This window comes from Pinus tabuliformis, chromosome 6 (genome assembly GCF_031772625.1).
Source record: "Pinus tabuliformis cultivar Carrire ecotype Pingquan chromosome 6, CPIR1, whole genome shotgun sequence".
Taxonomy (NCBI): Eukaryota; Viridiplantae; Streptophyta; class Pinopsida; order Pinales; family Pinaceae; genus Pinus; species Pinus tabuliformis.
The window spans coordinates 665,522,797-665,644,692 of record NC_142292.1 but is presented as its reverse complement, the minus strand read 5'-3'; the positions used below and the strand labels follow the sequence as shown (position 1 = coordinate 665,644,692).

The 121,896-nt window shown below is 37.8% G+C and overlaps 1 protein-coding gene across 1 annotated transcript; it reads left to right on the top strand.

The window, feature by feature from the left end:
- The first annotated feature begins 2,830 nt into the window (after window positions 1-2,830).
- On the top strand, window positions 2,831-60,445 carry LOC149260368 (CRS2-associated factor 1, chloroplastic-like). Its single transcript, XM_089420395.1, has 5 exons — window positions 2,831-3,947; window positions 40,483-40,610; window positions 58,252-58,477; window positions 58,811-58,938; window positions 59,096-60,445. The coding sequence occupies exons 1-5, from the start codon at window positions 2,996-2,998 to the stop codon at window positions 60,245-60,247; spliced, it is 2,586 nt and encodes an 861-aa protein (XP_089276521.1). The 5' UTR covers window positions 2,831-2,995; the 3' UTR covers window positions 60,248-60,445.
- The last annotated feature ends 61,451 nt before the right edge of the window (window positions 60,446-121,896 follow it).

Sequence of the window (121,896 nt, the reverse complement as noted above, 5' to 3'; positions counted from 1 at the left end):
GCAAATGGGTATAGTGGACAACCCGTTTCAATATTAGGGGCAAAGAATTTTGGATGCTTCTCAAGTGCAATAGTTGCAACAACAACAACAGTGTGAGAGAGTGTTAGTTGAGTTGCAGTGCAAATGGAGAGTTGGCAACATTACAGGATGTACAGTGCAGTGTCAGTAACAACCTAGATGCAACATGGTTCAACTACAATCATGGCAGATGAATCATAGTTAGTGCAATAGTTGATGGACAGTAGGAGACAACTACAATTGTCAAACATCAACAACATGTATAGGAGGATGATGCAGAGACAGGGTGTTGTAGCAGTGCAACACTAACACACCTTCCTCGCTAAGAGGGAGTGTTAGTTTTTGTAGCATTAGATGGTGTTTTAGTCTCATACTTTGTGGAGAGGCTAAAAAACAAGAGATGTCCAAAACCCAGAATCGTTTCTAGAAATTCCACCTAGAGATAACTCAATTAAATCAATTGACCATCATTTAAATTTTCCTAAGTCTAACTTAGGAAAACTAGTTAATTAATATGGATTAATCGAGAGAGGTGAGAATTATTTGGAAACTCTCATGGATCAACTTAGAGATGATCTCAACCATCGATTAAGATTTAATCTTGGCCGTTGAAGACTCAACTCGAGATTATAAGAGGAGGTCGTTGGGGTTGATGGAGAACACACTTGGAGAGCAAATTCCTTGGTAGAGATCAAGTTTCCCAATTGCGGTGATTCAACAAAGAGAAGTTTGAGCCAGAGAGGGGATGCAGAGACAGTGAAGGGCAAATACAATGAGTTCAAAAGAGGATTTCTAGTTCCGAAGAGGCAACAACAAGTGACAAAGGTATTCCACACTGAGGCTGCGCATAAGCTTCAACACAATAATTCAATTTAGCTGGAGAGGAAGTTGATTCAACTTCTAGAGATCGAGAAAGTCTTCCAGAGGTCCGAAGAGTCACTTCTAGCAACAAAGATAGGCATGACGACTTTTTCAGAGGCAAAACAGAGCCACACGTGCGAGGGTCTATGCAAGGGTTGGATGACCAATTTTTTAAGAGAGCCAAGTGTCAAGATTGCTTGTGGAGAGAGAGAAAAATTCTCTCTAATTATTTTTGTCAGATTTTGCTGATTGGATAGCCAACTAGGCATCCAAAGATTGTACTCAAAATTTCTCATTGCTGCATAATAAAACCCTAAGTTGTTGCACCAGTTTTCCCACATTGGGTTTTTCCGGGGACAATTGTAAAAAATAATTGTGTCATTAAAGTTTGTGTGTTAGCATTTTCTTAAATTCCAACATTTTATTTTCCACAATATTTTTATGGTGAAAAATTGCAGTGTGATTTATTTGATATTTGCTCTAGCAAATAAACTGCATAATTAATTTACAGTTAGAAGAATAAATTTCTAGTTGCTGGAATTAGACTTTTAAATTTTCACAATACACATATGCAACTATAAAGATAGAGGAACTACAACACACATACTTGAAATTTGTCTCAAAATATTGCTTAATGTTTATGTTCGGAGTCCAAATACCACAAAAAAAACCTCACCCTTAGAGGTGATAAGTAATGACCCACAAATGTTGATTACCTCTCATTCCTAACCACAACCCTCTCATGGGTTGTTTTATGATTTATCAAGTATTATGGAGGTCCATTTCTATCTATCTTTGCCTTGAACCTCTTCTTGGACAATTTGGGATCCTCAACATAGTATTCCTCAACATTTTAGTTTGGGCAATCAAGCATCAATGGAGCTAATTTTGATAATCTAAATATGGTTTTTGGTTAGGAAGGAGTTGATTTGGGTATTTTGACTATGGGCCTATTAGAGGTAATTGTAGTGCTCAACATAGGAGTTGTCGAGGAAGAAGATGAGTTATTCAAGGGTGTAGAGGCTACCCTACTTAGCTTTATAGGTAGTTTCAAAGATGCAAAGAAAGTAATATTTGTCCATTACAATTTGATGGAAATGTTAAAACTATTATGTGTATTCAAAGAGTTAAAAAATCCATACAAAGTGACATCTTAATGATACCCATTAATAATAAATAACATCTCTCCACTCAATACACAAATTTTAATGGAAATAAAACTTTTTTGTTTGTTTGTTTGTCGAGTTGTCTGTGATCATGTGGCTTAAGGAACCTTGACCTAGGGGCATTTAAGCCGTCAAAGTCACTCAGGGATCGCACCCGACCTAGGCCACACAAACCCTTAGCTGACTAGATTTTTAACATGTCTACTCCCCCTAACATAGGACACAACCACCCACATTAGATTTGATCCCGGATTGCCTTGCTCACGAGGCCCATCCTCAACCAATTGTACTAGTAAAACTTGACTAATAAAAATAGGAGTTGTCTATAATGCGACTTTTTGAAGATTCTGGTGACGGAATCCGGCGGAAGAAATTGAGGTTAAATCTTGATTTGTTGCAGTTAAAATGGTTTTTTAACTGCATATTTGGATTCCGCACCCTCGAAAACCCCTGGGACGCTTTCATTGTGCAGAAACTAGCTATCAAACTTGCGATTCCAATAAGTCCCTGCCGGATTTCGACCGGAAAAACCTGCCAGAAAAGCTTTCAAAAAGTCGCGTTATAGACAACTGCATAAAAATAAAACTTAATAAATAAATATTAAATTTATTATTTTGTTTTCAATTTATTTAGAAAAAATATAACTAAATATAAATTAAAAAAATTTAACTAATTGCAAACTAAAAAAATAGAAATAAAATAATTTTCCAGCCAACTTTTATGAGTAGGAAAAAAGTCAATCTAAAACTTAAAAGCTTCTAAAGCTTACCTCCTATTCCTGTTCTTACTTCCCTTAAAAAAATTCCAATTCTATTTAACGAATGGCAATTGCAGGATACGTTGAATGGATAAGCATATTTTCCCACAACACATTTCGAGGTAAAATACGCAGCATGCATATCATATAAGCAGGACATTACAAGCTTCAATGTTGAGCCGGCATTATCACAATGCTTCTTAACAGACTCCCTACCTTCAATTTCCTCACTCCAAATTCTTCTGTTGATCCTCTGAAGCTCAGAAGCTCAGATTTTCTATCTCCAATTCCACTTCGTATTGCCACCGATTTCAGATACAAGGATTGCAGGAGAAGTAACCCAACTACAGGAAGTCAGCAGAACCCAACTGAAACTGCCGCTGTTTACAAAAAAATAGTTTTGGCCGAAGGACTTTCCAGTACACCACCGCAGGCGGCAGCAGAAACAAAAGACCCCGGTTCGAATCCCGCTCCATCATTCAAATCCGTTGGAACCCATTCTACCCCGTCTGGCCCTTCAATCCCCGGCAAACACTCCAAATACTCCCTCAACCCCATTTCTCGGTCCGCTCGCGCACGATCACATGATGAGGGTCCAAGATCTGGTTCAGGTTCAACATCAGCTTCAACGTCCTACGGAAAGCCTTTCAGGACGTCCGCCTCCCGGCGAGGAGTCCCCAGGTCATGGCAGCCGAATACGCCCCCCGGTTTGAATCCCGAAGCGGGGCCTCCAGGTTTAGAAGACGAAAGAGAAATTGTCCTCGGCAACAACGGCGTTGCCTATCGTGTGCCGGGAGCGCCGTTCGAGTTCCAATACAGTTACACGGAGACTCCCAAGGTAAAGCCCCTCGCGCTTCGAGAAGCGGCTTTCGTTCCGTTTGGGCCACAGACCATGCCCAGACCGTGGACGGGGCGCGCTCCGCTGCCGCCGAGCAGGAAGAAGCTGCCGGAATTCGATAGCTTTAAGCTGCCTCCGCCGAATAAGAAGCGCGTTAAGCATATTCAGCCCCCCGGGCCGTTTGTGGACGGGCAGGGTCCCAAGTATGTGAAGACGAGGGAGGAGATTCTTGGAGAGCCTCTTACGAGGGAGGAAGTCAGGCATCTCGTCGACAGCAGTTGCCACACCAACCGTCAGCTTAATATTGGTAAGTAAGTTGCACAAGAATTCGGGGTTCTGATCTTTTTACGGTCCACGAATAAGGCAATGCAGGTTTTGTTTAATACGGGTTCTTCTGTTTTTAAGATTTTACTGGCAATATAAGAAACCATATCGTGGAATGGGTGTTGAAACATTGCATTTTTGTTCATTAAAAAGCAAACAAATGAATTATAAGATTTTTTTGAACTGACTTCCTCTTATCATAATGTGGCTAGTGCACCTTACATTACACTTGCTTGGGCAAAGTGCAACTAACACCATTCAATTCCGAATCCTTTGTCCAAGAGGTGTGGGCGGAGAACTTCTTCCGTCGAAGATGCCGTGGATTTGCATCTGGCTTAAACCGCTGGCTTAAACCGCTGTTGTGTGTGTTGGTGCATCTATGTGTACAAGTGCAATCACAGCGTTCTCATTGGAGAGTCTTGAACCCTAGCAGGGGCAATCGTCAGCGGCCTGCTTTCATCAACATGGCAAGTCATTATTGACCACAAATAATAAGTTGTGATGTGGTTTCTGGATCCATCGCATTTATGTAAATTTTTTTATCGACATTTCGAACCATCTACTGTGGTTCATTATTAAGATATAAAATGTGATCCATCTTAGCCTTGATAGGCTAGGATTTATCAAGTTCCTAGAGGTGCAAACTTTTCCTCAAATAATTTCATTTTAAAAAAAGTTTTCACCTTCAGAAACTTGATCCCTCTTCGGGTGGTTCTTTATATATATACCATGTGTCGATTCCATATTGAACACAGAAGGAATTTCTTGCACAGTGACACAAGTGTCTGGGTGTGTGGCATGTGTCAAATCCATTTTGAACACGAAAAGAATTGCATGTCTCTTTTATACTGAGCAACACACCGTTGAAATGTTTTGTAGCCTTACAATTGTTTTCTTAAAGTTGATATTGAAATCTTTTCTTTGCTACTAACATTGTTTTAAATGCCACATGTTGACTCCATGTTAATCACTAAAGTAATTACACATCTTCCATATACGTAGTGCCGGCCAAATAAGTTTGGGAAAATAAGTATTATACCACCATTTTCCCGGATGCAGCCATTTGTGCCATTGTGACTAGTGATCATTTACAAAATTTATTTGGTACCCTCAAGGCATTTATCTACCTCTTTGGTTTGTTCGTTTGTTTCGGGATTGTATGAAGTACTCATGGTTGTAAACTTCAGCATAGTCTAAACTTTCAATGTATTTCACTTTTTCGAAGAGCACATTTTTTTTGATGAGTTTTGCCTAAAATTTGGTTGAAATTTTGAAATTGCAGATTTTAGCTAGAGTGCCAGGTAGGTATTTGAGGACGTTGAATCAGGTGTTGTTAAAATCACGATATTATCGTTTAATCGTGATATTTTCAACAAAAAGATAAGATCGCGCTTAGTATTCGTAATTTTTTTTTGCCCGATTATTTTTGGTAAAAATCGCGGGAGGCTCGGGTAGCGCGATTTTAAAAGGGAAAAACACGATTTTTGTTTATTTCATTTGGACAACAGAGCGCGCGGTGGGGTTTGGAGACTTGGAGTGTTGGAGAGGCTTGGAGATCTTGCCATTTTGGAGCTAAATCAACTACGTGGAGGAGAAAATCAAAGAGTGTGCTAAGGAGGAGACCGATTATCTCCATAAAAACGGTATGGGCACCAATGTTTTTTGTTTTCATTGTTTTGAAACTTTGTTTTTGTTTTTTTCAATGTTTTTGGTTGGGTTTGGAATGGGGTTTTTGACATTTGTCCAATGTAATTTTTTTTAGTTTTTTTGGTTGGGTTTGGAATGGGGTTTTTGATATTTGTCCAATGTATTGTTTTTTTATTTTTTTGGTTGGGTTTGGAATGGGGTTTCTTAAATTGTATGTAATTTTTTATTTTTTTATTTTTTGTACAATGTAAATAGTAAAATACTAAATTGTAAGTTTGTAACTTGTAAATACTAAATTGTAATCCTTATTTTCCCATAGGTTCACCAAAACACCATTCAAGTTTTCAACTTCAAAGTTCAAAATCAAACATGCCAAGGAAATTGGACCCTTTCTGGGAATTTGGTGAACCTAATGCTCCAAATGATAGACTAAACTTGACTTGCAAGTTGTGTGGGCACCATATGTCCGAGGGGGTGTACAAATTGAAGTATCACCTTGCAAAAATCCCTGGATTTGATGTAGGGCCTTGCAAAAATACAAATCCTGAACTCATCCAAAGAGCCATGAAAGCATTGGAAACTTTAGACCAGAATAGAGAGGCCAAAGAAGAAGTGAAGAGGCAACTAAAAAAGTCAGCTGAACAAGCAAGTGGCACTGGTTCTACTGCAGCATCAACCAATCCGGTAGCTGCCTCATCATTTTTTGTTCCTCGAACCACACCTGGTTCACAGCCATCTATCAGTTCAATGCTAAAAAAAACTGAGAAAGAACAAGCTGACAAGTTGCTGGCAAAATTTCTCCTTTGGAGTGATATTCTTTTCAACATTGTAAGGAATAATCCATTTTTCCAACCTGCTATTGATGTTATTGCAACTGTTGGCCTAGGGTACAAAATCCCTTCTTATCATGATTTCAGAGGCCGGATTCTTCAAAATGAAAAGCTTGACTGCACCAAAAGATTGGAGGATTTTAGGGCATCATGGGCACAAACAGGATGCACTGTGATGTCAGATGGTTGGACTGACCAAAAGGGGAGAACCCTTATAAATTTCTTGGTTAGTTGTCCCAAGGGGACTATGTTTATCAAATCTGTTGATGCATCTGCACAAATCAAAAGATGCAAGAACTTTATGTGATTTGCTAGATGTGTTTATTTTGTAGGTGGGTGCAGAAAATGTTGTCAAAGTCATAACGGAGAATGCTACAAATTATGTTGCTGCCGGCAGGACGCTTATGTACGGTCATCCTACTTTATTTTGGACACCTTCAGCTGTACACTGTATTGATTTGATGTTGGAGGACATAGGGAAAATTCCCTTTGTCAAAGATATTGTTGAGTCATCCAAAAACATTACAAAATTTATATATAACCATACATCTGTGCCTAGCTTGATGAGAAGATTCAGCGACAACAAAGAGTTAGCGCACCCCGCCATTACACGGTTTGCCACCAGTTTCGTATCTCTTCAATCCATCTTGAATTCTATGTGGGATGTGAAGAGAATGTTTCTTTCAGAGGAGTGGCGTGCTTTGCCAATGAGCTGCAAACTAGAGGGAGAGGCCGTATGCAGACTAGTTTCATACCAGGAAGACTTCTGGGCGGGAGTGGAGGAGATGTGCGCCGTTATTGAACCTTTGGTAAAGGTTCTTCGGTTAGTTGATGGTGAGAAGCCCGCAATGGGCTATTTGTATGAGGCCATGGACAGGGCCAAAGAAGCCATTCGAGCCTACTATGATGATAAGAGATATGAGGGGTTTCAGAGACAACTCCTCCTATGGGGAGTGATTGATGAACGATGGAACAACACACTCCATCGTCCCATTCATATTGTTGGGCTTTTCCTGAACCCCGCATTTTCTTACGAATGTGGGTTTGTATTTGATGCTGAGATCATGGATGGATTCTTATCCTGTGTCAAGAAGATGTGCGATCTCTAGTAGAACGTACAGAGATCTCTAAAGAAATTGAGACATATAGGATGGCAGGTGGCACATTTGGCTTTGACATGGCTGTGACTGATAGGACGATTAAAATGCCAGGTATTTTTTAGTTTGTAACTTTGTTTCAAATTTCATTGTCTCTTCAAATTCCATTTTTTTCTTATGTTTATTTAAAATTTTATTTGTAATTTTGTTGTAGATGTATGGTGGATAATGTATGGTGCCAGGGTACCCCTTCTGCAAAAGCTTGCCATTCGAATCCTCAGCCAAACATGTAGCTCCTCAGGATGTGAGCGCAACTGGAGTGTATTTGAAAAAATACACAACAAGAAGCGCAATAGGTTAACACTTTAAAAACTTAAAATATTGCAAATTTTCAAATAAATTTTTGAATTCATTAAACAATATTTTTTTTATAATTATTAATTATTATTTCATGATCTTTGTACAGGTTGGAGTCCCAGTGACTTAATGACATGGTCTACGTCTACTACAATCTTCGATTGTGGGTGAGGCAACTTGAGAGGACACCTGATACAGAGGCCATCTCATTGGATGGGATCGACACCACTGCTGCATGGAGGGTTGAGGCCGAGAGGCCTCTCATGGAGTCTGCTGATGATTTGTTAATGCAGGATGTAGGAGGAGGAGGAGGTGACACCACCTGCCCGGGCTACCCCTGCCACCAGTAGAGGACGTGATTACCTCCTATAGCTCCTACATTTAGTTCTTCAGCTTCTAGAGCACAACAGATTCCACTGCCAACTCCACCAGCACCAACATCTACATCTAGAGGGAAAGGGAAAGCTATAGCATTTTCTCGCAAGAGGGGCAGAGGAAATCAATAATATTAGTTATTTGGTTCATTTCATTGTATATGACATTATGACTCATGATATGAGATACATTATTATATTTTTTGTTGATATTTTGAGGCTGAGTTGGGACTCGGGAGTCAAGACTTACTATTCAGAACATGATTCACTGTTATGTGTGATTTTAGAACTAGAAATGATATTAAACATCTTATATATTAGTTCTTTTATCATATTTATGTGTCAATGTATTTATTTTATGTTGTAGATGGTTTAGATATTAAAAAAATTGAAAAAAATGAATATTTTTGTACCAAACGATTTTTTCCCGATTATTACTGATTTTTTTCTCGATTGTTACAATTTTTTTCCGAGCGCCGATATTATCCCGATAACGATTAGTGCAACATTGCCTTGAATCAATTTATGCACCCCAAAACATGATTTAAACAATGTAAAATAGAAGTGTCACCCACAATTATATCACTAGATTTTGGTGTATTGCCAGAAAAAGTAAAAAACATAGAACGTTTAGGCTTGTCTGTAAACTTGGGATCCCTATCAATGATGATAACCTTGGGAAACCCATGGAGTCTATAGATATTTTTACATAGCTATATACCACTTGATTGGCCTTGACTTTTGATGATATTCCCATGAAGTGAGCGTATTTGTTTAATTGGTCTACTATTGCAAATATGTGTTAATTTTTCTTAGGATATATTGTTCTTTGCTTTAAATAATTGCATTTACAAAATTTCAATATTTGCATATTGCATTCACCCCATTATATCATAACATCATCTGTAATTATGTAGAAAGGACAATAACGTCAGTAATGCGGTGAAACAGGAAGGATCGATAGAAGAAAAACATGCACGATAGAGACACCGAAATTTGGTTGGAGACCAGGGAATAACCCCACAAGGGGAAAACCCATCCAAATTCTTCTTCTATTAGATATTCATCAATTGTTCAATTGAGATACAAAGTACAATGAGAGACATCAATCACAATAGGCCTCCTAGACTTTGTTTGTGAATTGAGCAGAAACAAGTCTAGAAAGTTCCTGCAATATCCAGGGTATGTCACTGTCATTGCCTCCATCAATTTTCACACAAGATTACTGCCATGTCATTCATTAAGTTTTCTGCCATACAACTAAGGTAACTGTCATACATGAAGGTCTCTGTCCAAAAGCACTGTTACAACTAACATAGAGAACTGTCATAATTCACTGTCACATTAGAGCAATTACTGTTATCAATAGTGCTGGGAACATTTTTGTCATCATTGTTATCTAGATACATATCTATCAAAGTCACTGTTATATTCACTACTGTCACTATCCTAGAGTGCTGTTACACATCAGTCGCAACTGTGAATATACATCATCATATATCACTGTTGTCAAGAGTATAAGATCACTGTCATCATGCATCATATTGTAAGTACAAGGTTCATTAAGAGTAGAGTGTGTGTATATATATATATATATGTAAGTCATAAATAATTATGCGGACTACTGTACAATAGAACAAGCTCTAATAGAAAGCCACTGAGAGTATATATACAAGCATCCAGGTTAGGGCTACAGGAATAGGTCATAGAGCGAGCTGCAAACCACTGAGATCCAAATGAGCCACTTTAGAATTGAGATGAGCCACTGGGGTATGTTACGGCAAGAGTTGCAGGATATATATTTACGAAAGCCACATGATATATATCTATATATATAGAGAGTGACGCAATGGCCATACAAAATAGTGCGATGCTTATACAAAATAGTGCGATGCCCAGAGTGTAACATGATGGCCATACAAACCAATACAAGGACAAAAGATACCAAACAACCTGGCTAAGTTTCAGCCCTCTAGGGCAACTTATCCCACATAAATCAGATTGAAATTGTTTTGACAACAGTTATGACAGCGGTAAAGCAGCAGGTATAGCAGCAACAAGACAACGCTTAGTTTCTTTAATGATGATGTCAAATCAAGACATATATAGTTGTAAATAACAATGTATAAAGAACATATACGGTTGAAAATCAAATCTGGAAAATGCACAAGCTTTGGACCGCTGAAAGTATCATTAATATGCTCAAGATGAAGTACATGTGCATACCATATCTTTCTCTCAAGGCCAGTACAAGCTCACTAGCACTCTAAAACCCTAGCTATGGAAAACATGGAAACGCTAGCCCAACCAAGGATCTCCCTTATGTAAGAATCATTCCAAAACTTATTTAATGGTAGGATGTCCTTATATCTTCTTCTCCACCAAATATATCCCTGAGTTTTATCACAAAATTCTAATCACAAATCTCCAAGGGATAAACCCTAACCCTAGACTTCCAAGATATTGCAAGAAGATTTAGAAACTTTAGCAGCCTAGAGAGAGAGAGAGAGAGAGTACACCTGTACAAGTGAAGAGTCGAGAGAGAAAGAAGAGTGATCATCACCAACATTTCCTCGAGACAAGAGTAAATGCTAGTTACAAGTGCAGACTACAAATGAGACATCTCCAACTACTTCCTCCAAGAAGCTAAATACAAAGAAAATAAATACATTGATGTGAAGAGTCAAGAGTGTTGAGAAATCTAGGGCATGAATAGTTAAAAGATTTCTCTGCTTAATAATTGCTTGTGAGATACTTTTACTTCTTAGCTTATAGTCTTTTCTTCGTTATGTTATTATTGTGTTCTTTTCATCAAGACAATTACCAATATGCACAATAAAAGACAAGTGACACAGTATGTAGGCTTGTCAGCCAGGGCTAAAACCTCTCAACTCTTGAGAGGAAAACCCAATCAAAATTCTTCTTCTAGATCTTCAATTGATGACTGTCAAGACCATGACACAGACCCTTGACTCTAGTATCCTCCCAAGAACCTTGTCACTAACTCTGCCTCTTCCCTTCCTCGACTTTCTTCTTGATCTTGAACTGCTTTCCTCAGCTCCTTTTAGAGAAACTCGGTCTCTATTCTTCACACTACTCCTCTTCTTCCTCTAGATAATCTCAGTCTCTTGGCTTTCACTGGTCTCTTCTCTAGAGAAACTCGGTCTCTAGATCTCTATCTCGGTCACCCAAAAGAATCATTCTTTTGCTATCTTAGAAGAAACCTCTCCTTCGCTTGCCCAGAAGAAACCCCTTCTTCGCTTGTCCAGAAGAAACCTCTTCTTCACTTGCCCAGAAGAAACCTTTCCTCTTCGCTGCCCCAAAATAATCTCTCCTTCGCTGATCCCAGAAGAAACTTTCCTTCGCTTATCCCAGAAGAAAATCTCCTTTGCTGATCCCAGAAGAAAATCTCCTTTGCTGATCCCAGAAGAACCCTACTTCGCAATACCTAGAAGAAACTCTCCTTTGCTGATCACAGAAGAAACCCTACTTCACAATACCCAAAAGAATCTCATTCGCACTTCTTTTGCTGGACTCTACTTCGCACTTCTTCTTGATTGAATGCTTGTCGAGTTGCTTGTATTCAAGTGAGGCTGAGTTAGGCTTTATATACACTTCTTCTCATGCCCCTTAGGCCGACATGATCTTAAGAGTTAGGTTGACTTCTTCTAGCATGCTCTTTCATCGTTCTAGGCCGACTTGAAGAGGATAAGTGACAAGGTCTTGGAGGATACTTTACATGGACAAATTTGACCTTTACAAAGTGTAACATGACTTCATTACACGACAATGACTCGTAACATTTTATGATTAGATGATACATAAATCCTAAAGATTCTTAATGGGAGTCTTGACTCAAAAATAAAATTTCTTGCTTATGAAACCCATGAAGCAAGTCAACACAATAATTTTATTTTTCTTGTTTACATCTCATTACATAAAATCATAATTACATGTCATTATGAAGACCGAACCTAGTTACACTTTTCAACACTCACTCTTAACTAGGGAGGTATTCATAATGGTACTTGGACTTTTTCAATTTGAAGAATTTCTCATAAGAAGAATTCGGATTGGTAACTCATTTGTATAGCATCATATCAACCAACATTGTTACATAGCAAGGCCTTGACTAACAACTCCTTATCTCCACAAGATCCGAGCTCAATGTTGGCGAGACCAATGATTTATAGACACCCTCATCATTGTCTTTCTCGGAACATCTTTGCCCGGGTACTCAGGGCGTGTTCCATGAGGACTATTGTTATCTTGGACTCCCCAGTCTTCAAAGAATATCGGTCCTCCACTACTACTCTTTCTGTCGGATGCCCTATCTCATCCTCAAAGAGCATCGGATGCCAAATGATTACCCAATTCTCCATTTTGTCTTCCTAGGTGAAGATTAGAATGACATGTCATCTATCCTTCTCAAATAGGGAGGACATAATCCAATAAAGGAATGTACTCATTCCTACCGAAAAGGAATGTACCTAAGCTCCCTCTTTGCTTAGGAATTTCCAAGTCTCTTCCAAGTAAGAAACGTCTTTTCAGGCTCCCTCTTCACTAGGGACCTACAACATCTCCTCATGTGGAACAAGCAGCTGCCTGAAGAACTCCTCTCTTCTTCGATGTCATCAATTTCTTTTGTCACAGAGTCTTCATATTTTGGAGATTTCTTCATAGGGCACAAACCATCCATCACTTTCATCTGTGAGTTAGTCATGTCCTCATTTCATCAGAAAGTGATCCATCAGTTTTCCATTTGGCTTTTGCTTTATGTCATTTTGTCTACATGCCATATTTTCCGGAAGGATCTTATATCCTTAAATATGGTCCTCTTGGAACTCATCCAGAAATCTTCCCTTTGGTAGTCCTACATAAGTCCAGCCAGATATTAGTTTAAAAATAAATGAACACTTAAATCAAACATTACCTTTGTGGTGGTCTTTCATCATGACATCTTCCTATAGGTATCAACATCCTGCATATTGTTATCACTCCAAAATTTCTCTAGAGTTGTTATGAAAGAAATGATAGAGGTAACCGCAAACCTACTTTGGAGATTAGGATCTAGCCTTCCTAATGCTCAGAGAGGGCTCTCTCTTTATGATTTAGCTTTATTTAGTTAATTGATTTTAAACTAGTTATGATTGTACTTGGGCTTTGATTTTGATTTGGTGGTGAGATCAGTGACTTAGATGGATAGAGGGATGTCTTTTACCATTGGGCTATGGGGTCAAGCGTAAGGCAAACAGGATTGGATCAAGGTCTAAAGATAGTGTTTATAGGGCAAGGTAGCTGAGTAATTTCAGATTTTAGCGCTGGATGGTGAAGTGGTTTTCAATTGGATCCAAAAAGCAATTAAAGGTTCCTTAAACCGGATATTGAAGGAAGTGAAAGAGGTCAATCGGGATGGGAGAGCAATTAAGGATTCTCAGATCCGGATATCAGAAGAAAACATTAAAATGATTAACTGTTCAAGACAGAGTGTACTTAAACAAATTCTGAAATAAATTTCTAGTTAATTCATTCAATTTAGATAACATGCAAGTTTGTGAAACACATAAGAAAATAACAATTTGACAAAGAAAATACTTCACTGAAGTAGCTCAACACATGAATCTTGTAATGCAATCTCTTTATTACTTAGTCCAGTCTGCTGACTTGAAAAAATGATACAGTGAACCCTTAGGTTTCAGATTAATACAACTCTACAAATGTCTAGCAATCCACACCTCAATACTTCGAATTATGAAGTATTTATACAAAAATAGTTTACAAAATATCCCAAACTGTCTTGGGAATTAATCTAGGAAAAAGAAATATCTTCATGCAAGAAGATAGAGACAGATGTTAATGATATTGGCCCATAATTGCGAGTCATCTTTGAACAAAGTGACTTAGTCAAAGAGGTTACAGAAGCAATACAAAGAGTTAAGGCTGAACTTGGAGACATACCAGAAGAAGCCACCAGAATAATCCACTTCTTTAACTCTAAAAATAAATATGAATTGCAAGAGCTGGACATAGCTGACAGGACTGGCACAATACTAGAAGTGAAAAAGGTGCTCACCAAGAGGAATTTAATGTTGAACCTTGAGGACAAATGCCAAACCATGCAGTTGGCTATAGACAGGTTCATGGTAAAGTTTGATGTTTTGAGGTAGAAAGGTCTACCAAATCCCTTGGTAATAAATGACAAATTGATGCCACAAGAAGACTACAACAGAAGAATCAGAGAGGTGGCAAGGGATCAGGCAAATAATTCTTCTATGAAAGGGATGCCTACTGGAAAGGTTCTATATCAGACATTTGAGAACCTATTTTACCTCCAGCATGAGGTAAAACACCTTTTTGTGAACAGGCCCACCTTTGCTAAGTACACAGAAGTAGATGAAATTTACAGGAAAATGGTAAATATCAAGTTACCAGATGCAGATATTTGGGAGAAGTTAAATGACTTACTGTAAAAATGCACAGTAAAAGTGAAAAAGCACAGTAAAAGAAAAGTAACAGGCCATCCAGATGAAAGAGTATCAGGGTAAAGAGTATCAGTTAAAAGGGCAAAGTAAAAAAGAACAGTCAACGTGAAGACCAACAACAAGGCAGAGAATAAACAACAAAAGATCAAAGCATAAATACAGCACAACCAAATAAATAGGGACAACATACAACAGTTAAACATCTGTCTCTATCTTCTTGCATGAAGATATTTCTTTTTCCTAGATTAATTCCCAAGACAGTTTGGGATATTTTGTAAACTATTTTTGTATAAATACTTCATAATTCGAAGTATTGAGGTGTGGATTGCTAGATATTTGTAGAGTTGTATTAATATGAAACCTAAGGGTTCAATGTGTCAATTTTTCAAGTTAGCAGACTGGACTAAGTAATAAAGAAATTGCATTACAAGATTCATGTGTTGAGCTACTTCAGTGAAGTATTTTCTTTGTCAAATTGTTATGTTCTCATGTGTTTCACAAACTTGGATGTTATCTAAATTGAATGAATTAACTGGAAATTCATTTCAGAATTTGTTTAAATACACTCTGTCTTGAACAGTTAATCATTTTAATGCTTTCTTCTGATATCCGGATCTGAGAATCCTTAATTGCTCTCCCATCCCGGTTGACCTCTTTCACTTCCTTCAATATCCGGTTTAAGGAACCCTTAATTGCTCCTTGGATCCGGTTGAAAACCACTTCACCATCTAGCCTTAAGATCTGAAATTACTCAGCTACCTTGCCCTGTAAACACTATCTTTAGACCTTGATCCATCCTATTTGCCTAACACTTGACCCCATAGCCCAATGGTAAAAGACATCCCTCTATCCATCTAAGTCACTGATCCCACCACCATATCAAAATCAAAATCCAAGTACAATCATAACTAGCCTAAAATCAATTAACTAAATAAAGTTAAATCATAAAGAGAGAGCCCTCTCTGAGCATTAGGAAGGCTAGATCCTAATCTCCAAAGTAAGTTTGTGGTTACCTCTATCATTTCTTTCATAACAACTCTAGAGAAATTTTGGAGTGATAACATATTGGCGACCATACTGGGGACTCGATCCTTAGTGTAATAAAACTTTAAGGAAATCTTAAATCTCATCTTTTGCCCCTTAAGGTCATTTTTGAGTTGTTAAGAAAAAAGTTTCATAAAAGAAATTAAAAAATTAAAATTCTGGTTCCCAAAAGAACACACTATACCAGGGCAAATCCAGATCCAAACCTTGCGACAATAGTTGATGATCCTGACAAAAATTTAAGAAAACCAAAGAAGGTAGAAACTCAAGGAAGTAGTAGTCAGTTAATTAAAGCAAATTCACTCCCCAAAGAATTATCAAGTTTAGAGGATATTCAATTTGATTTATCATTTGAGCTTTCTTTGTTTAGAACCAAATCATAAAATTCAATTCATGAAACTGTAATAGACCCTAATTTTATTCAATAGAACACACTATACCAGGGCAAATCTAGATCCAAACCCTGCGACAATAGTTGATGATCCTGACAGAATTTTAAGAAAACCAAAGAAGGTAGAAACTCAAGGAAGTAGTAGTCAGTTAATTAAAGCAAATTCACTCCCCAAAGAATTATCAAGTTTAGAGGATATTCAGTTTGATTTATCATTTGAGCTTTCTTTGTTTAGAACCAAATCATAAAATTCAATTCATGAAACTGTAATAGACCCTAATTTTATTCAATTCATTGAGTAAAAAAGGGTGCTTATACATCCTGCTTACATCAACTTGTTTTAAATACTTTTGATAAACTAGAAGCTTTAACCTTAACCTTGATAAGCCATATAGATGATGCCTATCTTCAACAATCAGTTGAATTAGTTGCCCTCACTGTTGCTGCCTCTGAACTTTCTACAAAATCTTCAAAAACTGTAAATACAACGTCATTTACTACCACCTCACCTATAATATCCACCACAGTTCGTTCCCCTAAACCATTGATACCTCAGCTTCCTCTCCAACCGAATATCTCAAGTTCATCTAGTTCATCTACACCCATCTCAAGTCCTTCTTCTAGCACCACTACTTTTCCCCACAGTCAAACCAAAATCTCAGCCATGGCAGACAAATATGCACCTTTGGTTTTACCAGCCCAACTACATGCCATGCCCCAAGACTATCAAAGTAAAATCTTTTTGTTTGATGCTACTGGTTAGTATACTGCCCAACAACATGTGAATAAAATGACTGATTACTTTGAATTGCATGAGATTGATGAGTCTGATGTCCAAATGAGGTTATTTGCCCAAACACTGATAGGGGATGTTAAAAAATGGTTTAAAGGTTTACCTGCTAATCATATTGTAGATTTAGCTGCTTTTCATAGATTGTTTATTGATAGATGGGAAAGAAAGAAAAACCCTCTGCAAATACTATCTGAATATGATAACATTAGAAGAGCTCCTAATGAATCAGTTCAGGATTATTGTACTAGGTTCAACAATATCTACAATGCAATCCTTGCTAACATTAAACCTCCATCGGACCTAGCATTAATCAAATTCCCTGATGGGTTTGACACTGATATGTCTTACCAATTGAGGGAAAGAAACTCTGAAACATTAGAACAGATGCAAAGTAATGTTGTTAGTGTAGAAGCCAATTTATTAGCTATGAAAGCTAGGATGAGAATGAGAAACGAGTTGTCGTTAAAGAGGAAACTTCCATTTCAGATGGTAAAATAGATAGTTTAGCTAAGAGTGTAGAAATGATAATGGATAGATTAGAAAACATGGAAAGAAAAACTCAGTGGGAAAATCAACAACCACCCTTAATAAGAAACCCCAACTTTAGGAAAAATCCTAGCATTGAAAAAAATGCTATACCAGATTAGCAGATTAGATCACCCTTCCAGGAAAACTATGCTGAGGGTTCACAAAACCATGAAGAAGAGGATGACACCCAAATAAACCTACTAGGGATTAAAAACAAAGATGTTGTTTTTTTAACTCAGGAAGAACAGGAATTGTACATGCTACAACAATTACAATTAGAATCTGGAGAGTCCTTTGACTTCAAACAAGGCTATGAATCTGCTATATATGAAGTTCACAAACAGTACAACCTTAGAAGCAAAAAGAATACCGAAATTCCCACTAAGAGATCAATCCAAACCCAAACTAAAAAGATAATAGAAGCTCCTGTGACCAAAGTTCTACAAATTCTCTTTAGAGGAACTCAGGAGATTTCTAGCCCAAAAATTGTAGATATAACTTCATCTGAAACTCAAATTGAAACTGTTACTCAAATCATTCCAAATAAGAGAATTCAAAACAAAACTGTTGGTACACAAACTGAATTGCCAAGTACTGATAAAGAAGATAAAAATACATAGACCACATTTGCTAAGGAAGATCTCATACAATCAGGCAAAACTCAATTGCCATTCAACATTAAGACTGAGATAGCCAAGTTGAAAATATCAGTTCCTTTGACTGAGTTAGTGAAAAATGAATCATATAGAACACAAATCACTGAAACCTTAAATATAGGTGAAGGAGAAGATGTTGTAAACTTGAATGATGATCAACCTGAGTTATTGTTTGGTCCAAAAGTAAATGGCACACATCAACAAGGGGGTATTCCTCCATTCTACATTAGCTTGAATGTTCATGATAAAATCTTACATAATGCTATGCTAGACTCAGGGGCATCCCATAACTTAATGCCTAAAGCAATCATGGAGAGATTAAACTTAGATATCACCAGACCATATAAGGACTTGTTTTCCTTTGATTCTAGCCAAGTCAAATGCCTTGGCCTGATTAAAGATTTGTGTGTGACTCTAGTCCAGTGCCCAACAAAGAGTATTGTCATGGACATAGTAGTTGCTGATATCCCACCTAAGTATGGAATGCTATTATCTCGCTCATGGGGAGCAAAATTATAGGGATCTCTACAATTGGACATGTCATATGCCACCATATCTGTGTTTGGTCAGCAAAGAAAACTTTACAGAGAAACATTGATGAAATACATGGTAAGTAGTGCAAAAAAACCACAAAATTTCCCTATATACTCCATGCATTCTGATATGGACTCATTCATCTTGTATAATTCAGACAATGACAAAAATGAAATCACAGCTGTAGAAGAAAAATACAAAGCACCTGATAGTGAAAACATTTTTCATGAGTCTCTATGGCATTTAGATTTTGATGGCTCTGTGAATAGATTAGGAGCAGGTGCAAGAGTTTGGATTCACAACATGGAAAATAATCATTTTGAAGGTCATGCCTTTAGATTAAACTTTAAATGCACAAACAATATGGCAAAATATGAAACTCTAATCTTAGGACTACAAATGGTTAGAAAACTTGGAGCCAAGAGAGTTTCTATCATGGGAGACTCAGAATTGATTATAAAACAAATCAAAGGTGAATACTCTGTGAATAATCCCAGACTTAGCCAATACAGAGAGACTATCCTAGATTTAATTAAGGACCTTCTTGAAACTGATTTTGCTTCTATTCCTAGGAAACAGAATATGCAAGCTCACAGTGTGGCCACTTTTGCTAGTACCTGCAAATTGCCTTTTCAACCCAACCACAAGTACACTGCAGAAGTGAGACATAGGTCTGTTATACTTGACAATTTGAAATATTGGCAGATTTTTTCACAAGATTCTCAAATTTATGATTTCATGAATGCTGAAGGAGAGTTTCAAAACTGTAATATAGATATTGATTGTACAGTAGATAATAACATAGATAGTGAGATACATATAAATGCTTTAGATGTAGGTAAACCCACTAATTTCACTAAAGTAGAAATAGATAACTTAGAAAAGGTAGAAATAGAAGAAATAATGAATGATGATCCTAAAATTCTAAACCTTAAAAATAACTTTTTGCCTAAGGGATTAGTCCCATCAGAAGATTTGTTTGATTCAAATGATGTAGCTAGGAAATAAAAAATGGAGCGTTTAAGGGCAGATATAGAAGAATGTAATGTAGGAACAGAAAAAAACCGAAGCTTATCAAAATATCCAAAGCATTACCTTCACATGAAAAACTGAAATATATAAGTTTGTTCAAAGAGTTTCAAGATGTCTTTGCTTGGAGTTATGAAGACCTTAAGTCATATGATACCAACATTATTCAACATAAGATACCCCTCAAAGAAGATCAAAAACCATTTAAACAAAAGCTTAGGAGAATTAATCCAGTTCTTATGCCATTAATTGAAAAAGAAGTAAAAATGATGTATGATGCCCAAATCATAGTGCCAATTAGATATTCAGATTGGGTCTCTAATTTGGTCACTACTAGGAAGAAAACAGGAGAAATCAGACTCTGTGTTGATTTCAGAAACTTGAACAAAGTGTCATTAAAAGACAACTATCCTCTCCCAAAAATGGACCACATTCTTCAGAGGGTAGTGGGCTCATCCATAATTTCATTGCTTGATGGATTTTCTGGATACAATCAAATCTTAGTTCAACCAGAGGATCAAGCAAAGACTGCATTTACCACTCCCTGGCGTACTTTCATGTATTTGAAAATGCCTTTTGGATTGATGAATGTTGGAGCAACATTCCAAAGAGCTATGGACATAGCCTTTGCAAAAGAAATCCATGACTTTCTAGTTGTCTACCAAGATGACATCACAGTGTTTTCCAAATCAGATAATGAACATCTAGATCACCTAAGAAGAGTTTTCATTAAATGTAGAAAATTTGGCATTTCCTTAAATCCCAAGAAGACACTCTTTGGTCTAGAAGAAGGTAAACTCTTGGGACACATAATATCAAAAGATGGAATTAGAATAGATCCAGCAAGAATAGAGGCAATCCTCACCATCACTCATCCTAAAAACATCAAAGAATTACAGTCATTCTTAAGCAAAATAAATTTCCTTAGGAGATTCATTTTTAACTTAGCAGAATTAATTAGAGAACTAAATAACATGTTAAAGAAAGATTCAACACTTAAGTGGACAGTAGAGGCTAAACAGTCTTTTGAGGCAATCAAAGAAGCCCTTACTAAAACACCAGTCCTCATAAGTCCTGATTTCCAAAAAGATTTTATAATTTTTTCTTTTGCTTCAGAATATACTATTGCAGCAGTCTTGTTGCAAAAGAATGATCAAGGTTATGAGCAACCTATTGCATTTTTCAACAAATCTTTGAGAGATGCTACACTAAAGTACAACATAATGGAAAAACAAGCACTTGCTTTAGTGAAAGCTATTAAAGATTTCAGAGTGTACATCTTGTATTCACACATCATTGCTTATGTTCCAAATTCAGTAGTAAATGACATACTAACACAGGATGGGCTTGAAGAAAAGAGAGGCAAATGGATTGCTACTATCTTGGAATATGACATAGAAATAAAGCCTACAAAACTTATCAAAGGCCAAGGTTTAGCTAAACTCATGGCTGAATCGAACTGTCAGGCCTTAGATATAAATTTCATTGGTTCCCTAGATGATCAGGAAGAGATGGCGACTCCACAGATCAGTGAACCTTTCATAGATTCACCTTGGTATGCAGATATAATTTTTGTTTTACTAAACTTACAAGCTCCTCCTAATATATCTAGAAATAAAGGTAGATTTTTGAAAATGAAATATTGTATCATAGACAATGCTTTATTTTGGAAAGATAATGGTGGCATTCTATTAAATTGTTTATTGAAAGATGAAGCTGACAAAGTTATGCAAGAATTTCATGCAGGAGATTGTGGAGGACACCTATATTGGAAAACAATTGTTGATAAGATTCTAAGGGCAGGTTTTTACTGGCCCACCCTTTTTGTAGATGTCAAGAGACATGTGACCTCCTGTCACAAGTGCCAAATATTTGAGGGCAAAAGGAAGCTCTTACCATTACCTCTCAAACTCATCTCCATAGAAATGCCTTTTCAACAATGGGGTTTAGACTTCATTGGGGAAATTCACCCATCCTCCTCAGCCCAACATAAATGGATTTTGATAGCCACTGATTACTTTACTAAATAGATAGAAGTCATCCCTTCTAAAGAAGCCACAGACTTTGTCATTATCTCATTCCTTGAAAACAATATCCTGTCAAGATTTGGATTACTGATAATGCTGCTGCTTTTAAGTCCAAGACAATGGTAGACTTTTGTAACAAATATCACATTACCCCTGTCCATTCCATTGCCTATCACCCTCAAGGTAATGGACTTGCAGAATCCTCAAACAAAAGCCTTGTCAATATCATCAAGAAATTGCTAGAAGACAACAAGAAGACATGGAACGAAAAGTTGGTAAATGCCTTATGGGTAGTCAGACTAACTACCAAAAGTCCATTGGTACATCTCCTTATCAGCGGGTATATGGAATGGGTGTTGTCTTTCCATCCTCTTTAGGAGTACCAGTGATGAAAATCATTCAAGAGTTGCAAGTAGAACCAAATGATATCCAAAGGGTAAATCAGACAATACACTTGCAACAAACTAGAGAAGAAGTCTATGTCAAATCACAAGTGGTTCAAGATAAAATCAAAAAGATTTTTGACAAAAAGACCAAAGCTGATGATTTTTACATAGATGACAAAGTACTTAAATGGGATTCTAGAAGAGAAGAGAAGGGTAAACATGGCAAATTTGATTTCGTATGGCAAGGTCCTTATATCATTTATGGTTATAGAGGTAACTATGCATTTTTCTTGAGACAATTAGATGGGACAGATCTACTAGGAGGACCTGTCAATGGTAGAATGCTGAACCATTACTTATCCACAGATTAACAATAGTTCATTTTACTTTGCTCATTGTATATAACATTGCAGATTTTAGATTGGATTGGATGGTAACATTTTGAAGTTGAAGCCCAGAGGGAAGGCCCTGAGCTTTGAGAGGTCCACCATCATATGTATGAATAAAGCAAATCACAAAGGAGCAGTCACAAGGCAACCAAAGTCATAATTTCAAAGGCTACTGATCTTAAAGTTCTTGACATTTCACTAGGAAATGCCATCCCCATGTGGAGCCACTTTTAGGGTTCTATAATAATAGGATTCATAATTTTGAATTAGCTATGGTTAGTCTTGTAATATTGTACATACTTTTGCTTTTTGCAAAATGTTTTCCATATTAAAAATTAAAAAATGTAAAGAGGGTATGTCCTAAAAGAATAATCAAAGGACAAAAAGAAAGAAAAAGATAAAAAAAGTAAAACTATGAACCCCAAAAAGAGATAAAAATAGATCATGAAAGTGTGCAAATTCAAATGCCACTCCTTTTACTTTAATTTGCAAAATAAGATTGTGTGCATCTTGTCAAAAATGCCACAATCCATGATGGTCAAATAGTTTAATCTTGATTCATTCATGTTTTAAATTTCATGTTGATAGATAGAGAATAAAGATTTAGCCAAACTGTTTAAACTTGGCAGATCAGTAGTTAGGTAGAGAATAATAATGAGCTCATCAGTTTAATCTGAGCCATTGGAAGTTATAAGGTTAGAATTAGATAGTTTGCTTATCAAAAGAAAAGGAAATAAAGGGTCAGCAAGCTCAAATGCACCCATTGAATGAAGAGAAAATGCTAGGGTAAATTAGGGGTAGGTAGAAGAAATGTTGCAAATGCACAAGGTTGCTAAGTCAAAAGCACATTCATCATGCTTAATCCTATGTTTCATGTGCAGGAGGAAGGGTGAAAGAAAAAGGATATTCACCAAAGCTTGTTTACTAATTTCCCCTCATTTCACTACACCCCCACATACTTATTTGCTAATTTCCCCCATTATCCCTTCATTACTTATAAATACCATTCCCCCTCATTTTGACCTTTACCCCTTGGTTTCACACATTCCCCTAGATATTACCCTTCAAAAATCATTCTTTCTTCCCAAAACCCTTTTCCCTGGTGTGAAACCCATTCCCCATTTCAAATATTACCTTTCCCCCTTATGAATTTCCCTTCTCTCCTTAAAAACCCACAAAACCCTTTATCCTAAGTTTTTCCTAATGTCCCGTTTTATAAATCCCCCACGCTATAAATTCCCAACACCTTTTTAACCCACCAACCCTTGGTGCAGTTAAAAAACCTCGCCATATAACCCATGGTCCCACCTTATTAACCTGCTGCTTATATTAAATCCCAACATTATTCATTAATTGATTACAATTCTTTGTAATTAAACCTCTGGCCCCACCAACCACTTTCTTGACTCCGTCTGTGCAACTCAACTGCGCGATATCCCTCCGATCTCCCACCCCCAGATCCAATGGCGCATAGCCAAATCACGCGGATTCGTCGTCCAACCATTAACAACCTGAGAGCACGCGAGATTCACGGTTTTGGCTGAGCGCTGTTTGGCTACGTGGCAACACCACGTTATATCGCATGCTCGTGAAAAATACCGTCCGCCATCCAAAAGCGGTGCGATATTGCACAAAACCACCTCCCCGCCTAAACCAAAAACTGCCCATTGTTCATTCAATAAATTTCGCGCCAAAATGTAACCGTTATCGGTTAAAAGGCCGAAAAAGCCCCAAATTGCTCTTTTCGCTCGTTTTTCACTACAAACTGCTGCTTAGCCAATTGTGACACCCTGAACCTCTGAGCGACCAATTTAACCACCTTTTGCCACCTGAAGACGTTGCAGATACCCAATTGAAGCAACCAATTGACAGTTGAAGCCTCAGTACCTTCTGCAGCTACCACAGAAACCCGTCTGCACACCAAACCGTTAAATTCTAGGTATTCTTGAAAGAACCAGAACGACCCTGTAAATTTGAATTGTAAACAGTAATTCTCAAAGGTTAATTGATTAAATTAATTAAAAAACCTTCCTGAATTGAAGAGAAACCTACTGTACATCCTAAACCCTTTTTTACAGACTATAATTACCCTCCCACTGTCTAGAGCTCCTAAACCTTACTCCCAAAACCATTGAAAGCATAATTCAATTCATTAAACCCAATTATGGCTTCCCAAACCTCTCTGGATGTAAGACCTCTGCAAACCCCTCACCTGGATATTGACCACCTTGCATTAGCCAATAGAGACTTTCAAATTAAAGACACTGCTTCCCCTGCCTACCTACTAAAACTCCACTGCTGGAGTAAAGACAAGTTTTTAAACCAGAACGATGACATTCACCTTTGGGAGTCAAATTTGCCCAAGTACTTGTTTCCACAGGTACACCCATTCCCAGAAATCATCCACTTCTGCCAAGCATGCTATATTCCAAGTCAGAGAGCCATAGTCACCCCTGATCAGCAGGTTTTGTTCACCATTACAACAGAATCAATTAATCAAATGCTGCAAATCCAGCCAAGCCAAAATGAGACCCCACTTTCAATTGAAGGCTTGCTTGAACTCTACACCAAGCTAGACATTCCCAAGAAAGCTCAGATTATTCAAACTTTCATCATTAAAGAGTCTCACACTCCAACAGATAGTCCTCCATATGCTGCCACCATTTTTTCTGAGAGAGGCAGACAAATTATTACCATGCTCTCTTGCATTTTAGGGTACACCACAGATGAACATGTGGATGAGGTTGTCCTGGCTTTCCTTTCTATCTTTTGCCCAGGCAAGCCTCCTGCTATAATTTATAACTATGCTCAGTTCATAGCAGACAGAATTCATGAACAATTCATCAGACTACCAAATGAGAGAGTATTCAAATACTCATCTGTATTGTTTCATATGTTCTTATATTATCAGTCAGACAAGTTTCCAATCAACATTCAGAAGTTAGACACCAAAGGCAATCCAAGATCAGTCATCTATTGGACACCATTGATCCAAATGTATTCCACTGTATTTACTTACAAAAACTTCATTGATTCATTTGTTCATGCTGTTATAAACATGCTAACCAGTAACTATCAACGCAGGATCAGTCAGGAGATTAAAAGAGTTTTACAGTTGTCAAAGAACAGTAAAGTGGGAGACTGGTATCTATACGAGGACCACATAGAGATCAGGATATATGGATGCCAACTAACCCCCTACAAGTTGCCCAAATACCTCCCCATGAGGATATTTGCATTAGAGTACTTTAGGCAGATTATAAACTCTGATGAAGTTAATTTCCTGTCAACCAAGAAGAAGACTCAATTTAAAATGAAAAACCAATTGGGCCCCTTTATTTGTAATAATAGGGAAGTTGGACTAGAGGCCGATAAGATTCTACAACAGATGAATTTCAAGAATAGTTTTATGTGGCAATATGACCCTCATGGAGTCATAAATAAACTAAGGCTCAAAGTCAAATTGGGTCCTTTCATACATCATCCTAGGCTAGACATTGAGAGATTTGCCAACCAGTCAGAATGGTTGGAAAACACTTTGATAGATATGGACAATACTGTAGTAGATGTGGAGAATACATTAATAGATGTGGAAAAGCAGATTGATACTAGTTCCTTTTTGCAGGTTCTAGCCCTAGGAGAACAGATGAATATTCCTCCTATTTTGCAGACTCCAGCCAATGAAGACAGAAATGCAAAGAGAACCAGGGAAGAAGGTTCTAGTTCAGCCATGGAAACCACAAATGACCAATTTGAGATCAGTTATAGGAAGAGGCCCAAGCTTAATCCTGTAACTGAACAAGAAGACACCATTGGAACAATGGAAATCACTGACACTGACACAATGGTGGGAAGGAGCAAAGGCCCAGCAACTTCAGAAGAAACACACCAGCCTTCTACATCAAACACTCAACTTATTGAGAAACAACTCAACATTGAAGTCTCTTCATCCACTAGGCCTGTGGATAAAGAGAAAGATATTAAAGAGAGGTACAAGGAAATTAAGTTGAGGAATGAGACATTGAAGGCTGAGACTTATGCCCAGTACTTCAAGCAAACACCTGCCAATCAAAATAGGTTAATGTTAGCCTTCGACATTAAGACTGGGAAGATGCAAATGACATTCATGCAACCTACAGTCCAACAGCCAAGATCATCAACAGACTATAAGAAAACAAACTTTGAAGTTTTGGCCAGGGATGTTCACCCCATTGACCAAATTGAGTTTCACAAACAGGTAGGTGAGATGATCTATTCCACCATGACAAATAGAGCTATCAATGTGCACAAACTCCAAGGTTCACTAGATAATATCACAGCATAGTACAAGCTGGAAAAGGCCTCCTCACAAGCCAAGGACAACAGAATCAAGTCACTGGAAGACTTGGTGGTTGAGCTTGGACATAATCCCAATGATGTCAAGGTTGCCGAGAAATTGATAAAGAAGAAAAATGAGGATATTGCTACTCTCAAAAAACAATTGAAGCTGCCTCATTTAGAACATCCACAGACCAAGGAGGTCCTTGAGAGCCAAACTCAGCAGGAGGAAATGATGGACCTTGTTCTACAACTTAATGACCAATTGAAAGAAATGGAGAAAGAGTTGGATAGCTTAATACAGCTGAAATAGGCCAGCTTTGAGACTGCCACTGCCACCGCCATTCCAACAGTCACTACAACAGTACCATCCACCTTGGCAGCTTTATTGGCTCTTGCAGCTTTGCTGGCTACAACACTTCCAGCTGCAACAACATCTACATCAGCAACAGGTTCCACAACAGCAGCAGCTCAGCCAGGTGATGAGGCAAGCAAATTGGTCAAAGCAATGGAGGACATGTCCATTCAGACCTCTGAGATAAATAGACTCAAAGAACAGTTAAGGAGTCTAGAGGATGAGAAGAAAATAGCTCAGATTATGCACAAAGATGAAGTTCAGAAGTCAACCAGGATGAATGAGAGGATAAAGAACTTAGAGAAAGAACTAACATTGAAGGAGCCACTTGGCCAAGCCAAAGAACAACTATGGGCCAATATCATTGACTTTGTCAATGATATTTGGCCATCTATACAAGTCATCTTTGAACAAAGTGACTTAGTCAAAGAGGCTACAGAAGCAATACAAAGAGTTAAGGCTGAACTTGGAGACATGCTAGAAGAAGCCACCAGAATAATCCACTTCCTTAACTCTAAAAATAAATATGAATTGCAGGAGCTGGACATAGCTGACAGGACTGGCACAATACTAGAAGTGAAAAAGGTGCTCACCAAGAGGAATTTAATGATGAACCTTGAGGACAAATGCCAAACCATGCAGCTAGCTATAGACAGGTTCATGGTAAAGTTTGATGTTTTGAGGCAGAAAGGTTTGCCAAATCCCTTGGTGATAAATGACAAATTGATGCCACAGGAAGACTACAACAGGAGAATCAGAGAGGTGGCAAGGGATCAGGCAAATAATTCTTCTATGAAAGGGATGCCTACTGGAAAGGTTCTATATCAGACATTTGAGAACCTATTTTACCTCCAACATGAGGTAAAACACCTTTTTGTGATCAAGCCCACCTTTGCTAAGTACATGGAAGCAAATGAAATTTACAGGAAAATGGTAAATATCAAGTTACCAGATGCAGATATTTGGCAGAAGTTACATGACTTACTGTAAAAATGCACAACAAAAGTGAAAAAACACAGTAAAAGAAAAGTAACAGGCCAGCTAGATGAAAGAGTATCAGGGTAAAGAGTATTAGTTAAAAGGGCAAAGTAAAAAGAACAGTCAGCGTGAAGACCAACAACAAGGCAGAGAATAAACAACAAAAGATCAAAGCATAAAGACAACACAACCAAATAAATAGGGACAACATACAACAGTTAAACATCTGTCTCTATCTTCTTGCATGAAGATATTTCTTTTTCCTAGATTAATTCCCAAGACAGTTTGGGATATTTTGTAAACTATTTTTGTATAAATACTTCATAATTCGAAGTATTGAGGTGTGGATTGCTAGACATTTGTAGAGTTGTATTAATCTGAAACCTAAGGGTTCACTGTATCATTTTTTCAAGTTAGCAGACTGGACTAAGAAATAACGAGATTGCATTACATGATTCATGTGTTGAGCTACTTTAGTGAAGTATTTTCTTTGTCAAATTGTTATTTTCTTATGTGTTTCACAAACTTGCATGTTATTTAAATTGAATGAATTAACTGGAAATTTATTTCAGAATTTGTTTAAGTACACTCTGTCTTGAACAATTAATCATTTTAATGTTTTTTTTTGATATCCGGATTTGAGAATCCTTAATTGCTCTCCCTTCCCGGTTGACCTCTTTTACTTCCTTCAATATCCGATTTAAGGAACCCTTAATTTCTCCTTGGATCCGATTGAAAACCACTTCACCATCCAGCCTTAAGATCTGAAATTACTCAGCTACCTTGCCCTGTAAACACTATCTTTAGACCTTGATCCAGTGCTGTTTGCCTGACACTTGACCCCATAGCCCAATGGTAAAAGACATCCCTCTATCCATCTAAGTCGCTAATCCCACCACCAAATCAAAATCAAAACCCAAGTACAATCATAACTAGCCTAAAATCAATTAACTAAATAAAGTTAAATCATAAAGAAAGAGCCCTCTCTGAGCATTAGGAAGGCTAGATCCTAATCTCCGAAGTAGGTTTGTGGTTACCTCTATCATTTCTTTCATAACAACTCTAGAGAAATTTTGGAGTGATAACACATATAGGTTGACACATTTCCTGAAGATATTCATTGTCAAGGGTCTCCATCTTTTTCCGACTCCTACCAGAGTCTTCAAATCTTTCTGGTAGATATTCTAGTCAATTCTTCTTGGACTTCAGATGTTGAATGCCTTCTACCTTTGTTGCATATTTTCACGATCTCTTCCTTTCTTTTCACACATTTCATTCCCAGGAGCTTCTAATCAGAGTTCTTGAATTAGAGTCAACTTTCCTCATGATTCATATGAGAACATATTATGTTGATTTCATCTAGTGTGACTTATGATTTCTTGCAATCTGTTGGAGGAGGAGATCCCTACTTTTGATCATGTTTCCCAAGATGGAAATAGTGATCCATATTATCTGCAACCATATGACTTTTCATAATATCCAATGTAAGCATACATACCTCATCTTTCCTTTCGGTCATCCAGACTTCTTGTAGCAGCTTCATTTGAACGAAAGAACTTTAACCTTTAGACCTGCTTTCTTGCTATGTCATCATACCATCATCTCTTGAATCCCACGAGTTGGAATTCCTGATGAAACTCTTGCTTCCTTTCTAAATCGGTGAATCCTTTGATAAGGATTCCATCAGAGAAACTTGAGGATCTTTCATATCCTCACCCGATAAATGTTTCTTTATTGACTAATGTGTGATGATCCCAGTCGATGATGACCTCTACTTCTTTCTATAAGTATTACTGAAGGTTTCATTGAGGTTTCCATGAGCTCTCATTCTTTGTAAACAATAGAATTTATTCCAAAGAATTTTTTTCTTTATTTGCTTCCCATGTCACGAGCTCTTACTTCTATGCTTCTATCAAGATGCAATTTTCTAATCTGATGCATCCTATCTTATTTACATTGCTTCCTATCTATAAATTACAAGTAGAAAGTGCCTTCTTAGTGAAGAAAATCATCTCAGTCATAGTAGAGATATTTTTGCTTCTGCCTTCTTAAGCTTCTTTGTCTCAGGTTCTTTCACTTCCTTAGTAATATGGGCTTCTTCCCTATCCCTCTTGCGTTTAGGACAATCTCTTCTATAGTGCCCAAGTTTCTGACAACCATAGCATATTTCCTTAGCCATGTTCTTCTTTTTCTTTGGAGGATCAAACTTTCCAAATTTCCCTTTTCTTCTTGTCACTAATTGATCTCTTCTATCTGATCTTTTGCTACTTTCTTTCTTCAACCTGTTTTCTTTTGCCTTGTAAAGAGACCATAATTGATGAATGAGATAACTTCTTCTTCCCTAGTAGATATGAGGTTACCTTGTTCATCAATCAATGCATTTAGAATAACGGAGATTATTTCATTATCAGATACCATCTCTCCTAGATCTTGCAATTGATCTTTTATTTGAGATGCCTTTGAGAGACATGACGATATCCTCCATCCTTTGACACCTTCAATTTATATAGATCAGATCTAAGTGATATGGTCTTTTCTATCGTGATTTTAGAGAAAAGTTCTCCAAACTTATCATATATTTCTTTAGATGTCTCTAGCTTGACTACATAGGGAATGAGTGGATATTTGATAGGCTCCGTAAGAATCTTTTTAGCCTTGAGATCCCTTTCCATGTATTCAGATAATGCTTGTTCTTCGGATGGCTTGGCGACCTTTCCATGGACATGATCAATGACTTCATTTACTGTCATGAATTTAAAATTCATAACAATTAGATATTTTAGTATTATTTTAATTAATGCAAATAATAAATGAAAAATTTTGAATCATTAAATTAGTTGTTCTAAATGAAGAGACAGTAGTCCCAATGCACATGTCTCTCTGAATAGGCATGGCCGGTCAACTCTTATTTATGGATCATCGCCATAGCCTTGTACTCATCTATTCATTAATCAATTAATAAAATATATTACAAGTCAATTGTATCTGGACTTAAAAATTTGAGCGCATAGTTTTATGCTCCAGTGGTATCAGAGCCACCCATTCCTGGCCAGCACCACACCCCTTGTGGGTTGCTGGCCCTACGGGCCTTCCACATTCATTGAGCCATCACCATTCATTGCAGAGCCCGTCATCTATCCGCACTGTCCTCGCTATGTTCCGCCTGCACACATTCTCCGAATCACAGTCGAATCCCTGCACACGTTCACCGCATCACAGTTCCGCTCTTGTGTACCCCCATACTCTCCCTTCCTGCATTTTCCTTTGTCCGTCACTCGACCAACCTCTGTCTTTTGTCTGCGTCCATCCTTGGGCTGTTTCCTTGCCGTGTTGCTGTTGAACCCCGCTCAAACTTACGCGCACCACCATAAGCAGTCAACAGACATGACCGCAACATCTGATATGACGTGAGGTATTCGTGAACGGTTGTTCGGGTCAACGTTGGATGGGTCAAGTAAAACGGCAGACAACTATATCGGGATATATGTTAAACATTTAAATTAAATATATATTTTATATAATTTATAATTATATAATATACAATTATATAATATACAATTATATAATCAATTAATTAAATTTTTTGTTATTATTATTATTAAAATTTGGGTCCAGTAGGAAGAAAAAAACAAAATGGGTCATGATGATAATTAAAAAAAATTCAAGAAGAACTCGACAGGCTACGGAAACGCCTTGACGATGTCAAAAGGAAGCAAGACGATTTTGGGAAGACTCAGAACGACGTGGCACAAAATATCCGAGCCATAAAAGACATTGTGAGCCAATCTAATAAAGGAGCCAATCCACCCTTGGCTACGCAAAGTCCCGAACCTCGGAAGGAGAAAATTCTCCAAATAATGAGTTTCGGATGCACGAAAAGCTGTGAATTCCGCAAATACACTTTGAAGGAAGCCAATACTACACCAAATCTTCCAAAAGGAACCATCTTAAAATAAAAAATGAATTACTTAAGTATGATGGTAAGAACTATAAAGACATCGTCGTATGGGTAAATAAGATGGACGCCATTTTTTTAGCGAACCCTCCACTTGGCGAGCAATAATGGGTCATGACTGCATCCAACTATTTAGAAGCAGAAGCGTACAATTGCTTTTTGTGGTGGTCGTCTAAATGTACAAGTTGCTCGTTCAATTGGAAAAACTTTAAAAATGCCTTGCTAAAAAGGTTTCATGATGAGGAGGATGATGTCTACGAGAGATTCATTCACCTGAAACAAAAAGGATCAATGAGTAAATACACTCACGAATGGGAATTATTAGCAGTAAGGCAGAGAGGGTTCTTAGATGAAGAGCTGTTAAAAATGTATTGTTGTGGCCTTAAAGATTACATTCGCGAAGAATTAAAATTGCATAAACCTAAAACCACTGAGGATGCTAGACACGCAGCTATAATTATCGAGCGAAAATATAAACTCCACAAGGTACCATATGCTAGTAACGAGAGAACTAACAACTACTCCAAGGGAAAGTCAGGTCAACCATCGTCAGAGAACACTAGCAAGTACGTTCCACCACCAATGCGAAATGAAGGAAAACAACAATCTAGTGTTGAGAGGAAAAAGGATGGCAAATGCTAGAAATGCGGAGACAAGTATTACGTAGGACACAAATGCGCAATGCAAAAATTGTACAACTGTGAAGCTGAACAAGAAGAAGAATCTTCAGAAGACAGCTCTGACGAAGTGAACAATGAAGAAAATGCAAACCTTGGTCTAGAATGAGAAGAAGATATGCCACAAATTTCTTTGGCAACCATCACAAGGATAGCTCAGTCGCAGACACTAAAGCTTAAAGGTCACATCAAGAAGCAAAAACGTTATTGTTCTAATAGACTCAGGGAGTATGCACAACTTCGTAGATGTCAATGTTGCAAAAAGACTGAACATTTTTTGCTTACCCTGTAGCAGATGGAAAACATATAGATGGAGTAGGCAAGTGCCATGAAGTCAAGTTGCAACTAAGCGAAAATGAATTGGAGTCCAGTTTCTATACAGTCCCCCTAGGGGGAGTAGACGTCAGTTTAGGGATACAATGGTTACAAACACTAGGCACATATTTAACAAATCACCAAAAGTAGTTCATTAAATTCAAATTAGATGGAAGGAAGTATAAGCTGTTTGGGTTTCAAGCTCCACCCACTCAAGTCATCTCTGCTCAATAGATGAAAAAACTTATCAGCAAGGGAACCCCAGCATTTGTTGCACAATGTCAACAGTTGGAGTTATTATCGATAGAAGGGACCCACCAACCATCAGAAATCTCATCCTTGATCCAGAAATACGAGAAGGTTTTTCAAGGTCGGCCAATGAAATTACCCACTGGAAGGCAAATTGAGCACATCATCGAAGTCAAACCAGACTCGACGCCGGTAAACGTTAAACCATATCGTTATCCCCATCACCACAAGACAAAAATTGAACGATTAATACAAGATCTGCTAAAGCATGGAATCATTACAAAAAGTAGAAGTCCATATGCTGCACCTGCAGTGTTGGTCAGGAAGAAGGATGGATCCTTCTGATTATGTATAGATTACAGAGGGTTAAACAAAATCACTATCAATCAGAAGTTTCCGATCTTGTTCATTGATGAAATGTTAGATGAACTACACAGTGCAAAATACTTCTCCAAATTAGATCTAAGATCAGGTTACTACCAAATACGAGTAAGACTAGAAGACGTCGAAAAGACAACATTCAAAACTCATGAAGGGCATTATGAGTTTAAAGTTATGCCATTTGGATTAACAAATGCGCCAACCACCTTCCAAGCAACCATGAATGAACTTTTTCACCCATATTTGCGGAAGTTTGTATTAGTTTTCTTCGATGATATTCTGGTCTATAGTAAGACGTGGAAGGAACATCTCAAGCATCTGGAAGAAGTATTGTTTGTATTGGAGAAGAACCAGTTCTACGCCAAGCTATCAAAGTGTACGTTTGGGCAAAAGGAAGTTGAATACCTAGGACATGTTATATCTAGGGAAGGAGTCCAAGTGGATCCCAACAAAATCAAGGCAATCAAAGAATGGCCCAAACCCAAGAACGTATCCAAGCTAAGAGGATTTTTAGGTCTAACTGGGTATTACAGAAGATTTATAAAAAACTATGCACATCTGACAACACCCCTGACCAATTTGTTAAAGAAGAATGCTTTTCAGTGGAATGACCAAGCAGACAAGTGTTTCGAGAATTTAAAGGAAGTAATGTTAAGCACATCAGTGCTAGCGACTACTGACTTCTCCAAACCGTTCGTAGTTGAATGTGATGCTTCGGGATTCGGAATTAGAGCCGTATTAATGAAGGACAACTACCCTATAACATTTGAAAGTAGGAAACTTAATAAACGAGAAAACTTAAAATTAACATACCAAAAGGAGATGCTCGCCATCATACATGCCTTAACAAAGTGGCACCAATACTTGGTTGGGAGTAACAATCCGAACCAACCACAACAGTCTTCAATTCTTACTTCAACAAAAGACATTATCAACAGAACAACAAAAGTGGATGGAGAAGTTGTCAGCTTTCGACCTAGAAATATTGCACAAGAAAGGAAAGGAGAATGTCGTAGCTGATGCACTCTCATGTAAGGATGACGACAACACAACATGTGTCACCTTGATAGTTGTTCCGGAATGGTTGGACAAAATACGAGCCGAGTATGCCAAGGATGAGGATTGTGATTCCATGATTAAGAATATAAATCAACATACCAATTTCGAGTGGAAGAATGACCTAATGTGGTACAAAGGTAGAATTTACCTAACACCAACATCCAAATTTAAGTTGAAAATTCTTAAATAATCTCACAATTCACCTGCAGCCGAACATGTCGGGTTCTACAAGACTTACTACAACGTTTAACAGTCATTCTATTGAAAGGGCATGAGCAAGGAAATTCAGAGATATGTTGCAGAATGTGATATTTGTCAAAGGAATAAGAGTGAAAATATTCTAGCCCCAGGTTTGTTACACCCGCTACGCATTCCCAACCAGAAATGGGAAGAGATTTCGATGGATTTCATAGAAGGACTACTTGCGTCTGACAATAAGGACAAGATATTTGTTGTAATCGACAAACTCACTAAATATGCCCATTTTATGGCCATAAAAAAAAGGGACACAACTAAGAAAATTACGGATACGTTTTGTAAAAACATCTACAAACCCAAAGTCATAGTGAGTGATAGAGACACAAGGTTCAAGGGAAATTTTGGAAGGAATTCTGCCAGCAAGCAGGAATATCCCTCAACATGAGTTCAACTTATCATCCCCAGACAGATGGTCAAATTGAGGTCGTGAATAAGTGCTTGGAAACATATCTTCATTGCTTTGTCACTGATAAACAAAATAAGTGGACTCAGTGGCTACACCTGGCGGAATGGTGGTATAACACCACCTACCATACGTCAGCTAAAATGACACCTTTCCAAGCTCTCTATGGTTATGAACCACCCAGATGGAAGGATTTTGCACTACTCGATTCTAGGGTTCCAGTAGTCAAAAACCACCTAGAAGAGAACCAAAGGATCGTTAACTTATTAAAAGAGAATCTAACGATGGCACGTAATAGAATGAAACAACAGGCTGATAGACATCACACTGAAAGGGAGTTTGAAGAAGGAGAGTGGGTCTTTGTTAGACTTCAACCATATAAGCAGTTGTCATTAAAACAACAAGGAAAGAATAAACTATCACCTAAATATTATGGTCCATATCAAATAATAAAAAAAATAAGTAGCGTGGCTTATGGGCTGAAGTTACCTGACAACTGTCGAATCCATAACACCTTTCATGTATCAAATCTGAAGAGAGTACTAGGGCAAAACCAAGTAGCTCAAACAGAAATATCGAAGACCGATGAAGAAGGAAGAATTGTCCTAGAACCAGAAGGTATACTCGCTACCTGAGAGAAGGTACTATGGTCCAAGACAATAAAGGAGTACCTCGTTAAATGGAAGAAATTACCAGAGGAAGATTTGTCCTGGGAGTCAGAACATTTTCTTCAACAACACCCGACGTTACCCATGCTTTGAGGACAAAGCATTTTTAAGGGGAAGGCAATGTTATGAATTTAAAATTCATAACAATTAGATATTTTAATATTATTTTAATTAATGCAATAATAAATGAATAATTTTGAATCATTAAATTAGTTGTTCTAAATGAAGAGACAACAATCCCAACGGACATGTCTCTCTGAATAGGCATGGCCAGTCAACTCCTATTTATGGAGCACCGCCGCAACCTTGTACTCATCTATTCATTAATCAATTAATAAAATATATTACAAGTCAATTGTATATGAACTTAAAAGCCTGAGTGCATAGTTTTATGCTCCATTTACTTCGAGGACTATGTTTATCCTTCTTTTCCATACAAGGAAGTTTGATATCCCAACCAGCGTTTGGTTCTCCTTGAAACATGAAGTCATTTTTACTAGATTAGATTATAATAAAAGGTACTTACTTGTGAAGATAGAATCTTCAACTTGATGACGAACTTGTTGCTTCAGATGATCCCTTTCAAATGAGATCCTTGCTTCAATAGAGAGAAGATTGCCTTTTGATCTAACTTTAGATTTGAAGAGCTTCCACTTCTTTGGTGATGTATGAGTGATGATCTCTGAAGTGCTTCTAGGGTTTCGGTCTTTCTTCCTGCTTCTTTCTTGAAGATAATTTCAAGACCCTTGTTGGTGTAGATTTTCTTCGATTTAGGGTTTTGAAGATCTTGACCTTGGTAGCCGTTGAATTTGCTATGATCCTTCTTCGATGCTTGATGTCTTCTTGATTGGATGAGATGGCTTGGAGTTCTTCGACTTGGTTTGATACTTCTATGAATCTTGATTCTCATGTGTCAACTTGCTTTGAATTTCCCTTTCTGACTTCAACACCTAAGCTTTGATACCATGTTGAGAAATCTAGGGCATGAATAGTTAAAAGATTTCTCTGCTTGATAATTGCTTGTGAGATACTTTTACTTCTTATCTTATAGTCTTTTCTTTGTTATGTTATTATTGTGTTCTTTTCATCAAGACAATTACTAGTATGCACAATGAAAGACAAGTGACACAATATGTAGGCTTGTCAGCTAGGGCAAAAACCTCTCAGCTCTTGAGAGGAAAACCCGATCAAAATTCTTCTTCTCAATCTTCAATTGATGAGTACCAAGACCATGACATAGACCCTTGACTCTAGTATCCTCGCAAGAACCTTGTTACTAACTTTGCCTCTTTCCTTCCTCGACTTTCTTCTTGATCTCAAACTGCTTTCCTCGGCTCCTTCTAGAGAAACTTGGTCTTTACTCTTCACACTGCTCCTTCTCTGCTTCCTCTAGAGAATATCAGTCTCTAGGCTTTCACTGGTCTCTTCACTAGAGAAACCCGGTCTCTAGATCTCTATCTTGGTCACCCAGAAGAATCCTTCTTTTGCTATCCCAGAAGAAACCTCTCCTTTGCTTGCCCAGAAGAAAGCCCTTCTTCACTTGTCCAGAAGAAACCTCTTCTTCGCTTGCCCAAAAGAAACCTTTCCTCTTTGCTGCCCCAGAAGAAACTCTCCTTTGCTGATCCTAGAAGAAACTCTCCTTCGCTGATCCCAGAAGAAACGCTCCTTCGTTGATCGTAGAAGAAACTCTCCTTCGCTGATCCCAAAAGAAATCCTACTTTGCAATACGCAGAAGAATCTCCTTCACACTTCTTTTGATGGACTCTACTTTGTACTTCTTCTTGAACGAATGCTTGTTGAGTTGCTTGTCTTCAAGTGAGGCCGAGTTAGGCTTTATATACACTTCTTCTCATGCCCCTTAGGCCGACATGATCTCAAGAGTTAGGTCGACTTCTTCTAGCATGTTCTTTCATTGTTGTAGGCCGACTTGAAGAGGATAAGTGACAAGGTCTTGGAGGATACTTTACATAGGCAAATTTGACCTTTCACAAAGTGTAACATGACTTCATTACATGAAAATGGCTCTAACATTTTATGACTAGATGGCAAATAAATCCTAAAGACTCTCAATGGGAGTCTTGACTCAAAAATAAAATCTCTTGCTTATGAAACCCATGAAGCAAGTCAATACAATAATTTTATTTTTCTTCTTTACATCTCGTTACATAAAATCATAATTACATGTCATTATGAAGACCGGACCTAGTTACACTTTTCAACGAAGAGGAAACCCTTGTGACTTCCGCCAAGAAACTAAATACCAAGAAAAGAGATATAATGATGTGATGTGATGATTGCGAGAAATAAACTCTCCTTCCTCTATTTATATGAGAGTTAATGGAGGCCAACAATACAATTTGAAGAGTCAAGAGGAAACCCTCATGTGGAAAACCTCGTGACTTTCTCTAAGAAACTAAGTACAAAGAAAAGAGATACAATGATGTGATGTGATGATTGCAAGAAAGAATCTCTCCTTCCTCTATTTATGTGAGAAGTATGGGAGGCCAACAATACAATCTGGGCATGAGCCCTTAAAAGCAACCTACAATGAGCACTTGTAGGCCAACAAAAGTGAAGTATTCCACTCTAAAGTATACTTGTCATGCTCCAAGGTGATGTACACAATAAGGGCTCCCAGATGATGTAACTACACAAGGTAAGTCCACATCCCTCCAACAAGCTTGCATGGACTCCATTGATCTTCCTATGTAATGTAGTGCATTGCGTCAATTGCCCCCTACAAGCATACTATCAGAGCCTAGGCATCCTTGAGCCAACTCCAAGCCTCCAAACATGAATTGAAGCTATCCCATGCTATATAGGCCTGATGCGCTTCTCTGAAATGTACAACATGCCTCCTCCCAAGTAGGGTCTTCTCCGAGTGGACAAACTTTGCATGTGGCCACAATGAAGTGCATCCACCATCCTATTAATAGAAATCCATCACATAAGAGAAGAATACCAAGTCAACGGTTAACTAAGGTCAAGCAATCATTGAGCAAGCTCTCTCCACTATTCAAATCCATCACGGACCATCTCCCATGCACCAATCCATCTCAAATCATCGAGGGGTTGAACATACACCATGTACCCCAAATCTCATGAAGGCTGAAGCACCTTAAACATGTTGTAAACACTTTTGGAGTAATCTGAAAAATTAACACAACATAGGGGATTCCATTTCAAATATGAAGGACTTGAAATTAAAATATATCGCAACTGAAACATAAATCATTGAAAGCTTATGTATAATAATATTTTGATAGCCTGCATAACTACATGTAACATAATAGATCATAAATGACACATGTAATGATGTAATATAACATAATAATCGCGATTCACAAATCAACTATCACCATTGTATTTGTCACTATGTTTAGAAAATTTATCAGATATAGATTTGAATATTAAAGATAACTGATGTAAGAACAAATCAAATGACAAATGAACCACTGCCTGAGGCAATGCCCCATTAGTCTTTGCATCTAGCTATTGCTTAGAGGAATAAGATCCAATTATAGGAATGCCACTATCTAATTCAGAATTATTTGAATGCTCGAAAATATGCAATGGCACACCAACCAACCCATGTTGTGCCTCATCAAATTTGTCATCTAAATTGCATTAGGGTTACATTCATTTTATTTTTATTTCACTTTTATGTCTATTTTCCCTGAAAACAGTGAACTTTTTTCAAAAGAGAGTGGGAGCATTTGTCTTTTTGATGGGGATGTTCCCCACTACGTCCCCTTGAGTCCCCAAAAGGGGACATGGGGAAACGTCCCCTTTGGAGTGTGTCCCATGCCCTCAGGATCACATCCTTATGTAACACTGCGATTCATGCATTTGATGAGGTTTTGATTTTGCCTGCTATTCATGCATTTGATGAGGTTTTGATTTAGCCTCTATGGGACTTTTAGTGAGGCTGAGTTTCCATGACCTTTTCTATGGTGTGTCTTTGATAATGTCTCTTTGCCTTGCCGTTTGGCATATTTTTCTTTTGTAGCATGTCAATTTGCCATAAAACTAGAGCATTGTGTTTTTGCGATTTTGAGATTAAGATTTCAGATATGGCCCATGGGATTGTACATGTACCTCAGATGTATGGACGTGTGAGTATTTATCTCATCTTTGCATGTTACACGATCTTTGAATTTTGGGCAAACCTCTATTTTAATTTTTGGAGGAGGCTTATATTTCTCTCTCAAATATTAAATGTAACAAATTTCTAACATTTGCTAAGTAGGATTTAAAATTGTCACCGTTAGAAAGGAGGCTCTTAGATCAAGGAGAGGATGAAATTCACGTTCCTTTTATTTCCTTTTGGCGTTTGCAGGTAGGGATGGTTTAACTCACAATATGTTGGAGAATATTCATCATCATTGGAAACGGAGGCGTGTTTGTAAGATAAAGTGCAAAGGGGTTGCAACAGTTGATATGGATAATGTTTGCTATCAACTTGAGGTTGGTATTTTTATTTTGATGTTAAGGTACAATTGCAGGATGATTCTTTTTTCTACACTTGTAGCTAAACAAAATTGAGAGCTCTCTATATATACGAGTACACAATATATGGAAATCTGCTCTTGGGGGGTGATCAAAATTGACTGTTTGCTTCAAAATTTGTCTGAAATTCAGGAAACCATAAAATGGATCATATGCAAAAACTAAGGCTAAGCTAATCCATACTTTCAATAGCATAGGTAGGTTTCAGCTTGATGACCAGTCAAGGGCATTTTTTTTAACCTGAGTAAGCTAGGGCTCATGGGTGCAGCTATGGGAACACCATTTTTGAAATTTGGGTACATGGGGGTTAAAAGAAAGGGTGCATCACTTATTCTTAAATGCATGTGCTAAAATATTAAAATTGATAAAACGGAACTATTAACTTATAAATGTAGAACAGGAAATCTTAAAAATAGAATTTTTAAATAATATGACAGCCACAATTTCAATTTGAGACTTATGATCGACAAGGAGACTGTTTATGTTTGTTATTTAGTTTTTCAAGTGATGGCATGAGTCATTTCACTTATTAAATGAATTCATATGTTATATGTGCTATTCTGAAAAGCTCTTTCTATGATTTCATGATGACTCCCTTTATCATCATTTTGTTATTTAGGTTTTTAAGGTTGTCCTAGGGTTTTCTAACAGTGCCTACCCTTTTTGGGAACTTCAGGTGCCTTATTTTTTTTATTAAATTCTCTTGGGGCACATCCCCTGGTTTTATGTGATGTCTACAATTCCAGTCTTGGTTTGGGTGTGCCATGCTGCCATCCTGCATTTTTGGGGTTGGGGACTGGCGTCCTTAGATGCACCCTAGGTGCATGCATCTCTGTTACCGTGTTTTTACGTTTTTATTACCTGAGCATGGATGGATCATAATCTTCTAATGTGTTAGGAAGACTTGATGCAGAAACTCCCGGGTGCTGATCCTGAACTTGTCTTCCTGACAATCCAAATGGAGTTATGTGTTCTCTGAGATTTGAATCAATGCCATTTGTGGTTAGGTTTGAAATTGGCATACGGATAAATCCTAACAAATCCAATTGGAGATGCACATTGTCAGATTTTTGAGTCCATGTCATTTGTGGTGAAACTTTTTGATAGCCACTGAACTGTATAAGGATGCACTATTTCATATTATAAATAAATAAGATATATGAAGTTAGTAATAGCTCTCAGTTAAGTAGGGCAGTATTAAATAGCAACACAATTCTGAACTTTAATCTCAATTCAAGAGATATAAGGGCTGAGAAAATAAAGAAAGAAAAGCATATTAATATTCAAAATGACCAAAAAGTTAAGGGCTGAGAAAATAAAGAAGGAAAAGCATATTAATATTCAAAATGACCAAAAGTGATTGACATAAAAAATACATTGAATGAGTGCATAAGGCATTTGATCAGTATCAGAGCTATAAACCGTACAAAAACGAAAATGTGGAACAATTGCGACATAGAAAGCGCAGCCAACTAATACAAAGATATTGATGACCCAAAATAGCTGCATGAAATTGCTAAATACATCAAGGGAACACTTTGTGTCCCTCGTAGTAGTAGCGGGGGGAGGCTATGTCTCTCTTAGTGTGGGGGCTGGATGTGGTTGATTATCTTCTGGCCAACCAGGGATTATTGCCTTATATTTGGCACTTCTTTATTTCGATGACAAGATATGGCCCTTGGGGAGGTGCCCCTTGATTCATACTCCCTTATCAATTGGCATCCGGACTTGTGTTTGTTTGCTTGGTATTCGCCTTGGGAACTGTTGGTTTGATGATGAATGCAAACTTCACCATAAACACCTTTGAGATGCTTTAATTCATGATCCCCCCTCTTTCTCTACCTTAGAAAATTTTGCTGTTTCCTATTACGTTGTAAAAAGAGGGCTTGAAATTTTGATTAGTTGGGTGAATGGTTGTAACCAAAACATAGTGTTTCTAGACCTTTATATGTATAAAGGTGGCCACTCATTTTGAATTGAGCTATCATGCCTCCTTGATTTAATTACATGTATATATTGCATAGAGGATGGGTTGAATAAGAGCTTAATGAGATTTTCTTTGTTTGTCATTGAATGTTGTGATATTTCTCTCTTATTTATTATGTCATTCACAGTTCACAACTTCACACACACATCCTTTCTATTTTCCCCATTTCATTGTCATTACTGTAGAGCCTAGACTCTAAACACATAGCCGGCTGAAATCCATATTGAGCAATCATTTTCATGAATAATATTGTATCAAACTATTTACGGATATCTGGTTCTAGTGTTACTTTGAGATCATACATTTAGCTCAAGTGATCTTTGGCCTTGACATAAATGTGATATTCTTGCAAGTTGTCAATGTGATCTCTTACTTGTTTACATGCACTGGGAAATAATGCATGGCTTTTATGTTGGAGGCCATGAATACAAACTCTTATGTAAATAATGGTGGGGAGTTGACATCTATGTTTGATGAGGTCATCATTATGAAGATGTTGTTAGGAAGTATGAATGGTTGTCCCGACAAACTTGTGAATGGTTCTAAACCTTTACGTGTATAATAGGTCACCCATTTTGAATTTACCTATCATCACAAATGGAGGCAATATCATTGTGTTTGTGCATCACACCTTCATCTCTGTTAGCCACATGTTTATATGTAAATAGACAGTGAGCTGAATAAGAGAATAATAGCATTCTCTATATTCTCATGATTGTTGTTATGTTATTTCTTGTATATTTATTATTGACTTGTACACACTTATCGTCTCTATTTACCCTGTTACATTGTCATAAAGTTATAAACATGTAGCTGTGTGAAATGTGTATTTAAGAAGTATTTTCATGAATAATATGTGTTATAAACTGTTGTCTCGACTCTGCTACAGTTTCCTAGATACCACCTATTTAACTTAAGTCCTCTTTTGGCATCAACATAAATTGCAAGTTGTAAATTTGTGCTCTTTCCTGTTTCCATGTTAGAAAATTAGAAAGGAAGAAAGATTTTCTTATATAGATAATTACTTGTGATTCTTTTATCTTTATGTTCTTCTTTTAACTTTTAGTTCATCAAGCAATTACCAAAACAATAGCACACGTACAACAAATGTAGGCCGGCAGCCAGGGCAAAACCCCTATCTAGGGGAAAGCCCAGTCAACAATTCTTCCTTCAATAGTTTCTCGAGGTATTCCTAGACTCTTGACCTAGACAAAGACTTTCTCCACACCAAGTCAGCCCTCAATCCTTCTTGCAGATGATAACCCTTCAAAAACAACTTTGACCTAGCAGCATCAACTTGCAGTAGCAACTTCGAACCAACAACAACAACTTCAACTAGACTAGGAAAACTTTGATCTCCCTTGATACACCTCGGAAGTGAGAGAGAGTTAGCCCAAAATTTCAATCTTGGTGTCTTCTATCTTCCTCCAAAAACTCGCACACCTTTCCAGCTCTCCTTCTAGCCCTTTTCCAACTTTGCACTTCCCAACTTCCAGCTTTAGATATCGAACTGTGTGTGAGAGTGAAAAACGTAGCTAGGTTCGGTCTTCATAAAATGTATTTGTTAAAATAAATTTTATTATTGTTACAATGACCTATTAAAGCATGGGTTTCATGCTTGGGTCGTCATTTTATTAGTCAAAGTCCCCATTGTGGACTCCTAGGATTAATAATGAGTCATTGTATATTTTATGAGACCCTTCTTGGGTCTTCAAACAATGTAAAAAGAATTATTTTGAGTCAAAGATGAATTATGTAACCTCCACATCAAGTCGGCCTCAAGGAGATAAAGTCGGTCTCAACTAAGCAGTTCGACCTCATCAAAAGCCTATATGTTGAAGGAGATCGAATTCATCTGGACTCACTCTCTCTCACAAGTTCGATATCCAAGAAAGAGATGGAAAAAAGTGCAAAGGTGAAGAAGGAGGCTAAAAGGAGTGTGAGTTTGGTCAAGAAGGAAGGGAAGGACAAAAATGAAGTTTTGGGATCTCTCTCTCTCTCTCTCTCTATCTCGTGTGTGCTACTTTAGGAGATTGAAGTCTCTTTGTCAAAGTCGAAGTTGTTGCTGTTGCTAGTTGATGTCGAAAGTTGCCAAGTCGAAGTTGCTGGGGTCAAAGTGTTGCTGCTGCTAGGTTGAAGGTTGGATCGAAGAAGGGAAGGCTAGCTTGGTGTGGAGGAGGTCCGTGTCTAGGTTGAAGAGTCTCAAGAAAAACTATTGAAGGAAGATATTTTGACTGGGTTTTCCCCTGAATAGGGGTTTTGCCTTGACAGGGTTCCTACATCTTGTGTCTTGTGTTTTTGTGATCTTCATGCACACATAATTTGGTAATTGCTTGATGAAAGATAATATAACATATAAGTAAAAGAAGGCAACATAATTCACAAGTAGTTATCAAGAAAGATAAATCTAACCCTAATCCTACTAGCATTAATTTCTCAACATGGTATCAGAGCTAAGGTCGAAGAAGATTGAAGATCATTTTGTTGGCTTGAAGAAAATGATTACTACCTCTATGGTAAGAATGGGATTCAATACTATAGGAAGTTGGATCAAGAAGATTGTCTACTACTTATTCAATAAGGTTAAAAGTCAAGGGTTCTTAACTGCACTCGCAGGATCACTTAATGATGATAATGCATGGATCATTGACAGTGGAGCATCAAGGCATATGCCAGGGGAAAGTTAAAAACTTCAAACTCTGTCAAAGGAACCATCTTCTCATGCAGTGGAATTGGGAGACAACAAAAGCTATGCTGTTAGAGGCTTGAGATCAACATCTTTGAAGTTGGAGAATGGAGAGAAACTACATCTCAACAACATTCTATATGTTCCAGGTTTGAAAAAGAATTTGCTTTCAATTTCTTGCTTAGAAGATAAAGGGGATAAAGTTGCTTTTGTTGATGGAAAGGTCTTGGTTTGGGGAAAAGATTCAAGTATTGATAAAGCTAGAGTTATTGGAGTTCATGAAGGAAGCTTGTATAGAGTCATTACACTACCTCCTCAAGCCCTAGTTCATATGGAAATCAATCCCATTGAGCTATGGCATAGAAGATATGGTCATCTTCACTACAAGGTCATTCCCACTCTTAAACATATAGTTCATGGCATCCCCGATATCAAAGAAGATTGTGAAGGAGTTTGCAAGGGATGCTCTTTGGGAAAACATACAATAAAACCATTATCAAATAGTGAAACAAGGTCTAAAGAACTATTAGACCTCATACATTCCGATGTGTGTGGGCCCATATCTGACAAATCACTTGGAGGTCATCTGTACTATGTAACATTTATTGATGATCACTCTAGAAAGACATGGCTCTACCTTCACAGGAAAAAAGATGAAGTATTTGAGAAATTCAAGGAGTTTAGATGTGAAGTGGTAACCCTAATCGAAAAGAAAATAAAGACTTTGAGATTCGACAATGGTGGGGAATACACTTCTAAAGAATTTATTGCATATTGTAAAGAGGCAGGAATTAAGAGGGAGCTTATTGTTCCATACTATTCCGAACAAAATGGAGTGGCCGAAAGAAAGAATATGACAATTGAAGAAGGTGTACTAACAATGCTCCTTGATCAAGACTTATCGAAATTTCTATGGGGAGAAGCAGCAATGACAACCGTATATATTCAAAATAGAGTCCTCATAGAATTCTTGAAAATATGACACCCGAGGAAGCATTCAAAGGAAGAAGCCAAGTGTGGACCATCTTCAGATCTTCGGGAGTCTTGCCTAAATCCACATTCCTAAGGACAAACGAAAGAAGTTAGATTCTACAAGCATCAAAGGGATCTTCGTTGGCTATAGTCTCTCCTCAAAGGCATATAGAATCTACATCAAGGAAGGGAGACACATTGAAGTAAGCTAAGCCATTATATTTGATGAAAATCAAGCTTACAAAAGATCCAAGGATATTCCTATTGATTTCGATGACGAAGATCTACCAACATTTAAAGGAGAAGTACAACTCAACAATCCTTCTATAATTCAAGAAGAAGAAGAAGGACCAAGTGAGCCTATTCAACTTGTGATCATACCAAACACAAGGAAGAGGCCAAATTGGTTAAAAGCTACTCTTGAAGATGTTGAAGGACATGGAGCTATGAAAGGAACCTTTAGAGAAAGCAAAAGGCCGAAGAGATATTCTGGATATGTTGCATATATGACAAGACTAATTGAAGCCGAACCATCTACATTTGAAGAAGTTGCTCATCAAGAAGTATGGAAGAAAGCTATGCAGGAAGAATATCAATCCATCATGAAGAATGGGGTTTGGGAAATCGTTCCTAGACCTAGTGACAAATCGGTTGTCACCTCAAAATGGATCTACAAGATCAAACACGCTATTGATGGAAGTATAGATAAATACAAGGCCAAATTTGTTGCAAGGGGTTTCTCTCAAAATGAAGGCATAGATTATGAAGAAACCTTTGCACCCACTATAAGGTATACTACCATTAGATCTTTGGTTTCATTGGCTGCTACAATGGAATGGAATATCCATCAAATGGATGTGAAGACAACATTTCTGAATGGGACTATCGATGAGGAAGTATACATTGAGCAACCTGAAAAGCTTTGAGTTAAATGGCAAATATTCATGTCTGTAGACTCAAGAAGGCCCTATATGGTTTGAAGCAAGCTCCTAGGGCATGGTATGCAAGAATGGATGCATATCTTCTAAGAATTGGGTTCATGAAGAGTTCCATGTGAAAATTTATAAACTAAAATTCTATCACTACAACCACTAATTTATTTCACCTACTTATTATTCACAATAAGTTATTTACGAAATTCCTTCAACAAATATTAAAATAAATTCTACTACAGTTATCACACAATTACCTAGAGAAAAAATACATGCACAAGAATCAATCAGATTGACACAGTTATTTTTGGACAATTGTCCCCGGAAAAACCCAATGAGGGGAAATTGGTGCAACAGATGAGGGATTTATTAATCTTCAGCAACGATTGCTTTTACAAGGAATGATTTTACAGAGAAACTGAAAGAAAACACATGAGACTTTCCCTCTGATACCATCTGACACTTTGGAGACCCTGCTCCCACTTCTGTGTCACCCCTGCATCACTCTCATTGACCCATCGTGGCTCTGAGTGGCTCTGCGTCAGCCTGCATAGGTTCTACATCTCTCCTCTGGATTGCGTCTCTCTTTCTGCGTTGTCTTCCACTGCCCCTGCGTCACCTCCTCCTTGATCACTAGCTGTTGCGGAAGCCCTCCTCTTCCTCCACCCCACAACTCCCTCCGAAATCGATCTCCTCGTCCTTGAGAATCGAATTTCCTTGAGATACCGAGTATTTGTTGGTGTGTCTCCAAATGATCCTCAAGTCTTCTTTTATACTTTTCCTGTTGATGAATCAACGACTGAGATTAAGTCCCTAATTAATGGCTAAGATTAAAATAGACTTGATCCTCGTCTCTTAGAAGCTTCTCATCCATATCTTTATTAATACCCAGTAATATTTTTCATTTTCCTAAGGTTAGACTTAGGAACCCGTAAAAAATATTAATTATTTTAATAACTCCTCATCCGGATGGAATTTCTCAAAACGATTCTAGGTCTTAGAGAGCTCATATGCCTTAGCCTCTCCTCCAAATTTCAAGGCTAGAGCACATCCGATGCTACCAAAAATCAACACTCCCTCTTAGCGAGGAATGTGCTCTAGCAATGTTTCACTATAGAAACATCACACTGATCTTCCGTATTAGTACCTGTGCTAATGCTTGGCTTGTTGCCTCACATCCCCTACACTGCTGCTTCTTGTACTGCTGCCCATGACATTGACACTGCCACTGCCACTACTGCTCCTGTACTGCAACTCCCTTTCAACCTATTGCATCATGCTGCCCATAGCACTGCCACTGCTAACTGCTGCACTGCAACTTCTGATACTTATCCATTATTGAAATGGATTCTTTACCATCCCCATCTTCTCCCTGAAATGAACAACTTTGTTCTTCCTAGAGCCTTGGTGGGGATGTCTGCCACCTGTTCTCCTGTAGGAGTGTACCTCAACGGTACTGCCCCTCGTTGGACACAGTCTCTGACAAAGTGACACCTGATATCAATGTGCTTCAACTGATCATGAAATATTGGATTCTCAGAGAGCTTGATGCAACTTTGATTATCACACATGATCCTAGTCGCTTCCATCCTTCTCCTGAATAGGTTCACAAGCAATTTCCTATGCCATATGGCTTCACACGAAGCTGTGTTAGTTCCCATATATTTTGCTTAAGCTGAGCTCAGAGCCACAAATTTCTGTTTTCTACTGCACCAGGAGGTCAATCCTGATCCAATGTTGAACTTGAAACAATACCTAGTTGTACTTTTCTGATCTACTGAACTTCCAACCCAATTTGCGTCAGTGAACCCACTCAGCCTGATGTCATTATCTCTGGTGTAGAATAGTCCATGCTTGACTGTTCCTTGTATATTCTTGAGAACATGTTTGGCTGCTGCCCAGTGCGCCCTCTTAGGTTCTACCGTGAACTGACTAAGGGTGTTGATAGTGTAACAAATGTCTGGCCTGGTATTGACCAGATACATCAGGGACCCTATAAGCTGCCCGTACAAGGTGGGATCAACATTTTCATCTTCTGATGCATCAATCTTCTTCCAGTTGGTGATCATTGGAGTAGCCATAGGTCTACAGTCTTGCATCCTGAATCTCTTCAAGATTTATGTAGCATATCTCCCTTGTCCTAAGAAGATCTCACCCTTCTGCTGCCAAACTTCCAACCCCAGAAAATAATGCATCTATCCCAAATCCTTCATGTCGAATTTTGGGGTTAGGTTCTTCTTGCAGTTTTTGATGAGCCTGGATGATCCTTTTAGGAAGAGATCATCCACATATAACACTAGGATAAGAGGCTCCTTCTCTACAACCAAATAGTAGAGATTAAGGTCTGCGTCACTCTTGACGAACCCCATCTTTTGCAAGTAGCTATCAATTCGACCGTACCATGTCCTAGCCTCTAGGTGTCTGCTTCAGCCCATACAAGGCTTTCTTTAATATGCATACATGATATTTCTTCTCATGTGTCTCAAAACCTTCTGGTTGTTCAATGTATACTTCCTCTTCTATTACCCCGTTCAAGAATGCCATCTTGATATCCATCTGATGAATCTCCCACCCCATCTGTGCGGCAAGAGATATCACGGTCCTAATAGAAGTATACCTGGCTACTGGGGTGAAGGTTTCTTCATAGTCTATGCCTTCCTTTTGAGCATACCCCTTAGCCACGAACCTAGCTTTGTATTTCTGCACACTGCCGTCTGCAGCATATTTGACCTTGTAGATCCATCTCGAACCTACCACTGATCTGTCTTGACGCCTAGGTACCACTTCCTAGACATCTTTGACCATTATAGACCTGTATTCCTCCACCATAGCATCCACCCATGCTTGATGCTGAATGACCTCCTGAAAACTAGAAGGTTCCCCAACCTGAGCTACTAAAGCTTGGTATCTGTTTGGCTGTCTTCGCTTCCTTTTACTATCCCTGGGTGCACCAATGAAGTCTTCCGCATCCCGTAGAATCTGTCAGAGTTCTCGGCTCGTTCTTCCACTGGCAGTAGGCACATCTATCAACTCCTCTTCTTCTTCAGATTCCTCCTGTTCTGAAGCCTTGTCTTCAGGAGGATTTCTGGTATCAGTTTCCGATGGTTGAAGTGGTTTGACCAACGGGTCGTCTTTCGACTGCTCCTCGGAAGACATTTCTCGGGATTTTCCAAAAGCTTTATCCTCCATGAACTTTACATCCTGTCGAACTACTACCTTCCTACTCCCTAGAAGATAGACTCTATATGCCTTAGCATTCTCGCTATATCCCACAAGATATCCTTTCTCAGCAGTTTGATCTAATTTCTTCCTCTTCTCTTCGGGTATAGGCAATATGCTAAACTCCCAAATATATTGAAATGATCGACTTCAAGTGTTTTCCTAGTGAAGACCTTCTTCGGAGTGATATTGCCCAATGCCCTGTGAGGAGTCTTGTTCTGAACATAAATTGCCGTTCTGCATGCTTCTGCCCACAGGAATTTAGGCATATCCTGATCATACATCATTTCCATAGCCGCTTCCACAATAGTTCTATTTTTGCTTTCAACTACTCCATTCTGCTTCAGATTGTAGGGAGCTGTCCACTCTCTTCTGATGCCTTCCTTAGTGCAAATATCGGTGAAGTCCTTGTCAACATACACTCCACCATTGTTCGAGCGCAACACTTTTATCTTCTTTCCTGTCAGATTCTCCACTAGAGCCTTGATCTCTTTGAATCGGCCGAAAACCCATCCTTGATTTTCAGAAAGTAGATCCAAGTCTTCCTAGAATGGTCATCGATGAATGTGACGAAGTATTCGGCACCACTAAGAGCTTTTGTGGACATCAGTCCGCAGATGTCTGAGTATCAATCCTAGCACACTCTTCGCCCTATTGTTACTTCAGGAAAACACATCTTTGGCATACTTGCCTTGAGCGCACCCTTTGCATACATCATCCCGTTCAGTACTTATTTCTGGAACTCCTGATATTGTTTTCCCGAGAATTCTTAGAGCCCCATGATGTAAGTGTCCCATCCTCCTATGCCATAGCTCATTCAAGTCTTTGTCTCCTTTATTGCCTATGAGTGCCATTGGTGATTCTAGTTGTAATCTGTACAACCTGCTACTTCTGATTCCAATCTGAGCCTTCTTTTTCCAACTTGGGTGTTTGACATATACTTTCTCCTTAATGAAGAAAACATCATAGCCCTTGTTTTGAAGTTGAGATACAGAAAGTAAGTTCATCCCCAATCCCAACACATGCAGCACATTGGTTGCTCGAAGTCGCTCTCCTGCTTCGGTTTGAAAAATTATGGTACCTCTTCCTACTGGAGTACACTTTGCCTTATTCCCCATGGTGACCTGAAAATTTATTCTTTCTTCCTGATAATTTAAAAAACATTCTTGGATTCCTATCATATGCCAGGAAGCTGCACTGTCTATATACAAAACCTCTGAGGAGGTAGAGCTTGCAAGGCAAGCGACTTCTTCTTCCAATCTGGAAGCTAACATCAAATATTCGTCCCTTGTGCATTCTTCTGGAAATCTGCGCAAGTCCCCTTGAGTGGATGCCTTTGCATCATGCTCTTGACCCATAATTGATTTTCCTTTCCTATTGTCGGATCTCTGCGCCAATACCATGTGAAAATTTCTAAACTGAAATTCTATCACTGCAGCAACTGATTTATTTCACCTACTTATTATTCACAATAAATTATTTACGAAATTCCTTCAACAAATATTAAAATAAATTCTACTGCAGTATCACACAATTATCGAAAGAAAAATACATGCACAAGGATCAATCACATCGACACAGTTATTTTTGGACAATTGTCCCTAGAAAAACCCAATGCGGGAAAACCGGTGTAGCAGATGAGGGCTTTATTAATCTTCAACAACAATTGCTTTTACAAGGAATGATTTTACGGAGAAACTGAAAGAAAACATCTGAGACTTCCCTCTGAGACCATCTGACACTTTGGAGACCTTGCTCTCACTTCTGCGTCACTCTCATTGACCCAACGTGGCTCTGAGTGGCTCTACGTCCCTTTGCGTCAGCTTGCGTAGGCTCTGTGTCTCTCCTCTGGAATACGTCTCTCTTTCTATGCTGTCTTCCACTGCCCCTGCGTCACCTCCTCTTCGATTACTACTTGCTACGGAAGCCCTCCTCTTCCTCCACCCTGCAACTCCCTCTGAAATTGATCTCCTCTTCCTTGGGAATCGAATTTCTTTGAGATATTGAGTATCTGCCGGTGTGTCTCCAAATGATCCTCAAGTCTTCTCTTATACTTTTCCTGTTGATGAATCAACGACCGAGATTAATTCCCTAATCAACGGCTAAGATTAAAACAAACTTGATCCTCGTCTCTTAAAAGCTTCTCATCCTTATCTTTATTAATATCCATTAATATTTTTATTTTCATAAGTTTATACTCAGGAACCCATTAAAAATATTAATTATTTTAATAACTCCTCATCCGGATGGAATTTCTCAAAACGATTTCTAGGTCTTGAAGATCTCATGCGCCTTAGCCTCTCCTCCAAATTTCAAGGCTAGAGCACATCTGATGCAACCAAAAATCCACATTCTGCTGGTCAAAATTTCTACATCAAGGTTGTGAATAATGAGCCAACCATTATTCTATTATATGTGGATGATCTATCATTACAATTGTGGAGAAGAGAATACACGAATGCAAGAAGATGTTGGCAGCTGAATTTGAGATGAAGGATCTAGGACTGATTCACTATTTCCTAGGTCTGGAAGTATGGCAAAATCCCTGGGAGATATATTTGGGGCAAGGAAAGTATATCATCAAATTGTTGCAGAAATTTGGGATGATGGATTCCAAGCCCATGATTACTATGATTTCCAATCTCAAGAAGTTGAGGAGCTCCGACTCAAGTCTTGTGGATCCTACCTCCTATCCTTAGTTGGTGGGTTCTCTGATGTATCCAGTAAATACTAGGTTGGATATCTGCTTTGCTGTGATAGTTAGTTTCAGTTGGAGCCTCGTCATGATCGCTGGATCGCTGCCAAGCATATATTGAGATATCTTCGTGGGATGATACATCACTGCCTAAAGTACAATAGCAAGGAAGTCAAACTGTTTGGCTTCACAGATTCTGATTGGGGTGGCAGTGAGACTGATGGAAGCACTACTGGTGGATGCTTTAGTTTGGGATCTATCATGGATGAGTAGAAAACAAGATCCTGTTGCTTTGAGTAGTGTTGAAGCAGAGTACGTGGCTGCATGTGAAGTAGGAAAGGAGGCTGTATGGTTGAGGAAGCTTCTAATAGTTTTGTTCGAGAAGCCTTTGGATCCTACCGTGATGAATTGTGATAATCAAAGTTGTATCAAGATGTCTGTAGATCCTGTGTTTCATGCTAGGACGAAGCATATCAACAATAAGTTCCACTACATTAGGAACTTGGTGCAAGATGGGATTGTGAAGCTACAGTATGTCTCGACAAATGATCAGGTAGTTGATATACTAACAAAGTCTCTTCCTAATAAGAAGTTTGAATATCTTAGAAGCATGCTTGGTTTAGTTGATATTGCTGATTTTGTTGATGATGATAAAAGTTTGGAAGAGATTTGTTGAGGCCTTGTGTGTGAGACACATTGCCTGGGAGGACATCTGGCCGACACTATGTGTTGATGTCTAGTTCTCGAAGTAGGGATTGTGGTGTTGGTCATGGAACTCTAACCTCGGATACGCACCTAGATCCCTGGGTTAATGGTTAGCAAGTAACCTTGATGGTACCTAGAGAGGCTGAGAGCTATAGTGCGTCTTAGTCCCACTTAGATAGATTGCCCTGGTTAGGAATCTAGTCCGTGGCATTGTGGTGCTGAAACTTTTGAGAGACCTTGGGTAGATTACCCTGGTCAGGAATCTAGTCCATGGCATTGCGGTGCCTAAACTCTTCATAATTCATATAGTTTGAGATCTTTCTTATGAATAATTCCCTAGTTAAGAGGGAGTGTTGAAAAATGTAACTAGGTTCGGTCTTCATAATGTATTTGTCAAGACTCAAAAGAATTTTTATTATTGTTACAATGACTTATTAAAGCATGGGTTTCATGCTAAGTTGCACGAAACGGGGAAACGGGTACGAGTTTCCGAAACGGGAAGCGATACGAAACGCGACCTCCCCAAATTTTGGAAACGGGGAAACGCGAATATATATATATATATATATATATTGAAAATATTTAAATATATAAATGATACATTATAATTTATTACACTTAAACATTAAGATTTAATTTACATCACATTTACTCATGAATGATCACATAATGAAAATAAAAATATTGGAACATCCAAAAGCAACCTTTATTATATATCCAAATCTCAAAATCAGCCTTTATTTATATTAATATATGAGGCTGCAAGTACAATAAAGACTATAAGGCTGCAAGAGAGAGATCCAAATCAGGATTTTCTGCATCCACATCCCATTCTGTAGAAGGACCATTGTTGTATTGGGAGTCTCCTCCTACATAGTCGAACGACCTTAGTGCTCTTGATTAAATACACGTTTCATGCCCTAGTACCCTACATGATCTTGATTATTGGGAGTTTCCCTTGCATAGAGGGCTTGGTTCTCTTGATTAAATACAAGTTCCATACCCTAGTACATGATAAAATCCAATGGAAACATTGCGATTCCCCCAATCCTAAAATCCTAAAAAACAAATAAGTCTGTTGAATTTTGAGTGAGATCTAAAATTCTACTTTCTCCATATGAAATCCAATGAGGGCGAAACCACTCTCAAACATCCTGAGTCATTTCATGGTAATGTTAAAAATTTAAAAGGATGAAAATGAAAAATAAAGGAGAATATCACTTTTACTTTAAGAATTTAACATTACCATGAACTGCATATCAACACTAGGGCAAAAATTCACTTTTATAACTTTAGACACGCATCTAGAAGCAACAAGAAGTCACTAACATACCCTAAAAGTAAATTAAAAAACAAATAAAAAAAAAATAAAAAAAACACAAGTTAATGAGGAAACGTGGGTCGTACGGCCGTGAAACGCGTTTCCGGCCGTACTGGCCACGTTTCCGTTTCGGGAAACGTGGCAGTACGGCCGGAAACGCGTTTCATGGCCGTACCAAACGCGTTTCCGCGTTTCGTACCCGTTTCCGTATGGAAACAGACCTCTATACCACGTTTCCTGCAACATAGGTTTCATGCTTGGGTCATCATTTTATTAGTCAAAGTCTCCATTGTGGGCTCCTAGGATTAATAATGAGTCATTAGAGTCATTGTATATTTTATGAGACCCTTCTTGGGCCTTCGAATGATGTGAAAATAATTAATTTTGAGTCAACGATGAATTGTGTAACCTCCACACCAAGTCGGCCTCAAGGAGATCAAATTGGCCTCAACTAAGCAATTAGACCTCACCAAAAGCCTATATATTGAAGCAAATTGAATTCATTTGGACTCACTCTCTCTCACAAGTTCGATATCCAAGAAAGAGTTGGAAAAAAGTGCGAAGGTGAAGGAGGAGACTAAAAGAGTTTGGTCAAGAAGGAAGGGAAGGACAAAAATGAAGATTTGGGATCTCTTTCTCTCTCTCTCGTGTGGACTACTTTAGGAGATCAAAGTCTCTTTGTCAAAGTCGAAGCTGCTGTTGCTGCCACTTGATGCTGGAAGCTGCCAAGTCGAAGTTGCTGGGGTCGAAGTGTTGCTGCTAGGTTGAAGGTTGGATCAAAGAAGGAAAGACTGGCTTGGTGTGGAGGAGGTTTGTGTCTAGGTTGAAGATTCTCAAGAAAAACTATTGAAGGAAGATATTTTCACTGTGTTTTCCCCTAGGTAGGGGTTTTGCCATGGCAGAGTGCCTACATCTTGTGTCTTGTGTTTTTGTGATCTTCATACACACATAATTTGGTAATTGCTTGGTGAAAGATAATATAACATATGAGTAAAAGAAACCAACATAAATCAAGAAAGAGAAATCTAACCCTAATCCTACTAGCATTGATTTCTGAACACCCTGTTACATTGTCATAAAGTTATAAACATGTAGCTGTCTAAAATGTACATTTAACAACTATTTTCACGAATAATATGTGTTATAAACTGTTGTCTCGACTCTGCTACAGTTTACTAGATACCGCCTATTTAACTTGAAGTCCTCTTTTGGCATCAACATAAATTACAAGTTGTAAATTTGTACTCTTTCCTGTTTACAGTTGCTGGGGAAATGATTATCTTTTTTATGCCGAGGGCTTGAAATGTAATATTGTATGCTATAATGATGGTTAGTTGATCTCTATGTGTGCCATAAGCAATTATAAAGATCTCAAATAGTCACAATACTGTTTTAAAGCCAGTCTGTTCTTGCTGCCTCTGGATGTTTTAATAATTGCCCCAAGTTTGCTCTGCAATTTGGCCATATGATAGTTTTTCAAAAATGTCTTTACCAGTACCATACACAGCATATGGACACGCTAGTATATAACTTTAGGGCATCAGTGGTGGTATATAATACTTCGATTGTAAACTTTAAAGTATAGCATTAGACATAGGATTCAAGTAAACAAGCAAGGAAGCATTGCCTGCATGCGAAGTTCATACAAGCAAGGGGGTGTGAAAATGGGAATAGAGAGCATGACTCTAGCAAATAATTGATATGATAGTCCTTAATTAATTAACCTGATTAATGGTGGTATGCATGAACCACATGTATAATGAAATGTTACATAACTGAACCACATGTATAATGAAATGTTACAGAAATTGGATCTAAAGCAAACATGGTATTGTGTTCATGGGTAGATATGTATGGGTGGGGAAATAGTAGACACGTGTGCATGCACTTACACACCCACAGTAAAAGTAGCTTCCAACAATAATGTTCTTTATGTTTTAACTTGATTACAAAATGCATAGTAATATGCAATACTCATAATGAGAATGTAATACTCAACATTCAAGAAAACACAACCAAGCAAGCATAGAGGTTAGTGGAAGGGTGGGCATCCATGTTTAATAATGAGTCAGCTACTAGTGTCCTAAATAAATGTTTTTTGATGATTTTTCTTCAGTGTTACACAGGGATGTGCTTCCACCCACGGAGCCTGGCCTCCAGCTTCCCACATTTTTGGGACAAGAAAACTTAGTGGGTTACGTTTCCCCACACCGGCATAATGGGGGAAACTCAGCAAACACGGGGAGTTGTTCCCTGAGGATTTTTAAATTTTCTTCTGTGTTACACAGGGATGTGCTTCCACCCATGGAGCCTGTTCCCCATGCTTCCCACATTTCTGGGGCAAGAAAGCTTAAGTGGGCTATGTTTCTCCACACCCGCATCTGGGGGAAACTTGGGAAATAGAGGGGGAGTTGATTCCCAAGAAATGGGGAATGTTTCCCTTTTGTGGGGTCTCATGGGCACTCCCTAACAATTTTTGCCCAATGGCCATAGAAATAGTCAATTTAAAGAAACACAGAGAAATCAAAACCCTAAAGTGAATGTGTATATTAATTTTTGTTCATGCTTGTGACAGGATTCTCTTTGTTGCGGGGTGGGGGGGGGGGGCAAAGTTTCCCATCACATTTCAAAAAATTAAGAGGTGTTTCCGCACTTGCCTAGATGCAATTCCCTGTTTCCATGTTCCCCCTATCGGGAAATCTTGTGGAACATTGTTTTCTTTATTTCTAACTCATAAGAAAGAAATGTAAATATTTCTATACTGCAAGCCTTTTTTTAAAATTAATAGTGGAGAGTGAATATTAATTAAACATGGAACAATGATCAGCTTAGTGATATGTAAAGGTGGTGCCCTGGACTCTACAGGATATTTCTTGATGGAATGAATTCTCGTTCTCTTTTCTGAGGTTTCACGGAGTAGTTAGCGTCTTTCATATATTTTCATTTTAGAAACTCCACAAAGACATCAACAAAAGTCCTAGACTGGAATTTCTAACAAGAAAACTGTATTGAGTCTCTTTCCTTCTCTTCTCTGCAAATTAAAAATACTGGTGCATATGTTTTGGCCTCACACAAATGGCAGGAAAAAACTGGGGGAAAGATCATTCACAGGGCTGGAGGAGCTATATATCTTTTCCGTGGACGAAATTACAATTACAAAACACGACCTATGTTTCCCTTGATGCTTTGGAAGCCTGCAGCAGCTGTTTATCCAAGACTGATTGAACGGGCTCCAGGAGGGTTAACCTTCGAAGAAGCAAAAGAATTACGTAAAAGGGGACGGTCACTACTTCCAATCTGCAAACTCTGTAATCCCTTAACCATTTTTCCCATCAAATTATGGATATGTATCTTTTATTTCTTCATATAGGATACATTCTTCTAATAAAAATGCAGTAAGCTCTTAAGTTATTAATCCTGGCAGGAATTCAAAATAAAGCCTTTAGGTGCATGTTGATTAGATGAGATTCTTGGAGTAATCATATGAGTAAATTTAGGGCATATAATAAAAGTTCAACAATGTTGAGTTAGTGGTGTGCAGCAATCTCTTCTTCAATTCATAGAAATTTTATGGATAACATTTTTTGAGGAAATCACAAAACAACTTATGATACTAAAGATTCCCACACTTGCTCATGCAGCAAAAAATGGTGTGTATTTGAATCTTGCAAAGGATGTTAGAGATGCCTTTGAAGTAAGTGATCTGGTTCGGGTAAATTGTCAAGGCTTAAATCCAAGTGATTACAAAAAGATAGGTGCCAAACTGAAGGTTGGTGTGTATTGTAACTTGCATTTGTGCACACTAGATTCTAAAGGATGCAAGAAATATCTTTTTTAAAATCATGTTTCTGGACGCAAGTCATTGGTTGTAAAATTTTTAGTGTACATGAATATAACCACTGTATATTTTTTCTGTTGGATTGCAGGATTTGGTTCCATGTGTATTGCTTTCTTTTGAAAATGAGCATATATTAATGTGGAGAGGAAAAGACTCTAAATCTACCAAACAAAGTACTGGAGGCTCTGAAGCTAATTCAGGCAGTGAATGCTCAATTTCATATGCAGTCAGTGACACATATAGTATCAAAACGACTCTGCCATCTGATGACAAGTATGGAGCGGAATGCGTGGTATCTGCTCCTGCTCTCATCAAAGAAAACATGCTTGAAAGCAATTGCACACTAATCAAAGACGTAGATGAAGCTTTGCAATTTGTAACAAAAGCAGATACTGGTGGGAATGGTGAAGTTGAATATTGTCATGGGAAATTAGATGCAAGATCTTCTGATGTTGAACTTGAGCCAAATGAATCAAGCAAAATGGATGTTATTTCTGATGAAGAACTGGATTCAATTGTTCCCATACCAGCCACAAATCCAGACATAGAATGCATGGGTCAGGACTCAGTCTATGGTTCCCAGTCTTCAGATATGCTGGTCTTTTATGAAGACAAGCATGCTTCATCCAACATTGCCCACAATGAAGTTTCATCTAGTCTTATAGTTCCAACGGCTAATTCCTCTATGAAATCAAATGAATCATATTTTGCAGCAGCAGAAACAAGTGTGATGGATGATGAACTTGCAGAGTCTACGGAAGAACAACCTGATCTTTGCCCAGAACGAGTGTCTGAGAAAGAAAGAGATGGGCAAGAGAGTGATGGCATGCTTGTTGAGGATGGCATGTTTGATGAGGTAGATGCAAATGAATTGGTAGTCAATAGTACTACAGAAATTGGTCAACAAAAAAGAGTTAGTTTGGACATTGAGGTCTTATGGAAGCAGGCAATTGATTCAGGTAGAGTTCTATTGCTGGATGAACCTGTTTTGGATCCCGACATTATTCATGAAAAAGCTGTCATGTTTACAAGAAGTGCTCCTCCAGGGCCATTTTTTAAGCGTAATTTTCCACCCAAGAAGGTTGGTAAACAAAGGAAAATAAAAACAAATGAAGGTGAGGGACACAAGCTAGCTCAAAGCAATAATAATGATGGAAGAGAGAAACTGTCACTTTCTTATGACGATGCTCCCCGGGGTAAGTTGCCTTTAGATGAGCTTGCAAGGCTCTTAGCTTCTTGAAATGATCTTACATACTAGATCCCACTGCAAGGCTGAGATTTTAGAGGCCTCCTCTCTGCTTTTTGCAGATTGTTGTTTTTCACATTTATTCCATTTAACTGAGGTGTCCTCAATTGGGGGTTGGTCTTTCGTTTTCTTCTTGTCCCTTTTACAACATAAGATTGTTTCTGCATGTAATGTTGAATATGCATTGCTCCTCTTAACGCATGTTGGGACAAAATGTATATACTTTCAAAGGATAGTGTTAATTTTAGGTATGTTCTATGCTTAGAGCAATTTACTTCAATTTTTCATAATGACAATATTCAGATTAGTGATCACATCAGCATGATAGTAAAGTGCAGATAGAACATAAACATAAACTATAGAAAACAAGCCAAGACAAGAGGATACAAGATGTGGCACCAGCCAGGGACAAACTCCAATGTTGGGAAACCCTTGATCAATTCTTTTTATGTTCTTCAATAGTTCAGCAGAGAGAGAGAGATAGTACAAATACATGAGATTTTATGACAGCAGTAGCAAGACCATCATTCTACTAATGATGACAGTTCTGAGATGCAATCCTGAATTCTCATGACAGTCTTCAACCAATAAGAGTGCTGTAGCAGATCATCAATCTAGTAACCCTCACAGCTGCAACATTCCACTGATAGCTTGCAGCACCTGCAAATCTGATAAGAGCACAAATAGCAGCCCTAAATAGCCTTTGCTATGATGCCATGGCCTTTGGCCTAGCACATAGCAACTTCTGTAGCATATGTTCTCAAAACAGCTATACAAACATCATCAACGCAGCAATATGGGACTATAAGAACTCAGCTTAATGTTAGCACCTAATCCACATATGCTATTCAGCCCTACACTGATCTTTTCTAAGCCTTAAGGTCAGACCTTATGACTGCGGCTTCATTATCTAGCAAACAGTCTTAAAACCATGTGTTGAACAGCCTCTTTCATCACGATGTTACCTACAGCAAACACACTATCTTTTCAGGCTTATTCACACTGAGATAAGACCCCTTCTTGCTGCGGTTAAGGATCTCTTCTTGACTGCATCTTAGGGTTCTTCTTGACTGTAGTTTAGGGCCTCCCTTTTGGCTGTGGCTAAGGCCTCTTGGTTGCGGATCAAGGGCTACTCCTGCTGCAGCTTAGGGCTCTACTTGATAGCTGCTTGGGACCTTCATTTGCTGCGGATAAGAGCGATTCTAGACTGTGGCTGGAACCTCCTTTAGGACTGCGGGTACATTATAACTGCGGATTTAGGGCCTCCTAGATCAGCGGATTAGGGCTCTCCTTAAGTGCGTATTGAAACTCCCTTTGACTGCGTCTAGGGCTAGAGCTCCCCTCTAGGACTGCGGCCAGATCTCTCCATTACCTGTGGCTAGCTGTGTGCAGAACGCTTCCTCTTGTCTGCGGCTAGGGCTCTTTTAGAGCTTCCTATGACAGCATATAGAAGCTCCCTAAGACAGCGTATTGAAGCCTCTCCTTGTTGCGTAGAAGAGCTTCCTTTAGGACAGCGTATAGGGCTTTCTCTACTAGACCTCTCCTTCCACCAAAACCCAAACGAGTGGAGATAGAGATCACAAGAGATGAGTATAAAAATGACTTGAAGACCTCTTCTATTTATATTGAAACGTTGAGGATAAAATGGGGTAATTTGGTTGCCAGCCGACCTTGACAAATTGTCAAATAACATAAATAAATTAATATCTCCATGAATACATGTCGGAATCGGATGATCTTTAGATCAATCCTACACCTCTCGATGAGAAGAATCCAAGAAAAATATCAGCTGCCATAAATAAAGTCCCACATGGAGGTTGGCCCTAGTTGCCAATTTTAACAGATAGTCATGGGACAAAACAGATTTTGAATTATGCCGAATACAATTCATTACTATGTACTGTTTCCAGTAGTATTTGTACAAGTATTCTTGATGTGATGCAAATATTTTTGTATATCTTTTTTAGTAGGTGTATTGTGTAATCAATTATTTTCATGGATAACAATTCGATCTTAGCAATTGACCCACGTCTGCCCATACTCTTCCCTTTATCAGATTTTTATCTTAAATTCTCTTTGGAATCAACATAGTTTGGTGGTTGTACAATTGTATAGTGGATTTTTTCCTTAATTCACATTCATTTGGAAAGGATGTTAACTTTTGATCAAAGACAAAATGTGTGAGTCTCTGTATTGATAACAATGATGCATGGCTTGGCAAATGAAGATCGCAAAGTAGGTCAGAAAGGGTACTGTTGTAAATTGTAATGCATTGTGCTTAATGTTGAGAAATCTATTAGGGCACTGATTAGAGTGATTTCTCTTTTATTGATAACTGCTTGTGATTTCTTTTTACTTTTCTTACTTATTTAGCTTCTTTACTTATTATTATGTTTGTGTATCATCAAACAACTACCAAAACAAGGAGAACAAAAACACAGAATATAGGCTACAAGCCAGGGCCAAAACCTCTCCACTTAAGAGGAAAATTTGAAAATCTCTTCTTTTCTTATAGATTCTTCAATGTATGAATTCCAATACCTCTAGACCAAGATCAATACCCTCCAAGACCAAGTCCAACCCTTTCGAATGATGTGCTTCCTTTGTCTAAGTCAAACCCAGTGAAATCTCTTCCAGTAGCGCAACTTCGACCTACGATTGCAGAATTTAAGCCTCTAGTGCAGGTCTGAAATTTTCGGCCCTCTTGCAGTAGTTGTTGCCACACGTGTAAGCTTCTTTTGGCCTCCCAAGGCTTCCTTAGACCTTCACTTGGCTTTTCTCTTCCTTCTGGAGCTTGAGGATGGCTTATTGTGACCTTCACCAACCCTCTTTCCCTTCCTTCTTCAAGATCGAACCTACAAAACAAAACCCTAGACTAGTTGTAGAAACCCTAGCCTTTCTTCGCACGTGTGAGAGAGAAATAGCCCAAAGACAAGCGTCCTTCATCCTCTTCCTTATTTGTTGCCTCCTTCTTCTTCCTCTTTCACTTGAATGAGAGTGATGAATGTGTTCCAAGGAGGTCTAGTTTCTTCCTTTATATAGACTTCTCAAGGTGGACATAGCTCCTTAATTTAGGCTAACTTGCTAGCCGCCAGGCCGACTTGGCCTTGAAGGTTATTTTGACACTTTTAAGGACAAAAATAATTTTCTTACAATTTTCTATGTATCTGATGGGGTCTTTGACTTATAACAATGACTCTTTTCACTTCTTGACCTAGGACAAATCCTAGAAGAACTCAATGGGTGCTTGACCTATAAAATAAAAGACCTTGAGCATGAAACCCATGCTCAAAAATAATAATAATAGTTTTTCTTTCATTTTACAATATACAAGAATCAAAAGTACATTTCATATTAATGAAGACCGAACCTAGTTACACATTTTTCAGCACTCCCTTCTTAACTAGGGAGGTATTCATAAATGGTACATGGACATTCTCAATCTTGAAGAGATCTCATAAGAAGAGTCGGATTGGTAACCCATCTGTACAACATCATATCAACCAACATTGTCATATAGCAAGGCCTTGACTAACAACTCTATCTCTCCACAAGATTAGAGCACAATGCTGGCGAGACCAATGATTTATAGACACCATCATCATTGTCTCTCAAGTACATACCCACCTGGGTGTTTAGAGAGTATGACCTTGGACTATTTTTATCTTGGATAGCTAGTCCTCAAAGAATATCGGTCCATGACTACTCTTATCTTAGATGTCCCACCTCATCCTCGAAGAGTACCGGATGCCAGATGCTTACCATATCCTCCATTCTGTCTTCCCAAGTGAAGACAAGAATGATGTGCCTATCTCTCCCTCTCAACCAGGGAGGATACATTAACCAAACCAAGCTTGTCTCTCAAATACACAAGCTTCTTATTAGGAAGAGATTTTGTTAATATGTCAGTTACCTGCTCATGAATGGAGATATATTGTAGTTGCAACACACCATCTTGTACTAGCTTTCGAATGTAGTGATAGTTGTTCATATGCTTTGTCTTTCCATGAAATACTGGGTCTTTAGACAATCGTATACAATGGGTGATATCACAATGTATCACTATAGGGTCCATTGGTCCTTCAAATAGGCCGGTTAACAACTTTCTCAACTAGACAACTTCTTTGCTTACATCATACGCTGCAATATACTCAGCCTCAACACTGCTTAAAGTCACTGTTTCTTGCTTTCTGCGCATCCATGAGACCATGGAGGATCCCAAACTAAAACATCCTCTTGTAGTGCTCCTTCCATCCTGCTCACTGCTTCCCTAGTCAGAATCTATATATCCAATAAAATGGACGTCATTCCTCCTATCATATTTCATGCAATAATGGATGGTTCCTTGCAAATATCTCAATATATGTTTTGCTGCTATCCAAATATCATGCTTCAGATCCACTTGGAATTGACTGAGAACATTTATTGCAAAACATATGTTTGGTTGAGTATTCACTAAGTACATCGGTGGGCCAATCAATTGTCTATACTTGGAAGGATCCACAGGGCTCGATTTATAACTCCTTAGTATTTTTAAGTTTGTGGTCATCGGGGTTGTCATTGGTTTGCAATCCATTATGTCAAATCTCTTCAACATCTTGATCACATACTTTCCTTGACCTAGATATATCTCATCAGGTCCTTTCCAGACTTCCAGTCCCAAATAGTAGTGCATTAGCCCTAGATCCTGTTGATGAAAGTGTAACTAGGTTTGATGTTTAAAAATGTAACTTTGATCTTTGTACTCGTCAAGAAAAATAAATATTATTTTTGTAAATTATAAGAATGAGCTTCTGTTCATTCCATGGGTCTAGGAAAGTCATAGAGTCAATGACATATGTAAAGAGCTCTTTTGGAGCATATATGAAATGTATACAAGCTTAGAACAACCCTCCAAGACCAACACAATCCTCCAAGACAAGCACAAAGAAGTTTGCCTGCAAAACGATGGAGAAAACAGTTTAGTCGGCCTCAAAATAAATATTAATGACTAGCCGGCTCAGAAATAGGGACACATCGGTTCACCCTAACATGTCGGCTTATTTGCAGAGACCTAACTACTATAAATAGGCGTGTAGGGTCACCACAGAAAGGAAGATTCTCGCATATCTCTGAAATTGTGGATGATGACAAAGGCACAAAACTTTGTATGGGTACAGGATAGAGATCCGCAGTAGAAGAGACAAAATTTCAGATTCCTCTGTAACTTCGGTGATGATTACAGTGTCTCGGTGCAGGAAATTACAATGGTGTATCTTTGTGTCTCGGCCTCCTCATGGTCACAGTCTCGAAATACTGAACGTAGTCATGACAAAAACACAATCACTGTCTCGGTGATCTCTTGGTAATATTCTCTCGGTCTAATTGTGATGAAGAAGGATCATGATGATCCCACAATAGTGTACACAGTGTCAGCACACTTGTTCTGAAGATACACTCTCAATATAATGATAAGGATCTCGGTGAGCCTACATGAATACTCTCCGTCTCAACATAATCATATAAACATAGTCATGAGGAAGGCATAACTACAAGATCACTATCTCAGTGCAACTCCCATATATACATATCTCAATATAGATCTCGTTATAATGATAGTGATCTCAGAAAAGGCACAATAGTGATCTCAAGGTGCAGTAATGATCTCAGTAAAGAAGTGAAGATGAAGGTACATCAATGATGCAAGTGTAATGACCTTTGTGATGCATAAAGTTGACCTATATATAGCAGCAGTAATGAAGATGATCTTAGAAGTGACAAAGAAGAGGATTGGTGCCTTGGTCTTGGAGTGGCTTGATAGGTCAAGGGTCATGGTTTTGGTATTCGTCAATTGGAATCTCTATAAGAAGAATTTTGTGCGGGTTTTACTCTCAAAGAGTGAGAGGTTTTGGCCCTGGCAGAAAGCCAACATCATTTGTTCTTGTCCCTTTGCTTTTGGTAACTATTTGATGAACTAAGAAGACACTCTAATAATAAGAGAAGATTGCATTAATAAGAAAAAGAACCTCACAAATAGTTATCATGATAAGAATCTCATCAACTTCTTTTGCCCTAGATTATTCAACAAATCCTTCATGTCAAATTTCGCTACTAGTTGCTTCTTACATTCTTCAATTTGACCTTCCACATGGCAAGAGAAGAGCATCCACATACAAAAGAATGATTACCGACTCTCCCTTCACAACCTTAATATAAAGGTTCAGATCAACAAAACTTTTTGTGAAGCCTAATCTCTGTAGGTATGCATCCATCCTAGCATACAATGCCCTTGGTGCTTGCTTGAGGCCATATAATTCCTTCTTCAGTTTGTAGACATATGCCTTTCTATCTTTAACTTCAAATCCCAATGGTTGTTCTATATATACTTCCTTGTCAATTATGCCTTTTAGGAATGTCATCTTGACATCCATTTGGTGGATGTTCCATCTCATCGATGCTACCAAAGAGACCAATGAACAAATAGTTGTATACCTTGTTGTTGGAGTAAATGTCTATTCATAGTCTATGTCTTCCTATTGAGAGAAGCCCCTAGCCACAAATCTTGCCTTATATTTATCAATACTTCCATCTGCTGCATGTTTGATCTTGTAGAGCCATTTGGAAGTTACCACAGATTTGTCTTCAGGCCTAGGTATGATCTCCCAAACTCCATTCTTCATTACGGATTGATATTCTTTATTCATTGCATCCTTCTATTCTTGGTGATTGACAACTTCTTCAAAGGTGGATGCCTCTACTTCTATTAGTTTTGTCATGTATGCTACATACCCAGAATATCGTTTGGGCTTCTTGCTTTCCTTGAATGTACCTTGAGCTGCTCCATGACCTTCTGCATCTAGAAGTGTAGACTTCAACCAGTTAGGTCTTTTTCTAGTTTCGGGGATTACCATAGGTTGTATAGGTTCATTTTCTAGTTTCGGGGATTACCACAGGTTGTATAGGTTCACATGGACCTTCATTTTTATGGTTTGATTCTTCTTCCCTAGTAACTTCTTCTTCAAATACTAGAAGTTCTTCATCATCAGAGTCCACAGGGAGATCCTTTGATTTCTTGAATGCAATACTTTCGTCAAATATCACATCTCAACTGACTTCTATCTAGTGTCCTTCCTTTATGTAGATCCTATAGGCTTTAGAAGAGTTACTGTAGCCCACAAACGTTCCCTTCATGCCAGATGGATCCAACTTCTTTCTTTTGTCCTTAAGTATATGAATATAGACAAGACAACCAAAACTTTGGAGATGATCTATGGTTGATTTCTTCCCAGTGAACACTTCTTTTGGAGTCTTGTTTTCTAGTGACCTGTGGGGACTTCGATTTTGTATATATACAACAATCTTTGTAGCTTCACCCCACAAAAATTTCGGTAAATCTTGATCTTGTAACATTTCTTTTACACTTTCTTCAATGGATCAGTTCTTTTGTTCTGCAACTCTATTTTGTTCGTGATTATATGGGACTATCAACTCTCTCTTAATCCCAAACTCCTTATAGAAAGCTATGATTTCCTTAGATGTGTATTCTCCTCCATTATTAGATTTTAATATCTTGATTCTTCTTTCTGTAAGGTTGTCTACCTCAGCGTTGAGTTCTTGAAATTTGGTAAATACTACATCCTTGGATTTCTTTAAGTAAATCCATGTTTTTCTTGAATGATCATCTATAAATGTGACATAATATAGATGACCTCCAAGTGATTTAGGAGTCATAGGACCACAAACATCGAAATGAATAAGATCCAAGATTTCTTTTGACAGTGAAGCATTGATTCCAAATGGTCTCTTGGTGTTGTTACCCAATGCACATCCCTTGCATACTCCTCTGTGATCTTCTTCCAGTTTGGGGTTTCCATCTATTATTGAATTTAGTGTTGGAAGGATTTTGCAATGGAGATGACCGAATCTTCTATACCAGAGTTCACATGCGCTGATTTCAATGTTAACTAAAGCTTCAGTAAGAGGAGATAGCAACCTATAAATTCTTCCCACGAATCCCAATCACTCTAGCATTTTCTATGCTTGAGTTTTTACTCCATACTACAACTTTTCCATGAATGAAAGCCACTCTATCACCTTTATCTTCTAGACTTGAAATGGAGAGTTATGCAAACCTGGAACACATAGGATGTTGTTGAGATGAATATTGCCTCCATTCTCCAACTCTATTGAGGTTGATCCAATTCCTCTCATAGGATAACTCTTATTATCACCAAGCTCTATAGAGTAAGAAGACATTCCTTTTGACAATGTTTTTAGTTGTTTGTGATGATCGGTCATGTTTCTTGATGCTCCACTATTGATCACCCAAATGTTCTCATCTTGAAATGTGCCAGTGAGTGTTGAGAAGAGTCCTTCGTCCTTTGTCTTGGTCACTTCCTTCTTTGGAGTAAATAGGAGATTCCATACTTTTTTGATACCCTTCTTAAGATGACTTGCTTCCTTTGAACACTTCTTTAGAAACTTCTTCAATGTAGTAGAGATCTTCATGTTGAAGTTTCTAAGTCTACTTAGTTAGAAACCCTTCATGCACTTTATCTGATTTATTCCTACCTACTTGTTATGTTACTTAACGAGTTATTTACAATGTAAATACTGAAAATAAACACTAATCCATGCTCAACATATTATAGATCAACAACTAAAGGAAACAAAAACAATCACACCATATGACACCATTATTTTTGGACCAATGTCCTTGGAAAAACCCAATGTGGGAAAACCAGTGCATCTATCTGAGGGTTTTCTTATTTGGCAATATCAAAGTACAATATGGGTGCCGAAACTGGCCTACCCAATAGAGAATTTCCTTGGCAGTGATACCTCTCAGTTTTTGACAAGTCCCCTGGCTGAAACCCCGGATAATCCTTACGATAGCTCCTCAACACTAATCTGCCCCAGAAACCCCAACGTCGACCTCTCTTTGGACTGTGTTAGCCCCTCTCTGCCCAACGCTGGCCTTGCGTCACCCTTGATGGGTCCGCGTCAGCCTTAGGAGGCCCTGCGTCAGCCCTCTGGCCCTCTGCATTAGCAACGCTGGCCTCTCTGAGGTTCTATGCAACTCCCGGCTGCCTCTGCGTGGCCCTGCGTGAGCCCTAGCTGGCTCTGCGTCACTCTCCCTAGCTACTGCGCTGCTTTCCCGACACTATCTCTGCCTCTCTGTTTCTTTGTACTGAATGCCCCTCAGCTGCACCCCGCTCTAGAGAATGGAATGACTGATCACTCTGGTGTATTCTCTAAGTGACTCTCAAGCCTCCTCTTATACTTTTTCTGTTGACATATCACCGGTCGAGATTAAGTCCCTAATCAACGACTAAGATTAGATTTGGCTTGATCCATGTCTTTTGGACCATTGTAACACAGAGTCATATTAATCCACATTAATATTTTATTTTCCCTAAGTTTAGACTTAGGGACTCCAAAAAATATTAATTATTTTAATATCTCCTGAATTGTTTAGAATCTGCCCAAACCCTTTCTGAGGTATTGGATATCTCATGTGCCCCAACCTCTCCACCAAATTTCGTGGCTAGAGCACATCTGATGCTACCCCAAATCAACACTCCCTCTTAGTGAGGAGTGTGCTCTAGTAATACTCCTCATTGAGTATTACCTTGATCATCCGACATCGGTCTCTGTGTTGATGCTAGGCCTGTTGCCCACCATCCTCTGCACTACTGTATCCTGTACTGCTGCCCATGGTTCTGCCACTGCCACCGCTGCATCTGTACAACTCTCTCTGCATCCGTGTTGTTGCTGGTCCTTTCTCTCAGCACTGCATCCACACTGCACCTCTTCTCATCATGGTGCATCGTGCTGCCCACTGCTACACTGCAACTTAGTTACCGAGAAGTAAGTAACTGATCTTCCAACTCTGACCTCTCTGTTGGGCTAGAGACACCCACTGACGCTGAAGCTCCCTCTGCTGCTGACAAGTGCTCCCTCTCTGACCTTTGCACTGCTGCAACAACTCCTTGCATCTCGCACCGTTGCACACCTCTCTGTGCCATTTTGCACTGGTGCAACACTCATGTGCCTCTCGCACTGTTGCAGCATGCTAGCCTCGTGTTGTCTCAGGACTCTTGCACTGTAGCTCTCTCTGCCGCTCCATCAGCATCCATCTCTACCTGACTCAGCCAACCCTGCTACTCCTCTTTGGGGCTCTCGTAGCAATGTCTAATCCAAGAGGCTGGGTACCTCGAGGATCCTGCCCCTCATCGCCTGTAGTCCGCTTGACTACAACTCCATGTCTCCCCACTTTCGCTCAAGTGGTGTGTGTGTACTCATGGCACAATCATCTTCTATCAAAACTTCCTTCTCTGCCCTTGCTGGCACTACCTTAGTCTCGAAAGACTCTCCCTTACTCTTCTTCCTTGGACACTGGGTCGCATAGTGACCCAGCGCCCCACAGTGGAAGCACTTGATCTTGGAGAGATCCTCCTCCTTCCGCTTTTCCTGCTTTCCCTCAAATGTTAGGGCAACATCTTCCTCCTCTTGCTTGACTTTGATTCCCTTGCTGCTGCTACCTGTCTTCGACTACCGTTTGATCTCTTCCTGGCGAAAAGCCGCCCACATATCATCCCAAGGTGGGAGTGTTCCTCTGCCTAGTATACTTTGGACAAATACTTCCTAGTCTTCTGAGACAACATTCAGGGCTGTTCTCGCCATCAACTCCTGATTTGGCGTGGCTTCTATAGCAGTCAACTGATCTCGGATCTCATTCAGTCCTCCGAGGAAGGTGTTAATTGACTCTCCCTTCATCTGATACGACCTCAACTGATTCTCACGCAACATCCTTCTCTACACAGAAGTATGCTGGTCAATTTCTTGAGGGCTTCCCACATCTCATATGTCGTTTCCTTTTCGGTAATCTGTGGTACTACATGGTCCTTGACCCCGTCAAGGATGATGCTCTTGGCCCTCGCCATTGCCTCGTCGTACTTGTCGTTATCATTGGGGTCGACTGGGATAGCTATAACCTTTAAGGCGAAGTTCTTGACATGATTTCTGTCAAGTATGGATAAGATTCTGGCCTTCCAGACTGCAAACTTCGACGCTTCGTTCAGTGTATCCTGGTCTCTTACTCCGTGTAGTGCCATGATGCTCTTCTACTTCCCTCCTGGAAGTTCTCTGTTCGACTCCTCCGAGTCTCTACTTCCCGTTTGGAAGTTCTCTTCTGGACTCCCTTTGAGTCCTGATTTCCCTCTTGGAAATCCTTCTGCCACTTTCGAAATGACTCCTACTTTGATTGTCTTGTGCAACTGCACCACTGATCCGGGTTCCTCGGCTAGAAACCCTCAATAGCAATTCCCTCCTCTTGGCCTTTCTCTGTTAGGTACTATTCTGACTAGAGTACCTCACCAGCTCCACTATGTAATATTCCCACAACCTTCTAAACCTTAGTAACCTGAAGGTGAGAGCTCCTAGGCTTTGCACAATCCCAACACTAGCAACCCGACCTCCCTAGCCAACTGCATCAGCCCTCCCAGCGTTTGCCTGGCTTTGTGTGAGGCTCCCTTTGCCTTCCTTAGCCTCTGCGCTGCCTCTTCTTGGCTCACCCTTGATGACGCAGGCACTGTGTCACCCTCCCCTTGTCGCTGCTCTATTAGAAACAACTTCTATCACCTCGGGACAATTGTTTTCTGCCATTATTGCTCCGCTCGGCTGATGTCCTTAGTCATCCCGTGATCTGCAATCTCGGTCTGGTACCATGTTGAAGTTTCTAAGTCTACTTAGTTAGAAACTCTTCATGCACTTTATCTGATTTATTCCTACGTATTTGTTATGTTACTTAACAAGTTATTTACAATGTAAATACTGAAAATAAACACTAGTGCATGCTCAACATATTACAGATCAGCAACTAAATGAAACAAAAATAATCACACCATATGACACCATTATTTTTGGACCAATGTTCCTGAAAAAACTAATGTGGGAAAACCAGTGCAGCTATCTGAGGGTTTTCTTATTAAGCAATATCAGAGTACAACCTGAGTGCCGAAACTGGCGTACCCAACAGAGAATTTCCTTTGCAGTAATACCTCTCAGTTCCTGACAAATCTCCTGGCTAAAACCCCAGATAATCCTTCCGGCAGTTGCTCAACACCAATTTGCCCTAGAAACCCCAACGTCAACCTCTCTCTGGACTGTGTCAGCTCCTCTCTGCCCAACGTTGGCCCTGCATCACCCCTGATGGGTCTGCGTTAGCCTTAGAAGGCCTTGCGTCAGCGCTCTGGCCCTCTGCATCAGCAGCACTAGCCTCTTTGAGGTTTTGCGCAGCTCCCGGCTGCCTCTGCGTGAGCCCTGGCTGGCTCTACGTCACTCTCCCCGCCTATTGCGCTGCTCTCCCGGTACTATCTCTGCCTCTCGGTCTCTTTGTACTCAATGCCTCTCAGCTGCAACTTCCGATCACTAATTCTCTCTCTTAGCAAACCCTGCTCTAGAGAATAGAATGACTGATCACTTTGGTGTATTCTCCAAGTGATGCTCAAGCCTCCTCTTATACTTTTCCTCGACATATCAACGACCAAGATTGAATTCCTAATCAATGGATAAGATTAGATCTGGTTTGATCCATGTCTTTTGGATCATTCTAACACAGTTTCATATTAATCCACATTAATATTTTATTTTCCCTAAGTTTAGACTCAAGGACTCCAAAAAATATTAATTATTTTAATATCTCCTAAATTGTTTAGAATCTGCTCAAACCCTTTCTGGGTATTGGATATCTCATGTGCCCCAAGCTCTCCATCAAATTTCGTGGCTAGAGCACATCCGATGCTACCCCAAATCAACACTTCATAATGCCCTTAGCTAACCTTAGCTCTGATACCATGTTGAGAAATCTATTAGGGCAATGATTAGAGTGATTTCTCTTTTATTGATAACTGCTTGTGATGTATTTTTACTTTTCTTACTTATTTAACTTTTTTACTTATTATTATGTTTGTGTATCATCAAACAACTACCAAAATAAGAAGAAGAAGAACACAGAATATAGGTTGCAAGTCAGGGCCAGAACCTCTCCACTTGAGAGGAAAACCCACAAATCTCCTCTTCTTATAGATTTTTCAATTGACGAATTCCAAGACCTTTAGACCAAGATTAATACCCTCCAAGCCCAATTCCAACCCTTCCGGATGATGTGCTTCCTTTGTCTAAGTCAAACCCAGTCAAATCTCTTCTAGTAGCACAACTTCAACCTCCAACTGCAGAATTTCGGCCTCTACTGTAGGTTTGAAATTTTTGGCCCGCTTGTAGTCGCTGCTGCCACCCGTGCGAGCTTCTTCTGGCCTCCCAAGGCTTCCTCAGACGTTCCCTTGGCTTTTCTCTTCCTTCCAGAGCTTGAGGATGGGTTATTATGACTTTCACTGACCCTCTTTCCCTTCCTTCTTCAAGATGAAACCTGTAGAAGAAAACCCTAGACCAGCTGCAAAAACCCTAACCTTCCTTCACATGTGTGAGAGAGAAATAGTCCAAAGACAAGTCTCCTTCATCCTCTTCCTTCTTTGTTGCCTTCTTCTTCTTCCTCCTTCGCTTGAATGAGTGAGTGATGAATGTGTTCCAAGGAGGTTGAGTTTCCTCCTTTATATAGGCTTCTCAAGGTAGACGTAGCTCCTCAATTTAGGCCGACTTGCCAGCTGCCAAGCCGACTTGGTTTTGAAGGGTATTTTGACACTTTTAAGGACAAATATAATTTTCTTTACAATTTACAATGTGCTCGATGGGGTCTTCAACTTATGACAATGACTCTTTTGACTTCTTGATTTAAGACAAACCCTAGAAGCACTCAATGAGTGCTTGACCTATAAAATAAAAGACTTTGAGCATGAAACCCATGCTCAATAATAATAATAATAATAATAATAATTTTTCTTTCATTTTACAATATACAAAAATAAAAAGTACATTTCATATTTATGAACACTGAACCTAGTTACACATTTTTCAACACTTAATCCTACGCTTCGATGTGGTTTATAAACATGGGTGTATTTCTCTAGTTGTTTTGTTATTCATGATCCTTTTGATACATTTATTCTTGTCTGTCTCACATCAATACCATAATTGATTGTAAATTCCTTTTTTCTTGGTTGGCAGTGTGGGATATAATGAAAGGAAATTCTTGATAGAACCATGTTTCTCTATCTGTAGTTCTACATGCATTTTGAATTTTTCAATCCTGGTATTTGGATACAAGTTCTATGCAGAGTCTAATTGGTTCCATTTTAACATTTTGTCTTGCTTTATGCCATGCATTGATGACTATAGTTTGTTACTACTTTGGAAGATCATCCTCGTGCCAATACTTTCTCTTTCGTGTGTGCTCATGTAAGCTTGTGCTTTTCATTGCTTATATGATAGCTCAAGGCATGTAAAATTGTCTTCCCGATGTTTGGATTGGTCCAACTTCCAAGTTTTCTTTTTGCCTCATGTTTTTATTAGATTAAGAAAGTCCCCAAGGCCACTTAGAGGATGGGTAGCATTTAAAGTGATGAATTGGATTGAACAACCGTTTCCGTGTATAAAGGGAAAACAAAGAGAAATATAGGTTATTACTAGTTTAATTTTATTCAATATATATTAAATATATATTTGGTGGAGAAATATATATCTACTCTACTTAATATTCTATAATTGCGAAGTCAAAGTATGTTACCATCTCAACATCGTTCATGTGAGCAAATTTGGGTCTATGCAATACCATGTGACACTACTCAACTTGGTGACGAGTTCCTCAATTGTCGTGTATTTCCTCGTAAAATAAGTACTAGCTATTGAGTGTTCTAGGATAAATCAATATCATGTCAATTTGTATCTTAGTTGGATCTACTACCACTTGTTGCGCCCAAAGATGGCCTTCTACGCTGAGCACTTCTTGGAGTTGAGAGGCGGGCTCATTGTTCGACCCAGTATACGTTTCACCACTGGACGCATGCTCTTTGCATTCCTCTAGGCCAGTTCAGAGTAGGTTCTCATAGAATTCGGGTAGAGACGAATCACCAGATTGATAGACAGAAAAAATCTGCTAGGTATGTCATTTACAGGAAGTAGAGACCGAGTTGCACTTCATTTTTGGATGCCCTATTTACTACGAGATGAGAGGAATGTTCCATTGCTTGTTCAGAGACTCTCAGACCCTCACAAATTTTTTTAGGTATCCCGATCAGAGATGTTTGGCCCTATATATGCTAGAGGCTCTCAGGTTCCGAGCGCATATTCTTCAGCCTCCCATCAGACCAGACCCCACAGAGAGGATCATGCCATTTTTTAGGGTACTACCTTCAGACAGGGGCACCAAGAGACTGATTGATACCGTTTCATATCTAGACTCTAGATTAGTGAGGATCCGTGGGACCTCACCCCACCACACGAGATCTTAGCAACAAATTTGTCTCAGATCTGTCCCTCAGATACGAATTAGGTCCTCTAGACCTCAGCAGTGCGTGAGCTCCCTCAAACAACGATTTAGTGGACAGTTCACACCTCCCACTAGCCCTTCAACGAGGCAACAATCTTTGTGGAGTTTTCTTCAGTGTTCTTCAGTCAGCCTCATATATTAGGAGAAATGGGTTTGATCCTCAGACCCATTAGCTCCTAGATCTTCTCCGTCGAGGCATTCCATACATTGTATCTTTTATGTTCCAGCGTTGTACATTTTATATTCATGCATTGTACCTTTTATATTCATGCATTGTAGTTTTTATAGGAGACCGTTTGGTTCTTCCGCATTATATGGACATCATTGTACTCAACAGTCCCTTTGACCTACTTTGTGGTCATTAGTTGGACATAAATATAATTATCTTATCTTATCATATCTATCTTTCCTTAGCTAGATTGATAGGGTTTTGAATTGATGATCTTCACACAAGGAGTGCCTTAACAATACACTTTATCGCCTACTATTCTACACCCCATGGCGCCCACTTATTATATGTTTAATCAACATAGAACTTGAATATGTTAAGTGTGTTTAGTAGAATAATTTTCCCACAAGAAAGGGGATTAATGTTTTGAGGCACTGATAGCCTACTTCTGCTTACTATAAAGTTAACTCACATGTAACTTGATCATGTTTTCTTTTGTGGATTCTTAATCAAACAATTCAAGCAAGCTGTGGTTAAGGCATGGATCTTTTCTGTAAAGGACTCCCAAGCCCCCTTCTATATTTTCCTTTATAGTTTTGAAGAGTCTTATATTTCATCTTTTTATGAAAGCCTTTTTGGTTAGATATGCATTTGTATTTTCCAAGCCAACTTTTGTGTCAATGAGTCATCACTTAGGATTTCTATTCAATTGTATTCACTTTATAGTTTCGAAGAGTCTTATATTAAATCTTTTTATGAAATCCCTTTTGGTTAAATATGCATTTGTATTTTCCAAGCTGTCTTTTGTGTCCATGGGTCGTCACTTAGGATTTCTATTCAGTGATATTCACATTGCTTAATCTCTAGCTCACATAAATTGGTACAACATCGAGGTTTGGAAGTAGGAGGTTTAATTCTTTATTTCTTCCCAACACTTTGTAAAAGTTCATTACATTCAAGGAATGCAACAACAACATTCTCTCACTTAGGGTTCACCATTTGCACTTGTATTGCTTTGTTTTTATAGAAAATTTATTTGCGTGACTGAATTGCAAGCCACTGCACTTTAGAGACACATTTATAGTGGGAGAGAGAGAAATTGCCAATAAGAAGAGCTAAGTTGCGATGAATGAAGTATTTTATCTAACCTTGTTTGTAAGTTGCATATTGCAGAGATTTCAACCACCACATTCTAAGAGGAAAATCACCACAAATTCTTGCTTTTGGACATAAATAAGTTGCTATTGAGGTTTTGTAACTGTTTGAATATTGAATTCCTTGGCATTTTTGTTAAATTTCCATAAACTTAATACTTAGCACTTTATTAACATTGTAGATCACATATTTATTGAATAAATGCACAACTGCATTCTTAACATAAACATTCAACGAAACAAAAATATCAACAATCAATCTCCATCACAAGTGACACATACAGATTCTGCCTAATCAACAGTTCATTAATAACTCAATAAGAACCTATTTGGGCTCCCATCTTGGGATAATGACCAAATTGAAAAATTACAATTACAACATACTTTGGAGTTGATCAGGCTCTAGATCTATCTTTGATCTCTTTCGCTGCACCCTTGTACCTTCTTTGGACTTGACACACTAGAATGGAAGTCCTTCACTCGCAATTGATATGTCTCTTTCAATGTCTTGTGCTGCTGTATGGTGTGTCTTTCTCCTCTCCTTGGCATTGCTTTTATAACTTTAAATTGAGCTAAATCCATAACCCTAATCTCTAAAGTGATTAACGACCAATATTAGATCTAGTCTCCTTCATATTAGTGGTTGAGATTAAAACATTATCACTTAAAGTAAATACTTTATTTTTCCCAAGTTTCTTTAGTTCCATAGCCAAAAAAATTAATTATGTGCTCTTCTTAAGTTAGACTTAGGCTAAGTTACAACAAAAACCTACTCATACTTAAGCAAGTGTTCTAAGGAGACTTTGCATGACTTCTGCATGCCTAGACACTTAAGCATGTGTGAAAGTACTTGCCTGAGCTACAAACATCAACAATTTCCACGTGGTCTATATCAATTGGAAAAAACTATTATCCAATATTCCTTTGATTAATTGTCAAACTACTCATTGACCACTGCCATTTGGATCAAGTGCATATCAAATGTGTTTATTTTCGTTTGGAATTCAATTTGTAGTAATTATCAAATACTTCTAGTTTTTAAAATATTAATAGGGAAGAAAGTTAACTCTATCTTCATTAAGAAAATGATATGAACAGGTTGGGAATCAGAATTTCAAGAAGAATAAATCCATAAATTACTATCAAGCTACAAACCATTAAACTAACTCATTTTACAACCAAAATATCTTAACACACATGATTAGGATCTAATCTTTAGATAGTAGCATTTAAATAAACTTGGCAATGAAAAATAAGATTTATTCCAATCACATGTCATCAAAACTCAAAATATTTATGAAACAAATCGATATTCTAAGCAATTACATTGTTATTTCAACTCAATAAGATTATTAATGTAGGATTTCATCAAAAGATAGACATTGAGTTAACTTGGACAAAGATAGGGTATATGTCTTTGTCATTGTTCAAGAGGATGGTTAATAACTGAAGTTTATGTGGAACATTGATATGAATAGCAAAGGTTGAATTCCAAATTTGTGAGTTGGTAAATAATGTGTTTGATTCAAGGTATTGTGCTTTAATTTTGCTAATTATTCATTCGGCCTTTGTAATTATTTACCTTGTGTAAACATAGTTAAGTTGAACTTTGGTGTTCGGACACCGTTATGTGTGTGGGAGGTAATGGGAATAACTTTAGAAGTGTTGCTACAAAACTCATAAAATTGTGAAATCTAGAGAGGTTTTGTAAGATTTATGTTCTTTGCAGTTTTAGCAACTTATCCTATATCTAATCATGGCCTCAAAAGAAGAGGCAAATGCCATTGATTATTCTAATATAATCATTCTTTGTTTTGAAAGATTTTTTGTTTTCTGGAAGACAAAGTCATTGACTTGAGCAAATTCTGGAATAACAAGTTCAAGGGGAAGGTTGATGCTATACTTGAAATTAAGAAAATAAATCTAACTTAGGGGAGAGACTCTACATGTTAGAAGGCTTGAGCACTGGTGCAAACCCTAAAATAGAAACTTGACTTACATACTCAAGGATTGAATGTAGAGGAAAGAGGATAATAGAGGCCACAAGTTCATAACACCATGGGAGCACTAGACCATTCTAAGGACCTTGTTAATGAATATGGTGATACGAGTGGGTGTTTAGACCAACATGTAGGTTGCAATCATAAAAAGTGATTGATCAATTGTGTGCCTTTTGTAATTGTGTCTCGTTGTGTGCTTTTGATTGAACTATCATGTGTGTGTCTTGCAACCTAGCAACTTTTGATTTTGGAAAGCACCTTTGGATGACAATTTAATGCAAGTTTTAGTTTAGTTTTTGAAGAAAAGTTTGGACATGTAACTATCAATTTGAACCTAGGGCATTTTAGACCATATACATGAGCACACTTAATTAAGTCTTAACTACATTGTGTATTCAGATGCACCTTATCTAATAATAATAAAATTAAAATATTTGTCAAATGTGTAAACTTAAATATTTATGTTTAGAAAGTTATGACATAGAAACAATTCCAAGATGCACATATTTTAGGTGTATATGATATTGGAGTTTTCCCATGAATGCATGTGAAAGGGGCACTACGGAGTATTTTATAGTGTGAGAAGTTGCTCTCATAGTTCAATTTAAACATATTTGGGTATCATTGAGGTTCAAATCTATTGTACACATTAATATACACCAAAATTTTCCAATATACAACAACATTTGCTTCTTTACATAAAAATGTGAGATTGCATGAATATAAAACCATATGCCTCATATGCCTTCTTTGAATTCCATAGGTATATTGTGACTAGACTTGCAAACCAAAGGAGGATATTATTAAAGATAGATGCAATGTTGAAATCAAAGAGATGCTAGTTAAGATATTAAGAACCTATGTTTATGATTATACCTCATTGTCAAAGATGCCATTTTAGATATAATAAATTTAGTAGGGATAATCCGATAATCCTTCGTCTCCATGGTTGCTAAAAAATAGAAAAGAGCTTGTAAAATACTAGCCATGATAGAGATCAACATATTATAGCGATCAATAGGTTATAAAGATCAATATTTTGATAATAGATTACAGCCTAGCCCGTACTATCACTAGAATAAAAGGGCACATAATGCTATGTTTTCTAAACTCATTTATTAAATAATGTGTCTACGCCAATTGTTTTGGCCATTTCGATCCTAGATAATAACATCAAACAAGAGGCATTTTGAAAGCGGTATATGAAAACATTGAAATATATGAAACACATAATATAATAAAATAACTAGCCTCTTAATGTTACCAAAATTTTGAAAGAACTCAAAGTCTTCCTTATTCACTATACTAATCCCCACAATCGTAATGTCCATTTTATCACTTTGGAAAAAAGAGATACATCAATGCATGAATGTTAGATTGTAATTGATGTAAGTACACTCACAACATCATGTAGTGTATATACATTTACACTAATTATAATCAACATATTATCATCTAGGTTGGTACTTATGCTACAACAAGGGTTGCTAAGGCTTATAATTGACCTTACATTGCCAACACCATGTAATCTAGATTTACACTCATCATAACCAACATATAAGGGATTCCATAGACCTCCATAGATACCGTGTGATTATCATCTAGGTTGTCATCTCACATTGCAACAAGGGTTGCTTATGCTTTTATTTCATGTATTAATAAGAAAGCATAATACCATAATATTTATAGTAGAAGAAATAATAGACATTCATCCTTGTGTCCATACAATATAAATAACCATAACATTTAGTTAGAGTAAGTTATAATTGCCTCAAGTTACGTTGGGGACAAATCACGATGTTCAATACTTCGCCAAATCTTGGGTCAACATATCCCTATATTTAACTTCACGTATTTCCCTTGAGACAATGATCAAAACACAAATTGTCTAGAATTGAACACCAAAGCAACATAAAAAAAGGCAAAACTATTTAAATTTTACAAAAAGGAAAATCTTTGAAGGCCAATGGTTGAAAATTATGGTTCACATAAATGACTTAGGTACTTGATATCTAAAAGGGAACTGGATGAATACAATGTGACAAACTTGGATCCAATAATAAACGAGATTTGAAAATGACTTCAACAAGTCCTTTAGTTTTTATGTTGCTTTTGTAACAAGTTCATAGGTTGCACGTCCAATATCTAGTTGAATGGTCACAAATTGCTCCGATGATAATAAATTTTGATTATCTGCTCAAAGCTTTGAATTTGGTCTATTGTCATATTTTGATATGTATCAACTTGAGTCTACAATTGAATTACCTATTGTTAATTTTCCAACACATCTTCTTGTTATATTCGTAGTCAATTAAGTCCTAGTGGGCTATCCAGGTAGACTCTAGTTCCTTGGCTTGGTGTTGTAAATAAATTCCTAAAGGACATTGTAGATACAAATATACATTTTGTGAATATGCATCCATTGAGTATGTAATTATTATCATGTGCTTGATTTTTTCTATATGAACCTAAAATTCTTGTATGGAAGTTTCCAAAAGTTTGGTGCATTGGGGTTATTCTTATACCTCAATATTGTGGAAATTTTGAGAAATCATAGCTTAATGCAAATTCAGAAATTTCACCTCAATCTTGAGGTTCCTTGGATCTATGCCTATGAGTTTTCATCCTTAGATATAAATCAAAAATATAAATTGCAAAGTATATATTTCACTTCTATCTAATATGTAGCCCAAGGAAAAAACATTGAACAATTATATTTCCAGGGAACTTTGTTTCCATTCCTCAATGGAATGATTACTAACTTGTAACGACATTGATAATTATTTAATTAAAACATATTTAGTATGTCAATAAATTTGTTGGCTTAGCTTTTATATGTTTTTCGAATAACTTTACAAAATTAACGAGTTGTTCATGATATATATATATATATATATATATATATATATATGAAGCAATTCTAGAAACTACTCATTCACGATGAGATTATAAGTTGAAAATCAAATATGCAAACACACAAAGTTAATACAACATATTTCATATATACATTAGAATGTAGTTGGTAAAAGATTCCCCCCCAAGCTTATCACAAGCTAGGGATCTCCAATCCTCTCCAAACCCTAGTTAGGGAAAAAACAAGAAGCTAGAATTACACCAAAAAACCCTAGTCACCAACTCTTCCTCGCTAGGAATCACTTGCAACAAAATTTGGTTGCTCCACTAAAGATCCACAACACGCTAACATACACCCCGACAAGTCCTCTTTGGCACCTACACTTGCATCACAAGTGTATAAGAGAAAACAAGGTAGTTTTCTAGTATGTTCTCCACATATAGCACTCCAAGTAATCCTAGGGTTTCCAATGCCAAAAATCCTTCTTCTCTCATAAGAAACAAATGAACAATTTCTTCCTTTGCTAGTCTAAGGTTTCTTACAAACCTTAGTTCTTATTGTCTTGTTAGAGCAAACCCTAACCCTATAAATTTCCTTGCATCAACACAAGCACCCTAGTGCATTAGACATGAGTGCAAAGTACATTGAAAAGTGTTACATATGAAAGCTACAAGTTTACTCAAGTTCACATCTTTAGGACATCATGATGAAACTAAAGGCTCTCCCTTCCTTTTATATACAATAAATAAAGGGGGAAACAATAGAGAAATGGACAAGGTGTAGAATCAATTATCTCAAGCAACTTAACTAATCACTAGATATATCCACATGTGAAGTGGTCCAATTGTAAAATGACACATGTTAAGCTCAATGGTAAACATACCTATTAAATGAGGGTCCTAGGGTGAGTGTTCCACAAGACAAGATCTAATGCTCTCTTTCAAAGGTCTCCACTAGTCCAACACTGCTTCCTAAACCATGCAATTGTTTAGGTATACCACACCTCCTTGAGCATTTTGTAAACCTAAGCATCCTCAAGTCAAGCATAAGCCTCCATAGAAGCAACCAAGTGACCAAATGTTACTTTTTCCAGGGGAAAAAACGGTAACCTTTTATTTAAAAAATGAAAAGTTACACTAGCAGATGCATTGAAGCATTTCCATAAGCTGCCCATTTGGGCTCGAGTGCTTTCGCACCCCACGCAACGTTAACAAGCTAACGTGCATAAAGAAGAAGAAGAAAGGAGAAGAGAGAAGAGGGAAAGAGGCAAAAAAAACTGATTTCCGGCAGTGAGTAAAAAACTCACGCTTCAAGTTTTTCTCCCCTTTTTCTTTTCGACCTTGCGCCACTCTCCTTGAGTGGGCTCGATCGAAGCTATGACTAACTGTGTTTCTGCTTTCTGCGAGGCTGTTTCCTTGTCTGAGTCTGAAGTATCTGAGTGGTGATGCCATTTGATCCCTCCCATACTTTGATCCTCATTTGCCTTCTCTGCCTGATTTGGGTGGAACCGTGAAGTCTTGTTATCTGATGTAGTTTCCTTCTGAGTCTCCATTTCTTGGGGTACCTCTGCATTCTCTGCGGGGATGTCTTCCTCTTCTGCTTCTGATTCTTCATCATCTGAGTTAGGGGGAGGAAATTGCCATCCTTTCCTCTGCTTCCCTTTCTGCTTCTTTTTACTGTTTACTTTCTTGGCTTCTGGACATGTGCTTTGCAGATGTCCTGTCTGCCTGCAGAGCCTGCATCTGAAAGCAGTATTTTCATAGTCTAGTGCTTGCAACCAATTTTGTTGTTTGTAGATCAGCCGTATGTTGTCTGGCAACCCTTTGCTTAGATCTACTTCCACACAAATGCGTGCAAAAGTGTATACCCTTTCATCAATCCTCTCCAGATCTGTTTTGATATATCTCCCTATGCTGTTCCCAATTCCTTCCAAAACTCGCTCACTCCAAAAGTGAAGGGGAAGGTTATATAGACGGACCCAAACTGACACTTTGGATACAATCATGTTGTTTGGATCGAAATCTGGGAACCATGGGGTCATGAACAGCCCCGATGTTCCCCAGAACCAAGGCCCATCTCTAATGACTGTGTCTCTGACTTCCGAGGATGCAAATCTGACTATAAAAAACCCCTTGGAGCATAAATGTATATCACATTCCATGGTCCAAGTGGTGAAAATCCAATGAAATAGATCCATTGGTTTTGGCCAGAAACTGTTAAAACGACAGATTAGGGCCTGCGTTTCATAGGACTTAACGAAATCATCAAGTCCTGTAGAATCAAAGTTAAGGGCTGGGGTTTGCCCTAACTGATCTACTATGTATGGTCTAGGTGTATATCTGCCTTGATCTGGAGAGGACCCTGAATCTTTGTTACCCTGAAGAATGTTTTTGTAGGAGGAGCCTCCCTTGGGTTGTTGCTGAGGAGCTGTCTTTTTCCCCTTGTCCCCTCCTGAGGAGCTTTGCTGTCCCTGGGACAGAGCCCCTCCTCTCAGCCTGAGGTTTAAAACAATGGTTGTTTCTGGACCGATCTCATAACTTTCCAGGGTTCTATTATCCTGGAGGGACCACCTACCACTGACCAGATGTTGGATCTGAACAGGACATCCCGTCAATGCCCGGATTTGCTGTTTCAGCTGTATGATGGTGCTTTCTGCATGAACCCACACTAAACAAGATTTCCCCTCTGGGGTTTTAATGAAAATCTGAAAACGTGTTATTGTTACCTGTGACCTGGGTTTCGGCTGGGTTCCTGATCCGCCTAAGCCAGTGTCGCTGCTGATCCGCCTGTGCTCTGTCTGTGAATAATCTTCCAGATCTGACCTCTTTGTGGGTCGTTCTTCCATTTGCATGTCGATGTCTGTAAACCCTCTGCTCGATCTATGCATATTGCCCCCTATCTGCTGCCTGGGTTCTAGCTGTTCTCGAGAATTGGTCAGATCAAATAGATCCGGCCCAGATCTATACTGTTTGAGCCAATCCGATGAGAGAGGGGGCAGATCTGCATCATGCAGTCCCCCTTCTTTGAATGCAGCGATCAAAACAGTTGGAAAAACCGTAGATCCCAACCCGTCCACGCTCTGGGCCTTTGCATTTTCTTTAACCCGCCTGAAATCGAACCTTTCGACGGAGGCTTCGTCCGGGAGTCTTTGAGGGAATGCGAGGGAATAGCTTTCGCCTGAATCCGACCTGAGAAATTGCTGGACGTCGACGAGAGAAAAACTGTAATGGCATGAGAGATCATACGGCACGGGGAAGGTTGCATGCCAGAAATGAACCTCCGCAGCCTGAATCCAGGACGTTATTTGCTGTCCCTGCTTCATTTCCCACGCTCCCAACACATGCTCCGACCCGCAGACCCTCAAGATCTGGCCCCATTGCGTGGATCTGAAGCTCGAAAAAACCTTGTGAATGCGCGTGATCGGCGAGGGTTCGAAACCGTTGCTTGCCATCGGTAAAGGTCCGCCCACTCTGCCCTTTACCTTCGTGACCAAATGTTACTTAGGGCTCAAGACCATCCTCTTAAATTACCCCATGCTTCTTCTCCAAACTAGCTCTCCTCCCAATCCAACATCTAATCCCTCCATGTGTGCCTCATGAAGAATATTACCATACTAAAGAACATTCCAATCACGTAAGGAGGTGCACCACAAAAGCATGAAGTCAAGGTGTAACAATTTATGAGTAAGTTATCTCTAGTATTTATATCCACTAAGGTACAAACAAGAGTAGACATCACATCATGCACTCCACATCACATGAAGTGCATGTTAGAAAATCAGAAAGGAAAAAATATTTCCTTATGTTGATAATTACTTGTGTTATTCTTGTGTTCCTATTATCTTCTTTATGTTCTTATTTTGTCTTTGTATCATCAAGCAATCATCAAAACAAAACATTAAGATCAATGATACCACATGTAGGCACTCAACCAAGGCTAAACCCCTTTCTAGGGAAAAATCTAGTCAAACTCTTCCAATAATCAAATTGAGATAATCTAAGACCTTAGACCAGATCATTTGACCTTCCTCCTCCACCATGTCAACCTTCCAATTTGATTCAACAACCTTAAGTAGTCTCTTCTTTTCCAGTAGCTATAGCCCACAAATAATCCATAATTTTGATCCCCAACAACTCTAGAATTTCAGCCCACCAACAATCCAAAATTTCGACCCCCAACAAATCCAGAACTTCGACCCAACAACAATCCAAAAACTTCACATGTGTGAGACAAGGAGAGAGAAAATTTGACTTGTTTTTGCTTGGAAAATCCTTATTTCTTCTTCACTAGGGTCTTCTTCCTCTTCCTTGAACTTCACATCCTTTTTCTACCTCCAACAACTGTAGATCAAACTTCTTGAGTTGATACTCCAAATGAGGTAGAATTTATGCCTTTATAGAGTGTTTGTGTGAGGGCGAATTCCCTTGATGAGCCAGACTTGTCCTTCTTTGAGGCCAACTTGGTGAAGGAAGCCTAAATGACTTATTTTATACAAAATATTTTTTTTTTCTTGACTCAAGAAGCCCAAGAAGGGTCTATTACATAATGACATGGACAAGGACACTTGACATAAACCCTATAATACTACAGTGGAGGATTTGACCTAAGAACCATTGAACCAGGCATGAAACCCATGCTTTAATAAGTCAATTTCTTTTATAATAAAATTCCTTTTTCTTTCTTTTGACAAATACATTACAACATGACTCAAAAACAATTACAAAGACCGACACTAGTTACATTTTTCAACACTCCCTCTTAACTAGGGAGGTATTCATAATTACATATATACAAAGGTACATGGAAGATCTCAAAGTGATAGACTTTATGAATAATTCACAACACACACAATGCTACAGATTAGATACTTTACCAGGGTACTCTAGTTGAGTGGGACTAATGTGCATTCCAAGATTCAACCTCTATAGGTACCATCAAACTTCCACTCTAATACCAACCCAGGGATCTAGTTACGTATCCAAACTCAGAGCTCTATGACCAACACCACCCTCCCTACTTCAGGATCTAGGCATCAACACATAGGTCGACCATATGTCCTCCCAAGCATCTTGTTGCCCCAAGATGCTTCATCTCTCCCTAACTAAATCATATATATATATATATATATATATATCCAACATTTCAAGCATGCTTAAAAATTTAAATCTTTTAAAGGAGAGATCTTGCACAGTCACAACCTCAATCATTAATAAAATTTCAAGTATAGATACAAGTAAAAACAAACCTTTGGTTTCCTCAATCATCCTGATGCTACTTATATCATCATCAATTTTTCCATATACAACTTGTCGGAAGCTCTCTTCTTCAATAGCATGAAATGCAACCTCAATACTTCTCAAGTATTTTTCATGAACATCAATATATAGTTTCATTCTTTCTTCAAGGTATTCATCATGACTATAATAATATGCTCTCCCTCTCAACTGGGGAGATATACCTATTCTTCTATCCAAGATCCCTCTCAACTTAGGGAAATAAACAACTTCGTTTTTTTTTATTTTTTATTTTTATTTTTTATAATATTGGAGTAACTTTATTCTTTCAAAGCTTCATTCTTTATCATGGCATCAAGGTCATATTGATCAACATAATTCTTATGGCTTCCTTTATCATGCTCATCATGATAATCATCTTCAATTACGAACATCTTCAACATCTTGAAGATCATGTACTTGAAAAATTTAATAGAAAGTACAACCAAATACAAATAAATAGAAACATGAAGCCATTCAAATCATATAATTATAATAGAAGCATCAAAACATTCAAACTTTAGACATCATAAACCTAAACCTAGTTCGATTCATAATCAACAAAGGTTACATCTTTCTAGGTTTTGTCATAAACCCTAGACTCCATCTTTGAGACACAAAGCCTTAGATATCAACAATAAAATCATAGTACTATACATTGAAGGTTTCAGCAATATGCTTTTTAGAATTACATGTCTGACTCTACTAGGGTTTGTTGCAAACCCTAGATTTTCATCATCAAAGCTAAATCATATCAATAATCCAAAAAGATATCATCATGTCCTAGAATATCAATCTCTACTAGGGTTTTGTTAGAGACATGTTATCACTGCAAAAAACACCCTCCAAATTTTTTCCTATACTTTAATTTTGGAGCCTAATGAGGATCTTGCGATTGGTCATTCCGTAGTCACTTCTTGGTCGGCTGGTGCCTTGTTAAGTCTTTGAGCTCCCTCTTGGATTATAAGTGTCAAAATCCCCTGCTCGCACATGCTTAGTTTGCAACAAGTTCATGATCACATTGTTGTACGCAAACTTGTATAGACATAACACAGTCCATCAATATTGTCCCTGTGCAATGATCAACTGTGTCAATGATCAATGTGCACTTTCATTGACAATCTCTCACTTTTGACTGTGATTGTACTTTTGTTTCAGTGAGTTTTCCAAACTGTCGCTTTTGTGTGCCTTCACTTTTGCAATTTTCGCTTTCATGATTTTGACTATTGCCTTTGCTTGATTTCATCTTAATTAGTGTCATTTTCATGTTATCTTGTCTCTGGTATGTGTTGTTTTCACCGTCATTCACATATCGCAAGTTTTGTCGCACTTTTCTCTTTATATAGAAAATTTTGTCTTTGGCATGAGAAATGTTGCTTATCATGTAAAGTGGAGTTTTGGCTTGTTTCGAGGGGAAACTTTGGTGTTTATGAGTCCTAATAGTCATGTAGACATGTTTTACACTCATTCCCAAAGTTTCATGCACTGTCACACAAGTGTCGTCACTTTCGTCGCAAAGTGTATCTTTTGTGTCGCACTTGGAGAGGTATGTTGCATTGCTATCACATTGAGGGAATCATGTTGTTCTTTTTTTGAGTGATCAATGTTGTGTCATTGATTATTCTGAGTGTGTGATCATGATCTAGTTTTGTCTCTGCTCACTTGAGCCTCACTGATCCCACACTTAGCCTTATTTGGAAAATTTCGTTCCTGGGCAACTTGACTTCACTCAGCCTTCCTGAACTGCGCATTGCGTAGTCTCAACCCTCAAGCCTTGACCTTGCCTCTTGGAACTACGCACTGTGTAGTCTCAGTGCTCAGTCCCAGTCCTTGAGCTCTAAAACTGCACAATCCTTTCCTCCAACCAACCTTCTTTGCGCATTGCGTAGTCTCAAGCATCAAGCCTCAACCTTGAGCTCTTGAACTACACAACTGCGCAATCACTTGGCCTCTCTCCCTCCAAAACTGCGCATTGGGAAACTTCAAGCCTCAAGCCTCAAGCTTGAGGCCTTGAACCCCTCAATTGCACAATCTCCCAACCTGTTCTCCTGTCTGAACTGCACATTGGGAAACTTCAAGCCTCAAGCTTGACCTCTTGAGTTCCTCAACTACGCAGTCACTCATCCCAGGCCTTTAGAATTGCACATTGTGCAGTTTGAATCTTCAGGCCTATAGCTTGAGCCCTTGAGTCACTCAACTGCACAAAACCTCTGCCCAGGCCTCCAGAACTATAGACTGGACAGTCTCAAGGCTCAAGCCTCCAACTTGAGCTCTTAAGTCCTTCAAATGCACAATCCTTTAACCTTGGCCATCTTGAACTTCAAATTACGTGGTCTCAAGCCTCAGTCCTGGACCTTGGCCTCTAGAATTGCACAATCATTGAGTTAGACACTCAAACAGTCACTAGCTCTATCCCTAACAAGTGATTGCACGAAGCATCTTAGACTAGGGGTTTATCATACTGATGTCGTCTTGTCATGAGTGGATTGCAATTGAATGTATTCTATTATGTCATGAAAGGATGGTGATGAAGGAGATGGAGAATGAGACCATGTTAGAAGACACCTAAGGAGTTGAGGAGATAAGATGATCATTAGGCAATAAGATGAAGGAACACTGGATTGCAACAGAAGACCAAAGATCAAGACCGCTTGAAGAGTCCATTTGATTCACAATCCTTTGGAGGGAAGATAAGAACAAAAAAACATATCTCTCAAGAAGACAAAGTGTCGAAGACATCTTTTATTGAAGACAAATAAAAAAGAAGGACAACTTGGCATTTCCACATCATCATGCATGATATGTCATCGATGACATGTCATATCTGGTAACGAGTCATTATTTGCCACATCATTTGTGGATTATGTAAATTAAATATTCAAGAAATGTAATGTAAAGTGGAAGTCCAAGAATCATCCATGTAATACAAAAAGTCATGTAGGAAGTTGAAAGGTCACTGAGAATTCAAACAATCATGAGGGTAGTCCAAGAGTCACAAGGGAGGTGAATGGTCACCACATTTGTTTTATATATACCCTCATTGCTAATGTAAGGGACTTTTTCACCTTGGATCCTCCTACCATACATTGGAGAGGGAAATAGTTGTTTTGGAGGAGCGAGTGACTACTTTAATGCTCCACTATTGGGTCTAGTCGTGTTCACTGTCTTGATGTATCTTGGAACTTTTACTTAATTCCGAATCTTGTTGAGCCAACACGCTATGATGCATATGTCGTGAATATTTTAAGACTATTCTTTTAATGTTTGCGATATATGTTGTTTTCATCTATACTAAGGAAATTGAACTGTTTTGGTGGCTTTGGTACTTACCTTGTTGAAGGCCTGTTGTATTTGTTTTAACAATCCTTGCTTCCTTGTGAACTATTTCACTAGTTGATCAATGATTCATTCATATGTATATGCTCGCATGTCTTTTCTAGATTAGTTCTATTACTTGTCTTTAAAGGGCACAATTTTCTCTTCCCTTTCAGTAGAAGGACCTTGATACTTTCCGTAGTTGAACATTTCACAAGGAATACTCACTTTCTGATCCAAAAATACCTGTGTATTACTCTCTTGCGCTGAACTTTGTAGTCAAGGAAAGTATACAAGGATACATAGATGTCGGGTCGATACTACGGATGGGGCTCCTACTCCAAACAGTTTGACGTCTAATTAGAACTTCGCATCGGGGAGACCCCCTTGGTTGACAGATTTCCAGCACCGTCAAAAAATGGTGCTAGAAGCAGGGCCAGATGGTAGGTTGTGCCCATTGAGTATGCTATGAATCTCTTATATAAAATGGCTTTTCCCAAAATCATAATCCCATGATGTTTTTATAAAGATCTTAATCTTACCATCCTTGCAGAAGTTTTTCATAACCTGTCCCAATTTAATTTTGATGGCGAGGGTGAATTAACTCTTCGTGAACATTTATCTCAAGTTGTCCATTTTTTCCTTTCTAATGGAATACATTGCAAGGATGTCATGGCTAGATTGTTGACCCTCATATTTGAAGTTCGTGTTAAGATATGGTATCATACATTGCTCGTTGCTTCCATCCCTTCATTCAACCAACTTGCAAAGGAGATTCATAAAGCATTCGATAGGTATGATTACCTGAATGTTCTTAAAAGAATCAATCAACTAAGAATGAAGCCTAATGAATCACTTGAGAATTTTTCAGATTGATTCCTTCACCTTTGTTATGAACTTTCGTGAGAACACATGGATTGGGATTTCTTTAAACAAAAGTTTAAGCGTTTGGTTCATGTATCTTTGCGTGGTGAATCTGAACCCCCTGATGTTTTTACTTCCTCAACTCTTATAAATCATGAGACAACTCTAATTTCATAGGAGGAACCTACTATTCATTTTTTTTGCTTGTCCTCCTCCTTTTCCAGTTCAGATGAGAGTGCCTCCTTGTGATGATAATGAAGTTGGGAAATATGCTAATCAAATTCCTAATCTAGCTTCTCATTCCCCTTCCGATTTTCATGATTAAGATCCCATGGAGGAAATCCCGGAATGGTTCATGAAGCCTACGGTGAATACTAATTTCTCCATTTCACAAGATGATATTACTGCTCATAATTTAAATATTGAATCTTATTTGGATACTTTTCATCCTCTACCATATCTTTCTCATGGCCCCTTGCCCCTCAATCTTCCCAATAAATCTCTTCGAAATTTAAGCAATGAATAGTGCAAGGTAGTCATAGTTCACAGGTAGAGGAGAAAGAAGGTGAGGATTGTTTCTATCTTTCTTCCCTTTTCCAGAGTCCTCTGTGTGAATATTGTGTTTCTTCACTCTTGGATGATAATAAATCTAAGAATCTCGATGATGAATCAAATAGAACTGACTTTCTTGATCAATATGAAGTCTTGAAAAACTGTTATATTGATGATTTTGACTCCATTATTGTATGGGATGATGTATGCCCAAGCGCACCAACTGATCTTTTGGTTCCTCCAGAAGATGTTGATTTTACAGAATTAGATTTGGAATCTAATCCAACCGAAGAAAATGTTCTTATTGAAACTTCCTCTTCATATCACTATCCCTTGTGCTCTCTCATTTGTAATGCATCAACTTGCGATGAAGATACTCCACGCTCTTCAAGTTATCCATATGAAGAGTTAACTTTTCAATTGACACAAGGTGGTGAGATTATCCATGATGAAAATGAAAACAATCAAATCATTGAGTATTCTTTCCATCCCTCATCATCTCTTGTTTTGCATGAAGACAATTCTTCAAATCAACTTGCTCATGAAATTTCCCCAATTCATTCATCTTCAGATTTGTGATTAGGAGAATATTTCGACTTGAGTAATATAATTATTGTTGTAAAATATGATCAAATCAGTGACAAAGATGGCTTCCATTTAGTTAGTAGTAGTCTTATTGAAATCAATGGTAGTAGCTATCCTCACACCATGCATGATTTGGTTCAATCTTCAAAATGTGATTTTACAATCCTTGAAAGTTTCGGGACTTGTCAGGGAGTCAAGGAACTTCAACTTCTGTTGATGGTTATGAAGGGATCTAACGAATCTGATAAGTTCCCCGAACTAAGTCATATCTGGTTTCTCTTACGAAATCCTTCTCTTTGCATGGTTTCACTGGATGTAAATTTCTTCTCGAAAGATGTTTGGTATTTTAGATGTAGTCTTTTGAGCTTTCAAAATTTTATTTATGCTCAGATTTAGGAACCTTCCTAATTTGATTCATCTTCATGCAAATCTCTTGTATCAAAATCAGGTTTGGAATGTGTATCTCTCATAGAATCATGGAAATGTGAAGTTAATCATTTCGAAAATCATATTTGGCCGATATAATCATGCCCATTAGATTCATTTAGTAATAGTAAACTCTTGGTTTTTCTTGTGAATGTTATATCATGAATATTTTTCTTCATCGCACCTGAAGTCTTCTTGAGTGCTACTGAATGCATGAATTATTGTGTGAATCAAACTCTTCTTCGTTCACCGTATCTTGACTGGTCTCATGTGTTTGTTGTAAGGACATTCCTTTTCACTTCTTTCTCTGATTACCATGCCAGTATAATATACGACCAGTCACAAGGAAATCATTTGTTACATTTATCATGCGAGGAAGATGATTCCTATGTTCAAGGAATTCCTAAAGATGTTGAAAATGATATATCTTTGTTATCTTCTAACCAACAATCTCTTGCCACAAACAGTCCATCTGATCATAATATTAACTCTCATTCGTTTTATCCTTTTCCCACCAATATATTTGATGATAGTTGTTTCACATCGATTAATATTTATGGTTTATGTCACCATTCAAATACTTGCAAGCAGTTGAGGCACTTCAGCCTTCGCTGATGGTTATGTCAGGCCCTCACTATCTTGACAAGTCTTATGAATATGATCAAATCCATTTTCCCTTACAATATTATCATCTTGACCCCATGCTTTTAATTTCAAATTCATCTTTTCAAAGATTTCAGGATTCTCAAGAGGAATGTTTCGAGTTTCATGATCCAATCATTGAATGGTTGAAGCAATCTTACCTAGAAATATCCATCATAAATAACAGGTTTCAGTCTTTTATCATGCTTGCTAAGAAGTACAGTGCGGATGAAGATACGTTCGCAAGAAGTTTCTTAGGTTTTTGTAATTATGGTTTTTACTGAAAAGGTAAGAACGCACGCTGGTTAGAGGTAGTGGTTATGACATATCTTTCTGTTGACATGCAATATCTTCAATTTGTTGTGCAAATTATTCAAGCTCTTATCTTTTTTGTTGCACACAACTTTATATCAGTTTTAATTGATCATATCTTTGTGATTGCAGGTCAGGAAAAACTACGGTGGATTCATTGGAAATTTCATTATACTTGACCCTGACCTTCTAGTTGCTTGGGTTAGGAGTAGGTTTAGCTGCATGTTAGTTTCCTTTGCACATTCATACTGCACTCATTTTCTGTAGTTTCTCTTATGTTTTCTAACTTTTGTCTTGCATCCTCTTTTTGGTTAGCATCCTTTTTTTGTCCTCCTAGTTTTGTTTCCTTGTTGTGTTTTGTCTTTTGTGCTTTTTTTAATGAGACTTTGCATGAAGGGTGTCCTATTTGGGCTCAAAAGACAACGTGGAAAAATTGAAAAGGACTTTGTGACACTTGGCTAACTCTTGGTCCTTCTTCCTTGTATTGGTTACACCTTTTGGTGGATAATGTTCTGATGGAAAATACGATCCTCGTGTAAGGAGAGCCTTGTGTAAAACCATGATATCCATGTCTATTATGGAAAAAATCATGCCTACACTCAGGTCTTTATGTTTTGGTGTTTTAAGGATGATCCAATTAAGTAGAGAAGGACAAGGGGAAAAGCTAAATGAGAAAACAAATATCAGAGGTCTTATATATGGTTCTATGAAGGGACAACCTCGTTTGCTCTCAATAAGTCGCACAATAATATGTAAAATAAATAAATTAAGGCAAAGTAAGAGAATGGATTCCTACATAGAGAGGTGAAGCAAGCAACTCCGTCGGGGTACTGTCCAAGCTTGTTGGCAGCACAACAATGTTTGTGTTCCTGAAGTGACTCCATCGGGGTACTATCTAGGTCTGCTGGCAGCGAAGCAACACTAGAGATGAAAAACTACACTCTAAAGATATAAAGCTCACGAACTTCATTATCCTTTCCTTATTCGAAACATTGTGTGATCACTAACCTTATGTTTGTGTTTAATCGAGTAAAGGAATGAATGGGACTATGTTTGTGCACTGGGTAAGTGGGGAAACCATGGTATTCTGAACGATGAATCAATACTCCATGAAGAACTAGACCATGCATGAAAGAATTGACCAAGGAAGAGAAGTTGAATTTCTATCAGTGTGTTGCCAAGTGTTGTCGCTGCGACAAACACTCTCCAAATTTTTTCCTACACTTGAATTTTGGAGCCTATTGAGGATCTTGCGATTGGTCATTCTGTAGTCACTTCTTGGTCGACTGATGCCTTGTTAAGTCATTGAGCTCCCTCTTGGGTTATAAGTGTCGAAGTCACTTGATCGCACATGCTCAGTCTACAACAAGTTCATGAGCGCATTATTTTACACATGCTTGTACAGGGATAACAAAGTCCACTAAGACTGTGCTTGTGTAATGATCAACCCTTGTCGATGATTAGTGCACACTTTCAATGATAGTATCTCACTTTTGGCTGTGATTATATTTTTGTTTCATTGAGTTTTGCAAAATGTTTCTTTTGCATGCATTCAGTTTCCCGAGTGTCACTTTCATGTTTTCGACTGTCACCTTCACTTTCTTTCATCTTAATTAGTGATGTTTTCATTTTATCTTGGCTCTGACATGTGTTGTTTTCACCGTCGTTTGCATATTGCAAGTGTTGTTCACACTTTTCTCTTTACATAGAAAATGTCATCTTTGGCATGGGAAATGTTTCTTATCATGTAATGTAGAGTTTTGACTTGTTTCAAGGGGAAACTTTGGTGTTGATGACTCATACTAGTCATGTAGTCATGTTACACACTTTTTGTTAGGTCCCTATAATACTAGTGATTACCCCATTACTATTGTAGTTGTATCCCTTATTAATATTGTTGTGCCCCTATTGTCCCCATATTGTTATTACTGTGCCCATAGAATCCCTCTATTGTTATTTTTGTGCCTTTATATTATTATTGTTAGGTCGGCTGGGTTATATTGTGACTCCTTAGACTCCTATATATAGAAAGAAGGTTTTGTCATTTGGATCATTGAAGAATCATTCATTTGTGTAATGTAAAGGAGGTTTCCCCCTCGAAGAGGCTAAATTCTAAGGCGTTGATCTATATTTTCTATCTTTTTCTGAGCTGGCTTCATAACATTTGGTATCAGGGGTTTGGATTCTAGGTTGTTTTTTTGTTTTTTGTTTTTTGTTTTTTGTTTTTGTTCTTTGTTTTTTTTTTTTTTTTTTTTTTTTGTTTTTTTGGTTTTTTTTTTGTTTTTTTTTTTTTTGGTTTTTTTGTTTTGTTTTGTTTTGTTTTTTTTTTCGACGTTTCAGAAGTGAAAAAAAAACCCATTTGAGACGAAATTGCACTGAAGCTCGAGTCTGAATTTTAGAGATTTTTGCGCTATATTTGAGGAGATATGATCTGAGGAAGTTGGTCTTTTTGTAAACTCCTGAATTACATTCCAAACAGGTGACCTGGGGAAAATCGTCATAACTTTCTCTCTATGCATCGGATTGAAATTTTGTAAGAAGGTACAGAAAGAGGACGGACTGTAGTTTCTTGTATATATTTTTCAAAGCCAAAGGTCAAAACAGGGACACGTGGCACGTCGTACAAGTTCGCTCTACTAAACTAGTCTATAATCAGGTTGCTGTGGGAAATCTGGCATAACTCTTCCTTGGAGAATCCAATTGGGATCAGACTGGCGGCATTGGAAAGAGGACATAGAGGGCTACTGCAGGTCGCAATTTCAGAATTGGATGACCTGAAATTACAGAGATACATCAGAGGCAATATCGAGCTCCTACAAAGTGAAAAAAGGTGTGTAGATTTTTTTTAAATTTTTGCTTAAGCTTGGTTTGAAAAATTATTTTGAAGGAATTCAAAGGGCATAGTAGAGCATTATTATCAGTAATTGATGCCCTGAGGAAAGAAAATGAAAACACCTAGTAAGCAACCTGAAAGCTTTATCATGACTCATGAAGAAGAGGAAGAAATGCTACATGATATATCAAAATTACAAGACCAAGTGCAACAAATTTCACTCTCACAAAAGCTAACAGAAGCTAAGATAAATGGCATGGAATATAAGATAAAAGTCGTGGAAGCTAAGATTGACGATTTGAAGATAGATTTGACAAATTTTCTACAAGAAATACTTACTAATGGTGAAAGGGTAGTAAAGGAAACTCATGATGCGAAAAAAATAAATGTTAATCATGATTTCATAGACCCTAATGTTAGATCGAAGATCCACCATATTCCAAAAATCGATATGAGGAAGTTTGATGGCAAGGATCCCGCAACATGGATATTAAAGATTGAGCAATTTTTCGATCTCAATAATGTGCAAAACACACAAAAGGTACGTATTGCAACTTTATATTTGGAACCAAATCAGTTTGTATGGTATCAATGGCTTTGCTCTCGAAAACAAATTATCACTTGGACAGTTTTTACGGAAGAATTGACAGCACATTATGAGGATACAAAAAGCAACACTTTTTTTAGCCTATTGATAAGTCTCAAACAAAAGGGTTCAATAATGGAGCACATTGAGGAGTTCCAAAAATTGAACATAAGGGTAAAAAATATTCCAGAGGAGCGTAGGATTGATGTGTTCATAGGGACTTTAAAGGATAATATCCAACATGATGTTTGCCTTTGGGAACCTGATTCATTAGAGAAGGCATTCAGGTTAGCAAGAAAAATGGAAAGCAAAATTATGGAAACCAGGAAGCATACCAGTCACAACTATAAAGATGGAAGTGTTGTTGCTCCTAGTTTTCCACAACCTATAAGGTTGACACCACAAAAATTTGAAGAAAAAAGAGCAAAAGGGATTTGTTACAGTTGTGATAGCAAATACAATAAAGGCCATAAGTGTGCTGAGAAGAAATTATTCTACATAGATTGTGAAGAGGAAGAAGAAAAGGAGCAAGAAAGGTCAAAAGAATAGGATATACTCCAAGAACAAAGCCTAGATAAAGGAGAAATGAATATGACCATATCTTGTAATGCATTGGCTGGAATTACCACTCCTCAAACCATCAAGATATAAGGACAAATCAAGAATAAAAAGGTAATAGTGTTGATTGATTCAGGAAGTACCCACAATTTTATTCATTGTAAGGTAGCAAAAGAATTGAATTGCTTCCTATATCCAGCACCAGAGTGTCAAGTGATGGTTACAAATGGAGGAACAATAAATTGCTTTGGAAAGTGCCATAATATCAAGCTATCCATGGGAGAATATGTATTGACTAGCCCAATGATTTCCATTCCAATGGGAGGTGATGATGTTGTACTAGGAGTCCAATGGCTACAATCCTTGGGTACAATAGCTTTTAATTTTCAAGAACTTTTTATTAAATTTTTTGCAGAAGGAAAGGAAGTTGAATTAAGGGGTATTGCAAGGAAATCGGGAAAGATAATCAGCTCTAATGGTATGACAAAGATTCTAAAAAATGAACAAAGAGGTGTAATTGCACAATTATGTTCGCTAGATGTTTCCACATCGAAATCATCTATTTCTCCAGATCTCCAAAATGTCTTGGATAATCATTCCAAGGTATTTGAGACTCCCAAAGGTCTCCCACCTATTCGTGATCATGATCATGCTATTCATCTGATTCCAGGAAGTGTTCCTCCAAACATCAGGCCGTACAGATAACCCTATGCCCAAAAGAGTTAAATTGAACGTATGGTTGCAGAAATGCTAGAGGCTGGTATAATTCAACCTAGTCAAAGTTCTTTCTCTGCTCCATTAATTGGTGCACAAGAAGGATGGATCATGGCGCATGTGCCTGGATTATAGGGATCTCAACATGCTCACTATTAAAGATAAGTTTCCCATTCCTGTCATTGATGAATTACTAGATGAATTACATGGATCTATTTACTTCACCAAGTTGGATCTTCATTCAGGATATCATCAAATTAGAATGAAGACTGAAGACATTCCGAAAATATCATTTAGAACTCATGAGGGTCATTATGAATTTTTGGTCATGCCTTTTGGCCTTACCAATGCACCTTCTACATTTCAAGATTTGATGAATTCCATTTTCAAACCCTTCCTTAGAAAATTTGTGTTAGTATTTTTTGATGATATACTAATCTACAACAAGTCTTGGAAAGATCATGTTGAACATATTGACAAGGTGCTACAACTATTGGAGGAGAAACAATTATATGCAAAAATATCCAAATGTTTCTGAGTACAAGAGGTGGAATATCTGGGTCATATTGTATGTCATGAAGGAGTTAAGGTAGACCTTGGAAAAATTAAAGCCATTAAGGAATGGAAAATCCCCACATCCATAAAGCATCTGCAAGGATTTCTCGGGTTGACAGGGTATTATCGCAAGTTTGTTAAGAATTATGGGAGAATAGCAGCGCCTCTAAAAACATTATTGAAGAAAAATGCATTTTCATGGACTCCAAAAGCAACAAAGGCCTTCAAACATCTTAAAGAGGCAATGTGCCAAGCACCGGTCTCAGCTACACCGGACTTCACAAAAACCTTTATTGTGGAATGTGATGCTTCAGGAAATGAAATTGGTGCTGTTTTAATGCAAGATGAAAGACCCATTGCTTTTGAAATTTATCCAATCAAGGGAAAGTTTTTACACAAAGCTATTTATGAGAAGGAAATGTTGGCAATACTACATGCACTTAAGAAATGGCGACCCTACCTAATGGGAAGACACTTCAAGGTAAAAATGGATCATGATAGACTTAAATACTTTTTAGAACAAAGATTATCCTCTGAAGAGCAACAAAAGTGGGTCAAAAATATGTTGGGTTATGACTTTGAAATCATCTACAAAAAAGGGAAGCAAAATGTGGTGGCAGATGCACTCTCAAGAAAGGATGAGGATGTGGAAGCATTGTTGTCTGCCATTTCTATTATCCAACCAGATTGGATAAACGAAGCAAGGGAGGAATGGAAGAATGATGAAGAAGTGTGGGCACTTATTCGAAAGTTTCAACAATATTCCAGTACATCTGATACATTTAGCTGGCAAAATGATTCATTATGGTATAAAGATCGCTTATACCTTTGTAAGAATTCCCAACTCAAATAAAATATTCTTATGGAATTGCACACTTCTCCCTTAGGAGGGCACTCTGGATTTTTAAAAACTTACCACAGGGTTAAGAAGGAATTTTTTTGGGATGGCCTTAAATCGGATATTCAAAAGTTTGTGGCGGAATGTTTGGTTTGCCAACAAAATAAAGTTGAAACAATTAAGACCCCGGGTCTATTACAACCTTTATCCATTCCAAGCCAACGTTGGGAGGAGGTTTCAATGGATTTTATCACAGGTTTACCCAAGTCTGAGGGAAAGAGTGTCATCATGGTGGTAGTTGACAGACTTACCAAGTATGCACAATTTTGTGCATTATCACATTCATTTAAAGCCAATACAGTTTCTACTGCATTTATGGAAACAATTCAAAAGCTACATGGAAACCCAAAGATTATTGTAAGTGACAGAGATCCCATTTTCACTGGAAATTTTTGGACATAATTACTTTCTTGTCTCGGTACTCAGTTAGCTCATAGCTCATCTTATTATCCTCAATCTGATGGGCAAAATGAGATAGTAAACAAATGTTTGGAAGGACATATTCGTTGATTTGTATTTGATAAACAGACACAATGGGTCAAATGGTTGCCTCTGGCTGAATGGTGGTATAACACTTCCTTCCATACAGTAACAAAAATAACCCCATTTATGGCACTTTATGGATATCAACCACCATCCATCACATCATATTTAAGAGAAAATTCTAATGTTCAAGCAGTGGAACATCACATCGAGCATTAACAACAAGTCCTCCAACTCTTAAAGGATAACCTCATGTTGGCGCAGAATAGAATGAAACAATAGGCAGATCAACATTGCAGCGAAAGAAGTTTTGATGTAGGTGATTGGGTATTCCTACAGCTACAACCATATAAACAAATGTCCCTCAAACAAGCTAAGAAGGATAACAAATTATCACCAAGGTATTATGGTCCGTACAAGGTGTTGCAAAAGATTGGTACAATGGCATACAAATTGGAGCTTCCTACAGCTTCTCAAGTGCACCGAGTTTTCCATGTTTCATGTTTAAAGAAGGTTATAGGTGACAAGCTCCCAATTCAAACAATATTGCTAGAACTTGACGAGGAAGGAAAATTTATATTGGAACCAGAAGCAGTCATAGAAACAAGAACTCAACAGCTACGAAATCGATCAATTTTGGAGTATCTCATCAAGTGGAAGAACTTATCTGCTGAAGATTCCACATGGGAGGATGAGAATTTTATACAGAAGCATTCAAAACTACTCAAGTGTTGAGGACAACACTTTTTTGAAGGGGAGGGGCATGTTAGGTCCTTATAATACTAGTGATTACCCCATTACTATTGTAGTGGTATCCCTTATTAATATTGTTGTGCTCCTATTGTCCCCATATTGTTATTACTGTGCCCCATAGAATCCCTCTATTGTTATTTTTGTGCCTTTATATTATTATTGTTAGGTCGGCTGGGTTATATTGTGACTCCTTAGACTCCTATATATAGAAAGGAGGTTTTGTCATTTGAATCATCAAAGAATCATTCATTTGTTTAATGTAAAGGAGGTTGCCCCCTCGAAGAGGCTGAATTCTAAGGTGTTGATCTATCTTTTTTATTTTTTCTAAGTTGGCTTCATAACACTTTTTCCAAAGTTTCATGCACTATCGCACAAGTGTCATCACTTTCGTTGCAAAGTATATCTTTTATGTTGCACTTGGAGAGGTAGGTTGTATTGCTGTCGCATTGACAACATCATGTTTTTCTTGTTTTTGAGTGATAAATGTTGTGTCATCAATTATTCTGAGTGATCAGGTGCTCAAAATTATGCTCAAAAATCCAAGTGTCAGAATCTTTATAAGCTTAGCTTCATATCTAAGAGCTCGTTATTCTGAATCCAACGGTGTGAACGACACTCAAATCTGAGCTCATATGCAGAAGTTAGAGTAAGTCAAAGTTCAAGTTTGACTTGTCCAGGTGGAAAGAGGAGATGACTTGGTAACGGTCTTAGCGAATGGGGAAACGCCAAGTGGCAAGTTTCCATTGGGTCCTGCATATCGCATATCAGAGCAAAAGGAAGAAGTGACTTAAAGAAACAACCCCCTGCAGGAACAAGGTTACAATGCGATAATCGACATTGCACATCGCAACATGGTTGACGTTAAAGAATCGGCCTCTGACAGGTACCAAGTTGCGATGCGATTAATTGCAATCGCAAAATCGCAGAAGAGGAGTATTACAGAATCGGCCGCGACGAGTTTGGGTTGCGATGCGATATCACAATCACATATCGCAATAGGGCAGGTCCCACATATATATAATCGTTGGTACTTCACCGATTGCGATATTCTAGATGCAATAAGGTTATAGACTGCAGTTTAATGTCTAGTGAGGTCCGCCACATCACAAAAACACATCGCTGCCGTGTTCACAGACCTTAAGCTCGCCAGTGCTTGTCGATTATGATTTGCGATGGAGTCTGCTGGAACCGCCGCCTTAACCGCCGAACCTAACCACCGTGTGACCACTCGGCCTTAACCGCGAGATAGGCAGGGAAGTTGGCGGGACCGCCGATTTCGGCGGAATTGCCAGAATTAGCTCCAGATAATGAATTTAACTGGCAGTTAGCTAGATTTGGAGGAGGAAATTGTGGAAAGTCTGACATAAGTCATAACTAAGGCAAATTTTCACCAAATTGGATGAAAAAAGAGGCTAGATAGCCATTTTTGAGTATTCTAGACTCATTGGAGCAGGTTTCAGAAGCATTTGAGCATTGTAAACACATATTTTTACACTTTAGAGCATAATAGAGAGGATCAAGCCATTGGAAGTTGGACCAAGGAGACATAGCCCAGGAGGGGTGAACTCCTTTATCATGTGCTTGTTGTAATGTGTTTTTAATGATGTTATTTATATGTTTATGCTGTTCAGATTTTGATTTACGTTAAATTGCTCATAAAATTAACATAAAAAATTTTCATTTCACTTGCAAAAATTGATGAATCCTTGAGCACAGTGAAAGCATTTTGTTTATAATCTAAGGAAGATCTTAACACTGCAAACTAATATTCTGAATCAGATCAAGTTGGTATCAGAGCACTAGGTTTTGCTTTGTAACATAAGGATTTAACTGTTTGCAAGTTTATGTCATGCTTACAAGGTTAAAACCCAAAAGAGGTGAAGGAAAGTTGGTTGGAAGCCCTGAAGTTGGGTCAAGGGGAAGAAGAGCAAGGTTGCCACAATCTCCAGCACCAGTTCAGCCTCAAGTTGTAGTTGAGACTCCAAAGATCATGTCTCATGAAGGAGAACCTACAAACATGACAAAAGATGAGAAGACCTTTAGAAAAGATTTATTTGATATGAAAAATATGTTGAAGGTCTTCTATGAAGAGAGGAACAACAGGTTGCAAGGAGAAAGTTCTAAACCTCCAAAGGAGAAGGCTTTTCAGGAGGAGATAATGGAAAAGGATTTAATGGGAATGGAGACAAACCTCCACTGTTGGGTGTGGAGCCTGATTATCTTCTGTATTCAAAGGTATCGCCGCATTGGACCCCAGTTCAAAATGGGGCGACAATGACGCTCGTAAAATATTCGCTGCAGAAGGGTCCGGGGGGGTAGCTGTGACCTTTCGGGAGCCTCCCGGGGATCGGGGGCAGTGCCCCTGAAGCTAATAATAGATGTAAAATTTCCCTGTAAAATGTTGTAATTTCGTAGTCAATCTGGGCCATTCATTAGGCGTAGAACTGACGATAGAAGCTATGTTTAATTTAGGGTTTTTTTTCCCTAGAAGGCAACCTCTCACTATATATGAGGGAGTTGTATTGCGTCTACGTAGATCTGTATTTTGAGTGAGGAAGAGAGAGGAGATTGAGAATGAAGAGGGAGTTACAATGGATCTGCTATAGGTTGTATCTCTTCAGTTTGCTGGATAATATAATAAAAGAAGGACTGACTGTTTCTCCGTGGCGTAGCCCAATCTGGGTGAACCATGTATATCCGTGTCTCTCTTGTTTTATGCGTTTTCTATGTTTATATTTCTGCAATATTTTATGTGTTCCATTGCTCTGTAATATATAATTTTTCTAACAATTGGTATTAGAGCCGAAGGTCTATTTGGCTGATAAACTCGCAGGAGAGAAGGGTTCCTGGTTCGAGTGGGAGCAATGGTGGAAGAGGGTAGGTTTAGGGTCGAAAATATCAACAGCCAAAACTACCAGCTGTGGAAGATGCAGATGGAAGATTATCTGTATCAGAGAGATCTATACCTACCATTGAGTAGAAAGGCAAAGAAGCCGACGAGTATGACAGACACAACATGAAATATTCTCGACAGAAAGGCACTTGGAACAATACGGCTGTGCCTAGCGGCGTTGGTAGCGTTTAATGTTTAATGTTGACATTGGCCAAACTATATGAAAAACCCTCGGCCTCAAATAAGGTATTTCTTATGAAGCGTTTATTTAATATGAAGATGTCAGAAGGTGGATTTGTTGCTGATCATTTAAATGATTTTAATATAGTTACTAGTCAGTTAAGCTCTGTAGGGGCAACTTTTGATGATGAAGTTAGGGCTTTGTTATTTATATGCTCATTACCAGAACGTTGGAATGGTTTAGTTATGGCCATTAGTAACTCTGTCTCTGGATCTAGTACTTTAAAGTTTGATGATGTTGTCGGTGCAACCTTAGCGAGGAAATGTGATGGAAAAGCTCTGGTGAGACATCAGGTAATGCTTTGACTGTAGAGACTAGGGGAAGAAAAATGGAAAGAGGAAAGAGCCTTGGATATCGCAGTAAGTCAAGAAAAGGTAGATTCAAGTCCATATCAGGGATAGTGTGCTGGAAATGCGGGAAGAAAGGACACCTGAAGAAAGACTGCAAGTCTTGGAAGGGAAAAGAAGGAGATGCACAACAAGAAACTAAGCATGAAGCAAATTTAACAGGTGATGTGTTGCAAGATTCTTTGATTCTTTCATTAGAAAATATTATTGATGCCTGGGTGGTAGATTTAGGGGCCTCATTCCATGCCACACCTGATAGGAAACATTTTTATGATTATGGATAGGTTCGATTGGGTGATGATAAACCCTGTAAAATCATTGGAATGGGTACACTTTTCATAAAACAACAAAATGGAAATCAGTGGCTATTGAAGGAGGTAAGACATGTTCCAGATCTGAAGAAAAATCTGATTTCAACAGGGTAGTTGGAAGGTGAAGGTTGCGTAACCACTTTCACGGATAAAACTTGAAGGTCACTAAAGGATCCCGGTAATAGCGAAAGGAGGAAAGGTTGGTACATTGTATTTATGCAATGGTATTTCTAATTCTGTTAATGCTTTAACCTCTACAGGAGAAGATACGACATTGTGGCATCATAGGCTCGGGCACATGAGTGAGAAGGGGATGCAGATTCTTCACTTAAGAAATTTGTTGCCAGGTTTGAAGCATGTTGATTTAAAATTCTGTGAGAATTGTGTTTATGGAAAATAGAAGAGAGTCAGATTCCTTAGAGTTGGGAAAGAAAATAAGAGCAAAAAATTAGAGCTTGTGCATACAGATGTATGGGGACCTGCTCAGGTATTATCTCTTGGTGGCTCTCGTTATTATGTTACTTTTATTGATGATGCAACCAGAAAAACATGGATTTATTGTATTCAAAATAAATCTGATGTATTTGATACTTTCAAGAAATGGAAAGCTTTGGTTGAAAATGAGACAAGAAAAAAGTTGAAGTGTCTCAGATCAGACAATGGAGGTGAATATTGTAGCAAAGAGTTTGATAGGTACTATTCAGAGACTGGAATTTGTAGAGAGAAGATAGTTCCAAGAAACACCACAAGAAAATGGTGTGTCAGAATGGAAGAACAGGACAATCATGGAGCGTGCAAGGTGCATGAGATTGCATGTAGGATTGCCTTTACAATTTTGGGCAGATGCTGTAGATACTGTTGTTTGTCTAATAAATAGAGGGCCTTCAATTTCTTTGGATGGTGGTATTCCATAGGAGGCATGGACAGGTAAAAAGGTAAACTACTCTTTTTTAAAAACTTTTGGTGTTGAAGCCTTTGTCCACATTAATAAAGAAAATAGAACAAAGCTTGAGGGAAAAGCAAAGCAATATACCTTTATTGGATATGGTGTTAATGATTTTGGTTATCGCTTATATGATTATGAAAAACACAAAATCATTAGGAGTAGAGATGTTATATTCAATGAAAAGGTCTTGTATAAGAATTAATTGCAGGAAAAGAAACAGGAAAAATAAAACATAGAATACACAGTGCTTGACGATATCACAGGAAAAGTGATGGTGCCTGAAAATCATAATGATCAACAACCAGAACAACAACCACAACAGTAACACGCACTTCAAACACCTGAAAGTGGTGTTAGAAGATCTACCAGGATAAGTAGACCCCCTGAACGATACTCTCCTTCATTATATTATGTATTGTTGACTGATTCTGGTGAACCAGAATGTTATGAAGAAGCAGTGCAAGTAGAAACCGGGAAGAAGTGGGAGCAAGCCATGAAATAAAGATGGACTCCTTAGCCCATAACCAGACTTGGGAATTAGTCAGGTTGCCTGTAGGTAAAACAACATTACAAAATAAATGGGTTTACAAGTTGAAGGAAGAAGATGGAGGTAGAAAAATGTATAAATCTAGACTTGTGGTTAAAGGGTTTGCACAGAAATAGGGTATAGACTTTGATGAGATATTTTATCCTATTGTTAAAATGACTTCAATCAAAACTATTTTAAGCCTAGTAGCAATTGAAGATTTACATCTTAAGGAGTTAGATGTAAAGACAACCTTTCTCTATGGGGATTTGGAGGAAGATATATATATGCAGCAGCCACAAGGATATGAGGTAAAATGGAAGGAGAAACTAGTGTGCAGGTTGAAGAAGAGCTTGTATGGCTTAAAACAGGCTCCAAGGTAGTGGTATCTAAAATTTGACAGATTTATGTCTGAACAAGGTTATACTCGATGTCACTCTGATCATTGTGTTTATCTCAAAAGGAAAAATGATGGCAGCTATATTATATTTTTATTGTATGTAGATGACATGCTTGTTGCAAGTTCTAACATGCAGGAAATAAATGTGCTCAAAAGAAAATTGGAAAAATCATTTGCAATGAAGGATTTGGGTGCTGCAAAACAAATCCTTGGTATGAGAATAACTAGAGACAGAAAAAATTGCAAATTAACATTGTCTCAGAATGAGTACATACAAAAGGTGTTGAAAAGATTTAATATGCACAATGCAAAACCAGTTAGTACACCTTTTGCTAGCCATTTTAAACTTAGTAAGGAGATGTGTCCAAAGACCCAAGAAGACATGGATTATATGTCTAAAGTTCCATATGCATCAGAAGTTGGAAGCTTAATGTATGCAATGGTCTGCAAAAGGCCTGATATTTCACATGCAGTGGGAGTTGTAAGCAGGTACATGAATAGTCCACAAAAAGAACATTGGATGGCAGTGAAGTGGATTCTCAGGTATTTGAAAGGTACCACAAATCAAGCATTATGCTTTGGTAGTTCAAACATTGCACTATAGGGATATGTTGATGCAGATATGGCAGGTGACAAAGATAACATGAGGAGCACAACAGCGTATGTGTTTACTGTAGGTGGAACAATTGTCAATTGGGTCTCAGAACTACAAAGTGTTGTTGCACTCTCAACAACAGAAGTAGAGTATGTTGCTGCTACAGAGGCTAGCAAAGAAATGATTTGGTTACAAAGGTTTCTGGATGAATTGGGTAAGAAGCAGGAGTTGGGCAGGTTATACAGTGACAGCCATAGTGCGATACATCTTGCAAAGAACTCTGCATTTCATTCAAAGACTAAGAATATACAACTCAAGTACCATTTCATACGATCAGTGTTAGAAGATAGACAGTTGAAACTGGAAAAGATACACACTAGCCAGAATCTTGCAGATATGTTAACAAAAGTTGTAACCAGGGAGAAACTGAGAATCTACTCAATTTCAATTGGTCTTCAAGTATGATGAAGAAGATGAGAAATAGCCAGGTCCAAAGTGGAGTCATTGTCCAACAAATGAAGCAGCGATGGAGTTGCTATAATTAGTCTCCAAGTGGGAGATTGTTGGGTGTGAAGCTTGATTATCTTCTGTATTCAAAGGTATCGCTGCATTGGACCCTAGTTCGAAATTCCGCCCGTAAAATATTCGTTGCGGGGGGGGGGTCCAGGGGGGCAGCTGCGACCTTTCGAGAGCCCCCCCTAGCGGGGGGATCGGGGGCAGTGCCCCCGAAGCTAAGAATAGATGTAAAATTGCCTTGTAAAATGTTGTAATTTCGTAGTCAATTTGGGCCATTCATTAGGCATAGATCTGATGATAGAAGCTATGTTTAATTTAGGGTTTTTTTCCCTAGAAGGCAACCCCTTGCTATATATGAGGGAATTGTATTGTGTCTACGTAGATCTATATTCTGAGTGAGGAAGAGAGAGGAGATTGAGAGCAAAGAGGGAGTTACATCAGATCTTCTGTAGGTTGTATCTCTTCAGTTTACTGGATAATATAATAAAAGAAGGACTGACTGTTTCTCCTTGGACGTAGCCGAAACTGGGTGAACCATGTATATTTGTGTCTCTCTTGTTTTATGCGTTTTCTATGTTTATATTTCTGCAATATTTTATGTGTTCCATTTCTCTGTAATATATAATTTTCTAACATCCACCCTCTCCACCATCTTATTCATCTTCTGCTTCCCAAGAATCTTCACACTCTTCCACTAATACAACCATTACTCATACTCATCATCATTCTTTGAAAGGAACTAGTAAATCACCTTTTTTAAAACTTGATGTTAAATTCGAGTTGCCCATGTATAACGGTGAAGTGAATGCAAAGAAGCTTGATAAATCAATTCATTAGTTGGAGGTCTATTGCAGGATTCAAAACCTTCAAGAGTATGGCATAAATATTTAGTTAGCTTCCTTGAGAATGGAGGGTGAAACACTAGTATGGTGGGAATCAAAGACCCAAGAGGAGATTAAAAAACATGGTAAGATCTCTATTTCTTGGAATGATTTCATTGCTGCAATTAAAAGACAATTATACCATCTAGTTTATATGTAGAAAGGCATCATGAATTGGAAGAACTTTAGATAGCTAAAAGGTCAAAATGTGCAAGATTACACCCAAGAATTCAGAAAAAGTTCTCTAATGCTAGGTGAGATTTTCAGTCACAAGACACTTTGCTGAAGTACATAGGGGGTTTACACAGTTACCTTAGGCATATTATATTAATGTTTAATCCTAATAATCTAGATGATGTGTGTGTGCAAGCCACTCATCATGAGGCAAGAGGGAAAAACACCCCAAAAGAAGGTAGTAAAAAGACGTTTGAGGGCAAGGAGAAAGGAAAGGGTTTCAAGGGAAAGAAAAATGCATCCATTAAAAAGGAAGGAGAGAAAACAATCTGTAAACACTATTTTAGATAGGGTCACGATGAAGCTCACTGTTAGAAGCTTCATCCCTAAATGAAACCAAAAGGAAACAACAACAAGGGAAAACAGAAGAAAATTGCAATCACTCAAGAAGAGGATTTGGGATCCGAATTGGGTGATGAAACAAAAATCACAGCCATGGGGTTTCAAGGAAAGGAATCCATTGCCAGCATAGGAGAATAGAACTCAGAAAAGAACTTTGGGGAATAAGAATTGGATTAGCAGAAAATATACAGATTCTACAAAAGATGGATGAGTTACAAGGGGAGCCAAAGGCAACAAAATTCATTGTTAATCAAAAGGCCTTAGCAATGATTATTATTATTTCAGGCAATTGGAATAATAATGTGGTCCATATTATTAGTCTGATAATTTCAAATAGAATCTGTACATCTATGATTTTTGAATTAGGCTGCCAAAACAAAGCCTACATTAATGATAATTGTAAAACATGGGTTCAACATTCAATTGAAAGTTCCACTAATATGTTTCAAATTTTCAAATGGGAACTTCTAGATGGCATCGAACTGGCAGTACAAAGATCACCAACTATTAGAAATGTCTTTAAAGATTCCTTTTTAGATATCGAGATCAGCCCATTACCTTTCCTTACTAAGTGGGAAAAATAATCTGTCAGATACACACCTCCACAATAGGGCCTCCATCAGATAAAGATGAATATGGAACAAGGAGAGTCATCAAGAACATCATCAAAAAGGACAATAATGTTAACCGAAGATGCCAAAGGAAAAGGAAAAGCAAAGGAATCTACTTTACAGGACGAACATTCAGATGCCCAGGACCCAGAAGATATTGATTGGGACGAAGAATACAACAAGTTGATAGAATGCCACTACCAAAAGATGCTCGACTACATAAAGCCAGCACATGATTCATCAAATGAATGTGAGTTTGATTTCGATTACGATTCAGATAGAAGTCCAAAAGGACCATGGTAGAATCTTTTATAGATATGTATCAGAAAAGTTGAGTAGACACCATTGGTGAAAAATATACTGATAGGACCCTCAATTATTTCTACTTTTTCATGATGGACAGTTTCTGTCATCCAAAAGAACTTGGAACTGTAAGGTGAAGGCGTTGAAGAAGAGCCATGGAGAGAGATCGTGTATCCGCTCGCATGTTCAGTTGAGGAGAAGAAACCTACCCAGATTTGCTGCTTTTATCGGTTGTCAAAATTGATTTAAAGTAAGATCTTAATACTGAGGCTCTTCATATTACGTTGCTCTTGCTTTGCTCAGTATATCATTAGTTAGTGGTCAGTTTGGTATCAGAGCCAAAAGTCTATTTTTTTTTTTAATACTCAATACATTCTATAGACAGAGTCTGAAGTTAGCCAGGAAGCCTTTGAAAAGTATTTGTTATACAAATACTCAGTAGATAAAAGCTGCTTCAGTCAATCTTTGAAATAGTTTGTAAAACATGGCCAATTTCTTAAGATCTTTCTCTAATATTGATAGACGAATAGTATCTGAGGTAGACTCAAGATCTATCGAATCTGAAAACCTAGAGCTTGAGAAAGAAGAAGATCCAGAAAATTGGAATCCTCCTATTTTACACTCTAAAGAGATTTATCCTGTTCCATCCATGTTCAACATATCAAAGAAAGTTTTGTTAAAATAAGTTGAACTAAAGATAAAAATTTCAGGCCCATCTGTACAAATTGTTGGTCTCAATTTGTTTGCTGAGGATGAAGTAAAAAAGGTTCAGAAAATATGTTACCGAAAAGAAATTCTCCTATTTGCACTCTGGGGGAATAATAATTGGATTAGCTCCATTATTTCGCCACGGTCTTAATAGTCCCTGTATAGCAGAAAGTTTCGATACAATACATAACATATATGATCATGCCCATATAGGAACAATACTTGGAAATCTATCCTCGGGATGTTAATATGGCACTATCTATCCATATTAGGCCATTAGTTTGTCTGATATTCATTTAAAAGATTGTTGGAAAGATTTGATAGGAGTACAAGGCTTAGAAATGGTCCAAGACAGTGAATATTTATCAGTGTTAATCCAAACCTCTTTCCAGTTAACAAATACTATACATCCTAAGTTAAGACAACTAGTTTTGAAAGATTGTGTTGCTGTAGGAGTGATCAATGCTCGAGTAGAAGGGGTTCAGTATGATAAAGAGGCTTTACCTAGTGACTAGTATATCCAATATAAATCTCTAGCATCTGCAGACAGTTAAAAAAGTAACATTAAAAGAATGATTGTATCCGATGGCCGTGCGAGAATTATTTCATATCGATCAAAAGTACCCCAGCCCATAGTCATGTCAGAGAAACATGTATTACTAGCCATACCAGAAAATGAACAACCCTCTACTAGTGGTAGAAAATCTTTTTATCGGCGTATTCCGTCAATATTTGAAGCCAATTCTTCTACCGGTATACCCCTGCCTTCCGATCAATTGTACATACCAGAAGAAAAACCTTTCTTTGCTGTAAATAAGATGTTTCATACATATGTTAGTCATACACCACCAGTTGAATAATTTCAGTTTTCAAATCGCAAATTTGTAAAAGGCGGGAAATGGCCACTCAAAACAAAATTCTGTACTTTTTGATCTAATACTAGACAACCAGCAACAAGCGCTGATTGCGCCCCTTTACTAGAAAATAATTCACAGAATCCAAATGATTTAGAACAGGTATATCAGATAGGAAACTATCTAACCACTTGGTGTTCACATGCTGAGGATGTTCTAGATGATTTAGGCAAATGAGCTGAATTGATAAATGCCAATCTTAAATTGCTCTATGATGAGCAGTAATAAGAAAAATCAGAAAAGGAAGAAAGAAGAAGAAGAAGACAAAATAAAAAGGCCAAAGAAATCCCTAAGTTTCAAATAGATATGAGTGCATCCAATTATTGGGATATGGAAGAAGAATCAAAAGAAGCAACAACTGCAACCAGTGCAGAAGAGTCCACTTCAAAAGTCGCTGGAAAGTTAACCAATGAAAAGAAAGAAGTATATAAAATTGATAAACCATTTGTTTCAAAAAAGGAAGTAATGACCCTTGATCAAGTTGCATCCAAATTTCCTACTTTTGTTCTACCATGCATAAACAATCAAAATAAAGCTCATATCCTCAAAGAAGTAAATAAATATCCACGTGTTGAAGAAGATCTGTATGCTGCTAATACAAGTGGCTACTTTCTAGATTTGGATAGTTCTTCCAATCCTAGAGAATCAATCTGGATTTGGATAGGTGCCTTGTACTAGATGCAGGTTACAACAAAATTGGATAATGTATCCATTATGGTCCTAGCAGAAAAACGTATGACTGGTATAGTCTATGATTGGTGGATGGGACCATCCGAAGAAGAGAGAAGAGCCATCATGGAAGCTAGACTATCTACATTAGAATTGTTGCGAAAAACACAGTTCGTTCCAGAACCTGTTGATGAGAGAAAATAATTAATAACGGATCTTAGTTGTATGGAGTTAAAAGATTTGAAGTACTTTGATAAATTCAGTAAAGATTTGATGGCTAAGGTTTTCAAAGCTAATCTCTCAAATGATGTGGCTCAAAAAATTTCTTTTTTGTCAAAATTACAGGCAATTTAGGAGACCTCATTATGAAAGATCTAGATGTACAAAATAAAAGACTAGATCGAGTATATTGGGTTGACCTTCTTTTCAGAAGTATAGAAAAGGTTAAATATCTATGTTGGAAAAAGAAGGCACATGACATCACGCCTAGTTTAGATGTCTACAAGGCTGTGTTACCATGGACACCTTTCAAACAGAGGAAGAAAGTAAAAAGATATGGTAAATTTAGACCCAAGAGAGTCTCAAATCCGAGAAAACCTTTCAGAAAGTATAAATTTCGGAAGAAAAGAACAAAACCCAGAAAAACAATTGTTATTTCATTTGTAACAAAGAAGGACATTTTGCACGAAAGTTCCCAAAAAATTCATCCAGTAAGCTCAAAGCCTGTATAGATATAGAAGAATTCAAGATGATTGGTCAGTTGTAGAATCAGAAGATGATATTTCAGAAGAACTCCATTACAGTGAACAAGAAGAAGAAAGGGATACTGAAGTCACTAGTGAAACAATTGATGATTTAGATGATGAAACAGGATGTTCACAGCCAGAGCAGAAAGGTAAGCAAACAGTTCTACCCTTTCCAGAAGTAAATTATTTTTTCCCATTTCAAAAGAGAACCACAGCTTCTACTAGTCTTCCTCAGCTAGAGCTCAATAGAGTAGAGGAAAATACTCTACTAAAGAAGATAGTCAAGACAAATAGCCTCATTTATATCCCAGTTCAAGTTCAAGTAAAAAATGAATGGATATCTATTGATGCATTTGTAGATATGGGTGGATCAAATAATTTGGCTAGACCATCTTTGTTTAAATCTCTGTGGAAGCCATTACAAAATATACTGGTATCTGAAACAATAGGAGGATCAGTGAGTTTAACTCACTATGTAGACAACATTTCTTTAAAAGTTGGGGGAAATATAGTTAAGATTTCTGCAATACAACATTATGATCCTTCAGCTAGTCTAATGTTGGGAATGCCATTTATCAATTCTGTTCTTCCAATGATAATCAGCCAAGATAAGATGAATATAAATTTAAAGCAAAGGGCTATTGCTGTGCCTAGATTGTTAAATTCATAGCAAATTCTGATGTAAGACATGAAAATAGCCAAAAAAGAGCTGGAGCTAGAGACCATTAAAAGATTCTAATGATTAGCAGGAAGTCCTGCAAATATATGAATCCAGAGTAGAATCTAAATCAAGATAAAAGGCATGTATAGATCCCAACTGGTCTACAGAACAAACTGCTATCCATGACAGACTTCTTAAAAGCTGTTCAGAGAATCCACAACAGTTTTGGGTAGTAGAAAGTCCAATGCAAGAGATTGTGACCCTGCATGACAACGAAGTCAAAGGGAAATTGATTCCTTACACTCCTTCAGATGAACAAGAGATAAAGAAACAAATCAAAGAATTGCTAGACATGTAGCTCATTGAGCCAAGTGAGTCTCATTATTCTTGTTCGACGTTTCTGGTAAGAAATCATTCTAAGATAGTCAGAGGTAAACCGAGAATGGTAATAAATTACAAACCTCTGAATGCAATTACTTAGAGTTTTATTTATCCATTGCCAAGACCAGAGACCATAATGCAAAAAATACAGCACAACAAAGTATTCAGAAAATTTGATATGAAGTCTGGATACTATCAAATTTAGATACAAAAATAAGACAGACACAAAATTGCTTTTACTTGTTCTGCCGGATTTTACCGATGGAAAGTTGTTCCATTTGGTTTAAAAAAAACCCTGCATTCTTCTAGCGAAGAATGGATTTCATATTTTCTAAATATGATTTCGTTGTAACATACATTGATGACATTCTAATCCATAGTCCAGATGTAAAAACCCATCTAGAGCATTTAGAAGTTTTTCTAAAGGAAGTTCAACAACATGACATAGTTTTATCAGAAAGAAAAATGGTCTTATTTCAAGACAACATAAATTTTTTGGGAATCCATGTAGCCAATGGTACAATTCAGATGCAACCACATGTTTTGACTAAATTAAACCAATTCCCAGATGAATTGAAAGATACAAAAACCATTCAGAGGTTTTTAGGAGTCCTAAATTACATTCACAAGTACATCCCAAGATTGACAGAAAAAACAGCTCCAATCAGAAAACATCTCAAAGAGGGATGGTCATCAGAAGCAACAGTAGCAGTAAAACAATTGAAAGAAGAATGTCAGCAATTGCCTAAGCTTCAACCACTAGGTGATGGTCTGCTTATACTTCAAACTGATGCTTCTTTAGATTTTTGGGCAGTTGTTCTTTTTGAACGAAGGGAGAATGGTGAAGAAAGACTTTGTGCTTATGCTTCAGGTGAGTTCACGCCTAGCCAAAAGAACTATTTCATAGCAGAAAAAGAAACTTTGGATATATTCAATGGGATACAAAGATTTGAATTATATATTACACCTGTGAAATTCTTAATAAGAACAGACTCCAAGAATTTTAAATATTTCTCATCTGTTAAAATATCAAGAGAGATCGCAAAAGGAAGAATACTTGCATGGCAGATTTGTTTCCAATAGTTTGATTTTGAAGTTGAATGGATCCCAAGTAATTCAAATTATTTTACCGATTCATTAACCAGGGATATGAAAAAAACATTTGTTACATGGTTAAGTTCACTTTTTACGATTCCAGGTAAAGAACCTCAGGACGACAATTTTAATACATTTGTTGACATATTCAGATTGCCTGAAGGACATGCAAGTCATCTCACATATGAAATCAAGAAAGTGGTGGGAATGAGACTAAGACGAAATTTTTGGATCAGAAAATGCCAAGCATGGTAATCAAAGAATGTAGGTATGTCTTTAGGCCTAGATGCTGAATTGGTAAATGTATTTCCTTTACCTAACATGAAAGTAAAATTATTTTTCAAAAGCCTTTCAGATCTATGGTCTAGTGAATATACTGATGAAATGATATGGATCCTAAAAGTTTTAAATTTTTATCAACTTATTGAAGGAGTTGATTTTGGTCTCAGTATTTTCACAGGAGCAAAAATTTTAGATCTTGAAGCTATTTCTTTCAAGCCTGAAGTCGAAAAATACATTTTATCTTTGAAAATCCCAGATATTTTTGAAGAATTAGAAGCATCTTTTCTTCAAAGGTTGGATGAGAATTATGCACCAAGTGACACCTTTCCACAATATGAAATATTTGAAGGGTTTGCTGACTGGGAAATAAAAGATGGTTTTTGCAGGAAAAAGCCATCCACCAGAATATCTCAATGTGTTCAAAGATCTCTACAATATCTCAGAACTTTCTCATCTCCATGGGATTATCACAGCCTTAGACTGAGAGAAAGTATTACACCTAATCCCTTTGTGCAAATTTTTAGCCTTGAGCAAATCGGAGAAATCCAAACCAACAACAATGAAGAAATGATTAAGCAACATGCTGGTTGGTTTAAAGAATTTTGAAATCTGAGATTAGCAGAAAAGATACAGATTCTACAAAAAATGGACGAGTTACAAGGGGATCCAAAGGCAATAAAATTAATTGTTAATCAAAAGGCCTTAGCAACGATTATTATTATTTCAGGTAATTGGAATAATAATGTGGTCCATATTATTAGTCTGATGATTTCAAATAGAATCTGTACATCTATGATTTTTGAATTAGGCTGGCAAAACAAAGCCTACATTACTGATAATTGTAAAGCATGGGTTCAGCATGCAATTGAAAGTTCCACTAATATGTTTCTAATTTTCAAATGGGAACTTCTAGATGGCATAGAACTGGCAGTACAAAGATCACCAACTATCAAAAATGTCTTTAAAGATTCATTTTTAGATGTCGAGATCGGCCCATTACCTTTCCTTACCAAGTGGGAAAAACAATCTGTCAGATACACACCTCAGCAACAGGGCCTCCATCGAATAAAGATGAATACGGAACAAGGAAAGTCATCAAGAACATCATCAAAAAGGACAATAATGTTAACCAAAGATGCCAAAGGAAAAGGAAAATCAAAGGAATATACTTTACAGGAGGAACATCCGGACGCCCAGGACCCAGCAGATATTGATTGGGACGAAGAATACAATAAGTTGATAGAACACCACTACTAAAAGATGCTCGACTACACAAAGCCATCACATGATTCGTCAGATGAACGTGAGGTTGATACTGATTACGATTCAGATAGAAGTCCAAAAGGACCATGGTAGAATCTTTTATAGATATGTATCAGAAAAGTTGAGTAGACACCACCAGTGAAAAATATACCGATAGGACCCTCAATTATTTCTACTTTTTCATGATAGCTTAGATGAGTAGGGTTAGAAGATATATATAAGGAAGATCTGCAGAGGTTTTAATTAATCGCTTGACTGAGAACACTGAGATCTCATGTTGTAATAAGCCTCATGTATTTTGCTTGTTTTTATTAAAATCGAAGCCTACTGGGCCACCTGTGTAAGGACAGTTTCTGTCATCCAAAAGAACTTGGAACTATAAGGCGAAGGCGTTGAAGAAGACCCGTGGAGAGAGGTCTGTATCCCTTGCATGTTCAGTTGAGGTGAAGAAACCTACCCAAATTTGCTACTTTTATTGGTTGTCGAAATTGATTTAAAGTATGATCTTAATACCAAGGCTCTTCATATTACGTTGCTCTTGCTTTGCTCAGTATATCAGTTAGTGGTCATTGTGGTATGTACAACTGATCAGAAGGCAGGGGTATACTGGTAGAAGAACTGGCTTCAAATATTGACGGAATATGCCGATAAAAAGATTTTCTACCACTGTTAGAGGGTTGTTCATTCTACCTCTCGATAGGACCCTCAATTATTTCTACTTTTTCATGATAGCTTAGATGAGTAGGGTTAGAAGATATATATAGGGAAGATCTGCAGAAGTTTTAACCGATAGGAATAAAGAAGAAGAAGAAGACAAAAGAAAAAGGCCAAAGAAATCCCTAAGTTTCAAATAGATATGAGTGCACCCAATTATTGGGATATGGAAGAAGAAGAATTAGAAGAAGCAGTAACTATAACCAGTGCAGAAGAGTCCACTTCAAAAGTCACTGTAAAGTTAACCAGTGAAAAGAAAGAAGTATATAAAACTGATAAACCATTTGTTTCAAAAAAGGAAGTGATGACCCTTGATCAAGCTGCATCCAAATTTCCTTCTTTTATTCTTCCATCCATAAGAACTTGGAACTGTAAGGCAAAGGCGTTGAAGAAGACTCGTGGAGAGAGGTCGTGTATTAAGATCTTACTTTAAATCAATTTTGATGACCGATAAAAGCAACAAATCTGGGTAGGTTTCTTCTCCTCAACTGAACATGCGAGTGGATACACGACCTCTCTTTGCGGGTCTTCTTCAACGTCCTCACCTTACAGTTCCAAGTTCTTTTGGATGACAAAAACTATCCTCAGAAAGGCGGCCCAGTAGGCTTCGATATTAATAAAAACAAGCAAAATACATGAGGTTTACTGAAGATCCTCGGTATTAAGATCTTACTCTAAATCAATTTCGACGGCCGATAAAAGCAACAAATCTGGGTAGGTTTCTTCTCCTCAATTGAACATGCAAGTGGATACACGACCTCTCTCTATTTAAACAAAGATGATCTAGCCAAATTATTTGATCCTCCTGTATCTACTGGTATGTACAATTGATCAGAAGGCAAGGGTATACTGGTAGAAGAATTGGCTTCAGATATTGACGGAATATCCCAATAAAAAGATTTTCTACCACTGGTAGAGGGTTTTTCATTCTACCTCTCGATAGGACCCTCAATTATTTATACTTTTTCATGATAGCTTAGATGAGTAGGGTTAGAATATATATATAAGGAAGATTTGTAGAAGTTTTAATCGATAGGAAGAAAGAAGAAGAAGAAGATAAAAGAAAAAGGCCAAAGAAATCCCTAAGTTTCAAATACATATGAGTGCACCCAATTATTGGGATATGGAAGAAGAAGGATCAGAAGAAGCAGTAACTGCAACCAGTGCAGAAGAGTCCACTTCAAATTCACTGGAAAGTTAACCAGTGAAAAGAAAGAAGTATATAAAATTGATAAACCATTTGTTTCAAAAAAGGAAGTGATGACCCTTGATCATGCTGCATCCAAATTTCCTTCTTTTATTCTGCCATCCATAAGAACTTGGAACTGTAAGGTGAAGGTGTTGAAGAAGACCCGTGGAGAGAGGTCGTGTATCCATTCTCATGTTCAGTTGAGGAGAAGAAACCTACCCAGGCTTGCTGCTTTTATCGGTCGTTGAAATTGATTTAAAGTAAGATCTTAATACCGAGGCTCTTCATATTTCGTTGCTCTTGCTTTTCTTAGTATATCATTAGTTAGTGGTCAGTTTGGAATCCAAATTATTTAGAACAGGTATATCAGATAGGAAACAATCTAACCACTTGGTGTTGGATATTAATAAAAACATGCAAAATACATGAGGCTTATTACAACATGAGATCTCAGAGTTCTCAGTTAAGCGATCGATTACAACTTTTGCAGATCTTCCTTATATATATCTTCTAACCCTACTCATCTAAGCTATCATGAAAAAGTAGAAATAATTGAGGGTCCTATTGGTATATTTTTCACCGATGGTGTCTACTCAACTTTTCTGATACATATCTATAAAAGATTCTACCATGGTCCTTTTGGACTTCTATTCAAATCGTAATCGGTATCAAACTCACGTTCATATGATGAATCATGTGTTGGCTTTGTGTAGTCGAGCATCTTTTGGTAGTGGTGTTCTATCAACTTGTTTTATTCTTCGTCCCAATCAATATCTGCTGGGTCCTGGGTGTCTGGATGTTCGTCCTGTAAAGTAGAATCCTTTTCTTTTCCTTTTCCTTTTCCTTTGGCATCTTCGGTTAACATTATTGTCCTTTTTGATGATTTTCTTGATGAATCTCCTTGTTCTGTATTCATCTTTATTTGATGGAGGCCCTGTTGCTGAGGTGTGTATCTGACAGATTGTTTTTTCCACTTGGTAAGGAAAGGTAATGGGCTGATCTCGATATCCAAAAAGGAATATTTAAAGACATTTATGATAGTTGGTGATCTTTATACTGCTAGTCTGATGCCATCTAGAAGTTCCCATTTAAAAATTTGAAACATATTAGTGGAACTTTCAATTGCATGCTCAACCCATGCTTTACAATTATCATTAATGTAGGATTTGTTTTGCCAGCCTAATTCAAAAATCATAGATGTACAAATTCTCTTTGAAATTATCAGACTAATAATATGGACCACATTATTATTCCAATTGCTTGAAATAATAATAATCGTTGCTAAGGCCTTTTGATTAACAATGAATTTTATTGCCTTTGGCTCCCCTTGTAACTTGTCCATTTTTTGTAGAATCTGTAGCTTTTCTGCTAATCTCAGATTTCCAAATTCTTTAAACCAACCAGCATGTTGCTTAACCATTTCTTCATTGCTGTTGGTTTGGATTTCTTCGATTTGCTCAAGGCTAGAAATCTTTGCAAAGGGATTAGGTGTAATACTCTCTCAGTCTAACACTGTGATAATCCAATGGAGATGAGAAAGTTTTGAGATATTGTAGAGATCTTTGAACACATTGAGATATTCTGGTGGATGGCTTTTTCCTGTAGAAACCATCTTTTATTTCCCAGTCAGCAAACCCTTCAAATATTTCATATTGTGGAAAGGTGTCATTTGGTGCATAATTCTCATCAAACCTTTGAAGAAAAGATGCTTCTAATTCTTCAAAAATATCTAGGATTTTCAGAGATAAAATGTATTTTTAGACTTCAGGCTTGAAAGAAATAGCTTCAAGATCTAAAATTTTTTCTCCTGTGAAAATACTAAGACCAAAATCAACTCCTCCAATAAGTTGATAAAATTTTAAAACTTTTAGGATCCATATCATTTCTTCAGTATATTCACTAGACCATAGATCTGAAAGGCTTCTGAAAAATAATTTTACCTTCATGTTAGGCAAAGGATATACCTTTACCAATTCAGCATCTAGGCCTAAAGACATACCTACATTCTTTGATTACCATGCTTGGCATTTTCTGATCCAAAAATTTCTTCTTAGTCTCATTACCACCACTTTCTTGATTTCATCTGTGAGATGACTTGCATGTCCTTCAAGCAATCTGAATCTATCAACAAATGTATTAAATTTTCATCTTGAGGTTCTTTACCTGGAATCATAAAAAGCAAACTTGACCATGTAACAAATGTTTTGTTCATATCCTTGGTTAATGAATCAGTTAAATAATTTGAATTACCTGGGATCCATTCATTCAAAATCAAATTGTTGGAACCAAATCTGCCATGCAAGTATTCTTCCTTTTGCGATCTGTCTTGATATTTTGGCAGATAAGAAATATTTAAAATTCCCGAAGTCTGTTCTTATTAAGAATTTCACATGTGTAAGATATAATTCAAATCTTTGTATCCCATTGAATATAGCAAATGTTTCTTTTTCTGCTATGAAATAGTTCTTTTTGCTAGGCGTGAACTTACCTGAAGCATAAGCACAAAGTCTTTCTTCACCTTTCTCCCTTCGTTAAAAAAGAATAGCTACCCAAAAATCTAAAGAAGCATCAGTTTGAAGTATAAGTAGACCATCACCTGGTGGTTGAAGCTTAGGCAATTGCTGAAATTCTGCTTTGAATTGTTTTACTGCTGCGTTGCTTCTGATGACCATCCCTCTTTGAGATGTTTTTTGGTTGGAGCTGTTTTTTCTGTTAATCTTGGGATGTACTTGTGAATGTAATTTAGGACTCCTAAAAACCTCTGAATGGTTTTTGTATCTTTCAATTCATCTGGGAATTGGGTTAATTTAGTCAACACATGTGGTTGCATCTGAATTGCACCATTGACTACATGGATTCCCAAAAAAGCTATGTGTTGTCTTGAAATAAAACCATTTTTCTTTCTGATAAAACTATGCCATGCTA

Bases quoted from the DNA above. Each gene is read 5' to 3' on its own strand.
- LOC149260368 (XM_089420395.1), top strand. From the start codon at position 2,996: ATGCTTCTTAACAGACTCCCTACCTTCAATTTCCTCACTCCAAATTCT. The intron at 3,948-40,482 runs GTAAGTAAGTTG...TGGCGTTTGCAG, and splicing joins CAACCGTCAGCTTAATATTG to GTAGGGATGGTTTAACTCAC. The intron at 58,478-58,810 runs GTAATCCCTTAA...TTGCTCATGCAG, and splicing joins ACTTCCAATCTGCAAACTCT to CAAAAAATGGTGTGTATTTG.